This window comes from Brachionichthys hirsutus, chromosome 3, assembly GCF_040956055.1.
Source record: "Brachionichthys hirsutus isolate HB-005 chromosome 3, CSIRO-AGI_Bhir_v1, whole genome shotgun sequence".
Classification (NCBI taxonomy): Eukaryota; Metazoa; Chordata; class Actinopteri; order Lophiiformes; family Brachionichthyidae; genus Brachionichthys; species Brachionichthys hirsutus.
Window position 1 is genome coordinate 3,216,250 of NC_090899.1, and position 141,995 is coordinate 3,358,244.

General features: G+C 44.9%; 8 protein-coding genes across 9 annotated transcripts in view; 5 read left to right on the forward strand and 3 right to left on the reverse strand.

The window, feature by feature from the left end:
• The first annotated feature begins 34,190 nt into the window (after positions 1 to 34,190).
• On the forward strand, positions 34,191 to 35,324 carry pou3f1 (POU class 3 homeobox 1). The gene has a single exon (XM_068758883.1). It carries the CDS (start codon positions 34,191 to 34,193, stop codon positions 35,322 to 35,324), a length of 1,134 nt encoding a protein of 377 aa, XP_068614984.1.
• Positions 35,325 to 56,449: 21,125 nt separating this feature from the next.
• Positions 56,450 to 58,396, reverse strand: utp11 (UTP11 small subunit processome component). The gene is made up of 8 exons (XM_068760366.1): positions 58,253 to 58,396; positions 58,005 to 58,066; positions 57,813 to 57,915; positions 57,600 to 57,719; positions 57,310 to 57,403; positions 57,033 to 57,163; positions 56,715 to 56,825; positions 56,450 to 56,613 (listed from the first exon to the last, which is right to left on the reverse strand). Exons 1-8 carry the CDS (start codon positions 58,310 to 58,312, stop codon positions 56,530 to 56,532), a joined length of 765 nt encoding a protein of 254 aa, XP_068616467.1. The 5' UTR covers positions 58,313 to 58,396; the 3' UTR covers positions 56,450 to 56,529.
• Positions 58,397 to 63,559: 5,163 nt separating this feature from the next.
• fhl3a (four and a half LIM domains 3a) lies at positions 63,560 to 84,196 on the forward strand. 2 transcript variants are annotated; one of them, XM_068760586.1, is made up of 6 exons: positions 63,560 to 63,799; positions 80,049 to 80,213; positions 81,091 to 81,265; positions 82,268 to 82,437; positions 82,679 to 82,865; positions 82,963 to 84,196. In XM_068760586.1, the coding sequence occupies exons 2-6, from the start codon at positions 80,058 to 80,060 to the stop codon at positions 83,112 to 83,114; spliced, it is 840 nt and encodes a 279-aa protein (XP_068616687.1). In that variant the 5' UTR covers positions 63,560 to 63,799; positions 80,049 to 80,057; the 3' UTR covers positions 83,115 to 84,196. The 2 variants fall into 2 exon arrangements, with proteins under 2 accessions (XP_068616687.1, XP_068616688.1); XM_068760587.1 differs by lacking the exon at positions 63,560 to 63,799 and adding an exon at positions 79,787 to 79,919.
• Positions 84,197 to 90,580: 6,384 nt separating this feature from the next.
• Positions 90,581 to 98,335, reverse strand: rspo1 (R-spondin 1). Its single transcript, XM_068760338.1, has 5 exons — positions 98,239 to 98,335; positions 96,500 to 96,694; positions 93,988 to 94,131; positions 93,152 to 93,376; positions 90,581 to 90,750 (listed from the first exon to the last, which is right to left on the reverse strand). The coding sequence occupies exons 1-5, from the start codon at positions 98,333 to 98,335 to the stop codon at positions 90,581 to 90,583; spliced, it is 831 nt and encodes a 276-aa protein (XP_068616439.1).
• Positions 98,336 to 123,178: 24,843 nt separating this feature from the next.
• gnl2 (G protein nucleolar 2) lies at positions 123,179 to 128,261 on the forward strand. The gene is made up of 16 exons (XM_068755763.1): positions 123,179 to 123,356; positions 123,794 to 123,878; positions 123,980 to 124,074; positions 124,309 to 124,448; positions 124,530 to 124,714; positions 124,823 to 124,889; positions 124,974 to 125,132; positions 125,280 to 125,393; positions 125,620 to 125,748; positions 125,850 to 125,954; positions 126,034 to 126,192; positions 126,477 to 126,584; positions 126,695 to 127,161; positions 127,462 to 127,535; positions 127,742 to 127,821; positions 127,907 to 128,261. The coding sequence occupies exons 1-16, from the start codon at positions 123,293 to 123,295 to the stop codon at positions 128,042 to 128,044; spliced, it is 2,169 nt and encodes a 722-aa protein (XP_068611864.1). The 5' UTR covers positions 123,179 to 123,292; the 3' UTR covers positions 128,045 to 128,261.
• A 21-nt stretch (positions 128,262 to 128,282) lies between these two features.
• dnali1 (dynein, axonemal, light intermediate chain 1) lies at positions 128,283 to 130,158 on the reverse strand. The gene is made up of 5 exons (XM_068757667.1): positions 130,078 to 130,158; positions 129,305 to 129,372; positions 129,056 to 129,225; positions 128,700 to 128,878; positions 128,283 to 128,477 (listed from the first exon to the last, which is right to left on the reverse strand). Exons 1-5 carry the CDS (start codon positions 130,156 to 130,158, stop codon positions 128,283 to 128,285), a joined length of 693 nt encoding a protein of 230 aa, XP_068613768.1.
• Positions 130,159 to 130,773: 615 nt separating this feature from the next.
• On the forward strand, positions 130,774 to 133,031 carry snip1 (Smad nuclear interacting protein). The gene is made up of 4 exons (XM_068760387.1): positions 130,774 to 130,934; positions 131,164 to 131,287; positions 131,662 to 132,182; positions 132,301 to 133,031. Exons 1-4 carry the CDS (start codon positions 130,783 to 130,785, stop codon positions 132,557 to 132,559), a joined length of 1,056 nt encoding a protein of 351 aa, XP_068616488.1. The 5' UTR covers positions 130,774 to 130,782; the 3' UTR covers positions 132,560 to 133,031.
• A 334-nt stretch (positions 133,032 to 133,365) lies between these two features.
• The window catches only part of si:ch211-1i11.3 (mitogen-activated protein kinase kinase kinase 5), an 11,235-nt gene continuing 2,605 nt past the window's right edge, over positions 133,366 to 141,995 (forward strand). Inside the window, exons 1-23 of the mRNA XM_068755045.1 lie at positions 133,366 to 133,702; positions 133,817 to 133,956; positions 134,450 to 134,637; positions 134,739 to 134,907; positions 135,100 to 135,206; positions 135,391 to 135,561; positions 135,753 to 135,865; positions 135,987 to 136,146; positions 136,261 to 136,411; positions 136,503 to 136,607; positions 136,741 to 136,790; positions 137,504 to 137,599; positions 137,848 to 137,932; positions 138,242 to 138,375; positions 138,924 to 139,051; positions 139,582 to 139,718; positions 139,828 to 139,933; positions 140,055 to 140,212; positions 140,339 to 140,525; positions 140,662 to 140,827; positions 141,107 to 141,272; positions 141,631 to 141,816; positions 141,926 to 141,995. The exon at positions 141,926 to 141,995 is cut by the window's right edge and continues 36 nt beyond it. Coding sequence (XP_068611146.1) covers positions 133,366 to 133,702; positions 133,817 to 133,956; positions 134,450 to 134,637; positions 134,739 to 134,907; positions 135,100 to 135,206; positions 135,391 to 135,561; positions 135,753 to 135,865; positions 135,987 to 136,146; positions 136,261 to 136,411; positions 136,503 to 136,607; positions 136,741 to 136,790; positions 137,504 to 137,599; positions 137,848 to 137,932; positions 138,242 to 138,375; positions 138,924 to 139,051; positions 139,582 to 139,718; positions 139,828 to 139,933; positions 140,055 to 140,212; positions 140,339 to 140,525; positions 140,662 to 140,827; positions 141,107 to 141,272; positions 141,631 to 141,816; positions 141,926 to 141,995 — 3,310 coding nt within the window. The remainder of the gene's footprint in view (positions 133,703 to 133,816; positions 133,957 to 134,449; positions 134,638 to 134,738; positions 134,908 to 135,099; positions 135,207 to 135,390; positions 135,562 to 135,752; positions 135,866 to 135,986; positions 136,147 to 136,260; positions 136,412 to 136,502; positions 136,608 to 136,740; positions 136,791 to 137,503; positions 137,600 to 137,847; positions 137,933 to 138,241; positions 138,376 to 138,923; positions 139,052 to 139,581; positions 139,719 to 139,827; positions 139,934 to 140,054; positions 140,213 to 140,338; positions 140,526 to 140,661; positions 140,828 to 141,106; positions 141,273 to 141,630; positions 141,817 to 141,925) is intronic.

The window sequence follows — 141,995 nt, forward strand, 5'->3', positions numbered from 1 at the left end:
CAAAACACTCCACGTACACACACACACACACACACACACACACACACAGACACACACGTACCCAAATGTCAGGGGTGGCTAAGAGCCTGGGGTAAGGCACCTCATTTCAATATGGCCTCCTGCCGGGCACCCGTGATGCAGCGACCAGGAGACCCCCGCTCAGAGACTCACTGATCTGTGATAAAAGCTGCCCGTGCATCCTCATCATCCTCTTCCACTTCAAAAATCCAATTCCAACTCTTTCAAATTGCGTATTGGTCTTTTTTTTTTCTTTACCCCCCCCTTTTGCTACGCTGCACCTTCATGTGCAAGATCACATTTCTTTGCGGTCGTATTTTGCCTGATACTCTCTCCTCTGAATGTCTATAAAGGATCGGAACTTTCTTTTTGGATTATTTCGGTTTGGTTTGAAATGATAAATTGCATCCTGCAACTTCTTTTTGTCATTAAAGCATTAAGCAGAGAGCGAAGGCTGAAATGAAATACGCGAATAGGCACAAAGACAAAAGGTCGGAGAAGCAAGATGAGGCGGCGTACCGCTGTGCACCCATGCCATGTTGGTTTGGTGGAGCCGGTACAGGGGTCTCCAATAAGGCCCGCTGAAATATTAATCCTTTCCCCTCCTACAGCTGGAATGTGACACACACGCACACACACACACACACACACACTTGCATCAACACACACACAGTAGCTCCCACCGGCTCCTGCACCAAGTCTGCAGAGGGCCCTGAAATATTAATGCGCCAAGTAAATTAAAGCTGCAACAAAAAAGAGATAGGGGTTTCTCTGTCTCTTCCTGTATATCTGACTGTGTCTGCTTTATGACTGGGTGAGGGGGTGGCAGTTGGTGCGAGAGGATGAAGAAGATGGGGGGGGGGGGGGCATGGGCTGGTGAATAAAGCAGGGGAGGAGGTGAGGAAGGTGGGTTGCGGAGAAAGGGAGTGTGACACGGCTAATGAATTAGGGCACAGAGGGGTTCGGTGCTCTCGCTGCTTTGGACGACGGTGTCGAGCTGAGCGACTTCAGAACTCGCCGGGAAAATGAAAATTGATAAGACGCGTGGCAAAGAGGTTGAAGACATGAAACTAATGGCATGAAGTAAAGAAAGGCCTGACGGGAGAGGAAGAAGTCAATTTATCCACTCATTACATTTAGGGAAACTTTCTGAATTGTGTTGAAGTAATTCTGTGAGGCTGGCGCACTTCTTTGATGCAAGACACGGGGAGTGATATGATGTCACAACTTGGGATGATGCTGATGAGCTGGAGAACTTCTCAACTCGTAGCACTGCGTGGATGAGATCATGAAAATCGATGAGATGCATGCGACAGAGAGCCAACGCACGAAAATAGAGGCAATGGATAAAAAAAAAAAAGGGCGCAAGTTAGATGAGTATTTTCTGCTGTCCCTCCTGCAATCGAGCAGTGTGGAGAGACACGGCAAGCGGGAGGACGAATAACACACACCTGTATGCTTCCGTCCTTCAGTATCGGCCAATCAGATGTTTCTGTGTTCAAACATGCTCACACAGCGCACAAACTCCATCCTATAACACTTCTAATTGCCATCTGATCAAACTCATAAAGACACTGCTACGATCCATAAATCTTTCCCTGCCACATTCTAATCCACAAACGTGCACGCACGCACGCGCGCACACACACACACACACAGACGAAGACCATGCAGCACAGACTCCATCTCAACCATCAATTTCTCCTTTCTGCATATGGCTGGAGCTGCTTATGAATGTGCCACGAAGCTGTACTTTATCAAAGGGCCCGTCCTGGGCTTGGGGCCATGCATTATTTAACATGAGAACCCCCCCCCCCACACACACACACACACACACACACACACCATAGAATGTATTATTCTTGACTGGCATTATCATTGTACCTACACACATTACTGTATAATTAGAAAAATACCTACTAATATGTATATTATTCATCTTATACTCACCCGTTTAAAATATAATTGAATTCATCATCTGTTCATTCATTCGTTATTGAACATTTTCACTGAAACCAGCCACCGTCATGTTTTCCTGATACTCACCCCTCTTAATCCTTCAAGCATCGGCCGTTCATTACAGTTATTTCTCTGATGTAGCGAGATGTGAGCCTCTTTTACCTGAGAGTCGGCCAAGGTAAGCAGCTGCCAGGTCGCAAACTCTCTCTCACCTCGCTCACCCCGTCTGTCTGAAAGGAACTGGAACTCTTACAGCGTTAGTGGCAAGAATTCCCACAGATGTGTGTGGGGGTGTGTGTGTGTGTGTTTGTGATACCAAACCCAGCCTCACCCAACCGCTGACATGCCCAACAGGTGTGTGGGGAACTTCTTATTTTCTTTGAAATCCTTTCAAAGTTTGATAGATTGTGATTGAGACGGCTGGATTTTTTTTTTCTGCTGTGTGCAGGAGTTCTAATGACAGAAAATAAAAGTAACATTTTAAAACAAATCATAAAAGCAAAAAATAATAATAATCTCCTCGGTTATATTTTTGTTGTGTCAGCAGCGATGTTATTGGTTACTAAGGCATTTTATTCGTTTCATTGAGTTTGTTGGAATCTGGCTGGACGTGATGACTTTCTGTCCTTGTTTGAAAGACAAAGTGAAGGACAACTTTAAAACTTTAAACCTAGTTAGGATTCTGGTTTAGTTCTAAAACTACAGAGTGAGTTCAGGCAAAAAAAACAAAGTCACGTTGCTTATCAGCTGTTTCATTCATGTTTCCCCATCAGTGGCTTATCCTCCTGCTGCTCGGCTACTTGCTGGCTGCAACACACTTGTGTATCATTCTCATTAAATCCTCACACTTCTCATTTTGTGTGTTTGTCATATTTATGGTGTGTTCCTTTGGGTGTGATTATGAATTACTTTGCAAAGTCACATACATAAATGTTTTTTTAAAAAACTTTATTCACTTACACCTCCTGAAGTTCCGCCGGAGCTACGGATCTGGCATTACTACCATCTAAAGTTTTCTCTTTAGTACTCTAAGTACTTCTCAAAAATCCATCCAATTTCTTCAATGCATAACATACAAACTCCACACAGTTAGGATTCGAACCCAGTGCCTTCTTGCTGTAAAGAAAGTATTATATATATACTTATATATACAAGTTTGTATTTTCTATGCCATACTAAAATATATACACTTGTGTCACAGTGTGCTCTCTCTTTCCTGTTTATTAAAATAAAAGGCAAGGATTCCATGAATATTAAGGACATGTTTAGAACCACAACAGGAAGTGTTAGGTTTACCAATGAGCTCCTACTTTACACGTCCAACTCTGATCCTTGTATCGCAGACAACGGAGAAAGTAATGCAGCAGAGGAGTCGAGGGTGGAAGATGACTGCTGTCTCCACCTCCCTGTCTGTTTGCAACACCTCTGACCGCCATTGAGACCGAAGCGTTTGCTAATCAGGAGCGGGGGGCGTATCAAAATGCACGAGCCGCCATGAGGGCGTGAGAAGTAGAGCGATGGAGGAGGTGACAACAACCTCCGAACAGGTGATGCTTATTCAGGAAGCTGACTGACTTCAAGGCCTCCTAAAACCCTGCCGTGGTCCAGAATTAGCTATAAGCCTTTTGTTGCGTCCCACCACAACGGGAACATTTACAAGGATACAGCGGAGGTTAGGACCGGAGCAGAAACATGGAGGAGCTGATCGGAATCACTTGTTTTCTTCATCCTACCACGTCTTCCGTCTCCATTTGGACATGTAAATCCATTCATTGTTCGAAGCTGTTCGGTGACAGGCTTTGACTTCCGGACCGCTTCTATGACCTGTGATCATAATGTGTGTTTGACAAGGTGTGATGTGAACTCGGGCCAGCTCTGGCTCATCCCAAACCTGGGTGAGTTTTCTCCACCAGCTCTGCTTGCTTCAGATACTGTCATCTGATTGGCTATCACCATGGGCATTTTGCATTTGCCTTGGATGGATAAAAAGCTCACATCGATGGTGTTTCGTTTGTATTTCTGCGGCGATAATCGCTTTCAAGGTGGCTTTCGGCAGTCGCTGCTCAGGGGGCGACGAGCTGGAGGAGCAGTCTGGCACGTTCTGTCCGCTTCAATGCTCCCATACTCGGCCGCAACATGCTTGCTTACCCCAACAAAATGAAAAATCAATACATGTCTCTCATCTCCCCCCGTCTTTTGCAGGACAATTGACCCTGACACCATGATCTCTCAGTGTGAGTGATATTATTTCCACTACATTGGCCAGGAGGTAAGAGACACATTTTTCAACGGCAAAGCAGGACACCTCTGAAGGCACCTTCATGCCAATGGCCAATAAAGTCAAGTGCAGGCCATCAAAGACATAAATAGTCAGGATGGATTTAGGGTCATAAAAGTAATAAACATTTTTACAAAAATAAACATCTAGCTTTCAACTTTTTTCCTCTACTGCACATTCAAGATGGCTATTTTTGCAAATCAATATATTAATTAGGGATAACATCAACAATGTAGTGATGATTCTACTGATAGATAACGTGAGAGACTTGTCCTCCCGTGCAGATGGCCAGGCAGCTCATCAGAACATCAGCTGCAGGTTTCTTTCCAAAACGTCATAACGCCGACGTCCTACTTTGAGCTTTCTCAAACACGACCACGCTTTTAATGTATTCAAAGGCACTCTGTCAGCACATTTCTGAAATGATGGGCTGGATTAAACAGCAACTTTGACCCACCTGTCAGAAGATGCAAGCTTTTTCTGCTGAGAGAGATTAATGCTTTGCTCTAACATTTTCTCCTGAACCTCGGTGAATGCTAATCACAGCCTAAGAGCAGCGGTGAGGAGATTGGTCATTAGGTGAGGTGGGAAACATTGATTTCTAATTTTTGCATGCAAATTTGTTTGCCACACTTTTTGTACAGTAAGCTGATCTGCTCGATTTCTCCTCAGCACATCTCAGAATCACGGGGCGCCGAGTTTCAACGTGAGTGATTAGTTCACTTTCCTGGCAAGTCGCTGAAAGGTATGGTCGTAGCTGCAATGGTGAAGTAATGTGAGTGTGCACGTCCACGTGAGCAACAAAGGATGAAGATCGCAGCTCCCTAGTTCAACTCCTCTTCCTCATCCCCTGCCAAATTTCCATCAAATCAAATTTTATCTGTGCTACTGCTTTTGTTTTGTTTTTGTTTTTTTGCTTATTGATCTGTTACTTTATTGATGTCAGATAAAGCATGGACCCGAACATTTACAGTAAGTGCTTCAGAACTTGAAATGACAAACCTTTTGTAGTTTTTTGAGAGGAGTGGCTGACAGGCAGGAAAGACCATAGAAGAAGTCCTGAGGTCACGAGCCTAACCTTACACCCCAACAGGTCATTTCTCGCCTTCATGACTTCCAGAAACATGTGGACAGCGATCAATGCGAGCTGAGGAGGCGACCATGTTTCTGACCTCTAATCCCCACCTCCTTAACAGGACTGAAATATGGGCCTGCAGGCAAGCAGGGATCAGGCCCCTTAGGAGCGCTGTACCAGTGAGTGGAATAAACAAGGCAGCGGAGGAAAGGATGCGCTCTGCGCTAGCGCCGCGGAGGGCAGGGAAAGTATGGAAGAGAATGGGTTGTACCTGAGGCTCAGCTCCAATTGATCCGCTCACCTTCCCTCACACCGCTGGCATCACTCCTACTCTCTCTGCAAAACACCTGCGCTGTGCAAGTTGTGTCTTTCCTCCCCGCCGAGCTGCTCTCATGCATCCGTTTGAACGACCTGTGCCACTCCCACTGCTGCAGGATTACCTGAAAGGTTGCGAGGTCACTGGTTTGTATGGGATCCTCCTTTAGCTCATCCGAACATTTCTCGCTTCTTCCAGGCCTCCAGCGAGCTTCCGCTTGCTTCACCGCACCGCCGGACGAGTCGTGGCGGCTGAACGTCTCCGCCCCGCCGCTGTGATCGTTGCTTAGAAGCACGTTAGTCGTGTCAGGGGAGCGGAAATAGAAACCCGCAGTCTGTCAAAGCGCTTCGCAAATTTAGCTCAGAGCGCCCGTGGCACTGTCAGGCCGAATTAGAAAAAAATGAAGACATCCATCCTGCAGACATCCGGTAGAACAGATAGAAATGGAGACAGGCGCCAGTAGATTGACATATTTGCCGCGTGTTCATTTGAGGGTGTTCATGGGAGTGCAAGCGGTGTCAATGACAGCACTTTCTCACCTCAGTGACAGGGAAAAACCGCCGCTGTGATCCGTGCAGAGGAAGGCGCAGCGTCGCAGTTGGATTAGCTATGATGATACGATGACAGTAATTGAGTTTGTCATAATTGCTCAATCACTGCGCCTTTCCCTGGGGTCTGAGAGGCAACGGTTAGGGATGTAGGGGCCTTCATTACAGGGGTGTGATATCGGAGTAATTCATTTACAGTGGGACGGCAGACACCGGGATCTTTGTGTGTGCGCGTGTGCGCTCCCAGATTAAGACAGTGAGGAATTAGGGTGCGATAATTTCAACACTAGCATGTAAATGAACATTCAAATAAATGTGTGCACAACTGACCGGCCTAATGAACCATCTGGATTTTTCGCGTTTGTGTTTTTAGCGTATTTCAGATTTATTGATCGACGGGATTCTTGCCAAATGATCATCGCGTAATCCAATTTAGAAGTGGGGTGATTTTTTTTTTTTTGCGTCGATTGACTTTGATTGCAGCCGGATGATCATAAACAAGCATATCCCGGTGCCCCACCCACCTCTCGCCCCTCATTGTCCTTTATGGACAAAGACAGAGGAAGAGGGTGGAGTGCTGGGTGGGGGGGGGGGGGAGGGAGAGAAATATTGGGACAGCGAGGTGGCGGTGGCAACAGGACCACCCCATGGCGGAATTTACTGTCAGATTTTCTCCACAAGAATCTGGACCAAAAGCGCTTTGCTACAAACGAGAGGACAGAGAGGGGGGGGGGGGGGGAGGCGGGAAATTGGAAAAAACAGCTGAGGGTGTAAATAATTCATGCAGACAATATGACTTTTTTATGTAAATTTGGTGCATTAACCCTCTATTATAATGATGGACGACAGATACGGGTGATGTTTCCTTGGTAAGAGCTAATGGATGACCATCATAAATTCACTGCACATTTTATTGTGTTGCTGGGAAAATTGTGCCTGCAGGCAACGTTGTTTACTTTTATGTCAGGGAGGAGGAGAAAAAATCCTGCCGTCTTCAGAAGGAGAGCGGGGATAAGAGAATGGGGAGCAAAAATAATGGGGCCCACACAGAGAGCCTTGTTTCATACCTTCTGCCATGTGTGTTCTTCCTCCTGCTCATGCCTTTGCCGCTGCCTCTCCTCCTCTTCTTCCTCCCCCCTCCAGCGCTGTCTTCCTCAGAGAACAGCGGGGTCCAGTCGCATTAGCGGCGCTGCACTCCTCCACATCGCTCCGATTACAGATTACTCACTTTTGCGGCCGCTGTTCGACTAGAAATTTTTGGGAGGTAGAGCGACATCATTTGTCATCACTGTCGTCTGTTAGCAACGTGATACTTGCCAGTCGCGTGTGTGTGTGTGTGTGTGTGTTTTATAAGAACAGAATACTTTTTAAGTATTGATCCATGCGGTTTCAGCCATCAGTGGATCAAAAGGCATAGTGAATCAGCCTAAGAGTGACACGGAGTTAAACTCTGACTTTGGATAAATACATTTCAACAGCTAACAGACTTACTTTTGCCACTGCAGTCGTTCACTATTGATGAAAAGGCGAGCTGAGCAGACTTGATCAACGCCTGGTTACCCAGTCTATGATTCCCCTTTCTGCCTCGTAGGCTGCCCCCAGGCCCTGCTCAAATCAACACCCCGCCGTCTCTCTTTTGGTTTCTCACTCTCTCCTTTCCCCTCCTCCCCTCTCAATTCCCTCTCCTCCAAACCTTCCCTCCATCTCTGATTTATCTTGTAATATTGGCCTACCTAATTAACACTAGAACCATATGTCTCATGTGTCTTGTTTTGGGTGGATTTTAGCATACTAACCCCCCCCCCCCCCCTCCATTCCCATCCCTCCCAACCTTCTCAATCCCTCTCTTTTCTCCAAGATGGTTCAATAAGGTTGGAGCAAATGACGAACAACCAAAGGGAAACTTAACACACGCTAGATTCAAGGAACTGTACATGAGGTGGATTTCTTTCTTCTAAATCATTAATTAATGGTATATTTACTGCACAGTACAACCACTAAAATGAGCCGATGCTATACTTATGATGTATCTAATTGTGGATTATAATGCAACACATGGAAACACACACATACACACACACACACACACACAGACACATATTGTACAACATAACATTCCAGTGCTACTGAAGTAGAGAAGCAGCAGATGGTGGGAGCCAGCTGTTTTATACCAAGCTGGCAGTGGGCACACATGGAGAGACTAAAAGACTCACACTTACATCCACACACACACACACACACACACACACACCTCTGCAGACACACACAAACATCTGGGACTCCTGCTCGCTATGCTCCCAGCTGGATATTCATGGGGTCACTCACCTTCCCCAAGGACGTCAAACTACGTCGACGAGGCCACCTCAGCCGCACCTCGGTACGAGTTGCTCACCTGAATCCTAGTCCAAGGTGTGGACTGCGGCCGTCTTGCCAGCATCTGCAGCGGAGAAACGCCGCCTACTGTTAACAACAGTCATCCCACTCACACGCACACACACGGAGCTAAATGGGCCGGCTAAGCGGTTAAAGCACAAGGCGTATATGTTCTCGTGGATAAGGGTGCCTTGCTTAACACATGATGATAATTACCCACCCAGCTGCCTTGTGCCATGTGCCATAATAGGTCTCGCCTCAGTGCCGGGCCCTCCGAGACTTTCCCCGCCCGCACATTGCTAATTTCTCAATTTGTCCGCCACATTTCCTCCCTCATCTTACCATGCTTAACCTTTTCCATCGGCTAATGTACACCTTCCCGCAGCCTCTTTGTCAAATCTGGGGTAAAGTGATGTTTCCTAATGATTCACTTAGCAGCAAAGATGTCTCCAGATTCAAATGAACAAATAACAGCTCAAATCTCAAAGGGGAATTGGATTATTACCACGTATATAAGGAATTGACAAAAGCGAATGAATAATTGGCTTTATTCAAGCTTTGCTATAGGTGTTTAGTACATTTTGCATGTGCTTAGAAGTTCCACCCTGTGCCTGTGGCGATGCAGACACTTGGTACAGGGGCAGGACCTCCCTGCAGAGCCCAGCGAGTGTCTGGGGAGCCCGCCTCCATTGGAATTGCTTGAGGAAATCCAAATCTTGGCATCATTTCTTCCTCACTTTTTGCGGGCACTTAGAGGGTGTTTATCTAGAAAAGATAAACTTGTTTTATTCATGTTGGGGATAGCAGACACCATGCCCTCTTGAGAGAAGAGGCTGATTGGTATTAGCGGAAGGATGGTGTATTTTTATTGTATGTGTGTGTGTGCGCGTGCATGCAGGTGCCTCATACTGCTGATGGTACACATGAGCCCAGGGGTCTTGCATATTTACAACGCTCTTCTCTGTAACTGATTTAAAATTTAAAATTCTGACACATCAGTCATGTTTTTGCAAAAATGATCCATGTGACCTGACCTGAAATCCTCTCCTATTCATACCACTTTCATTCGGTCAAAGGCACGACGAGGGGGGGGGGGGCACCAGTTATGAAAGATGACACGTTCGACATTTTTAAGCAGAGAGCACATTGTGTCCATCTCAAGTCTTTTAAAGCTCTCCTCCGAATGGAAGTGGTATTTAATCTGCAGCAATTAAAACATTAAGCACCTCACAATTAATTAGGCTAGCTGGGTGCTAGTTGTGGTTTTATTATTGCTGCAATTCAGTGGTCGAAGTGACAACCCTATTGGGGCCACTCGGCGAGAAAGACAGTAATTGGGTTTGGCAATTCCATTTCGACGACCGGCCATCTTCTAACCCGCTGCCTCATCAATAATTTATCTAATTACTGATATTGTGGCATGAGTCACTCTCAATTTAGGAGACAAACATGATTATTTAATAATAATAATGCCTCCAAACATATGCAATGTCTCCCGGCCATGCCTTAGTTCACTCAATTTTTAATGACTTGTTAACACAATGGGCCAAAGAGACCTCAAACAGCACAACAAAAGAAGTCCATCAGTGACCTTCGCCGACTAAATAGCAAGAGGAGAATTACAATAACAGCAGCAGTAAAAGACGCAAACTGCCTCTGCGCGTGCGCATTTATGATTGAATATATGCTTTCTTTATTTAAACAGACGCTCGAACGGGAAAGCTTTGGTAACCTTTCACGAGAGGTTCAAAACCGCAACAAAAAGGGTGGCGTTGAAAAGGAAAAGGGGGGGGCGGGAGGGACATCTGAATACTATCCACATCCCATAATGATCTCAATAATAACCCTGACAACACTCATGAACATATAAATAGTGTGTGCCGCGGTGATATGAGCGTACGTGTGCGTGTGTGTGGGCTGGACTTGGATTATGAGGTGCAGTAAAACACAGAGAAACTCAGTGAATATGCTGGAGGTAAATGAAGTCCCAAGGGGGTAATATTCCCCTCGCCATAATAATTCTGCCACTGTCAAAAGCCAGCGAGCTTTGCTGTAAGTCTGTGTGTTTATGTGTGTGCAGGACATGTCTGCTGAATCTAGCACACAAGCCCCCCCCCCCACCCCCCACCCCCCTCGCTGCACCCCGACTCCTCTGCAAGACGAATCCAACCACCCTTGTTCTTTTTCTCTCTCAGTGGCAAGCTCGACAACTCAGAACTGCTCCTCAGTAGTCGGCAGAGGCGAGCAGGAGGAAGTAGTCATTCATCCAATGTGTGTCAACCACAAGTTGACGAGGAGGATGAGCAGGGAAGCAAGGCGATGTCTATTTCGGTCGCGGATGAGTGGAAATGGTCTGGGAGGAGGGCACAGGCTGCCCACTGAGGGAGACACTGGCTTCATTGTGAGCTCCGGGGCTGTAGAGATGCAGTGATCGGAAGGCTGGATCTGTGGAATACGTGTCTCTTTGTGTGTGTGTGTGTGTGCGCGTGCACAAGCGCAAGTGCTTGTATGTTCCTTCGCACCCAAACGCAATAAATGATACTCATTAGCCTCGTGTTAGCCTTGCTAGCTGCAGTGCCCCGCGGCAATGAGGTCACATCCAAGGTCACGACTTGATTACACGGTAATGCGCTGGCAGACGATGTGTAACCAACATCCGTACAATTTCAATGTCGATCTGGAATCTTTTCTCTGCATTCTGGGCTGAATGTTCCTGTCTTTTTCATTTAGTGACATGATGATGATGATGATGATGAATGCAGAACTTGAAAGAGAATGTTCGTCATCACTCAATCATGAATCAAGCATTCCAATTTTATTCAGTAATATATAATCGTATAGCTTTTCTTTCATCTGTTCTTCTGCAAATAGGTCAGCATTTGGTTTGTTATTATAGATTATTTCTATTTCTCGTATCTTCACACTAGTTTACATAAAATTTGCTATTGGTCTTAGTGGATGGTATCTTTTCTGGCGACCCCTGACCTTTCCAGCACAACCGTGAGGCCAGATTTAGTTGTGTATAATAAATGTTTACGATGTTGACTGTTGACTTTTTGCCAAGCCAGATGGCCCCTTCCCATTTTAAGCACTTCATGATCTTTCCTCCAGTTTCAAGCCAAATGAGCCGAGTCAATCATTGAATATCTGAGTGACTGCTGGTGTAAATGGACTGAGCTGGAATATTAGCTCGTAGTCATAGTTTTTCATGTTTATAATGCTAATAATCCATTATGTTCTTCTATTAAATAAAAGTGAATTTTAGAAATGCAAATTTTGAAACTTTAAAAGAGTGCGATGCAATATAAAAATAGTGATTACACACATGCATGTCAGTCCATTGTGTTCCCGCGTCAGAGTCAGTGCATGTGTCGTTAAAGATAGTCATATTTCTCTCATGTGTGCATTCATCTGTGCCTCTCTATTGTGTTCGGGCACAAAGCCCAACCCATGCAACTCTGTCATTAAAGTAGACGGGATCTCCACATGAAATTAGTCTCAGTGGGAAGACAAGAGGCATCGCTGGGGCCTTCTCTTCCAGCCGGATGGCCCGGCCCACAGCTGCCCAGCCACCGTCACACTGAGAAGCACATGTCATTGAAGGAAGACATTAATTGCCTTGGTGCTTTTTGGCAGGTCGCTCGCGAGCCGTGCTCAGGTGCACCTTTGCCGCTGGCGTGCAAATGAGATGCAGAGTGTTGGTTACAGTGCCTCCTTCCCGGGAATAATTGACCCTGGGGATCCGCCTTGCAGTCCACCCGCCGTCCTTCTTTCCTTGCTTATCTCTTCTTCTTCACCTCCTCCTCTGTTACCTCCAAGACAGCGCAGGACACACTCTGATTGGCTGGCAGTCAGCAGGATGGGGTTGGCCCTTTGACCCTGTAGCCTCCCTTCCCTTTTGCAGAGCCTCTCCCTTTCTCTTCCTGTCTCCCGTTGCTTCACAAGGGCATTCAAATGGTGATGCGGCCGGCGAGGATGAGAGGAGGGGAGGCTGCCTGACAGTGCTGCTGCCCAGACCATTACCACAACCTCTGTAGGAGGTGCACAAACCCCTCTCCTCTGCGCCTGTTTTCCAGAGTTCCCCACCCAACACACCCACTGCTTAGTCATGTTGTTTTTGTTGTCACCTCTCAAAGTTTTAATGAGGTGAGACTCCATGGATACCGCTCTGTTATCGGCCGGGCTTCGGCAGGAGGTGTTGTTTATTGAAATCCAAAGGTCTGCACATCTCCAGCTTAATCAACCCCATGCATCACTCAGTCACAGGCGAGTGTACAGAAAACAAAAACCGACCTGGACGCCCTTGTACTGCGCTGGATACCCCCCCCCCCTCCATCCTCACTTTCTTGGGTTTTATTTATGCTCCTCTTGCACTTTTCTTTCATAATTAAATTTCCCTTCTTTAACCCATCCCTTTTGATTGTCGGCTCCATCCTTTCAGTTTAGCGGCTTTCTCGCATGCGCTTTGCATTTTAGTGCACGCCAGAAAAGAACACCTACTATACAAGCGCGCACATGGCGAGCCATTTACGAGCAACCTGTGGATGAGACCGTAGCCCCCCCCCCGTAGCGTAATCTAAGGTGTGTCTGAGAATGACACTGGTAATCCTGAAGGATGACTTTCTCATGGCGTAATTTCTCTGCACTGTTTATGTATTCTTTGCATACCCCCCCCCCCCCCCCCCCCCCCGCGCCCTGTGTTTGCGTGCCTATGTATGGGTGTCACGATGCTGAATTACTGATCTAGTGTAATTGAAGAGTGGGCCATCTGCTTAGATGTTAATCTTCATTTCACGCTTGCACTGTACAGTTGCACGTCTGATTTGATCTTGAAATGCGCGTATGCGCGTGGCCGTGCGCTTCATCCCCAGCCTGCAACCGGCTAGAAGCCCCCTCTTTGGCGGGGAGGCCAGCCGTGGCAGAAGAAGGCTGCGCTTAGTGTGTTTCATGCTTAATTCTGTGTCAATTAGTTGACTGCTACCTTCCCTCCAGCAAAAGGGAGCAGGGAGCAACACAAGCCCACAGAAATCCTCTGGCTTTGACAGGCGCAGTGTTCAATCATTTATCCCAAGGCCCCCCGGCCACGGAGCACTGTCAACAAACATTCCATTGAAATCATATCAAGCCTCTTCTGTTCCCTCATTTTTTTTTTTACTCTCCCTACTCTGCTTCTCACTCTTTCCATTTCCCTCTGCCTCTTTATCTCGCTCGCTTTTTACCCTCCGCTTTCTCCCTCAATAAGTTTTTTTTTTTTAAACCCACCGTCTCTCTCCTTTTTCCTCTCCATCCTCGCCCCTCACCCTCAAGGGCTGAATCAGGGATTTTTAGTCCTTTCTTTAAGACGCTCCGTCTCTTCCTCTCATGCAGGACTTGGCAGAAAGAGGGATAATTTGTTAATCTGTTCCCGGTTTTGTGCCGGTCGCACCCTCAGCTTGGTCGAGTTATGAACTGATGATGAGATTGTGTCACATTATACATTTCAGGTGATACTCTATGTGTACATACAACACCTTTTCGTAAAGGTAAAACGTGTACTTTAAGACTTGCGTGTGTCTTAAAATGGTTTAAGGTTTTAATTTAGGTTGAAGTTGAAAGGAGTCTTTAATCACGCCGTGCGGTGGGATTACAGATCTAACAAATATTGAAACTGAGAGGCGCTATCATGCACTATAGGCCACCTTTCAGCATCGCTAACCGGCTTGACTTGCGTCTCACTCAGGAAGCTAATCATTTAAGACAACAACAACACCTTCAGTCCATTTAAAAGAAAATAGAAATTAGGCTATTCAGAAAGCAAAAACCAATTAACTTCACCCCTCCCCCTTCCATCCTTCTTACTTCCCACTGGAACTCTGTGAAACATGCTGATGTGGGATAGCATGCAGGTAAGGTGGACAGAGGCCAAATCTGTTTTTCCTTTCTCAGCTTCCTCTGCTCCTGGCTACAAACATTGATATGGGGGAGTCTCCTCCTCTGAGCATTCATCCCGAGAGAAACTCAACTCACCTGGGTATCTCAGTGGTGGAGAGTAATAAATAAATGCATTGGATTAATTATTAAAGACAGCCTAAACGAAGATAGATGCCATCCTCTGAAGGCTCTGTGGTTCTGTAAGCCTTTTCTTAACTGGGATGTTGTTGCGTTTCCTGTTTGTTTGCCTCACAGGTGGCCGGGAGACTCCATATCTCTATTTTATCACTTTAGATAAGTATAAGGTATTTGCCTTTTTTTATTATTATTATTATTTCCTCTATTTTATTGTGGTTTTTACAACCAGTGCAGAGATATTCACGTGTGAAACACACAGATAAAAAAAAAAAAAGTTCTTTCACTTGTTAATATGTTTCAAGCAAATATTCAAAATGAACTCTGAGTACATGACAGCGCTAATAAAACTGATCAAAGACCGCCTCTGAATTCATCTAGCTCACCTCAGGAAGGATTTCAAGTTGTTTGGCGGGCGCGCTTGTCTACCTGAGCGCAAACCATAAAACCGGTCTGCAACCGTCAGCACAAATCTAAACTTGTGTCATAAAAAATCAAATTAAAAAATCTGTCAAAATTAAAGATAGAATATTTATCCCGCTTTTTATCATCAATTAAAATATGTAGTGTCTCTCTGCACATAGCTCCAGCCCAAAAAGTCTCCGCTCTCCTCTGGCTATTCAGGTTTACCTTCCTCATCACACAGCCTCTTGTACGAGTCCCTGGACAAAGCCAAATTAATATTTAAAGATCATTACTGATGCCCCGAAGTGAAAAACAGACTAGGTAATTAATTGATTGAGCTGGGTGGTCCTCAGAGAGATTAGACCGGATCAGTGTTGTTTATCTGTGTTGTTATTGAAGTATGTTTGATTGCTTAGAGCAAATGATTTCCTATTGAATGCAAAGACGGGAGCCACGCGACGGTATATTTGACCTCTAAGGCATACCAAGCGAGTTCATGTACTTTGGGCGATGCAATCAGTGGGGGATTAATTGTCCCTCGTGTTTTCCTGCAAGTATGTATGTGGTGTAAATTTCCAATGCCTGTAATCTATTTTATGACACAGTTTATACTGGTGCTAAGTGGGATCTGTAGACTTGTTTTCACAAGCTCATATAACAAGTGGGATGCAGTTACACTGCCGATGATTAGCAGATGCACTTGGCAAGACGATGAGAAGGGTTCTGCATCGTTTGGCCCATTTCCTCTATCAGTTTGCTGTATGTGAAGAGAGTGTCAACAGAGAGCTAATTGTTATTCGTCACTTTCATTTATCACAAGCCAAGAGAGTCAGCCTAATCGACAGCTCACCTGTGAGAACGTTTGACTTCAAAAGCAATCAGATGTTCCCAAAATTCCATAAAGAAACAAAAAAAATCCCAAATTTAGAAAAGGATGAATTCAAACTGAAAGAGGCAAAATGTCAATAGCGTTTTTAGCAAGTGCTTCACTCACAAGACATGGAACTCAGATTTTGTTTTTTTTTGAAAAGCAACTGTTTTAACCACGAGACCATCAAGTCACTGATTAATGAACTAAAATAGGGCTTTTCCTTGTCAGGACAAGCTGAGCATCCATATATATATATATAGATCATAAGTATCTCATTCATTTCCACTTGAATTTTGAAATGCAAGAAATCAGGGGGCTTTACGGGCGTAATAATTAGCATGTATGTTGTCCCAGGCTGTCCCATTCCGTAGCATCACACCAATGGTTCTATTTACCATCGATTCAGCACCATGGACAGTGCTACATCATGTACTGCATCAAGCCATATACAAACACTATAATGGCTACGCTGTATTCTGTTCGCCCTTTTACCCTGACGGTATTGACCTCTCCCCACTTTTTTGTTAGCAAGACAGCTGTAGTCCCCTCATTGTCGCTGGTTGCTATAGCAATGTAGTCACTTTAAAGGAAAGGCGATATAGCGTTGGTGTGAAAGGGTCATATTTTCATCTGCACCTATGTAGACTTTATCCAAGTACTTGAATATTTCATTTGGAAGTTTTCCCACATTGTGTTAACAAGGCTAAACGTAGCCCGCACACACGCCATATGACAGGAGCCCGGGGTGTATGGCAAAGCTTGGCTGTCCTTTTTGACTTCCTGTTATGTTGGTGTAAAATACGAAAGGCATCACACACAACACACACACACACACATACATAATGTTTTGGGCAGCATACTGAATAAACATTTTGGAGTTTCCCCAAATGTCCTTGGTTTAAAACAGATGAAAAGCGGTTCTTCCTTTCTTTCTCGCTATGTTTTCACCTTTTGAAAATGTGCAGTGAAAGGAAGGAGCGTTCAATAACCTCAAGGTTTTTGTTTTTTTGCAAGTTTTTTTTGGAAATGCCCGTCATGAATGAACATGATAGTATGTTCCCATGCCAGCTGGCAGAGGAGGCCCAGCGCATCCCAGAGACAAACGGCGGGCCAGCTGGATGCCCGCCGAACTCCTCAACACGCTGCTCGCCGTCGCTGCAGACTCCATCAGCCCATCCCGTTAAATGACACAACACAACAGTAATTGTGCATTAATCAGTGGGTTTAGTTACCCAACCCCACGAGCCCGTGGTGCGGTTGTGAACGTCTGATACGTCTGTCCAATGGCTCCCGTGAGTCTTGGTTTTTGGCTCGGTGCCTGACATGTGGTGAGACAGTTTGAGTTTGAAACTTCTATTGGGATAAGAGTTAAAATAATGATTAAGGAGTGACGCGGTGGCATAGCGGTTAGCGCTGTCGCCTCACAGCAAGGAGGTACCGGGTTTGAATCCACATGACCCTTTGTTCAAATTAATCCGTGCCCAGTTTGTACGTTCTTCCTCCAAAAACATGCAATTTAGGTAAATTGATTACTCTAAATTGTCCTTTGTGCATTACTGTGTGCGTAAGTGGTTGTCTTTCCTCTGTGTGTCCCCACGATGCACTGTCCAACGTGTACCCCGCCTCTCACCCACAGCAAGCTGGGATAGGCTTCTGTGGAAAAGCGGCTGTGGAGGGATGTTCACCGCACGTTGTTGAGAAATTCGGTCGCATTTTGTCATTTATTCCATGAAATGAAGCGTCCGAGTGCTTATTGATTCAATCAGGTGGCAGCAGACAGGATCCACTTCCACTTTAACAAAAATAATTTACTAGAATAGAGAGGGCCTATGTGAAAGTAAGAAGACTTTTCATCTGCCTCACCTGAATACCAGGAGCAGCCCTACAGCCATCCGTCATTGCTGCGTTAAATAAAGAGGGCACTGTGAGAAAATGTGCATCGCACAAACGTCACTTAGCGGTTTTGTGTTTTGCTCATTTTTCTGCTTTAGGCAATAATCAGTCATCCAGTCATTTATCTCACGCTGGTGCAGGGCTCCTTTTATCAGCTGCCAGACCCGCTCAGCTGCACAGTCGAACTGACTGCAGGTTTATTTTGGCTCACTTTGCAGAATTTGCCACTGGGCTAAAAAGTCCGGTTCCCATGTATGTCTGCCGTGTGCTGTTATTGTAAAAAAAAAAAAAAAGATTATCCTACTGAAAGTGACATGTAGTAGTTGAAAGGTATTGTTGAGATTGTAATTTAAAACAGATGGAGTCCCACGACAGTAGACGAAGACACTGGTTTGTTTCAGCAGTGTCTTGAAGCTATGTGTGAGCTGTGGATGGGGGGGCAATGCCACATTTCTTATATCAGCATCTTCAAAAAATATTAGGAGAACTAAATATTAACAACTGGAAGCAAATTATGAATGTAAGCTCCGGTAAACTCTGCAGTTTTGATCATTTAGGGTGTCCTGATGTCTTTGCTGATTCTTCCGAGGGTCAAAACTAGCTACATATGAGGCAACAAGACGCTTAAGCGAACGTCTGTGTGTGTGGTTGTGTGGTTGTGTGTCCGCGGGGGGGTGCATGCAGACGGTTCACAAGCCAGCCTTTCAGTTAGGTCCTGAGTATAAATGTCCGAGGCCGATTGAAACGTGGAGGCGCAAAAGGCTCTGCTTGACGATCTCTCTCGAGCTGGAGGCCGCTCCAAGATCACTCCGTCAATGGATGCACTGATTTCCACCTCTATCTGCTGTGACCAACCTCACAGCTCCATCCCGGTTCTCATCCCCGCTGCTCCGCTTCCCCACCAACTCCACGGCTAACTTTACATTTGAAAGAGACCTCCGGCTGAACCCAGTCCTGGGTTTGATGTCCCTCCTTTCCGAAACTGGATTTCGACATCCTCGTCGGAGAAGGTCTCGACGGCATTTGCTGTTTAACAATTTCAAACAAATTTCCCGCTCTGAGATTTTTGTACACACACCTATCTATAGATGGGGGTTTTTTTTTTCTGCCCACAGCATGTGCGTTTGGGTTCCAGTCCAGGTCCTAATCTTATTTAGCTAATGCTGCAGGTGAACAGTCCCTGCATCCCGCCTGGGGAGACCCTGTATATCCTTCACAGATTATAGGGATGAGCTCCCAGACAATTTATCCCTCCGTCCAGAAAGCCTGTCACTGTAAGCTGTCTGAGAAATTATCCACACAGCCTGACATATGGCGGCGAGGGTATGAAATGACAAAGCAGAAATATTTGGAGAGAAGGATGGTGTCGTCAGTGTCCCAGAACAATTTTGGAGCGTTGTGTGTTCCACAGGCTACAAATAGGACTGGATTTATTGCGGATATCTATTTTCTCACTGTTGATTCGACTTTTGATATCTTGAGTTTTGTAACTTTTCATCCTGTTAGGATTTCGTGGTTCGGGGACTGAAAATGTCTTCCGTTGCAGAGGTTAAGGATTTCTCCTGCTGTCCTGTCAATCTGTTAAAACACACAATCTCATATCCGATGAGCCTTTGTTTAAAAAAACAACCTTGCTTTTATTTTACCCCCCCACCCCTCCGCCCCCACCCCGGCCCTCCCTCCTTTGTACCCCACCTACCCAAGCTGTGTCAGGGAAGCCCCTCAGCCTCTTATGCCTCCCTCTGGAATTAGGAGAGATTAAAAATTAGGGGATTAGGTTCCCCTCCTAACCCTGTAATCCAACAAAACAATGCTTTCTAACGAGGAGCGAGAGCTCCCGAGGCGTGGGTAAGTCCTCCATGTCGGTTACTCCTTATGGAAGGGTTCCCTCGGAAAAGACGCGCACTCGTGTTCTGTCTCCGACCACCTACTCCATGTCAACCGCCCCCTCTTTTTTCTTTATGAACCACGGCTGTAATGAGGCAACATGGGAGACGGGGTCTAATGTGTGCTAATAGGGTCAAGAGAATAAACTGTTTTACCAGAGCAGAAGGGCGACTAAACGCTCTTCTCTCCTGGTGCCGGTTGTAACTTCTATTTCGTTTTTTTTATCTTTACAACGACGGCACTGCGTCCGGCTGCAGCAGTGACTCCGATGACGCGGATTTAGGACTCGTGGGCCCCTGAATTAAAACTCGCTTTTAAATATGCCAGTGCCGGAGCTGGAGCTGGACCATGGGACGCACTCCTTTAATTTCATCGCTCCATCAGTTTTTATTAAAACTCATTTGTCACAAAGGGAGAGCAAAAAAACAGGAAGGAGAGAGAGAAATGTAGTGGCGGGGGGGGGGGATGCAAAGGGAGAAAGAGATGTGGAACAAAGACTGGCCACTCACTTGAGGTTCCAGACAACAGCAATTGTTGTTTTTGTTTTTGGGGGTGGGCAAGTGTTATGGGTGGTGTTGAAGGTGGAGGCGGGGGGGGCAGGAGCGATGGGCTGATGGCAGAAGGTCTTAAAGGTGGAAGAGAGGAGTGGTAAGGAGCAGTGGGAGAGTCTGTGGGGCTCAGCAGAAGTGATTAATGATGAATCTAGGGTATAGTGGGCCAGAGGGACCCCCTATTCCCGTCTGCATCCCTTCCCCCCCAACACACTCACACACGCCCAACCCTTACTCAATCCCCGACCCTCGCCACCCCGCCTTCATGCCCATTTGTAACTGTCTTGGGAGGGGCCCATCAAGGCCCTGCTGGTGCCCCCCCCCCCCCCCCCCCTCATTTATTTGGAGACACAAATGAAAAATGTGTCCAGAAATGTGTCATTTTCCAAATTGAGTTCTTCTGAGGTTTTCTTTTGGTTGGCTTCTTTTTTTTATTAATGTCATCGATTCAAAACAAATTATTATCTCGCACTTCTCACAAGAGGAATTACTTCAGAGCGCCACAATGCGTTCGCACACGCCGACACGGTGACTCACGTGAAATTAACATGTTTTGACGTTTTCCTTATTTGTCCTAACGAGATTACGTCCAGACTCTCTCAATATCGAAGGTTTAAGGAAGTCTTGGGCGGAGAAGCGCTGTGTGGGCATTTATCCTCCGCCAAGGAGCTTGTGTGTTTTTGTCGCCATTTGTTTGTCAGTCTGTCTGTTGGCAACATAACTCAAAAAGTTACAGGACGGGTCTTGATGACATTTTCAGAAAATGTTGGGAATGTTATTTTGGTGATGATCCAGAAGAGATCCTGGGTTCCGGATCACGTTAACATTGCAGTAAACGGAGCTTCAAAATTTGTTCCTCAATATCTCGGTTGATTATTGACTGATGTTTATGGAATTTGACACAGTCCTGTAGGACGGGGATCTCTATCTTACTACAGACTTTCATCTGGATTGGATCCGGATTGCAGATATTATTGAGATTTTTCCTACTGCCTACTGTGCAGAGATATAGATTTCTAACAAGTGTCGTCTTATAGCTGAGTCAGTGCCACATCGGAGCATTTTAACAGATTTGTTCTGTCTTTAATACCCGAAGAAACAGATCCAGTTGAAATCGGGGTACATTTTTACAACAAAATGATTTTGAAAGTGTGCTTTTTTTGACTAACTTTAAACTAATAATGATATCAAAGTGAATCCAGTTGCTAAAAGTTTGTTTTCATGGTTAAAAAAATCTAAAAAATATAGACTAAATTAATGTAGGACCGTTATCTTTGGTGTAAATCACAATATAGGAGAACTGAGTGTTCGGCGGAGGTCTGCGCTTTCCAAATGCTTTTCTAGTTTTTAATAGGATCCAGTGTGTGTGTAAGTGCGTGTGTGTGTGTTTGTGTGTGTGTGTGTGTGTGTGTGTGTCTTCTCATTCTGTCAGCTTTGACTTAGCGATGGATTATGAACTGGCATCAAAGTGGCCTGCTGCCACGTTTCCGCCCCGTCCTGCGGTCCCTCGTCTACCTCCAAGCCCACGCGCCCCAACTCCACCCAATCAAAAGAAAATGAAATGATTAATTCTGTCCTCCCGCCTCTTCATGAGGTAAAAACACAAAAAAAAAGACAAGAAAGGGCTTTCAGAGTCCCTGCTTCAACGCGTTTTACGTTCTTCTCCGTTTCCCTCGTTTCTAACTGAATAGTACATGATGGCACTTGATGGAGAAGAGGAGGAGGAGGATGAAGAAAAGGAGAAAGAAGAGCAGAAGGAGAAAGGGAGAGAGAAACGGGAGGGGATAAAATGAAGTGTGACAACATATGAATTTCAAATTTCCGAGCAGACATCAAAGTGTGCCATCCTGGGTGTCTCCTCGACAAGGACACTTTTTGATTTTTAATTCCGTCCCTGATTGTATCGCCGAGGCTCTAACGAAGAACGGAGTGAGTGGCATCAGGCCGCGGGAGATAGAGCGGGAGGGGAGGGCGAGGGGGGAGCAAACACAGGGAAGAGAGAGTAAGTGAGATCAGAGAGGGTTAGAAGGGATAGACAGAGGAGGAGGAAGGAGAGAAGAAAGGAGAGCCTCACCGGAACACGGGCGGTCGGGCCCTTTGTTGTCAAAGCGATCACAGCTCCTCTTTCATCAGACGGAGAATTGGAGAAGATGGAAAGGAAGGGAAACGGTGAGAGTGAGCACGCACCTCTCTCCGTTCGGGGTGACAGAGACGTCGAAAGAAGGAGGGCAGCCCTTCCCACCGTTTGCATATTCCAAACCGGCGCGCTTCTCCAAGCATTTATCACGTCGTGCACGCTTTGAGGCCCAAATGCTTGCAAGTATAGCTGGGGGTGCGTGTTGGCAACATGTTCACTTTAACCCACACGTCAAAACACAACACAACCTGCCATACATTGCTAATCGCCGGTCCTGTTTACTCTCCCTCAGCTCTGCAGTTCAGATGGCAGCTCACTGCCGCTGCCGTCTAATTGCCTCGCAGGTTCTCAGCAGGAGTGTGGCAGGCCTCTGGCATTCCCATTCCCGGCGCTGTCGCAGCGCCAGCACGCCCTGCCCTGCATCCACGCCAGGAGTCTTGCAGCCCACAGGGTCCCTCCCCCCCCCTACAACGATGGGCCCTCCCCGCGAGACCTCTTTGGAAATGGATTGGAAACTCCAGGGAAGGCGCGGTAAGATTGGAAAGGTCGTGTTCCTGGCATGCGTTCAAATAAAGTGAATTTCTTTCTTTCGCAAACAAACAAAATCATAAATCAAATAGTAATTCAAAAACAAAAATCAATGAATGGAATATTACGCATATTAAAAGTCCAATGGGAAGGAAAGGACGAGGAGCATCAGAGCGTTAATTCTTTATTCTTTATTTTTTAGAAGAAGCAAAAACCAGTTTAACTAAGAACCCTCGCAGCGATAATGAGCTCCAAGCGTTTCTTCTTAAGGATGTTGTACTTTTCAACTTCACGCCAAGGTTGATCTACTGCAGCACACCTGGGGGGGGATCATGTGAGTGTCACCTGTCCCAACATAATTGATGTCAGTGACTCATCGTACCAGTCCCTTCATTTTATTCCAACGTGAACGCCTTATAATAAAAATATTAACTCCACATTACTTATTTATTCACAGATTTTTTTATTCACCATCTGAAATTTCCTCTCTGATCTTTCAAAAATGTAGTCATGCAAGGACTTTTTTGTGGAAGTGTTCTGATTAAAATGAAAATCGTTGAGACATAACAAGACAAGACTTTTTGACTAAAAGGGTAACATCCAGCTATTTTCACCGTATTAGGACAGAAGGACAAGCGCGCCCATGCAATGCGCACCACATTATCCCCAACGCAGACACGCAGACACACTTGTGAAGCCCCCCCCCCCCCCTCCTCGGTGGTGGTGAGGGGGTGCATGGTGAAGCAGCTGGGAGACGTGGAGCCACAATGGCCCTTTAGGGCGAGACGGCCCTAATCCGTCCCCCGTCCGACTGCGCCAGTCAAAGGAGGCCTGTCAATCATCGCGTGGCACCCTCGGGTCTCTGAGATGGGCGTGCACAGATTTAGGATTTACTGTACCCCCGTCTTTTCTGCCTTATTAAAGCCTCTTTGTACACACACAGAAATTCATGTATGCACATGTGTCCATGCAGGCACACACCCACAAACACACACATGCATTTACAATCTGATGTTCCTTGTCTGTTACAGCTTTATGAGATACACATATATATATGTGTGTGTGTGTGTGTGTGTGTGTTAAGAGTCACACAAACTCACCCTCGTGTTTAAAGAAATGTGACATTTCAAACAAAAACTCCACATCAGGAAGAATTTCATTCACATTTTTTTATTTAGATTATTTCATTTAATCATGACACAGCAAATTTATACTTCACTTTCTCATACATGTGACGAGGACATTGTCAATTCAAATGAGCGGGTGTACTTCAAGGAATTACACGCTGCCTATGTTAATGATGGAAACACACACACTCACACACTCAAGTGTTTGTGGATGGATAAGCAACCAAGATGCAATGGCAAATACACATGCACAGATGCACACTGTAAAACACACTCACACACATGCACAGAGTAAACAGTTATTTAGAGGTGTCAGACACTGCATGTAATATCCTCTGGCACAATGGCTGTGTGGGCACGTGTGTGTGTGTGTGTGCGCGCGCGCACCTGAGTGTGCCAGTGAGTCTTCGTCTGAGCCGAGCTGTGCGCGCTGTCCGTTGCAGCTGGGTGATGGTGATCAAATCCAACAGACAGTGAGGACCGGAGCAAGCTTTCTGCCTCAGAGACACTGAAAGAGAGACAGAAGGGGAAAGGAGAGCGAGAGAGAGAGAGAGAGAGAGCACTAAGAGTGCCTCTGGCCACCATTATTTCTGCAGCGCGTGACTGTGTCCATGTGAGTGTGACAGTGTGAAAAATAGGTTGTTTGTTCATTTACTTACTGTGGGCATGTGTGCGCCAGTGTTTGCTCGCTCATATATATGTGTGTGTGTGTGTGTCTGTCTGATCCAAGCGAGCGTGTGTCCATATTTGCTGTTCAATATGCTGAAGCCCATAAAACTGACTGGGAGATAACTACTGAGCCAGATGACTTTGGGGGGGGGGCTAATTCAAGCCCTCCAGCCAGGGTTAAAGCCGCTCAAACCTTCCCCTGCTTCTCTCTTGGACGGCTGGTTCATTAATTCTAATTATGGAAGAGGACGAACTTCTCTTCTGCCGCACCCCTTCTCGTCTAAGTTCGGATTCGTCTGCTGCTGCTGTGAGAGGAAAGAAATGCCAAGTTGCTAAAACATCACGCTGCAGTCATAGCAAAAAAATCCATCCATGTGCAGTATACTAATAGTTATTAGCGTTTCTATCTTGGGGTTAAGATGGAAAAAAAGGAAAGAGTTTTGTGCGTTTCATGACATTAGCGTGAATATTTTTCTGCTACTACAGAGAGGTCAAAGGCACAGACGGCGTGAGGCTGACAGAACCGATCGGCCATCCTGGAGCTTATGTCAAGATTTCATCCAATATGGTTGAGTAAATAACAGAATATTTGCTATAAGTAGCCACTTTAGCTATGCTTCTGCTTCATAATATTTTTTTACAAACAAAAAGCACAAGTGTCATCATAAATTTTGGTGATTCTGAGTTGAGGATTTCTTGTTATGGAATCAAAATGAAATTCAGATAAGAGGCTATTTCTATGCCGCTGCCAGATTCATGAGGAAAACACAGCAAGGTTCCTTTTTTTATTTTATTTTTTGCCGTAAAACTTTCATGATAAAGTTTATTCATATTCCAAACATGTTTTTTTATACTTGCAAAGACGTCAAGATGTCATTTCAGTGCGTTTAAAAAAAATCTTCATCCCAAAAACTGAGATTCAAATCTAAATTTCCCCATTTGAACTTTCCCAATCAACTTGTCAAACAAGCACAGCATATATGAATTCAATCATTTGTGACGATCAATGAACGACTGCCTTAGCCGGTACAGTTTATTTCCTTGACTCTAGTCTATTATTTCATTGTCTTTTTATTTATGACCCTAACACTTACTATTACCCCCCCCCCCCACCCCCTACTACTGGGACAATAAACTTGCTCTGCTAAACTAATAAAGTCAAAGTAGTCTGCTCCGGGATGTTTTTGCTGGCCTGCAGATCTACATCATTTAACATAGTGCCAACACCGGCCCAGCTCTGCATCCTGAGCAGCCCACACACACTCCGTCCCACGCATCAGTCACCGCTTCCTCCCTGTGAGGGTGAGCGTGAGCGAGGAGGAGAAACGGGGAAGAATGACCGTCTAATCGCTCACACAATGCAGCTAAGCCTCGTAATGAAAACCGTCGATAAAGAAAAATTAACATAAAACCTAAGTGGTATAGAACAAGACGGTGGACATAAATGAAAGGGCTCCTGCGCCATGAATCTAAACCACAGACTCGAGATGTAAATGATTCAGATACATAACTCAGACACTTCCAGAGAAATGACCCCAAAGCGTGCGTACATCGTCTGCTGCATCCCTTAGTTTATTTTATTTTGCTTTTTTGTTGGCTCCCGCAGCGCCGGGCCCTTCACTCGTAGCGAGGTGCAGCAAGTTTTAATGGAAATCAACAAAGGGACGACATGAAAGAAAGGCTACAGCTTTCCAGTTTGCAGGGTGAAGAATTATTCATCAGCGCTGTAGTGTTGCACTGCAGGCAAAAATCCTGCAGCACTGCTCCATTTTAATTGCCAGAAAATGACTGTAAATGATACAGAGAGTGAGGGAGAAAGGGGGCAAAGAAAGGAGAGAGGGAGAGAGAGAAGGGGAAAAGAGAGTTGGAATTGAAGGTATAAAGGGACACCCCCACCGCCAACAGCTGCCCCCCCCCCCCCCCCCCCAAATTGAAGGCAATAGCGATAAAAAGCTATGTGGCAATCAGAGAAGTAGAGTGTTCCCGCCCTCCTGCTTCCACCCCCCCCCCCCCCCACACCCCAGCAGCCTAAAAGAGAGATAGTGAAGGGAGAAAAGAGGAGAGGAGGGCGAGGGGAGCGCCATCAAAAAAGAAGTGGTGGGATTAGGTCTGAGAGAGAGTTTACTACGCTCTTTTTGTGCGCCGAACCTGCAGGATTAGAGATAACAAATGTTAGCCGAGGACGGGCACCTGCTGTGAGCCGAGAGGAGGAGGAGGAGGAGGAGAGGTGGAGAAGAGGAGAGAAAAGCTAGCCTGTTAAGACAGCAGAATGTGCTTCTGTGCTTATATATATTAAAATAAGAGGGGAATGCAAGGGCAAAAAAAATGAATGTAATGGCTACAAAGTAAATTTGGAATTGTCAAACAGATGAAGGAGATGAGATTTGAAACATTGAACTTGCTAATATGCGGCCCTGCGGATTGTAATGCCGTCAGTGTGTGTTTCGCTCTTCGCACAGCAACACAAATCCCAAGGGGCGATGGTGGGGCAGGTGGTTGAGAGGGTCGTCCTATGATCGAGAGGTTGGCGGTTTGATTCCCGGCTCAGGCACGAGTGTACACTGTCGTTGTGTCCTTAGGCAAGACACTTCACCCGCATTGCCTGGGCGCCTGCACACGCGGTGACCGGCAGCAGACTGCAGTTGTAGAAAGTGTAACTGCTGTAAACCAAATTGCCCTCCGAAGGACAGATCAATAAAAAGTATTTAGATCAGATAAGGAGGAACAATTTTTCAAACTTTCCAAAGTATCTCAACTGTCCGTCATCCCTCTTCGCCGTGTCCCGAGTCCCTCTGCACCGTCCTCCTCTCCATCTCTTTCCGCCCCTCTGCAGCCGCTATAGGGTGTGTGTGGCTGAGATTGCCGCTGGGGCTTGGGGACCTCCCCGCCTGCTCTGAGCAATGACCCCGGCCCAGGAAGCTCTCAGACTGGTCAATCAACAATTAAAAGCCTGTCTGTAGCCACTAACTCAATTCAGCCACTCCGCTTAGTGCCCCGTTAGAGCCGAGGAACCCAGACAGAACTGAGCCAGACACAGCAGCTTTGACCCCACCGATCCTCCACACATACACACACAAACACAAACACACACTGCGGTCACTCCTGCAAAGCCTTACCTATGTTTGAACCTGAGGGCGGGGTTGTCTGGAAAACAATTCTCCCCCCGAGGTAAGCACAAGGCTAAGCTGGAACAAAAAAGGTCACGACCTCTCTCGAGCAAATGCCTCGGTACCTGCACTTCAACCTGAGGGTTAAACCCTCCTTAGCGTTCAGTATGTGTGGGTGTGTGTGTGTGTGTGTGTGCGTGCCATCGTAATGCAACGTTTCACATGCGCAGACACGCATTTATACAGTTGAAAAGGCCTTAAAATGAAAGTGAAATATGAATTTAAAGAACACAGACTCAAGCCTGTGTGCACGAGTGTTCACTCTCATTGATAGCAGACGCCCTTATTAAACCCACATTCACACGCTTTCAGTCAACACACATGTTTCCTGCTTCTCTATTTTATCATTCGTTCATTGCTAAAAATAAATAAATAAATAAAAACACTTTGGAAATGCAATATAAAAACAAAAGGCAGGGAATAACTGCAGGGGCTGGTAAACGAAGCGTAAAGACCCCAAGTGACCGAGGGGAATTATTTGGCTCCATTAAGCAGGCATTAACATGAATTACTATCTAATTAAAATTAAACAGCTCATTAATAACTTTGCAGGGGGGCCTGAATGTGGAAGTTCTCTGGAGTGTGTGTGTAAGAGAGAGAGAGAGAGAGAGAGAGAGAGAGAGATGTGTTGTGCCTAAGATAAGAATCACATGTGATAACCCCCCCCCCCCCCCCCCCCCCTCCCCATAGGAAAGCCAGGAATTGAGGAGTCTTACCTGAGGAACAAACCAACGACTCACAACGAGGATTCACTTCATCAAATGAAGTGAACTCACTTCGGCTTTTAATTCAGCAACTGATCGGCGCCTGTGTGGTTTCGAGGTGAAGGTGCCGAACGAGCCGCTATACTTCCTGAGTCGTCTGCAGATTTCTCTGTTTGTCAAGCCTTTAGCAAAGCCAAGGGTCATGTGATCATTCAGATCAACAACCAAAAACGGTGTTGCAATAGCAACAGCGTCGCCTCACAGCAAGAAGGCAAGAAGGCACCCGGTTTGAATCCTATTGTGCATCTTCTTCAACGCTTGCAGGCTATACTTGAATTGATGACTCCGTATAGTGTGTGAGTGTGTTTATGAATTGTTGTCTGACGCTGTGTGGCCGCCACACATCTGCCGGCGACTCATTCGGGGTGTACCCCGCCTCTCGCCTCATAGTAAGCTGGGATAGGCTCCGGCAACTCCTGTGACCCGCAAAGCGGAAGTAAATGGACTGATGGATGTTAACACTGTACTCTCTCTCTCTCACGCACACACACCTACACACACACATCTAAAGTTGTGGTGTTCATACTTACCTGTAAATAAAGGGGTAACGTCGACTCACTCCTGTCGTGTGCTGCTGGGTCACGGCCTCCGTGTCGGCAAGCAGGACAGCCTTGTGGGAAGATGGGATCAAATAAAGGAGGAGAGGAGAGGAGAGGAGAGGATTTGTAGACAAAATTTGCTGGAAAAACAAGTGATGCAGGACGAGGATGCTGACAGTAATATAATGACGAGTTGACTGGCAGTAATAACTTAAAGTCCATATGAAGAAAAAAAAAGAAAGAAAAGAAGGAGCCACCTCTAACCTGCCCTGATTTCACTGGAAAAAATGCAGCGTCGGCTCTGAGAAACTCAAACTTCAACCCTGAGATGGGGTTTGCACACAGCCTCACTCTCCCTGTATTGATGATGGAACCTCATTACCCAAATCCACCAGATTCTCGCAAAAGCAAAAAGCTCAACAATATACCAACAGAATGAGGTGCAGGAATAATGACGGATAGTCCTCAGAGATGGTGAGTGAATAACAGCGAGGAAGAGGGATATGGAGTTAGGCCTGAAATATATGCCAGTGCATGCACACCCCGCCTCGATCGCCTTCCTCCTCCTCCTGGCCAGGAGCTGTTTACCTCTCTATCAGCAGCGTTCTCTAAAGGCAGGGACCCCATCCATATTCACTGGCCTCACATTCCTCTGCTTATCTTCATCCCCCCCCCCCCCAACCCTTGAGAAACCTCCCCATGTTCCCCTCTACACATACATACATACATAAACACGTCTTTATGGAGGCAGGAGGCAAACGCGCAGGGGCAGGAGGGGGTCGGGGATAAGAATCACCTTGAATTCAAAGCAGAGGATTGTGGGTCCTCGGCGGGTGGGAGGACTGGCGACCCATCATGCGGGTTAAGAATAAATGTGAAACAGGGTGATAGTCCGTGTAGCCACAAGTTACACCGATGTTTAAATCGCATAGTCACATTTTAAAATTCAAACTTATTGATGTTTGATTTTTAACGAGTCAGTCCAATAAATATTTCTTTCAGGGTTTTTTTTTTTCCTGGGAAATTTGTTATTCCCAACATGGAGATTTCCAGTGGACAAATCACGGGAGGTGCATCTTTTGAAGGGAGCAGGAGAGCGGAGGAGAACCGAGCCTGGAAGTGAGGGGCTCAAAGCCCGAGAAGAAGCAGAGACGCACGGAGAACGGGTGGGCTGGGGGTGGGGGGACCGGTACCCCCCTTCCCCTGTTCCTCTGCGAGATGCGCTGTTTGGGGATTGAAGTTGGGAACTCTCTCCACTGCTAATTGCGCGCTGGTGCCTTTCATGAATATTCATTCTGGCGCGTTCAGACCCCGCCTAATTAGCCGGGAGATGGAGGAAGAAGCTCGCACCTTTTACCACAAGAGAAGCGTCGCGCTCTCATGGGGATACTGGCAGAATAGCCCAAGTTCATTAGCCAAAAAGAAAGGGAAAAAGTTACCTGAAAAAACACGGGACGATTTGGTCTTCTAAACGGATGGGCAAACAGGGTTCTTTCCATATTTAGCGCCTATTACGCATGTCTATCAAAAAAGAAGTAAAAAAAAAAGTTCGAAACAATTATCTGATTGAGTGCGGCGGTGGATATTATTCCACTCGGTGCGTCACATGAATTTTAAAATCTAAACACCCCAGCTCTCACCCCTACCGAAGTGAGGAAGAGCTATTTTTAACATCTATACAAGGCCGAGGCAGTTTTAATCGCTTCAGGTGATGCTGTGGAAATAAAAGCATGGTGAGCTGCTCAATTTAGGAATGAAATGTTTGCATATGATTATGACTAATATGAGATGGTCAAACATGTCAGGGTGGGGGGGGGGGGGGGGCATCAGCGTTTCATCATTTGAAATTGTTGTATGCGCAATAAAGCTATTTTATTTTATTTTATTTTCTGCGCCACTTTTAGTATCATATTTAAAAGTAGAGGAAATGCTACGACAACATTTCAAAATCTCTAAATATCGTGTATATTCTTTGCACTGTAGGACCACACAGAGAGAGGGAGAGAGAGAGAGAGAGAGAGAGAGAGAGAGAGAGAGAGAGAAAGAGAGAGAGGAACACTGGATATACCTCCAATAAGTAAACTCTTCAACTTCTTTTGCTCAAAGAAACTGCTGTTAAAACGTTTCCGATATATAAAATTCATTACATTTTCTTTAGTCAGATAAATCCGTAGTTTACTCCGTCCTGTCCGTGTCAAAAAATGTATTTTAACTGTTCAAGTTTTAATCTCCACAGTTAATCGGTGCTTGTTATATGACAGGAAAGAAACTCATGAGAACATGAATTGTATTTTCAGGGTGAGATGATACAAAGAAGACATTTGTGCGCTTATTTCTGGAAAAAAAAAAAAGAGAAAAGAAATAGCCCAACTTCCTCGCCACTCGTCTCTGCGGTTCATCTTCAGTTTGCCTCGCATGTTTCTTTCTTTCTTTCATTCATCCATGTTTTACATTCATCATATCGCGCTCATTTCCAGCCGCTTTTCCTGCACGGGCCTGCATGCCACGGAAGTTCTGTGTGATCCCTTTCATCGAGCGCACCATGGAAACCTTGCGCGCACTGGCAAAAATGCACCTCAACGCGCACAAGGCCATATTCTATACAAAAGGGCCAAAGCATCTGGAACTTTTTTTTTCTTTTTATCAAAAAGAAACTCGCTGGCACAAAAACGGGGCTGTGTGGCAGAAACGAATGCTTTTTATAGACTGGGAGACAAGAATGGCTGAATGGCTATAACGCATCTTCATTAACTGTGAGCCGCGCACGGAGCTCCGGTCTCTCGGAGCAGTGACACGCAGCCTCTTTAAGGCGCACAGAAGAGACACCGACACCGACTGGGACTTCCCGTTAACAAGAGGCAGCAGAGAGTCCATCATGGTCTGACTTATTATTGGGATTTATACGCAGTATATTTCATCAACAATTAACCGCACAAAATAAACAGTAGTTATTTAATCGCGATATATTATACTTTTTCCATAATAATAAGAAAAGCTAAAGCGTATCGATCATTAAAGATTGTTTCTTATAATAAAATACGTTTTACTGCGGTACAACGTGCGTGGCATTAAAAACATGAATCGTGAATCATCCTCTAAAATGACGCGGAGGAAAGTCGCGACTTGTCTTCCAGCCGCGTGTCTTAAGGATGGGTGGATAAAAACCACGCCTTTCAAGAGATGATGACGAGCACCTGTGACCCCGACAACATTTTCCACACACACACACACACACACACACACACACACACCCACACGCACCCACACGCGCACACACTAGTTTGTCAAAGCTGGAGACACAAGAGGTGCAGCAAGGACGCGCTCACAGCAGAAATGAGACAATTTTACCTTTTAGTCTTGTAGCTCCGGATTAAAATGAACGCGGAAGTTGAGTCGTCCTGTAAATAGAAAGAAAAGAGTCGCGGGGAGGGGGGGGGGGGGTGACAACAAGCGGCAGAGATAAAAAGGCAAAACATTGCTTTCAGGTAAATGATTAGAATAGGACTGCTGCGCCTGAGAAACCCTCCAGAAAGCTCCCGCTGCAGCGACTGGGACGTGCGTGCGCCTGATTGCAGAGTTTTGGGCGACTGGAACGGGAGAGATGTAAGATTTGTTTAAAGCCCCGCATTTCCATTTAAGAACGTGATTGTGTTTGCAAAGATCCCTTTCAATCTTCGCACCCCCCTCACCACCACCAGCCCCCCCCCCCCCTCCCCCCCACTCTACCTACCCCTCAGCGTCTCCGAGGCTGCTTTGCAATTCATAGAATTGGTAATTTGCTATTGGGACAAAACGTGAAGGGGAAAATAATCAGATCAACCGGGAGAGGGAGTGAGGAGGTGGGTGGGGTGGGGGGGTATCAAGGAGGAGGAACACACAAGCCTTCTTTCGAGCCAAGTTGCTGCTTTAAATCCTTCGAGAGGTAAATGATACAAGAATACAGCCAAGTGGATCTTCTCGAATAGAATAGATCTAATTTTGTTTTTGTTTTTTTTGGGGAGGGGGGGGGGCAGTGAGGGCGCAGCGACATATTAAATATTGTTTTATGATGGCCTAACCTAAATTATGAATGATTATTATTAGACCTGCCAAAGCCTGATAACGACTGTGTCATTGTGTTCGAGGCTTTAAAGGACGATACTGAACGCTGTGAATAAATTGTGCGTAATATCTGTCACCTGCACTTGAGCGTGTGTGTGCGTGTGTGTGCGTGTGTGTAGGAGAGCAAGAGAGAGAGAAAGCTTCGGCCTATCACACAGAACTCGGCGGTGATGATGAGATCACACAACACTGGAAATTACCGGCACAATACAGAACGACGCGGGCAGGGCTGAAGTCGAGCAAATACTTTGAAGTGCGTCATGATGAACACGTGACGTAGCCGTCATTTACACCCCAGCTCGTTGCGTGGGTGGCTGGAGAGCCCGAGAATCGCTTCTTATAATCTATGTAAAATAGGGGATGGGGCTATAATCATCAATGACCTATTATAAGAGGTGCACGGGCGTGGATTTGTAAGTGCGCGTGTTTCTGTTTGGGGGTGGGAGTATATATTGGGGGGGGGGGGGGGGGGGGGGGCTTCAAAAGAATCTCCGTACTCCCCCACGTGGTTAAACGGTGAAAGCTAATCAAACCCCGCTGCTGCAGCCCCCAGTTCGCCGTCCTCTGGGAGAACTGGAGAAATCTTTCCACGCAGACTGGGGGGGGGGGGTCATCTATCGGCAGGTATATGAAATGCTCTGCTTAAAACATCAATGAAGCTTTTAATAACCAAAGCATATGTTCTTTTGAATATACAGACAACGCAAGTCAGATCGGGGTTCTGTGCGAACATTGCGCGTCACCACGCGCTGAAAACCTTGCGCCTATTTGAGCGCCCCCCCCCCCCCCCCTAGCGGGCTTAGATGAGAGGAGCCAATACAAGCGGAAGGGAGGCGTGTCCTCGCTCTTCCCCGAGACCTCCCAGAGCAGGTTGATGCGTATTTTGGCTCTAAAGCCCGGAGACCTCCGAAGTGTTCGCCAGTTTTCGAAGTCGGAGCCATGGCGACAACTGCTCAGTACATCCCGAGGAATAACTCCTTGCCGTCCAACCCGCTCATGCATCCCGATTCGGACAGGATGCACCAGGGGACGACCTACAGGGAGGTGCAGAAAATGATGCACCACGAGTACTTGCAGGGGCTGGCGGCGACCAACACGGGACATCCGATGAGCCTGACGCACCACCAGTGGCTGCCCACGTCCAACAGCGACTGGTCCAGCGGCACCCACATCGGACAGCAGGAGCACAAAGCCAGCGCGCAGGCGAGCCGGGAGGACCTGAGCAGCGGCTTCCACCACAGAACGCACCTGGTGCACCAGCAGACGCAGAGCGCGCACCATGGATCGTGGGCGCCGGCTGCGAGCCATCACTTATCCCCGCTGTCCCCGGCGTCCAACGGCCACCAGTCCCTCGTCTACTCGCAGCCTGGATACACAAACCTCAACGCGATGCTGAGCCCCCAGCCGGGCGCCCCCCTGCACCACAACATGCGGGACCCGCTCCAAGACGAGTCGGGCAGCCTGCACGACAACCAGATGGAGTCGCCCCAGCAGGCGTTCGGCCACCACCAGGACCACTCGGACGAGGACGCGCCCAGCTCCGACGACCTGGAGCAGTTCGCCAAGCAGTTCAAGCAGCGGCGGATCAAACTGGGCTTTACGCAGGCGGACGTGGGCTTGGCCTTGGGCACCCTGTACGGAAACGTCTTTTCTCAAACCACGATCTGCAGGTTTGAGGCGCTGCAGCTCAGCTTCAAGAACATGTGCAAACTTAAGCCGCTGCTAAACAAGTGGCTGGAGGAGACAGACTCAAACACAGGCAGTCCCACCAATTTGGACAAGATCGCCGCGCAGGGCAGGAAACGAAAGAAGAGAACCTCCATCGAAGTTGGGGTGAAAGGAGCGCTGGAAAACCATTTCTTAAAATGCCCAAAGCCGTCCGCTCATGAAATCACCTCTTTAGCCGGCACCCTGCAGTTGGAAAAAGAGGTTGTGCGTGTTTGGTTTTGCAACAGAAGACAAAAAGAGAAAAGAATGACACCAGTGGGGGTCCCTCACCCGAATATGGAGGACGTATATTCCCAAGCAGAGACCCCTCCTCTACACCGCACGCTACAGAGTCCTGTGCAGTGACTGTTTTCATGAACAATCCCAGCATTTACGCATGGGGATAGAAAAGAGAGGAAAAAAAGGGGGGGGGGGGGTCTGTGGAGTTTACAGTATTTAAGTTTGGCTTTTGTTTTCCTGAGAGAAAAGAGACATGGAAAAGTTGAACAGATGAGTTTTACACTTAGTATTCGGAGATCAAGTCCAACAAATGGGTGACAAGAAGGAAAAACGTTAACAAAAAAAAAAAAAAAAAGCAAGAAAAAGAGAAGAAAAAAAAAATCGCTATTCCTGATTCCCGTGCGCATTTTGAGCGAAACAAAGATCTTTATTTACCAAAATTTCTATGGAAGAGACATACATATGAAGTAAAATTGAAATCCCATGGCTGTTTCTGATGGGGATGTTAAATGTGCATGGCAGCGGAGGCCATCTCCTCCTGGTGTATCCGTGAACTGCTGGCGCGCACCAGGGCGAGGTGGCTGCCTGAGAATGATCCACACTGGGCGGGGTAAATCGCTTACACTGAATGAACGCCTTGGTTCTTTTCTGTTTTTTTTTTTTTTTCCAGGCTTAAACTGATTAACCAGATTTCCGAATATTAGTGTGCGTTCTTTGTTATATTAAGTGTGATGTTTGTTTTTGGAAATACTTTGACTTAAGTGTGTCTCTCTTTCTGCAGACTGTCTATCATTTATTTTTATTTCTCATTAGGCTATTTGCTATAGGTACTGTAACTCATCAAAGAAGCCTCTATTTTGTTTGTTTGTTTGTTTGTTTGTTTACTCATGTTGGAGTTGGTGATGGAAATTATGGCACTGGAAAGCACTCACAATTAGGGTCAGACACAGGACGACTAAGTCCGGCTTACATGCCTTCAAAAAAAAAAAACATTTCAAGCTTTGCGAAATTCACGTTAAATGTGAAGGTAGCAAACAGACGCAGTTTTTGAAACGCGATTTTAACTTTTATTTTGGGGCATGGATGGGCGTTCGAGGCTCTTATTTTATTTGCATGTAGCACTTATTCTTTCTTTTTAAATGCATTTTTTTTTTTTATTGCAGTTTTATATTCGCCAATGAAATTGTGAGTGGAGTGAAACGCCATTCAATAAATCCCACGTTTACAGCTCACACTGCTCCCCCCCCCCGCCTGTTGTTGTCCTGTCGTATATTCCAAACATTTCAAGAGAGATTGGTCAAATCAAAAAAATGAAAGTCACGAGAACTCAGGTAACTTCAGTGCCCCACGTCGTCACGCCGCGCGTGTACTTGATTTTCATTTTCGTTCCTCTGTGTTTTTTTAGACGTTTCAAACCGCTTTCCTCTGCCCCCCCCCCCTTTACCCTCCCCATTGTATTATGTTAAAATGCTGAATTCGGAGGAAAATAAAATAATTCTGGAAGAGTAAACGATAGGGGGGGGGGGTTAACTTTTTTTTTTTATGACCTGAAAGGAAATCTGAGTGCATTGCGTGTCATTTCTCAGTGCTGGACCGGTCAAAAAAAAACAAAAACCTACAGCAGTGCTATTCAATACAGAAGAGGGATACTTCTTTAAAGAAATAATAATAATAGTCATATAATAATAATAATGATCATAAAGATTTTAGAGAAAATGTTGGCAGGATTATTTCCGATATGTAAATATGTCCAATATGTAAACTTGTATTTGTTCTGAGATATTGTTTTGTTTTTTGTTTCTTTCCGGGCAGTTTTGTACACTTACTAATTCCGAGAAGATATTTTAATATGATTTCATTTATGAATCCGACCATTTATATAAATATATATATATTTATTTCTTAAACGTGTTTGGAGCTTTTTCTTTGTTTAGCTCTGTTAATTGTTATACGTTGAAGTGAATTTCAATACGTTTTCCCCTTCTTTTGTTTTTGTTTGTTTGTTTACTACATTGGTTGTATGTTGATTGCTAAATGTAGACTGCCAAAGTCACATTTTTATTTATGTTATAGTAATATTTTATTACTTACATAAAACATATATACAAGAAATGGTCTTTTGTCGTTTTTTAAGGTCCAACCACGCGCGTCCTTTTGTTGATGAACAAAGACAAACATGGGGATGAAGTTCCAGGCCGTTCGGTGCGCGGAGAACCGGGACGCAGCCGGTTCACCGTGTGTGATTCGTTATGTAACAGGGAGTCGTTTCGATCAGAAGCTGTTCGGGAACAGACAGAAGTATTTGAACTCAGGCGTTCCCTGCTAAGTTCACACAGTCTCTGACGTTGTTCACATCTTTGTGTAATAATCGCAGTATTAAATTGTGCAATATTAACACGGGTTTATTGTCTTTTTTATTGAGTGGTGGTTGTTGACATTATTATTATTATTATTATTATTATTAATCATTATTAGCTGCACTATCCAAGTAACACGTTTACGCAGCCGACTAATAATAGGCCTTTCTTCAGTAATGTAGATTTTCTTTTAGCTGCTTTCCTGACATAAACCTTGGGGCCATCACTTGTCACGTTTTCAGCTTTTAAAAAGATGAATCGTGACAAATCTTTGATCTGAGACAGAAGAAGCCCGCGGGCACAAATCTGCCTCTTTTCCAAAGATAGAGGGATAAAGACACCCAGAAACTAAAAAGACAGGCCCTAAAGTGTAAGGCTTATACACAAGGCAGCTCAATTTGCTGTTATTTAGCATCTAGGGAAAGATTCAATGGATTTAAATCAGCACTATTTTAAATGCTGTATATAAAAGCAAAGGACACAGCGCGCAGTGCGCAATGTTTCCACAGGCCTGCGTGTCACAGGATGCGATTGGGGTTCAAGAGATTCAATGAAACGGTATAGAATTATCATTTTTTTAACTGTTCTCCACCGTATTCACCGTTTTAACGAGCAGATTTCAACGTGAAAAGTTAAAGGGCGGCCACATTCGACATCAACGCAAATTTCAAATCGAGATTTGCAGAAGATTAATCCAATAGATTACCGGAATTTGTATTAATAGGCAGACCGAGAAGTTATTGTAATTTGACCCACAGTTGCGCATTTCTATATTTTATATGGATGTTTTCATTGACAATGCACTCGCAAAAAAATAATAAAGTTTTGAAGAAGCGTTTTCCTACCAAAGCAAATTCAGCTCCGGTCTGAGACGGATATTTACGTTCATGTATGTTTGATTTTTATTCCCTTTACTCATCTCTGACAGCAAATATTTGTATTTCGCTTTGTGTAAGCGCCTTTTAAGATGAAATTTACTGCTGCATCAAACGGAATGCACCAGTGACGTGCTCTGTAATAATAATAATAATAATAATCCTGAAATCGGTGTTTTTTTGTGTAGCTTTGGCGCATGTGGAAAAGTGTCTTTGCACTGACCGAGGTGGTCAAAGTGGGAGAAAAGGCCAACATCTTCGTGTCAGCCAAATTCCACTGAACTGCGGGCCACAGGCGCCCCCTGCTGTATCTCTATTGGTACTGCAACACCAAACTCCACCTGAAAGTCTAATTGTGTATTTATTTGGGGGAATAAATTGATTGACTTGACCTTTTGTTTGCGTGGGCCTTTCCACAGATTGTTGCCAAAGAGACATCAGTTCCTGTTTAAAAGGATTGTATTTGATTTATCATCAAGCCTCCCAGTACAAGGAGAGCCATGGGGTTTTAAAATACCAGTAAGAATGGGCTGAATTACAATGTAAAGCACAGAGACCGATCCATTGGATAAAAAAAATCACCACGGTCCACTCGATCCTCCCATCCTCATCTCCTGCACTGAGCGGGCCCCTCGGCAGTGCACTCGTAAAAAGGAGCTCCAGCCTCAGCAGTGCCCGGGCACTCGTGAACAATGAAGCCTCCTTCATCAGGGAAGTATCGTCACACACAGGAGATGTGGATTAGTGATGATTAGCAGGGATTACGGCTGGTTAATGGTGGGAAAATACATTAGGAACCATCAGATCTGGGAGGGGAGGGGGGGGGGATTTCACTCATGCCAGCAGATTTGCATTGATCCACAGCAAATGAATGAGGATTAGCAGCAACAAGCTATCTGCCAACAGATAAATAACATTAAGCGTGTTATACGCCAACGCCTGTTATTAATGACATTACAAACACAACCACAATGCTGCCAATTATGGAAATAATGGCAGCAGATGAATAATTCACTTGGTTGGAATTCTTTGGATTCCAGATCATCCTCGTATGCAGAGAGGCGGCGTGAAGCCAGGCAAGCTCAGTCATCGCGAGGCAGGAAAGCCTTTAGATTCGGGATGTCACTTTCTAATGAGCGGTTTATATATTGTTAATGCCTTTACTAATGTTTGATAAATCATTCATGGCAGTTCACAGGCCCATAATAAGACATTTCAAGTGGTGTTTTTTGGGGCCTGCCAGGATTTAAAATGCCACTTTGGGTTTTTTTTCTTTTGGTTCTTCCTCCCTCTTCACCTGAATGGGTGGTGTGATATGATTCTTGATGATGAAAAGCACCAAACTCCAGATTTATTAGACTACATTAGTGAAAGGGATTTTAATCACTGTTTGACCCCCCCCTCCACAATAACCCAATAATTGTGCGTTTTCAAGTTTGTAAACCAGGCAATCCAACGACGGCACTTAATAATCACTCAGAGCCACCTGTCACAAAGATAGAGTAAAAGCGTGGCGTTTCATTTTACGCCGGGCGATGTCGGATCGGATCGGATCAGAAGTCAAATGAATCAGCATAGAGGGCAATTGTAAAACATAGCCTAGCCACATATTGAGGAGGGGGGGGGAACTCATTCCTCCACCTAACACATATTTTAACCTGACAGGTGAGAGAAAGCCTGTCTTACTCTCTATTACTATTTCTTCCACCAGCCGAGCGCTCCTCTCGCCTCCTTACCGTTTATGTAATAGATACTCCATTCCCACTGTGAGTGGCAGAGAAGGGGGGGGGATGGAAGCAAAGAACAGAATAATGCATTTTTTCATCAAAAATTCCTTCTCTTCCCTTACCTCAAGGTTTCCTCCTCTGAGTCACTTGAAAGATGGGCAACAATGTGGCCACACAGTGAACACCTAGTTACCATATGAAACGCTCCAGCAGTGAACTGGAGGAGTCAGAGGCAGGGAAGGAGAAGGCTTGTGTTATTTATGATACCGGGCCTTGTAGCTATATGGGTTCCCCCTTCATGTCTGCTCCAAGGTATGGCCCCCATATGCAAAGGGTTTCAAGTGCAGCTTCAGAAAGTTGCTCTCCCCCCCCTCCCTTCTGCTTCCCTTTGCTCTTCACTTGGAGGTTTTGAAGAAGAGAGGTAACCCCCTCTCCCTCTTTCATGGCTTTGAGGGACATTTTATATTGCCTCAGGTGTCTGTCAGTGTGACTAACAGTTTTGAGAGTGGAGAACTAATATCTCAGGAACTTGCCTCTAGGCAGCGGCACCTAGATGTTACTGTCGGTGGCATACAATGAGAATAAAGTCCTACTTTGGAGGCGTTCGGCGGCGGCAATTACTACTGATTCAGCAAGCTGGTTGGTATTAAACAATGGCTTTGACAGGTGATAAGAACACTGTGGGAACAGCGAGATAAATGCAACCATTTGTACTGCATAAGCTCCCTTCAGTTTGCAGGATATCGCACCAAAGTTTGCAGATTGCCCAAGGAATCATTTTAAGGCTAAAACACAAGGCAAAACAAAAAGCGTTTTTCTTATAAAAACTTGTGTTATTTGCCTTTTCAGGAGAAAGCAACAGAAATCGCACGACACAGCTGCCGAGGAGGCTTTTAAGCTACTGCGCAAGGTTGCAAAAGTTAATTGTGCCTAAAAGGATATGGCACGCCGATGTTAAAGGTTGTCCCTACGCTTTACCTTCAAGCCAGGCTTTTGTCGAGTGCATGGCATTGCAATTCTTCCCGTTGAATAACAAGGTTGGGCACAGAGATGAGGAAAAGAAAAGAAAAGAAAAGGCCTTGTGGTAGAGAGAGACACACCAATGAACAATAGGAAGGTCATCTTGCCCGAGAACACGCCCAAGATGTTCAGGGCCTTCCTCCATCAAGGATATATGAAAAGAAAAAGAAACGTGGCCTTTCAGAGTTTAAAAATCTATAGGCACGGCAGCTGAAAGACCATTTCTGCGCATATTGTTTCTTTACGAAGGCAGATGGACAATCTAGGAAAAAGCTAGCACGCGGAGATCTTGTCATCACAGAAGTGACTGAGGAAGTTCCAGCTCTGCTTTGCACTGTTTCCGTGCCAACCCCGTATAATCCAAACCCAAACCATATTCTTTGCTGGTGTCCTTTACCCGTGAACAAAATCCCATGTTATGCTTGGCGGAATTGAAATTATATCGTGAACCCCTGCAAATTGGAGTCGGACAATAAACAGATCATCAAAGATTATCCTGGTGGCCCCCCCGCCGCCGCCGCCAACAGACAGCTTTGCCCCGCGATTCAGTTCAAAGGACGAAGATCGGTGGGCAAATGAGTGCCGCCGCCGCTCGGCGCACAGTCGGCTGAGACAACAACAAAGATAAGGCTGATGGAAATAAATAAGGATGGAGGAGAGCACATAGGGAAGAAATAAGGAAGGGGGGAGGAAGGGGGGGGGGGAAGTGCAGGCAGAGATGAAATGGAGACCTGCCACTGTGCTCAAGGACACCGCGTGCCACTATGCAATTAGAAATGTACACAGATGATTTGGATGCAGCAATATGATTAGGCAAAGCAGTCCCCAGTCTTAGGCCTAATCAGCTCACTTCTGAGAGATACTCAAAGACTGCTGCTGCTGGTGTCTGTGTGTGTGTGTGTGTGGTAGAAGTTAGAGGGGGTGTAACACACTACAAGTCATCTCCCCACTCCAGAGAAACAGGCATACCAACACCAATGTACGTAAAAGTTAGACGTGAAGAGACGAGAGAGCACATCAGGGGTGTGTCGGAGCAGACGCTTCATTTGAACATGGATGCGGGATCTGTTTGTGGCAGGCGTTTGGGCGACCGTTGATAGAAGAGGGACTTCCAACAACTCCGTGTCCTCCATCGGCGCCGAGCCGGTCTGAAAGACAGGCCAGGATGAAAAGGTGAGAAACAGAGGCGATGGTATACACGGTCTAGGAAACAGACTCGCACGATGAAGGATGAGATCAAGGAGAAAATGATAAGAGAGTTAGCGGAAGAGGAGTTGGCAGGAGCCCTCGTCATGCATTTTGTACATAGTTAGCGAGGAGTAAGAGGAGGATTCAAGATGAGGAAGGAAGATGTTCTACTCCTCTGCTCTGCAGGTCGCTTACAGGGCAAACTTCAAACCGGGCTTTTGAGCTCACCGTATTTTTGAGGCCATCTTAAAAACAATAAGAGCTAAAACACCTAGAATCGTAAAACACTTGTGCCCCGGAGCGAGAGCCCGGGACAAACACAAAAGAGGCATCGGTCTCCAAAGATCCGCGTAATGAGCAGAGGCCAATTAAAAACAGCCTCTCCCTCCTCCTGCTCATCTGCCGCCTCCTTCTCTCCTCCGCGCGCTGTCCTTCTGCCTCTCCTCCTCCAGTGGCTTGTTATTGATCACCTTTAACCCCGTCTCGCAGCAGTGTCAAAACTACCATTTAGTATCATCCCCAGGGCTGAGCGTGTGTCGATCGCACCCTGCCCTATAAATCATTACTGGGAGGAGGGCTCGCCCAAAGCAGCAGAGGGGAGGCCCGACTTTCATATGTTTCAGAAGAACCAAGCCCCATGCCCCCTGGGGTCAAGGGTCATCGATGGTCCCATGGATTAGCACCCAGACAACCCCCGCTCTCACCCTGGTTACTCCAGCCCACCCACCTCTATCCCCCCATGAGCCAGAAGTGCCGCCCCTTTCAGTTTTAAATATGACAAAAGGCCAGTCTGAGTTCTGACCCATCTTGGCGGGGATCTCCCTCCCTGCCTGGGTGATGCTCTTCTTTATTCATCCCGGTTCTTCATTTTTGTCTTGTTGCTGCAAACCGAATGAAGGATGAGCAAAGTTCACAGTCATGTATCGTAAAGAGATTTTATGGAACAGCCCACATATCAGCCAGATGCTGCACCCAACCACAGCCCTCCTCCCGTTCTCTTCACCCTCCCTCCCTTATGCCTCGCTCCCTATGCAGAGAGGCAAATAAACCGTTTCCTCCAACCCAATTTCTGTCCACCTGCTGCCCTCCCTGCAATGGTCAAATTGCCCTCTTTTTCTGGGGATGAAGGGATGATGGGAGGAGGTGACATGCCCTTTGTTGGGGTAAAGACTGGGCAGGCAGGCAAAGGAAGGGGTAGGAGCATCGCTCTCCTCAAACCCAGGCCAACCGTGGCATTAAATATGTGTATTTAGAAATTATAATTCTGTTAATTAAGCCTCAGAGTGGCAAACACCTTTTTCTCCATATTGTTAGCAATGTCAATAAATGATTAAATATTTGTAAAGCTTCAATAGTCACTGTCGCTAAACCAGGATTAACTCACTGCTTAAACAACCAATCAGGAATCGGTCACATCAATGAGCTTCCATTCAATGCATCTACAGACGGAAGGTGATGCATTGATGCTGAAGGCAGGGGGGGTTGAAGTGGAGCAGAGGGTATGGATTTGGTACCCATTGTTGGCAGAGCATTCCCTATGTGCCCCCCCCCCCCCCCCCACCTCTCCCCTGGGGGACGTTTCTACCAGGGGGTGTAGGGATGGGATAGGACACCGTGCCATCGAAGGGATTAATTGGTGTGGCACCTCCTTGGTGCACATGGCCAAAGCAATTAAATGGTGGCCCTAGGCCTTCAGTTTTCCATTACTAAACCAGCGACAATGCAGCAAATTGGGCCTTTTTCTTCTTGTCTACATACGAGTGCATATGGCGGGGAGATTAAAGAACTGCCCAGCACGTCGGCAGGATTTCATTTATGAGGTGTGGATACTGCAGGAAAAAGACTCTACTGGCATGGAACACATAAGGAAGATGTGCTATGAAGATTTTAAACACACAGTCTTCTCCCATGTGCCCATATTTGTGTACATGTTTTCATGTTTTCCTGTCTGTCTATGTGAACTGGTGGCTATCTCATCTCTCCCACTGTCACCCACTCTCTGCTGCCGTCAAGTAGAAGCCATGGTGTACGAAGGCCTTGTGCTCTTTCACATGAGTCTTTGTTGCTTCTCTCTCTCTCTCTCTCTCTCTCTCTCTCTCTCTCTCGCTGTTCCTGGCTTCCCTTGCAGTTTGAAGATTGAGAAAAGACACAAGGAAGGTTACTGTAGTGCCTCTCTGGGGGGCGTTGGTTGTTGTTTGTCCCTTCAATAAGCCTGGGCCTGAAGCAGCAGACCACAGAGCCTTCAAACAAAAGCAAGGCCATGGAAAGCCAAAGCACGGCCGAGACGGACGCGCCGTGACCTCTACCAGTGCAGCAAGACAAATGACCCCCCGAGATAAGTGCGTACTGGATATTCTGGATGTGTTGTGATGTTTGTGGGAGGTGTATAGGTGGAGCAGAAGAAGGAAGAGGAAGGCCGGTGGACAGATGAGGACGGAGAGGAGGATAAGGAGGTGGGAAAGAAGGGAGATGCAAGAAGGGAGTGGGAATGTGGGGAAGGGGGGAAAAAGGCAACGGGAGAGGGCAGATGGAGGTAAGGGGGACCGAGAGAAAGGAAAATTAAGGAAAGACTAAATGAATGAGTAAATGGGAAAACATAAAGATAGGAAAGAAATGTAATGGACAAAAACTAATTTAGATGAAAAGTGCCACCATATTGTTATATAGGTGGTCCTCACTTAACAAAGTACTAAATTAGCAGCGCTGGCGACTCAGTGTCACGATTGGCTTTTGCAAATTTAAAAGTGCAGGTGTGTGTTTAGGCGACAAGGAATCGCTGTTACTACTGCTACTACTGTACCTTCGGCTTGTCCCGTGAGGGGTCGCCACAGCAAAACCACGTTCTCCACTTTATCCCATCCTTTGCATTAGGAAATCATGCATTAGAAAAAGATGAAAGGAGTCACTGTTACGACAGGTGGAATTCACTGGGAGCGGAGCTGTGACTGAGTACATACATATGAACAGTATAAATAACCTATGCTTTAGCAAATATTAAAAAAAATATGTATCCATGGATACAGACGCCAGACTGGAGAGAGGCGTGAAGAAGAGGGGCCAGACCGCTAACCATCCATCAAATCCATCTGACCCACCCAGTCCTGAAAAGACCATGGTCCATCACTCACCCCTGACACCGGCATCGACGTTTGCCCTTAGCCGTGCACACACACACAGACAAAAGCACACATACGTAGATGCTGAAGCACGTATGCAGACAATCCACCGGAGCTTTGCAAGTCACTCCAAAATGTCTTGTCACCTCTTGTCCTTCCTTTCATTGAACTCCCATCACCATCCATCACCCCCTCATCATTCACAAAAATGCCAACACGCTCAACAGATGGTGGCGAAACGGAAATCACGAGGGTCTCATGGCGTTCGCCCGCACCTTCAAATAGGAGCCAGTCATTGCCAGCCCTGGAAAACAGTCGTGCAAACATCGAGGCGGCGTCGACGGATGAATGGTGTGGGCCTTTGTGCTGATCCGAGTTTTGGAATCACAATCGCTGCTATTGTAGCGCTGCCTCTCCGCTTTATTACATACGCACGTGTTGATTGCTGCAAAACAACAATGCCGCGGCGTGGCATTTAGCAGCAACAATAACAGTGATGCTTGGCGCTCCTACTCAGCGTTGGAAGTTTATCCAACGAACCCCTGCGCTGACACCCTCGCACCAAGCGGTGTGAAAACCAGGAGAGGAGCCAGGTTGGGAATACATGAATGGGGACGGCTTTCTTATACCGATTTTACCTTTAAGCATGGAAATCAATCAAACGCAAGCGATTATTAGCCGTACTTATTACTGTACGTACATGGTAAATGTGGAAGTCGTGAGTTTTGGTTGCGCCCTCCTGTGTGTTGAGTGTGAACACAAGCTCTGTGTGTGGATCCATACTGCGGAGATGCGTGAAATTGATACAGAATCCGTGGCACAATGGACACATATAAGAGAGCTCCGTGGGATCAAAGGTCACCTGGCCCACCCACGTCACTGCGGTGCAACGAGCCACTGTGGAATGCCTCGGGGTCGTTCTGGTTGAAAACCTTGCATTGGTCACCGGCTCAACCCGCCGACCATCGTGACACACCCGAACGGGCTAAGCAATGCGCAGCCTTGCTATCGGAGACCGGCCCACCCTTGGATCCCATTCACACAAACCCACACATGAGCGTACGCACACAGAAGTCATCTCTGATGGCCTTATGATCCCCCCCCCCCCGTTGGCATTTAGCTGAAGACGTTCAGCGTCGATCCTTCTACGTGTGTCAGCGAATGTGTGTGCATTTGTGTCAGTGGGGAAGGGGGCGGAGGGGGGGTGCTGTGGACAGGAGTTGTGGTGTGGATGTCTTCAGAGCCAGTGGAGCCTCATCAATGGCGACTGTTGTGATGGTGACGGGGGGAAATGCGTCGGAGGCCTTTCCTACGCACTCCAGTCATCTGAATGGCTGGAATTCAAAATGGTCGAAAAGACATGCGGACTGGAAACAAAGCGCCCTCTTCATCACGTTTTCGCCGTCACTCTCACTCTTTCTTCGTCGGCTTTGAATCGTTCCGCCCCCCAAAAAATACAGCTGTAATCTTCGTTTCTTTAACGGTTTAACTGTGAGACGTCTTTTACAAGACTTTTAATAAATAAATAAATTGCTGTATATAAATAACCACAAACACGACCCAGCAGAGAAAGATGATTGATTTATGAACGATGCTCCAGATGAAGCGCATAATTCCAGGAAGATTAAGAACGATCCATTTGGAACAAAGGTGCTCGTCAGAGAAGACGTGAAAGGATAATGGATTTGAAGTGGAAATGTAATGATTGATCTATTGATTTGCTGTCTTGCGCCCCTGGCCTTTTTAACAGCAGACATCCAGCTTCACTCGGGGGGGGGGTGAAGCTCAGGCCTCAGAGGGACATTCAGGTCCATCCATTTGCCATGTGACCACCGTGTCTCAAGCAGAGACGAGATGCGGCTGCCATCTTCTAAGTTCTAGTAAACACATTTTGCGACTCAAAAGCCTAGTGAAGAAAAATTGTAAGCGATGATGAAACCGATGCTCCATCATTCCTTGTGATTCGGGCAGATGTTAAAAGACAAATGAAAAACCACTTTGCATCTAAACCTCCACTTGTGAAACACACAGCTATGATCTCCATACATCTTTGGCACGGACGTGGACTGCCGGACTACAGTGAAGCCCTTTATCCTGACCAACAAAGAGATAAATCACTCCGTTCTTGCCCACATGCTCACAAACATCCACAGAGGACCGGCAGACAGCAAAAGTCCAGCACGTACCAAAAAAAACCAAGAAAAGGATTCTTGTTCGAAGCAGGAAGGGGTTATTGTTCACGGGATGCCAACGCGTGGGCATCCAGGCACAGATTAGCTGCAGGGAAACATTATCGCTCTGGGCCAGTTGACAAGACCCGGTCTGGTCCGGCCAGGCGACATTTTGGTCATCTAGGTACGTTATGTTCTGGCTGGCTCTCGTCTCTCGCAAGAACAAAGTCAAGGCTTGTTGGAGAAACACAGAGGGGTGACTCCTTGCTCTCCGTCCCACCTCCTCCCCTCCCTTTTAGCCCCCCGGACCAACTGCGAGACCGCTGGAGTTCAAGCCTGGCCACGTGCTTCCCATTACACTCCCACAATGACCTTGTTGAGCTCAACATTTAGAGTCCCATAAAAACATTATTGTCCAACTCCTGGGATCATTTGTCCAATACCACAAAGGATCAGAGCGAACCAAAATGTTAACCCCAAGGGTTTTTGCGGAGGCACATTTTTCAGATTCTGCCCCTTCTCCGCCTTCTGCCCCCCCCCCCCCCCCCCCAGTACTACATTGTGCCCACACTGACGCACTTCTCAGTGGTGCCCCGCAGGGCACATCGACACCAGCACAATTTAGAGATGATAAAAGGCCACTTGGTCAAAATGCTGCCCATAAAATAGTCATTTTGTCTATTGTGCTCTTCTGCATAAATCACCATTTCATCCATTTCCCCTCCATTATGTGCTACTTTTCACAGAAATGTTCCTGTTTGTCATGTATGCATCCGTCCATCCGTCCGTCCTTCCATTTTCAAATGGATAACTGTGGAGCCATAACAGCTAAAAGTCCCTAATGTTCATTTAGCTTCTTAGCATGTCCATTTCACATCGGCCCGGGTGCGTCTGCTGTTTGAATGGACAAGGTCATGCCAGCCTATTAGCCATATTTAAAAAAAAACAGCCCACTTATGCTAATTACAAAGACCAAACGCATGTACAGGTTGCTTAGCGCCCGTGCACCGGGCCTGACAGATGACTCTGCGATTAGCATTGAAATGTACATAGTACCGCATGGCCGCTTGCTTCCCGTTCTCTGATCTGCGGACGCTGAGGTCGCTCATGCATTTCGCTGTGAACTAGAGGGACCGCTGCGGACAAGGACATTTGTAATTCACTATGACAATGATGAAGCAAATCTACCTCTTCCTTTCTGTGGGCTTAAAAAAATGTACTTAATGTGCATTTGGATGGAAGACATGATTCATAGCAGGAAATTAGGAGAAGGCCCCTAACCTTTTAGGAATGGACATAAGATCCATGTGTTAATTTAGAGAGGTGCATCCTGGCCTCTGATCAAGGACAACATCACTCACTCTGTCAAAGGTACAGAGCGCAACAACAATAATGACTTTTTTTTTTTTTATCACAAATCTCAGAAGCAACAGTAAATTTCTAGTCATTTTCATTTTGGGGGAAAATCTCAAGAATGCAAATAATTCAGATTTCAAAGTACAGCGGTCATCTTGAAGGGCGGGTACTGGAAGGAGGCAACAAGAACGGGTATTTAAGTTTTCATAAACTTTTTTTTTCTTTTTTCTTTTTACAAATTCTCGAGTATCGGCATCAAATTTGAGTACATTTAAACATCCTTAACGGGTACCCATCCCAATCCCTCTTTTACAGAGCTCCCATCCCGTCTGTACCAAGACTATAGGGCTCTCGGCGGGAGGAGTACATTCTCCTTTCATCCCCTGTTAGAGGACAAACACCATTCCAATCCATATTCATGAGTTGCTTATAAATATCTGATAGCAGCCGCGCTACGGCTGCTGAGCTGGGAGAGCAAACGTAAAGCGCCTTGCACATATACGTACACACAAACAAGCTGGTCGGGATGCTGATGCATGTGCATACACATACATGCTTGGACATGTACTGCATTGTCCTCTCTTCGCACACACACTGGTTGAAGACGAGCTATCGGGCCCGTATCTCCCTGCGGTTCTACCTGCCCGGCACCCTGATAGCATCGTCTCATTGCGGGGCTATCGCCCTCTCTCGTTCTCTCTCTCTCCAGCTTTAATTAAAGCATAAAGTGTGACTACGAAATGAGAGCGGAATCCTTAAGTGCTCTATTTACCGCCTCCCCTCTGACAGGGCTCATGCTTATCAGTGAGGTGAGAGCGGAGCAAAGTAAGAGGGACTTCTCAAAGGCCTTAGCAATCGCCGGGGCCTCAGTCATTCTCCATGCACGCACACACACACACACAAAAAAAAACACTTCCGCAACCTCAGCGTCACCCATCTTGAGACATTGCTCTCTCTCTGCTTAAATATAGAATGCAAATGCTTCATTCTCGTCATTCAAACTATTTAATGAAACATATGGTAAAGAGTTTAACTAAATAAACATTTGAAACACTTCATTAAGACAAAACGGAACAACAATGTCTAAAAGGGGAATTAATTTCAAAGCGTTTTAATTTCATTTTGGAATTTACCCCCAGTTGTTCAGCGCTATGAGCGTGACACCTAATAAATCTGGCATCTGGTGCATCTATGAATATATATGGGATAGCAAGAGGAAAGGCAATGGAAAACAATTCATGAACTTATTCACAAAATTAAATGGAAATTTTGTCAGATGTTTTGACCAATTCTTCACATTCCATAGAAGCATGATTTATGATTAGCCTTTGTTTTACATCAAGCCTCAAATATTAAAAGCGGCTAAAAGATTTCCAATTCCAAATCAGCCTTTTCAGCAGCTGAATTTCCCGCCTGCTAAATCCTAAGCTTACCTGCGGTTTGTGGCTGGACAGGTAAGCGCCAGTCTGAGCTCTTCTGCAGCTAAACGACTAAAACAACGAGCCAAAGGTTGCTCAAAGGCTCTGTTGGAAAAAAGAAAAGTTGAAAATGATCAGTTGCGTTGGCTTAAAGTATTTTAACCTTTATGCTCTAAAAGAAAACATCTCGCCTTTTCCCTTTCATGAAGCGGCGCCTTGCAGCCATTTGAGAACAGACGGGGCCTTTTTTTTTTTTTCCTCGGGGCTGCCGGTTAGAACGGTGATGTGAACACCGCCCCCGGGTAGCCGCTTCTGAATCACATCCCTGCAATTGATACCGATGAGGAAACAGAAGAAGAGCAAGAAGAAATAGACGCAGATAAAGGGGGCAATCTTGGAAATCAATTGCTGCGATCCACCGAACAGGTACAGCCATGACATTCAAAGGTGACATTGCAATCAGTGGACGATTCTGGCATGGACTCCTCCACTTTAAGGAAGGTAGCGGACCCGAAACGGCACTTCTGAAGAACTTCTGCTGGTGTGTCCCCCCTTTTTCTTTTGAATATTCTTTAATTTACTGATACATAACCGCTTCCCGTTGCTCGTCTTCCCCTCCGACTCATTAGAAACATTAGAATTGCTGATGCAGGCAGGAAAACACATTTTGCTTCGGTCTGAAGAATATCTTTGTTCTGTTTCCAATACAAATAGAAGGAGATTTAAATATTGCTCCTCTGGAGTGAGGCTGTGCCAAGGAGGGGAAATTTGAATTGTGCACTGTGTGCGTACGTGTGTTGTGTGGTTGTGCACACAAAAGGAGGGGGAATTGTGCAAGCTCGTATCTGCGTGTGCATGCATGCATGTGTGTGTGTGTGTGAGTTCCCCAAGGGGTATTTCTGTTCCTTGTATGAAGAACACTTAATGTGAACGATGGGTGGTGATTCGCCACGCCCTATGCGGTGGTGAAGAAGAAGGACTTTGTACAGGAATCTGGAACCTTGTTTGGATTCTGGATGTGGTCCCAACGCGAGTGGAAAACGTATTGATGAAGTTCCGGTAAGTTGGATCCATTTGTCCAAAGGCTTTCACTCTCAGCTTGGGAAAGAGAATTGTGTTTGACCGTAAACTGTGACAGGTGCGTTATTGCAGTACGCATAGCCAAAGCAGTCATCAGAAGGAAAGCCTGGGAACAAAGGAGTCAAATCATGTTTAAATATAGGATGGGGGGGCATTATGAGAGAATAAAGGAGGACGAGTGAAGCAGCACAGAAGTAAAATATGGAAAACACGGAGGGGGGGGCAAACTGGAAAGGTGAACGGGGAGGAGAGACTGGAGCTCGCTCGCTTTGCTCATTAGCCATGCAGAGCATCTTGGCTCCTCTCCCACACCTCCTGGATCACCATCGCCAGGGCCCCTCGCTGCCAGCGCCAACCCCCCCACCCCCACCCCACCTCCATGAGCCATCCCTCTCTGCCTCAGCCCTCCTTCCAGCCCCTATAATCACACCCGCAATCGTAGCCCCTAATTAGGTTAATTAATTTGTATCAGCCCTTGTAGGGACTTGGCTGATGAGGCAGCCATAATAGCATCAGCGATAGCTGCTGCCCCCCCCCCCCCCCCCCCTGCAAAAGAAAAGAAAAGTAGAAAAGATGTTAGACTATCTGTGAAACGAATCATCACATTTACCTCCCTCAACCCAAAGCTTTTTGTCAATCTCTAACACCAACACATCCCCTTCTCCTGTTATTAAATTGGGGGGGAGGGGGGGCAAGGATGGATGCCTAATCCACCCCTTCTTCATGTCCACTGAAATAAAAAGTAATTCCATTTGAGTCTCAGTAACTTCCCTCAGTGCGTAAAGAAGTGCGGCATTCTGCTTGTTTGTACACCGTCGTGGTCTTACAAAGTGTGTGCGTGCGTGCGTGCGTGCGTGTGGGAGGGGGGGGGGGGGGGCACAGCATGATAATGATTCTCTGTATTTGTCAGAGAGACCGATTGAAGCGTCGCATTACAATCAGTGGCCCTCATCGCCCCTCATCAGCCCACTGACGAACAAACTCTGATTAACAGCCCCATCTGATTACTGCAATCACCCAGGCTAACCGCGCACGCGCACGCGCACACCCGCGCGCAAAGAGCGAGCAGATCTGTAGCGCAAAAAAAGAAAGTACACAAGAAGTAGTTCTTATGATAAGCAGCACGGAAACACGCTCGAGAGACAAACAGTTTATTATAAGGAAGAGAAAAATGACGGAATCCGTCTCTACAAGAAAAAACAAGCCCAAGCAGAGTGTCCAGGAGCCAATCCCGTCCTCCCACCCGTGCGCGTGCCCTGCAAACACAAGCTCATTCAATTGTGATGAAAGCAGACACACGCATAAATAAACACGCACGCAATCTCAGGCAGACAATGACATGGGGAGGGGGGGGGGGGGGGACAAGGACAGATCCGGTAGTTAAAGCGTAATGAACACGTCCCCGAGGCACGCGACTGGCACGTCCCCCGTCCCCCCACCTGAATGATGGACTGACAGTCATACCGGGCCAGATGGGTGCCCTCCACGCACACACACACGCGCGCGCGCGCGCGCACCCCCTCTCTGCTGTATCCTGCCCCTCTTCCTTGAGGAGAGATACCCCCTGTGGAGGTAGGGTGGGGTGGGCCAGAGCAGCGTTGCTGTGTGTGTGTGTATGTGTGTTTGCGTGCACCTAAAGGTGGGGGGCACGTGTATGAGGCCCATGTCATGATTTAGGCGCCCATGCAAATTTAATCAATTCAAGTAGCTCTCACCAGCCAGGGCTCATTAGCAGCGATTTAAAAAGGAGGCTCTGTGATCCCCACGTCATTGCATTCAGCCTTGACACGCGCACACACCTACACACACACACACACACACACATTAATACACGCACACACCATCAGAGGCACTGTCGAAGCTGTAAAGATTTTCCTTCAGACGTCTTCCCCCTGGCATAGAGAGAGAGATACCCCCCCCCCTCTATCCTCCCTCTGTCCCTCCTCTCTATCCACTACTTCAAAAGCCCCATGACATCCAGCTTCAAGTCAAAGGAGAGAGGGATCCCAGATAAAGACCACCTCTGATCCCCCCCCCAACCCCTCACACTCAGACACCTTCTGAACAGTCAATCCCCAGGCAGCCTATCTCTTCTCCCCTCCTCTCAGTCTCCAGCTCTCCTCCGTAATTGGGGGGGGATCGATTAGTATTGTCCTTAACCATGCTTAACCTCAGCAGCAGGACAGTGAGGAACTCGGTTACAAATTCACCTAAAAGCAGGTTCCCCTTCTTATACCCCCCCCCCGGATAGTGCCACAGAAAATACTCAACCGTTTTCATGGGGATCTTTTATCTGTTGCATTTTTTCTAGCTGGTCGAACAAAGATTTGTAACCCCCCCCCACACACTTCTTAACCAGGCTACACTTTTACTCTGAAATGGTTCCTACACATTGGGGTCAATGTCACACATAGCACTCCACCTCTACCCCCCCCCCCCCACACACACACACACACACACATTCTAAAGAGACTAAACCTAAAGGGTCATTAACTTGAGATGACTTTGGGGGGGCAGGACGGCTTGTGTGACTCGTCAAATGAATTACGAGGCCTTTCACAATGCCTGTCTATATCTTTAAAATCAGAAGGTCGCCTTGTGCCCACCCCAGCGCCGCGCTGTAGCGACCGGGCGTAAGAGTCCGGTTGCCAGGAGGGGGGGGGGGGGGGGGGGGGGGGGGTGAGAGGAGAACTTGAGGAGAGACAGTGGTTTGTCTGTGCTTGAGCTGCAGAGTCAGATAGAGGTCCCGGAACTGCGTGCATACTGTTTTGACCCCTGGGTGCCGGGCCCGAGGGTCCCGATACATGCACGCCGCCTCGGAAGCATGACGCAGTAGCACCGGGGGGGGGGACACAAAACAATTGTGACATGAGTATTTCACGCTGAAATGCCTCTTCAGGACCGTCCTGGGTCTGGCGTGCCGCATCCGGTCTCAGCCGACACCCGCCATCGCTCTTGTCCCGTTTGGCTCAGGTCAGCAGTGTTTGGGCCAAGGCCTCCGGCCCCTCCTCTCCAGTCGCTCAGCCTCTCATTGCACTCGATGACATCCAACCCCCCCCCTCCCCTTCCAGTCACTCTCAAGAGAGCCTGATGGATGGTCCCTGTTTATGAAGCTGCTGGCACCACAGCGATCGATCAAGCCTGGGTCGCTGTGATCTGCTGCGTGGAACCTGATGCTCTGTCTGTTTCACACATGAAGGAACCGAACCACACATAGTTTGTTAATACTCACACAGCCACAAAAAGACGGGGAGGGGGGGGGGGGCAATGACGTATGATGCTTCAGTCATTTCTGAGAGCCTTGAAGTCAAAGTCCTGAAATCCAAAGCCATGACAGGGACTCTCCCGGTCTTCGGGACACTCGGATCAGAGAACTTACAATAAAAAATATTGAGTTAATTTGTGCTTCACCATGGCAACCAGAAAAACCAGTGACACAGATTTGAACGGGAAGCCTTTATAATACAGAAACAATAAAGCCGCGAGAGCCGTGGAGAGCCTGCGGAAACGGGAAGCCCACGTAGGTCGTTGTGTGGACGAGAGTTCGTCATAGAAGGGAAGGAAGGGCACAGGTTTTAGTGAACGAAGCAAATGAATTCCATTTGGCTCCGTCAGTGTCTGGGTTTCAGTATTTTGTGCGAGCGCAGACACCTGTATCTCTGTCATACTTCAAACAATTGCTTTTTTTTTTTTCTAAACCTGTTAAAGATTCAAAACTTCAGGGCTCGCTTTATCTCCACCTCCGCTGCTTTCATGCCAAAATAACATTTATTATGGCACTCTCCTTTTAGATGTTGTTTCAGGTTATTCATAAATGCTGCTGCTACAAATGTCTGTTTATTAGAAATGAGCTTTCTGTGTCTGGAGATATTGACATCTATGTCTTCTTAACAGAAATGCTTTTCAAAGCAAACGAGACGGGCATCGCTCGACCGTGAGGTGTGAGTTTGGGCCCCCCGAGTTGGATCTTAAGAACTGAGTGAGCAAAAAAATAATGACGCGGGTCCTGTAGCAGCAATAGATGCACCTCTGAGGAAGCCCTTTAGACAAATATGGCTAATTTAATTAGTAAAGGGTTGATTATGACAAAAGTGAGCTAATGAGATTATAGTAATCAATGACATGTAAAGGGTTTTATTAGTTGCAGACGGAGGTGTGGCCTTCACTATCAACACTATCCAGCCTCACAGGAATCCTTAAATGACCAACAAACATGCAACCCGTGTTGCATTCAGGTTCCAGGTATTTGAAGTTATTAAAAAATCACCCTGTGAGTAACGGCACCGCATGGCTGCTGACAGTTTATGCCTGGCTTCAATTATTTACATCTTCAGGTGTGAAATGATGAAAAGGCCGCTCTGTCTTTAAACCAGTGACTAAAGACCACGTGAATGCAAATGGCCGATTAATACCGGCACAGGAAAGGTGACATTTCCAGACTTTTTTGTTGTTGATGACGACAACCCGGACGCAAGTGACTCACTCACAATGAGCTGTGGGACAATGTGGGATGGCAAAATTGTGTCCTATAAATTCCGGTGGAAGTGGAATGTATTCCTTAACTGCTTTTTGGATTAGCCTTTGAAACGGAACTTGAGTCTATTATGTGGTGCAAAAATCGTTCGGCTAATTTGTCCACAACAAACTGGAGCGCAGGTTTTGACAGACAGATTCACACAAACGTCGTCCTCCGGGAAACATCACAACTACAATTAACCTAATATACCTTATACTTCCAGTTCAATGCAAGCCATGAATGTTCAAATGTCTTCAGCCAGAAGAACACCAACGCCACCTTGTGGTGCACAAAGAAAAAAAACTACTTGTCTCTGAAAACCAGAAAACACAGAATGTCCAGCCGAAGGGCTCTTTCTTCAGTGAAGCAAGTCAAGAAAACAGATATATGCATCCATTTTTCAAAATTTTATTAGAAAAATGTTAAATATGTACACAACAACATGGCTACAGGCGAGAAAATGCTCTTCCTGCGATGCAGGATGCCGTTACTTCAGGTAAAGTCGTCTCAACGTTTCCTCTTGGCAGTAAACTTGTAGATAGCGGCAGCGTTGGGCGTCTCCTTTTTAACCCTGACTTTCTTGTTCTTATCCTGGTGCACACCATAAAAAAAAAAAAAAAAAAAAAGACCTTAATGCTGATTTGCCTGTTCGTGCAGAATTCAACAGCAACCGAGACAGTCTTGTTTCTTACCTGCAGGTCCTTACGGGTCTGAATCTTCTGCGCGATTACATACAGTTTCTTTTCTCTGTCAATCCTCTGGGAAAGGAGCTTGTACTGGTTTTTCCTCTGCTTGGCCAACGCCTACAGATACAAGAAAAAAAAATATTCTATTGGATGGATGGATGGTGTACTTTACGCAGATTTTTATAAGTCAAGGAGCACATGATATTTTTGTTCCCATTCTTTATAGGAGCACCTGAAGGTGTTTCTCGGTCGTTTGTATGGATAATAGTCGTAAATATGATCTGGATGGTGCCGCAACAATAAGGCTAACGTAGAAACACACACATTTAAAGCGCGAGGGTTTGATGCTCCCTGTATGCTCTTCATCTCCAGAGTTTCCAGCGTTGGCCTGTTGTACACTCGGTTGACCAGCTCTGGTGCCGTGTTGAGGTGTCTTGCCAGGTCAAACAACTGCACTGAAGACACACGGTAAAAAAAAAAAAAAAAAAAAAAGAAAAAACACATTTTAAACATCAACCTTCTCACAAATATCGCCTCACAAATATTAAAGCCTGCAAAGCTGAGGACGTTTCGCAACGTGAATTAGCATAATTCTATTCACCTTCTTTCTTGGAATCTACAAAAAAACTGTGCTTGTTTTTTTGTTTGTCGTCTGCATCCAGGAGATGGAGCTGCCCTTTAAGCCTCTCAATTTTCTGTGAGCAGATAAACAGACAACAACAAGAAAAAGGTTTACAGCAGGCAACAAGAGACATTATTTAAAAAGATTTCATTTCACTGCAAGGTAATCAGATCAGTAGGAGTGACATTACTCAAATTTATTTTTGTTTTGTTGCATCAGGCAAAAGAGGTTTCCCCTTATGAGATCCATCACCTGAAAACTGAACGCACCTTAGCTTCTGCAACTCTTTTCATCTCCACATATTTGATATCCTGCGTCCTCATGACTTTATTCTGCTCTTCTGTCGTCTCCACATCTTCATCCTTTGCTTTCGCAATGTGAACTCCATCCTGTCCAATGAGCCACAAAGCAACTCACAACAGTTAAATTAATAAATAGCACCGAAATCACAGGTCAGGGTGTACAAATAGCAGTAATCCCACCTGTAGTTGAGAGTTGATCATTTTAAAGTAAAACTCATCCGGGTTCTTATCCAAAGCTTTCTTTCGCAGAGCAGAAAGAGTGTTCTGTTTCTTGTGGTAGTCACTAGAAAACAAGAACAAAAAGGACAAAATTCGTCAGTCTTATTCTGAAAACAGTTTTGATATTAGCGCAAAAACATGTCTTCAACTCACTCTGCACGGAGTTTGTAGTCTTTCTTCTTTTCCAGTAATCCAAAATGCTTCCTGAAAACAGGCTGTGAAAAACCAAATGGGGTTATTCTTTATGGTAAATTTAAAAATGCACCACATTGCTAAAATATTACTTTTTTTTAGGCATCAGCAATCACTGTCCATTAAACATAATATTAAATTTATTACGTTCCTGGTCATATGAAGACAGCAGGCTAGTAAGCTAACCGGATAGCTAGCGAAACGCTCACCTGGGATCTTTCATGGTGGTTTTTCTGACGGGATTTCAACGCTTTTCTGAACGAAGACATTCTAAAAGATGTCCTTGTCCGTGATAAATGAAAATAATTTAGTCAAAGCAGGCAGGTACAGGACCTTTTTAAGCGCCACATACAGAGAAACTCCTTTCCTGCTCGAGGTGGCTAAATTTACAATCCTACTACGGCGAACGCATGATTTTCCCTACTCTGCCGCTGATTGGCTGGAGGTCGCTACCTTGGTTGTTTGGATTGGTTAAATGTATTTGTGACGGGAGATGATTAGTCGACGTAACCCAATCAGAGGCAGAGAAAGGCGGGCCAAGGCCTCACCATAGTGTTGCATTAAATTTCTGTCGTCTGCTTCCTGGGTAGATGAAACACGTGGGTGCTGACGAGTTTTGCATTGTTGATCGCAGATTCGCAACAAAATCTGAATCTATCATACGATTTATAAATAGTGAGGGTGTCGAATAATTAATCACAATTAAAATATTATCAGATTCTTTTTTTAACTTGACAAGTACTGTTTTTTTAATTGATATAATAAACGTATTGGATTGGATTCTACTTGCTGTATGAGTTCAACAACCGTAGGTGGTGCTGCTGCATACATTTTAAAATGTGTCTCACTAAGTTTGTATTTCCCTGAGTTCGTAACTGAGTATATTTACTTGTCTTGAGTGTTTTCATGCAGCCTTATTTTATGGCATGAAGCACATGATATAGGTTTAAAGCTATAGCCTTTCCTTCACTACACTGACAGCTCACTTTATAGGTTAAAACTTTCCAAATGTCCTTTGTAAATCACATCCAGTTTTGAAAATAAATCTGTTATAGCTTTATCCACTTCAATGCAAAGACAGAAGTTAAAATTGTTTCATCTTCACCAGCTACAACAGCAAAATGAATAGCACATGTCTATTCCCCAGCAACCACATTTTTAGAACTATATTAAATTTACATGGGATATATTATCAATTTTGACTGTGATTTTTCTTCACCATTCAACAGAGGACAGTTTTTTTGTTGCATTATGCCCTCACTATAACATTAAAGTTTGTCCCACTGCTGGTATGATATCATTTCACCATAAAATATAATTTTATATTTCATTTGATTTGAATTGTAAGGATGAAGTAATTTGGTTTTTGGGTTTACTGGTAAAGGGAGACATGTTTAATTTTATTCACCCATTGGATCAATGCAATCAGTGCTCGCCATTTTTAAGTAGTCTAGAAGCCCGGCTTAGCAGAATGACTGCTTAAAGCAAGAGAGGGTTATTACAGTAATACATTTTGGCTTCACTGGACACACTGCAAACATTTTTGGTCATAATAATGAAGGCTTACATTTACCAGAGCATAGAGTTAACACTAATTGGTAATACGTTTTTGTTTTTCCAACATGGACACTTATTTCACGGTTTCCGTTGAGGTTGTAGAGCCCCGTCTTGGTTTCGGTCTAGACCAAACAGAAGTTTTCTAAAAAATACACCCAACTAGGAAATAAACGGAAACCCACTAATTTAAGCAAAAATATTGTTGTTTGCATTTTGCAAGTGGAGATTATGATTGGTGTGATAGGTTTTTTATTGACATGACAAAAGTCATAGTGTCAATAGGGGGGAATCACTAGGGTAGAGGGTAGGTAGGCAGAGCTGCCAAGGAATCAGTCCCTTCATATCATCCTGACCCCCCAACTCATTGTGATGTCAGAAGAGGTCAGTGCAACAGTGACTCCACAAAAAAAAAAAAAAAACACCCTGGAAACTTACTATTCCCTCCAACCGCAGGGAATTTGTTTTACATGTGTGAGATTTGCACAGCATGCAGAATGTTTTTGCGGACGCCCGAAAGACGTATGAGTGGAATCAGTGTTTCCACATTATGTCACAGGCTTGTTTATCGCGTACGGCTAGCGGCACCGATTCTTGTGACGGTTTCAGACCAAGGGCTGACTCAGGTATTCACCCACGTAGGAGGCGTCCAGCATTTAGAGGTCTGCATTATGACTTAGCAGGCCCCCTTTGCTATTGAATTCATGGCAGCATTTGTCATTAGCAGTGAAATGGCCTGCTGAGATATGGCAGGGGTAAATACTATTTTGGAAGTCAGGGGCTTCTAACAAGCTGACACAAGAGAAGGAGAACAAGAGGTTGTGGGGTTTACTGAGGGTCAGCAATGGAGGAATGCCCTTGTGTGGCAGATGTGGATCCATTTAGTTTCCCAATATGACCCTTTAAAAATAATACTGCTGACATAATGTAAGACCGCTACACTTGGGCTGAGATCAGGGTATGTGGTCGTCGCCCCCCCTGATCACAGTTGGTCCTCGTCTGCTGCGAGCCGCTAGGCTAGCCCGGTAGAAAAATGCATGACCAAAGTTTTCCTCCTTTATTATTGAGTGGCATCCCCTAAAAATGAGAAAAGCAACATTACACAAATAGTCAGCCATTAAAGAAAACTTTATTGGCAGTGGCGATTCTTCAGTGCAGTTAGGGTGCACTGGATTCCACTACATTTACTTGCTTACTACATTTCAGGTTGCAAATTTAAATTGTAAAATACCACACCGGAGTGTGTGTGTGTGTGTGTATGTGTTTAGATTATGGATTAAGTACGCAGGATTTATTGAGGCTCTAATGATGTAATATACAATAATGTTGTGGTGTTTCTACATCTTGTTAATTAACGGGTCCAAACACTCCTTTCATTCCCAGTTCCAGGTCCAAATACTCCACTCTACTTCCCAATGCCCCAGGCACACTGGAGGTCCATTCCTGGGTGGGATTCTCACTAGAGGCCTCTACCCACAAACCCTTGTAAAACAAAAATTATCAACAATTAAGTGGCAATACACAGTGTTCATTTTCCCTGGTTGAGTTTTGAAGTGTGTATTGTAGCATGGCCTGTGTTATACTTGAGACAATTATAGCCGTGAAGTGGCTAAAGACGGTAGCTTTCAGATGCAGTGAAGAATACTTCAAGTGCCGTGCGGGGGGGAAGAAAACGTTGTCACTTTTAAAGAGTTTGTAATATATTTTCACCTTTGACCATTTGGTTTTTTTTCAACAAGATTATGCAAAAACTAGTTGATGGATCGCCACAAAGATCAGTAGGGGAACGATCCAGCTGCAAGGAGGCCAAGAAAGAACCTGTTAAATTCTGACGTGGATCAGGCTTAAGGGATGGGTGCATCATTTTTTTTTCACTTCATTGAACATTTATTGAACATAAATACACCACAGAGTCAAAATCCAGGTTTGTTTGAGGAATGGTTTTGTGTAACGTTTTTTTTTTTAGCTCTAAAAGCCAGCGTCACATATTTAACATCTCCCTCTGTGTCATCCCCAAATTCCAGAGCTCACTAATACATTCCCCCCCTTCAGACTCCTCTGGATGGAGTGATGTCTTTTACCACACCCCTGTAGAAATGTACGTTTTGCTTAAACACCCTTTGTACTCGTCATAATGCTATTTTTAAGTCATACTTGAAGAATATATATATTTTTTAATCTATTTGCATTATCCTTTCATTTAGAATCTCCCTGCTTTAACCTGCTTATTCAGTTACCTCCTCTTTCAACTTGTTTTTCAAAGCTAAGACAGAGAAATCTTTGCTCAGTTCAGTGCCTGATATGATTAAAGAATCAGGGATTTTATCACCATAAAGAAGCGACAGGCTTTTATCCTCTAATTTGCTGCGTGTTGCCGGACAGGGCAACGCCTCAGTGTAAAATTAGAATTCATAATTAGGGGCTTGTGAGACATACAGGGGTCAGACCAGCACCTTTTCAGTCGTCACAGGACTGTGAAATATAGCCATCATGTGTTTTGAACATGTGAAAAAAGTCATTGTTTAATGACTTATTTCAAGTTTAAAGTTGTGCAGCTATACTTTAGCAGTTAGAGCAAAGGATGCACATGATGGTGTTTTGATGTTTTTAAGTTGTTAAAAGGGTTAAGAGATCTAACCTAATGTGGACTCCTTTAGGCAATCACATTAGTCTCAACGCACGGTGGCAAGTTATTCCTTCAGCGTGACAACAGTTTGTTGCCAGCCAGTTACGTCAGATAAGGCTGAAAAAAACAAACCAAACACAGAAAGTGTGTGACATCTAGAAAGCCGTAACTAGCGACTGAATCCTTAACATCAGGACTAGTGCAACAACTCAACAATGCTTACTAACATGCTTTGTGGCCCTTCTGCAAACAGTAGTGTGTTTTTACAGGGTGTGTGCACACACTGATTATCAGTTTTGACTCAAATGATGTGTAGGAATCCAACCATGTATGGTAAAATAGCATCCAGCAGCACACGCCACGCCCGCTTCTTGAGTCAAGGACAAAAATGTACCATCCGGATAAGAAAAAGGGGCAACACTGTGGAATATCTAGGGAGAGAGAAGTTTAACAACTGGGTTTCACTTCAGGTTCCTTCATAACACATGGAGAAATTAAAAAAAAATCGACATATAGTCCTATTAATACTGATCAGCATTTGAATTATGCAAGATTAGAACCCTGCCACAACTGTTATGGATAATTATTATAATATTGATTAATCTATAATCACGTTTTTTTTGCACACTCGCCCTCTCCTTCATAAAAAGTCTATCAAGCAGGTTGCGATTGGAAAAAGCCATGACACATCTCTTACAACACCTGGGTCATATTTCTGTACGTTCAGGTCATGCCACGCCCATCGGGCAGTGATGATCTCACCTGTCTTGTTGTCTCCTCCTATTTTAGGGGATATTTAAGCCGGCGCTTTGCGTTTTTCACTTTAACTCTCGGCTCCTGTTTTCTCTGATGGGACGTGTATTATCCTTGAGACACACATTTAATGTAATCCCTGTCACGCAACAAGTTTCATTAAAATAACGCCCGTAAATTCTGTGCAATCCTGTTAACAAACGAAGCTAATGGATGCGTAAAGTCCACCAAATGTCGGATGGAATGCTGAAAAATATAATAAAACACATTAAAATAATGCGTTAAAGTAAGCTTGGCACAAATGTGGTGTATATATCACAATATTTATTTATTTATTTTTTACAAATTGATCTTTTAATTGTCAATAATCACCAATCAAACATCAATCTGCACCGGGGCGCAGACAAAGCGCCCCATCACACTGCGTCATCCCTGGAAGGATCGTCTCCCTGCATGCGCTCTTTTGAAGTCTCGAAAGGGGGAGGGAGGAATATTTTCTCTTTTTTTTGGGGGGGGGGGGGGGGGGGGCGGGATTTTGTGACTCACGCTCCACTTCCTCAGTAGTAGGACAAATGTAGCCGGCGAGCTGAATCACTCTCCAGCACCGGAGTGACTTTGACTGCTGTCAGGAGAAACGCAAAAAAGCATTCCTGCTGGCGGCCGACGCTCCCGAAGCCGGCGGAGCTGCGACCTTCAAACTGATCCCAGACCTGATCTGAGTGAGGGTCTCCTGTAGGGAGGAAGAGGAGGAGGAGGAGGAAGAGGAAGAGGAAGAGGGGGAGGAGGAGGAGGAGGTGGAGGTTTGCAACTGTTGCTGCAGAAGGTACCTATAGACTTCAGTCCTCTCTCTCTCTCTCTCTCTCTTTTTTTTAATCATGCATATCTAAACTTAGCTGTCTCACTGTTAACCTACATTGAGTGAATGAATGACGTCACTTTGATTGATCAAAAGTGAATTTGGGCTTCAGTCAGTTAAATCGTTGTAATTACCAATGGTCACATGAGGATCTGTAATTTAATAGAAAGAGACATAGTTTTTAGGAGAATTGTGCAACTTCACCAGCTAATTATGTTCTGTAATTTATGTCGTCATTGCTTTGTGGGCTGTTTGGCCATAAATGTGCGTTTGTAGAGATTAAAAGTGAGCCTGGGCTTTGACGTCACACAAGATTTAATAATTCACACCTTAGTCAAACAAAGTCTGCAAAATAAAAGAAGACTCACTTCCTGCGATAAGTGAAGGCGCCTGGACATTTTCTGTCTGTTTTTTTTCCTCTTTTTCTCTTTGGTTGTGTCTATTTCTAATCTCAGTTTCACACCTGCCCAGATTTCCGATTAACTACACGCACACACACGCACAAAGCAATATGAAATAAACGGCATCTCCATTGAATGTGGGGGGGGGGGGACGACGATGACAGTGGACCATGTGACCCACTGAACCGAGCCCAAAGATTAAGGAACGACTGTTGTGTCACAGGAGATCCCAGCTGAGCGGTGTGCAAAGGCCTCAGAGGGCAAATTCCCTCAGGCTAAACTTGTCTTTTCTTCGGCAGCAGGAAGTGGGATATGGGGCAGTGTGTGTGTGTGGGAAGGGTGTGTCTGCGCTGCTGCCCCTTGGTATGCGTCGGGCATCCATCATCATCATCATCATCATCATCACAGCTCATAGCAGTAGTGTCAGCCTCGTTTTTCTTTTGCCCTGTTGCGTCATCTGGGGGCAGAGAGCAGTGCGGTGAAGAGAATTGTTGGAATTTGCCGAAAGGAAAATTGGATCGACATCTCAGATGGATCTTCGGTGAAAGAACAGAGATGAAAATCTTTGGCTGTCGCCGAGTGTGCAGGTTGTAAATGGGAGAACAAGAGAGAAGAGAAGAAGTGACCAAAAAAAAAAAAGAAATGAAAAAGCCCCCCAAGACGGGATAAAGGGAAAGACAAAGTTCTTCAAATGCAGCGGTAAAATAATTGAATCCTGGTTTAATTTAGATTGACCTATTCTGATAAAGAACCACAACGTCTATTAAACAGTGTCGTGGCCGCTACTAAAATGTAGCAGCGATGACGCATACAGCAGGATCTTGGTCTCATTCGCATCAGGCTGCGATCAAGCTTCCACTCCTGACAGGTTGTTTTTGCACAAACTGACACGAACAGAAATAAACCAGCCTGTAAGCCAGTCATTATGTCCTCTTCAGCATCTGCCTTGACAGAACCCCGTGGGCCGTTTCATGTGTTTTTGTTTGCTTTCCTTTTCGTTCCTCCTCCCTGTCTGTTTCATTGACCGTGGTCGCATTCTTTGGAGGTCTCAGTGCTTTCCAAAGGTTAGCCCCGCATGGCGGTTGGACCCCAGCCAGCTCTAACTGCACTGGGCCTGCAGCTAAATAACTCTGACTGCATGGTTGCGGCTGCTTTTATGGGTTGGCATTGTTTGAAACCCCGCCAGCGATAATGATGGAGATGGTGGTCAAGCGGTCGCAGGTGGTTAGGGAGCAGAATTTAGATTTGCGTCGAGGCAGTACTCCTTTGTGTTCCTGCAGCTTTTCAACCCTTCCGGTGTGTTTCAGAGGACGCTGGTCAGTTTGCATTGAGGCTCTCATCATGCAGAGTTCTGGTTAGATGTGGCCTCCTGGATCAGTTTGTCACACCCTAAAAGACATCGGAGGTGCTTCTCTAACTATTAACCGCTGAACATTCTTACCTTGTCTTCATGTCATTCTGTGTAGAATTAGAAGCAGCCCTGCTTTTCTTTTTTTTTTAGTGATGCGGCTGATTAAGAAAATGTCACATCTGGGTTACAAATGAGACCGAAAAAGGGAAATTGAAACTCTTCCTGCTGTGGTGTTAACACAATGTGTCTGGCACGCTTTCGTGCACCTCTGTGAGCCGTTTCATCGGGCCCACTGAGAATCGCGAGGCTTGGGTACAGCTTTTGCTTTGTTGTATGTGCGTCTCCTTGTCTTTCCTCTTAGCAGCCAGCCCCCCCCCCCCCCCCTCCACACACAGCTTCTTCAACAGACTGTGGGGGCACGTGGCTGGCAGCAGGAGCTTGTCTGGATTCCCAGAATGGGGGGGGGGTGACCTCAGGTTTCCTGTGTGGGGATGGCCAGGTGCTGTGGTGTTATTGTGAGGGGCGCAGGACTTCCAGCATGGATGCTTTGTTGGTAAACGTCTGAAACCTGATATTTTGAGCCCCCCCCCCCCCGCCCCCGAAGGCAATTTGCCCTCTCCCAGTCCGGCTGTCCCGCCTCACTCTCTGCAGGTCTCTTCTCTCTCACTCTTTTTGCACTTTCTGCCACGGTATCCGCTCCATGTGACGTTTTACCTAAAGAGAGCATAAACTTGATGCAGGCTGCTAAGAAGTGCAAAAGCTAACTGACTGTGCTAATGGGGTAATTACATCTTCAAGACATACAATTACAGGACTATGGCTACCACTTACATGCTCCTCTCAAAGGAAGTCCTGTTTTCAAAGGAAATACCAAGTTGTAAGCGTAGAACTGCAGATGGCCCCCAAACTGCACACGTATTAGTTATATTACGGTGGACAATGCTTCTCGCCCGAGTCGTCTTTTCCTTCTTTATCTATTACACATTGGATTAATAATACCCTCCTTTTACCTATTGGTGTTTCCTTTGCATATCTCACATGAAACAGATGTTGTTTGGGTGCAGGAAACCCATCGATTCACTGCAGCATCATCGCATCCTGTCATCGTCCCAGTGCCTGCTGTTAAAACGCGTGAGTCAGCCATGACTGAGTTCACCCTCATCTTGAGGTAGGAGGACGTATCGCAGATACAAATCTGTGGGAATTGAAATTGTGTGTTGCAAAGCTGGCAAAGATTACCGTCTCCACCACCGCCTCTGGTCTAACCTGCCTCGAAAACACAAACCCAGATGTAACTGTTGGTATTTCCTTTAAACTATCTCACGTATGAAAGTCTCTGCCAACACTTTGTCTGAAATTGCTGTTTGCCAAGTCAACTTTCTGTGTTCAAAAAGCTAAAACAGTACATTTCTGGAAGGAATAATTGTCACGAAGCAGACCATAAATAAGGTCTTAAATATTTTGTCAGCAAAGTGGCCTCTGAAAACCGACTAGGCAAGTCGCATCAAGCGGTGGAGAGAAGGGAGGGACACACCAATTTAAAGTCTGCAGACAAATTTAGTGGTTTTTAAACATCTGCTGAGGAAATATGCATTATCAACACTTATGACTAATGATTGTCTTGGGCTGCGGATAATGGCTTAATCATAAGATCTATATTTGACGGAGGAGTAGAATCTTGGGTGCAAAGAGTTTCTTCAGCTCATGGGAAATTACGTTCTCCGCTCAAAGAGCTGACAGTAAAGAGCCTCGGCTCACAAGCCAAGTCCTACTGCAAGACCGCGTCTTCATATCGATCATTTAGAGTGATCAATGCCTTGATAATGCAATGGCGATTGATCGCCGACTTTGTAGCTCACATGCCAAACCTCCCTATAGCACCTTGAGTTGGGACTTGTAATACGCAAGTAGCTGCTACATCATGAGCCTCTCTGCAACAACCGAACAGAAACCCGATCTGACGGGGCCTTTTAGGTCTATGGGGCTATCAGTGACGTCAGCTTCCCCACTGGTTGCTCTCTCACGCTGGCTTAATTGGGCAATTATTTGAGACCATGTGGCAAGCGGTCCTTAACGACACCGTGATATACAGCGGGCCTCAAACAAGGCAACGATGCCTCAGGCTCAAAATGTCACCTTTTTCAAAACACTGTAAACCCTGAGCGAGTGGGCCGTTAACAAACTATTTCTCCACAACAACACTTTCGCAGATCTCTCTTCTCACAGCAGTTACCCTGGAAAGGCAATTGGGTCTTGGCGCCGCGTATACGTGCGCTGTTTGTTCCGCCATGCCCACCCCTGCTGCTGCGGTAGTTTTGTGTCTTTATATGGCTAGTAACTGCAGTTTGCCACTGGATTAGCGTTGATTGCGTCCCGAACAATTCGTGGGTTTTTGGGCGCCCGCGTTTTGCAGACATATACGGAAACGCAATGTGAGGCGTCGTGGCTGAGAAAGCGCAATCGTGGGAGAGAATGTGGGGCGACGGCGCGGCTTGTGTGTTTGGTGTTTTAATTCAAATACGCTGATCTGCGTTGCACAACTGTCTCCCAGGGATGAATCAGAAGAGCGCCGGCGTGTTGGGACTGCGTGGAAGGCTGCTACTTGCTCAGATTCGATGTGTATTATCTTGTCACTGATAAACACAGGACTGTTTATTTGGTAGGCAGCTGTGAGCGAAGCGCATTCCCGGCGCTGAACATAAACACTATTGCCTGTTCGGCATGACGAACCCCAGCGAGCGATCAAGAATGTGACTCCTTACAGCGTACCTCGCACATCATTGCTCTCCATTTGACTTTTGCTCACTATTTTATGTCACATTTTTACACAGGCTTGCACTTTGTATCACCCTCGCACTTCCGTGTCCACGGCTTCGCCGGAGAAACTAAAGTGTCTACAGGCGTGAGTACAGGCTGAGACAAGCCAGGCTTGCTTCATACGCTGAGGTGTGGATTTATGTCAGTCACAGAGAAGAGTACACTTGGCACTGCTCGGGCACACACTTTGGCATGAATTTATAAGGCTGTGAAAGTTACACTGAGTAGGAGTAGGAAGTTTTTGCCCTCTTTTAATTCCCTGCGTTCTGTCACACCTTCATAGGGCACTTCGTGGCCTCTTTCAGGGCCGTGGAGGAGCCATAAATGGCAGAAAGTATCCTTCCTGTGGCTATAAAAGGCCGGCAGCTCCTCAACGAGAAAACGATGCCGATTTACGACGGCGATAAGCAAAGGAAAGCTAAGGAGGGATTTCTTGGCTTCGCCATTTGAAGTTGAGCAAGGGAATGAAAGGATGGAGGCGAGCGAGGAGGGGTCCAAATGCCGCCTGCGGGTGCATCAGTCAACGTGCTGCCACAGGAAAGCATAATGGAAGTCAAATGAAGTTGCTGCTGCATGTACGTAATCCTGCATGGACCACCACTCCACCACGGACAAGTTTGTTACTGCACAGAAAGTGTTTATCCTTATCACAGCAAATGGGCGAACATGTTGCGACTCCCCGCTCCCGAAGCACCCGGCATCGGCGCTCATTCACCTTTTGAAATTAAAATTCTTGAACAGCAGTACAATGAGATCTTTATCTTTAAAAAAAAAAGCATATTTCTCCATCTATAGAGAAGTCTTTCATCCTGACATCCAGAACCTTTTATCATCTGGGACGTCGCTAAAGAAACAGCAGACACTACTTAATGAAGTCGTCATTTCTCTTATCTGAGCATTAGGAGTTCTAGATCTCTGCAGTTATACCAAAGCCATTCCTGTGATGTCAGAGGAATTATGTGAAGGATATCCCCATTACGGCTGGCAGAATGATGCAGAGTATATAATTCAGGCATTGAGCCAAGCTACCTACAGAGATGCTGCCTGAATGTATGAATAGGGATTTAAAGTGCAAGCGCAAGACATAAAACTGCTTCATGTTGACCCAAAATAACAGACTGATGAATTTCCACTTATAAATATAATAAGAAAATGTGATTTTTTTTTTGTGTGTGTGTCATGCACAAAGCTTGTAATGCTAGTTGTAAATATGGTCACCTCACTAACTGCTGCAGAGAGCTGCACATTCTGTTTACTCCAATCCACTCAAAGGTCTGGCAAACACCAACCAACTCGTTTTCTACTTCGGTTTTCCGAAGGTGCTCCAAAGGTTTGCAATTCTGTCAGTGGTTTAATGGGCCTAAACATTCAGCTTCAAACACAATCAAATCAAATGCTGGCAGTGGAAATGAGATCAATGGGTAAAATAGGGGCCAGACGGTGAGCAAAGCACAAGCACAGGGCCAATGACAGAAGCACCATGACTTCACTGTGGAAGAATTCAACCCCCACCCCCCTTAGAAACTCTCATCCCATCACACACTTTCTCAGTGGTGAGTGGAAACTGTTCATGGTTTAATGATTGGTGAAGAAAAAAAATGGTTGTCCCACAGCATGAGGAGTCATGCCGGATAATAACGGTCATTGGTCACGCGTCACGCTTGCGGTGACCTGCCAGGGGAGTATTGCAGCGTCGTCCGCGAGTCGGTGCCACGTAGCCGTCAACATTCATCCATCAGCTGCTGGACTGAACTGGTGCAATAATGGAGGCAGAGCCGTACATCCTGCTAATTTACGCAGCGCGCGGCGCACATTTACACACTTGCCTGATCGATGAAAAGCCCGTGGAACCGCGACGGGAACCTTGTGCCTTCCACGCACGTCTCACTTTGTTTGTGTCTGTTTTGTGTTCTTGGAGCCGAGAGAAAAAGGGTTGCGCAGGAGTTGCGGTTAATAGATTGAAAGCGATAGACAAGGGCTGCTTGGGAAGCGACATAATTCAGCAGCGCTATCAGTGTTTACCAAAGCACCTGCTTTTCGGGTCGTCTCTCCGTTTGACTACAGAATGGACTTTGCATTTTGTCACTGATAATGAATTGGGTGGTGAAGATGAATGGTGTTTTGCATGGCTGCATGATAAAGAGATTCCAGTGTGCGTGACACCGGGAGATAAAGACTTTGACGGATCGCTGCTCTTTCCTGGCAAAGTCAACGAACTAGCTGCTACTACTAGGATTTCCAAACTTGCAGCTCTTCTTCTTGAACGACCCTTGAAAATAAATCCATCGACTATCTATTCTTTGATTCCAATGCTCATCAGGTTTTGCTGACTCGGCACTGGTCTCCCGTTCCGATTGATCCTGTCCTGATTGATTTCCACATGACCTGCATGCTGTCAGGTTGCCACGCAATCGCAGTCCCAGTCCTCCAAGCTGGGATCTGCAATGCACAAAAGCACAAAAGGTCTGAGCCGAGACTGAAAGATAGCAGAGAGAAGGAGAAAATGGTTGGTGGCTGAGTGACTGATGGAGATGGAGGGTGTAGCCAGTCTCTTATATGGTACTAGGATTTACAGACATCTTATGATATGAGCTCATTCCAGCCAAACGGCCTGCGTGCTGCGTTTCACCGCAGTGACATTCTGCCTGCGGTACTGGGAGGGGGGGGGGGGGGGGGGGGTAAGTGACCCTGGGGTCACTAACCGCTACTAGTTTACCACAAACATATGCATTTTCTGATTATGTTGCACTTCAGTGTGTTTGGTTTCCATCAAGCAAAAAGGAGCCGCTCGGATGTCCAACGGACGGATGCCTGACTCACACTTAGTAACCAATGGAGGTCAAAGCAAACAGTGAGCAGAGCACAGAGGAAAAGGAGGCGGGCCCTCCATTGGTTCCTAAATATTGGGTCAAGAGAGATGTATTCCTGCAGAGTCCTGACAGGTTTTTTTTCTTTTTATTTGCATTAGTGTGTAAGCAAATCTTCCATCTTCTGTTCTGGCGGTGAGGATTGCGAACTGGGCAGCGTTCGTCAACCATTCGCCTCAATCTGGTTTGAATTCACTGACTATTTAATGTTTCAGGAGTGTTATAACCAATATCGTCCCGCTTTGTTTGACACTCATTTTCCGAACGCATCCCATTGTTTGCTCTCATGGCCTTCATTTATGTTAGCAGGAACACTGGGGATTGTGAATGGCTGTAATTACGCTGGATGGGAAGTCCCCGAAAAAGAGACAAATTGCTCACTGTGATTGCACTTCCTGCACAAGTCGCCCAGTTTGGCTGCTGTGTATTCTTACTTTGTTTGATCCCTTTATTTAGGCTGGGCTTTGTGCATTTGCATGCAGTGCACTACTGTGGATGTGCGACTGCTGCACAGGTGTGTCAGCATCGCTGTGTATTTCAACAAAATACGCCTGTCTTTCATTGCGACTGTGTTTTTGGCGAATGTTTATGAAGGTCGCTCTGAGAAGTCCCAGAAAGGTCTCTGTTTTGGGAAACAGGAAGTAGTGCAGTACTCTATGTGTACATACTCCTCTTTGTTATCTACGCCTGGTGATGGGGGTTGTTGCCCCAGGAGGAAATGAACCCACGTTTGGTTCTCAAGGCACATGCAGATAGGAAAACAGTGCAAAAGGGCGGCTCAGAAGTCAACCTGCATCATTAGATGTAGTTTAGTGGTGTGTTTGTGTGGTGATTTAAAATACTCATAATAATAGTAATTGTGAGGTAGTTTCATATTTATTACATTCATGTAGTATCATTGCTTCCTGATGAGACACTGTTTACACGTTGCCAGGGAGATTTGCTAGAAAGGGGGGAGGGGGGGGGGGGGGCAAAAAGTGTCATTTTTACATTTGGCTGGCGCCCCGCACTTCTCTGAGCTAAGGTAATGCTTTTAATTTTTCATCCTTGCACGAGTCCAATTTCTTCAGGGTCACGGAGACAGTATTTTTGGTCTGCTGCGGTTGCTGCAGATCATTTGCGCAGCTGTTGTTGAGAATGTATAGTGTGTGTTTTTTTTTTTTTTACTGCTCACACACTACCAATGAAGGCACCCAGAGATTGGAAATATCCTAATGCTTGTACCAACATGCTGAATATTCATGTCTGGGGATTATGGGATGTGTGCTTGAAAATAAATATCCTTCTTGTCTGGGCATTAACCTCAAGGTCAGGTGTGATCACTGTAGCCACGAGCCACAAGTCTGAATGAGTTATAAATAATTACTAGCAGTTGTGGGTGTGTAATGCACAGTTGTGTTAGGCATGCCTATTTTGCTGAGCGTGCAGACCGTGAAACCTTAACCCGCCTCCTTGATGTCCGGGGATAGTCCTGTTGACTCAGCAACATTAGGAGACCACCTGGGAATAACCAGTCTGTGCCAGTAGCCAGACTGGTTGTGTCTTTTGGGTCACCGTTAGCCCTCGCGTCTAGTCCCTGTGGGCTACCGATAGCAATCAAGCAAGAGCATAATCAGCAAGGGCGGGGCATCTTTAAGTCAACACAGAGATGAGGTCATTATCCTCATTTTTATTAGGTTCAATCGTGCCATGGATCAGGGCTCGCCAATGCAAGTAATCCAAGTGTGCTTCGATTTTATGCGAACAGGAAAAATAATTAATGAGCGCCACTGATCGGTTTTCTTTATTCGCCACAGTCAGACGAGTGTTTTCTGTGATGACGAGCAACTCCGTAAATAAATGGCATTACCTGAGGATATAAGATTGTTAAGAGCAACGCAACGCTAGGTCTTGAACAGAGTTGAGTAATTTGTTTGTAATGAGTGAAGGAATAGTTTGCGTGTCTGCCTGTCTGTGTTTGATGAGCCCTCGATGACACATTATTAGATTGTTGCCTCGACGGCGTCTGACGGACAATTAACCATTTTCATTTTTTGCAAGAATAGACACACCTTTCCCGAGAGGAGAAAAGTGAGGTCATATTTTCTTTCTGTGGATTGACCTATATTATTAATTGTTTGCTGACTGAAGACGGATAAAGTTGAACATCTTGAATTGTTATTATACGACTTAGAATTAGTGTTTTATATAAACACGCACCGTGGAATTATGGGGGGGGAATTTCCCTCGGGTTTTTTTCATCGATGACTTGACTCTTTGTTGGAGTTATAATCGCTGAGAGACCGCAAAGCTTTTGCCTGCAGCACACATTTCCATCAAAGTTCGACAAAAAGACATTTAACCGTAACAGAAAAGAAACGTCAACAGCCGGTAAAAGCGTCGCAATATCCTCCACAAACAGATTTCTCGGTCGGACTCCGAAGCGACGGCTCCAAATGCACGTGCTTCAGATCCATATTAGGACCTGTGCATTTGAAAGAAGCCCAAATTGGGCCCATGTCTCTTGGCTGCAGCAGTTTGGGAAAGCTTGTTTTATTTATAGGAGCAGTGCAGAGGTAATTTTCCATTGTGGTGACATGCAAGACATTTGTCTTCTGACTGCCTGGTCTGCAGCAACAGGCTCAAAGACGCATGAAAAAAGTAGATATTTCTGTCAGAAGGTTTTGCACCAGAAGGCCTCTTTCGGTTCCCCTCTGGAGGCTGGACTTCTGATAACGGCATCCTCTCCAGGGGGTTGCAAACCAGCGACTGAATCACCCGGCATGCAAGTGAAAGCACGCTGACCTCACTGCGGATACTTCCCATTCACTTGGCTCTCATCACAGGGAGGATCTGAATTATCAGGACAATGAATAAGATAGCCATTTTTGGGCACAAATCAGCCTTGGGAAACTCTGGAGTAAATGGGTTTTGTGGGATTGATGATTGCGTTTGTTTAAAAGAGAAATAATGTGCTCTTCCGCTCATAATTCTACACAGAGGCCTTAGTAGAGGAACCCCGTTTGACTTATTTATTCTAAAGCAAGGGGCCACATCAAAAAGCAGTGAGATCAAAATGCTGCCCTCCTCCATTGTTAGTTTTCCTTGCATCTTCATCGGCTCCCAAACTCCATTCTCTGCGTTCCTCGCCTTTCCTCTCACCAAACCGTTCACCTCCTCCCCCCCGAAGACCAAACAGCAGGCCGTCAAGATCTTTTTTTTTTCTCTCTTACTTGCTTTCAAGGTTTGCTTTTCTCTTTTCTCACTCTCGCTCCAGTTATCCTTCTGCCATCTAAACATTTACCAGCAAAATGTCGGTAAAGAGAAAGCTAAGCGGGGGAGAAAAAAAAAGACGAACTCTCTCGCATTCTCCAGGCAGTGACTCTCCAAAAAACCCTCCGCTGGCACACAGGAGTTGACTGCATAGTTTCCCTCAATGCTAACCAGATGTGAAGCACTAACGTATGGCAGCACAAAGGAAGACAGATGTAGGCCAAAGATGCACATAGTCTTTGGGCCATCCATGCGCAGCGATTTAAAAATAAAATCATTCCCTCGTGGCGGTTGAGTCGGCCCAGCATTAAACAATTACAATGCTATTGTTTATCGATGGAGAGTACTAGGACATCGGGATCCAGATCGTCTCGTGGAAGTTGACCGATGAGATGTGGCAAGCGCATTTTGTCATCCTTACGAGCACGGCATCGTCCTTGCCAGCACATCCTCGAGGATGGGCGTGCCAAGTGGCTGTCAGATTACGACAAATTGACGTTTTAAGTATAACCAAACATACGTCAGTGCAGGGTTGTGCTGTGCTTTTGTTTATTGCTTGTACATATAAATCACTGCACAAAGCCCTCTGTAATCGTCGAGTCCAGAGGGCTCGGCGGCCCGTTCTTTCGGCCCATCTTCTATTCACTTGCAGCTTTCCTCTAATGCTGCAGCGAGGGTACCGAGGCTAATATTAAAAGGCATGGAGTCATAGCCTTACTCTTGCATGGCCATTCAAACTTGCCATGCAGGGACAAATTACAAAGGCCGTGGTGACATTTTCCACTGAAGGTAGTAATTCCCCCTCCCCCCTTTTACGTTTATGATGGCGGCTTTCATTCAAGCCCTCTGTCGCCTCCCACACCGCACCAGGCTGTGTTTAAACGCTCAGAGACAATAACAGGTTTGCGCTCCAGTGTCTGGTCCTGCTGCCTGTGCTCTCTCGTCAAGTTTGAACCCGGGATCCCCACGAGAGGGGGGGGTCGTTTCAGGTGGCCCCCGCCCCGCTGACCCAATCCCATTAACTTCAAAGGCCACTGATCGCTTTGTTTTAAGTGTCCCGATGATGATGATGGAAGTTTTTTCCTGGAGTCAGAATCTGCATCACAGCTACATTCAGGACAAAAAAAATGCCACTGTGGTAGAATTCAAATGATCGGCATGCATTGAATTCAAATGCTTGCTTGTAGTTGTCAGCGTGGTTAAAGTTGCACATCTGCGTATGAATGGCGCGCAGCATTCTCGCTCGTTCATGAGCAATTTCCTCCCCTTCCTGCGATAACATTCATTGCCTAAGTGTGTCATTTCTATTACTGGATTTCATTCATCTGACGCGCCAAAAGTCAGCGGGAGTTGCACACAAGTGTATTTAATTTTCCAGCTGTTGCATCGCGTGAACCGAACGGTTCTGGCCACTTTAGATGGACCGAAGAGAATCAATACACAGATCTGCAAGCGTCTCCCTCAAGCCTTGACTTGTGTTTTTACAACGTGGTATCTGATTGAGCGACACAATAAGTTAACACAATCCCTGAGCCGTGAAAAAGAAAAAGTCTTGTGCAATTCATGCTTTTGCCTTTTCGCATTAGTCACCAAATGGAAAGTCTTCATCATCATCATCATCATCATCGGTCATGAGGTGCTGGAATAAATAAGATCAGACTTCTCCATCGGGCGCATGCTTTATTTGTGATACGCTCAACCAAGCCTTCAGATGATATACCTAAGTGTCCAGTGCCCCCCCCCCCCCCCCCCCCATCTCAACGCCAGCCAAGAAGCTTTGCTGTGTTTGGACACTAGCCAGGCAATAGACAGAGGGAAATGTGACAGCGGCCGTTTCACTTTTACGCAACTTTGATCTAAGAACTCTCTTCGATTTAATCTCTCCCTCTCTAAACGTCACCTTCTTCAGTGTTTTCCTTATCTCTCTTTTTTTGTTTCCTGTCCTACTATTCCTTCATTGCGCTCTCCGGGGGCCTGCAGAAAAGGAAACAGATTCCGTGTGTGTGCTTTAAAAGGGAACTGCTCAACAACAACTTATTCTGGCATGGGAGTCTATCTTCTGCCAAACGTTCAAAAGGCTTAAATGTAGCTCCTTTTTTTTTGGTTTGGTAGTAAATCAAACCTTACCATACGCGGCATAAATTAACTCCATATTACTTGAAATATCTACTTGGATATAAAAACACAGCAGTCACGACAGGCGTGGATTGAATACTTTCTTGCCTGTAACAAAGCATAGCCGTGGACGAAAAATCCGCAAATACAAGAGTTTGATTTGAATTCACGGTGTTTGTATTCCCTCTCTGTCGGTCGGTGCGTCCCCGAATGCATCACAAATGTTGACACTCTTGATTTGTATTTGCTGCACATAATGTCCTGAACCGCCGCTGACTAATTTATATCATTGGTTTTGGTTTCATCTGAGCTAATCTCCCCTCCCGAGGACGTGTTTTCCTTTGTAAGCCACGCTGACTCAGTCAAACACGTTGATCCTCGAGGTGTCTTCACAGTTTGTACCCGGGTTTTTTTTTAGCGACTCCTGCAATGACGGATCCTGAACTGCATTTCACAATACGCTCGTTACACGAAACACCAGTAGTGAGGCAGGATTGAATGACGCAAATACATTAGAGAAGCGCACGTTGTTGTCATTTTTCTTGCATAGTAACCTCGGTCAAGATGATCTCCCTCCTCTGTTGGTGAGACGTGACGTCAGGTTCCACAAGCAGACTTGTAATGAGTGGCAAGGAGCGGGGCCGGAACCGGCGGCCCCGTTCCCAGCGGGCTGTGTGGATTGTTCATTCGGAATGAACCAGAGCGTGAGCAAAGTTTGGGCTGGGGATTAGCAGGCCTGCCGGTGGGACTGGACAGGGCGTCTGCTAGCCTTTCAGTAACCAACCATGACCGCGTTGCCTGGCAACAGCATGTAGTCTCCTTGACCCTGGACTTCACCCCCTTATTACAGCCGGGGAGGGTTGTGATGGCTAAAAGAACATAACCTTGACATTCCTTTGCCATCTTAATGCTGGTTGCAATAAAAACATATATTTTATAAGTTTAGACGCTTGTCAACATTCCCAGGAAAACTACAGTATTAATTTGAGAACAAAAATAATCCAGTTTAATGATTTTAAGAGATGATAAAGAAGGTTTCCTGAACCTCTACATTTCCGTCATTCCCATCGCTGTCCCGAAAGGGAGACTTTATTTTCTTTCTGGGTTGGGTTGTCTTTCCTCGCCGGTCCCTCCTCCAGGCCGTTATTTGAGAGGTTTTATCCTTTGATCATCCGTCGATTGGAAGTCCAGATCCACACAAATGTCACACACTAGTTTACTTGACACAGTTCTGGTATTTTGGAACGTTATTAACCCAGATTGGGGTTCTCAGTCACTGGATCCTGGTTATGCTGGGAAGTTACCATGCCGATTGGACAATATAAATCCCTGTGAGCTGGACTTCTTCGCTTCCCTCAGAAAGCTCAGCTTGGGGCCAACGATGTCTGCGTGCAGTCAAGTCGTCACGCTGACGTCATCCCACTCTCAGCGAGATCCCGTGCCATTTGGGAGTTCATTCCAGGTTGGCTACCGGACACTCACAAACTGATCTTGAGAGTGGATCGCTCTGAAAGGGAAACACTGCCTGACCTGGAGGTCAAAACAAGGCCGTAATCTGATTTCTGAAGTAATTCATATTTATGTATCAGGCTTTGGGATCTTTGAAACGGAGCGTAGCTTTCTTTCATCCTCGCCGAGTCAGCGAGTTCTCCTTTCTGGCAAACGACTTGCTCTGGCTCAGGAACTCATCTCTCTGGAGGCCCTCAAAAAAACACTTGTAGAGACCAAGACGTCAGACCAGAGAGGAAGTAGCGCAACCAGGAACGTTCTGATTGATCCATCCCAGATACAAGGACGTTGGCTTGTTAGAACTCTGTGTCAGGCCACTTGGCATCAATTTGTAGTTCTGCAAATCTGAAAAAAAGTTCCATGACCTCCTTTTTTCCATGGCTGTTTAGCAGTGGATGAAACATGAGTTCAGGGTTAGGCAGGCAGGCAGTCTGATTTTCTTTGGAGACGAAAGCTGACGTCAGACGTCATAGCTCCGTCCTCTCGGCTTTGTGAGTCATGCCTCGTCTCGTTCCCTTACCTGGAAAAGCAAACGGCGTGCATACCTGCGTGGCGCTGAAGATAACATTTAGGTCATGTGCTTCATTTTTAAGCGAGGGCTCGGCTGCTCCTTTAATGTGGGCTGACGACAGATGCTGTGTCAAATGTGCAGAAACGGAGACATTCTCTCGGCCCTTTTCCGTCCACACTCAGCTGTTTATTCTGACATTTTGCCACAACCTCCCAACGGCTGCTGTACTATCAACATGTAGAACACCATCGCCGCTGACACTGATGACGCATCTGCCATGTGTGGATGGTCGCTAAGTCCCGGTTGTCGGTACTTTATCTCTTGAGGTCGACAAAGGGGGCGGCGAGTGGGTTGCAATTTTCAGGAAGTGATGCTACGGTAACACAACCCCCCCCCCCCCCCCCTGGGTTAAATATGACGTCTGGAGGCAGGTGCTGTGTTTGGTCTCTTCTCACGCCGTCTCGTTGAAAGCATCGTGAAACATGAGCCTCTGACAAATGCTTTCTTTGATGATGGATTCTGCGTGATTTGGCTCTTTGTTCCTTTTCCTGTGTGTGTGTGCGTTTAAGACAGGCAGCACATGGCCAGTTTGGAGTTTGATGATTGTATCACGGGTGATTATTGTTACTGGTGGTGGGAATGAACATCCAGCGGCGCTCCGGCCATGCTGTGATGATTCGCCGCTCTGATATTGTCCTCATAACCATCTCTCAACATTGTTCCATCACGTTGAACATTGCGTGATCCACAGTCTGCTTCCTGTATACCGCTACCGTGTGTGGGACGCCGTCTATGGACTTGATAGCCGCCAGCCAGACAGTTCGCTTCAAGTGTCTCCACTTTCGTTGGTGGTCAAACACTCTCCTCACAAATATTTACAGGTGTGTGTGTGTGTGTGTGATGTGTGAGCCTCTCCAGCATCGTGCTGATGATTTCGTCATTAGGCTGCACATTTTGAACTGTTGACAGCAACAGTAAGGAGTTTGGTATTCGTGGGGAGGAAGCCCTGCGCCTGTTCCCACTTTAATCGCTCAGCAATAAAACTTAATGGGCATTTTGCACCGCCTCGCTTATCAGCCTCTCTCTCTCTCTCTCTCTCTCTTTCTCCCTCTTTCCCCCCTTGTCTGTCTCTCTCTCTTTCTTTCTTTTTCCACTTGTGTTGCACACTTTGTTCAAACTCACCATCATCACGAGCCAAAGCATTAACAGAGTAAATATTGGCAGCGGAAGCCTCAAGCGATGTTCGACGGCCGTGCCGAAAAAGGTGACAGAATCCGTCCTCAAGTTGTTCCCCTATCCGCTCTCATCAACATTTGCTTTTATTTAAACACCGCTGACCCGATCTCTCTCTCTCTTTCTCTCTCTCTTTGTCTGTGTGTCACTTTTCTTACAGAATATTACGATGGCTGACCGTTTCGACTGCGACAACTGCAAGGAATCCCTGTACGGCCGCAAGTACATCCAGTCAGACGCCAGTCCCTACTGCATCCCCTGTTATGACAGCCTGTTCTCCAACACGTGTGACGAATGCAAAGAGTTGATCGGCCACGACGCAAGGGTGAGGCGGCCATTTTTTGACATGATCGGACATGCATTAAAGAGTTTTTTGGGGGGGTGTTTTTGCAGAATCTACACTCTTATACAACATGTTTAGGCATTTCTGGTATAGCTTTTATTTTCTGGAGTAGACTAAACCGTGCCTCTTTCCAGACTGTGAGCCACAGATTGACAGTTTCAACAAAGATAAAGCACCTTAGAAATTTGCCCTAAGTGGCTTGAAATATTTTCTGCTTTGTTTTAATGTCGTCTTGGTGAGCTAAACCGGCACTTCTGTCACGCTAATGGTGCATAATGAATCATTCCAAACGAGGCCTGCGCTATAAGTTTTCTGTGGCGAGAAGGCTAATTCCTAAAAAATCCGCACACACACGCCAACATTGGTTCTAATGCCGTTGAAATGCATGAGGGAATGTCTTCCCCTTCTGCACAATTAAGTTTAAATTTCATCCTCCCTTAATGGAAAGCACGAACATGAAGTGGATCATTAAGGCCGACATATGCTATAGCCAAGTTTACAGAACAGGTCATGTTACGGCGCCTAGACGTTTGCTTAGCTGAGCAGGTCAATGAGTTATTAACACCTTTGTGGGTCGATAAATAAAGCCAACACTTTCTTGGCTTTCAATTCAATCTATGTGAGGCCTTTTTTTTTTTCCAGCGGGCGCATGCACACAGTCCATCCTACACACGGTGGTCGTGTCAGGCTGACCCAGACAAAGCCAGCTCCTTAGTTGTTGTGTAGTCATCCGGTCGGCTTATTCCTCCCCCCACACACACACACACATTGTTGTAATCCTTTACGGTAAAATGGATTTTTGTGTGGGACCCTTAATGATTTTTCAATTGCGTCATTCCTCCTCTCATTCTTCTGCCAGGAGCTCTTCTACGAGGACCGGCATTATCACGAACACTGCTTCCGCTGTTTCCGCTGCGATCGCTCGCTGGCGGACGAGCCTTTCACCAGCCAGGATGACGCGTTGCTCTGCAACGACTGTTACTGCAACGAGTTCTCCTCCAAGTGCGTGGCCTGCGACAAGATCGTCATGCCAGGTAAAGGGTGCACGTGCTGTGAATCTCAATCTATTTTTCCATCGCTCAGAAGTGAGAGAAGTTGGTTTCGCTTTTTTTTTTTTTTTTTAAATAATCCCTGGCTTGAAATCCAGGAGGAAAGAGTTGATTAAAATGAAATAAAAGAAGGAGTGACTTATGACATACTCTATCTTGCACTTTGATGCATTGAGCAGCCACACATATAGACTTTACTCATTGCCCCCACATTTTATTTTCCGTACAGTTCAAATTTCACGACAGCCAAGTGACTTTTAATATTACGGCATGGCAAACTCAAGGAGGCAGCGACAAATGAAAGGTATGAAATAAGCGATCGAGCTTATTCGGAGCGTAAAGAGGCTCTAGGAGGAAAAAGACAGATACGGCCAGGATCCGCAGGTTTTGCAGCGGTCAGATCTGAGTGTCACACGGTAGTTTCCAGTCGGCTTGACTTGTTGTGTATAAACCGGAGCTCCGAGGCCGACGGGAGCGATGATATGGAAGATACAGCATCAACAGACCGGCAGTCGCTGCACCCTGGTAGCAACTGGCTCAGCTCACAAAGCAGCGAGTGACCAAAGAGAAAGAAGATTGTTGCATCTTTTAAATACAGAGATTTCTATAGCATACATTCTGAATTAATGGAATGTTCACAGACCATAAACCATAAACCAGCCAGTGTGATTAAAATAAATATAAAAGGTTGATTGGCTGGGGACAAAGAGGGGAAAAGTATCCCTCTCTGCAAGGCCTGCTTCCGATTTTCAGCAGTAGGAAATAAGTGTGGTGTTTTTATTTGAAATAAAATAATCGTTAACAAAATATATTTATACGCCTCTGTAATTCAAGTGTATTATTTCACAGTTCCATAAAATTGCCACCAAAAAAAAAATGGCTGACAAGAAAGCCTCCCTCTGTTCCTTGCCGTCGTTTCCGAATCCTTTCCCTCTTTTGTCTGACGGGTTATCTGTCGTCCCTCATCTCCCCCCCCCGCCCCGTTAGGTACCAGGAAGCTGGAGTACGCCGGATCCACGTGGCACGAGGGCTGCTTCATCTGTCACAGCTGCGAACAACCCATCGGCTCCAAATCCTTCATCCCCGACAAAGATGAGCACTACTGCGTGTCCTGCTACGAGGACAAGTTCGCTCCGCGCTGCACTCGTTGTAAAAAGGTAACACGGCTGACCCCGCATGGGGGTCTGTCGATCATTTAGTTTGTTATGATGTGTGCCTTAAGCCGTGGGCCTTCTCACGATTTTATTATGCTCGCATAATGACAATAAAGTATCTTGAATCTTGAATCTTGAATGAATGAACCGTAAAGGCACCACCTAGCAACACGAAGAATCCTGTCTCTGCAAGCGTGCAATGGAATCCCACTCCGTATGACCTTTGACCCGCCTTTGTTTTTAGAGCCTGGCCAAAGGTGGCGTGACCTATCGGGATGAGCCGTGGCACAAGGAGTGTTTTGTGTGCACCAACTGTAAGACGCAGCTGGCGGGTCAACACTTCACCTCCAGAGACGAGAGCCCTTACTGCCTCAAGTGCTTCGGCAGCCTGTACGCCAAGAAGTGCGAAGCTTGCAGCAAACCAATCACAGGCAAGGTTACAGCCGCACCGGTTGGCGCCACGCCTGGTTTAAACACTGAGGTGACACACAGTTTCATTTCCGTTTCGTTGCGGTTCTTGTCCTGCAGGTTTCGGAGGAGGGAAGTACGTCTCCTTTGAGGATCGCCAGTGGCACCAGCCGTGCTTCACCTGCTCTCAGTGCTCCGTGTCACTGGTGGGCGCCGGCTTTTTCCCCGACGGTGACAGGATCTTGTGCCGCGAATGCAACACCAGCCTATAAAGCAGCCGTTCGCCTTATTCGCCCCTTCCCTCGACTAGATTCCGTCGTTCTTCACATGCATTTGAAGAATTCCAAGTCATAACCAAGGAAAGCAGAGCAGGCTAACAAGCGTATCCCTCAGGTTAGTTTTACTAGGTCAGATTTTCATCCAGGAGCTAGCCTGTACTTTTTTTTATTTTTATGCTGAATTGTTTGAATGAACAACCACGAAGTTTTAGCATTGAACCAAAAACGTTTTTGTAAACCAAAAGTTAATAGAGTGCCTTTAAAACAAAGTGATGTTGTTATTATTTGTAACATACACATTATGTACCATTGAATTAAAAGAATGCAAAATGCGAGTCAATTTGCAAAATATTCTTTCATATTTTACGACACAGAGCGCGGATACAGTATTGTGTGTGAGCTTTACAGTGTGTATTTGGTTGTGATGCGCCTACAGCCGCAGCCTTAAGAATTTTAATTACAGTATGTCAGAAAGTACGTGTAAAAATGAGGTAGTCAGTTAAAGATCAGTTAAGTCATTTGCACTTTGGATAAGATATTCGCTCGTTACGATGTTGTGTGCACATAATGACACAACTAAACAACATGATAATGACACAATTACACAACACGGCACACAGACCACTTTTTTTAGTCACTTATCTGCTTTTTTAAACTTTGCAATAATTTTACATACATTTTCTTTTTTCCTTTTCGCATCTCTTTATTGCAATGAATTTGTTTTTTCTTCTTCTCACCATTGCTCAAAGAGCCAGCATTTATTAGCCAAGAGAAGCTCAAATGAAATGTAAAATGTTGTGTGTGTGCGTGTGTGTGTGTGTGTCCGTGCATCGCAGGAGTATGCATGTCTACATCTGCAGCCGTTCGCCTCCATCGTTAATTCGTTGCCGTTAACACTGTAAGTGTTTTGTTTGCATTGTAACGTGTGTGAAAAAGTTAGTAAAAAAAACCCAACAACCTATATTTCACTATTGCAGCTTTGATGCTGGTGAGTCAGAGTTGGCAAATATTCATATGGCTGAATTCCACATGTTTAGTCTTACTTGTGAAAGCTTATTAAATAAATGTACACTGATTGAACTTTGCCTGGTACTTTCATATAGCTTGTGTGCATTTTGGGTTTGGTTATATCGAAATATTAATCAAGTATTTTTTGAAGTAGGCGCTTTCTCTTTGCTTGTGTTTATTGTCTCGGCCAGAGAAAACTCTTCTGGTGTGTTGAAGAATTTTGTGTGTGTGTGTGTGTGTGTGCGCGCGCGCGCGAGCAAAACATGCAGTCACCCTACATATGCATACTTATATGCAAATGTGTGCCTGTGCACGCGTGTGAACACACGGCATATGCACCGTTGCTTTTGCTGAATCGACCGTTTCATCGCCCTGATCGAGCACGGATACTCAGGCTGCCAAATACTCTCTCTCTCTTTCTCTCCCTAGCTCTCTCTCTCTCTGCGCTGGTGAAATGTCCTTCTCTCTGGCCCCGTTTGAGAGTTTTCACCAAAAAAGGAAATGCAAAACTCGTAGCTGCATGGAGGAGGGAAGGGGGGTGGGAGAGAAAAGAGTGTGGGAGGGAGAGAAAGAAAAAAAGAGACAGAGGATGTGCACATCTGGAGTTGCTCCAAGGTACTTTCACTGGGGGGTCAGCTCAGCGGACCGCTTTGGATTTATTGTGAGGAGGAGGCGGGCAGGGAGGTGACGGTTAGCAGGACGGGTCAGGGCGGGTTTAAGCTCTCTATGAAGAAGTCGCTGCTTCCAGTGGAACGATGCTTATGTCAGTTTGTTCCCTCCACATCTTTGTTGTCACAGTCGCCCTGTTCTGAAAAACAAAACTCCATCACGATTTTTCCTGCTCGGCCTTACAGCCCATTAAAACATCGACCCCATGATGCAAAAACAAAGGGGGGGGGGGGCAACTGGATGTAGCTCATGTGGGACAACTGGATGTAGCTCATGTGCTAATCACATCTTGTCTTAACCAAAGCTCCACACATTTACCGTTTACTTCCTGGTCAAGAATGTCAAATGTTTTCTTAGCTGAATACATTAAATACTTTTGCTAAATGCATATATTAAACCAGAAGAAGTGAACAAATGTATCACACAACACGAGATTATCTCAGTTTACATGTCTTAGTCAACGTCTCGACGAGGACAGTGTCGCATGAGTCAGTTGTAAAACGCTAACTGCTCACACACCTACTCGTGTTCATGCGCATGCATTGTTTGTTCACTTTAGAATCCTTGCTTTTAACCCCCGTCGACCCCCTGAAGGCTGAATCTGACACACCCAGCAGGAAATGGGTGAGAACGCCTCACCTGTTTGGTTACGAGTTGGGAAATACACAAGTATGAGTGATACGATGTCTACAGTGAGGCGTGTCTTTTATTCTTGTTGCTGCATGGAAGCATTCAGTGTAATAAAAGTGTGTGTGTGTGCTTCTGGCCTTTATTGCATTGACCATCAGTTCCTGTTAATGAATCAGAATCACATATTTAGCATTGGGTGCATGAAGACAGAGAGACCGGCAGCTTTGACTCCTACAGGAACGTCAGGATTAGACACCGGGTCACAGCACCCATTTTCATGTTTTCACTCTGCTCTCCTCTGGTTTGTGTCACCACTCGGTTTAGCATGAGGTGTCTGCTTGACAAAGTGCTTTGCTCCAGCACAGTCATGCCTGCAGCACGTAGCCTGAGCAGGCCAAGGCTAGCTTCAAATGTCAGTGAGACACGAGTGTCAGGACATTTCTACATCCGTATATCTCTGAAATTGTTGCAGAACCCACTGGATGGAAGCAGTTTTTTATAGCTTGTAGATACGAAAGGTTTTTTCATTATTTCAAATGGTCCCAATAAAGCCACGAAAGCTTCCTTTCTCAGTGACGAGTAGGAACATGCATCATTGCAAAGTATTTCAATTTCCTTGTGCTCCTCTGAGGAGTTCTACCACATCACGAAGGCAGACTTTTCACAGCAGAGCTGCTGTATCCGGCTCCTTGTGTGCTTAAAAGCCGATGCGTGCTGATGGAGATGGAAACAAACAACATGCATCTGTGCGCCATGCAGGCTGACGTCACGCACGGGGCTGGTGCTCCTTGGCGAGCTTTGGCGTCTGCCTCTGTGGCTTGGCCTGAGCTCTCATCCTCTCCATTCACTCCCATCTGAGGTCAAGGAGTTGTGCTTGCGTGTGGGAAGCTCTCATACTGTCCTGCAATGGAGCGCTCCTCAGCAGGAAAACAAGGCCTTGTTTTTCCACAGCTCAGGCTTGGATGCATCCGAACGGCTCCGAGCCAACCCCTGGCGGAAGCCTTCCGTCGCCGACAATATAGCTGCAGCTCCAGATGGCGTCCCAGCCTGAGTGGTGTTTCATATTCTTTTGAGGCATACCTGACCTCAGCTATATATAAAAAAAAATAAGTATGTGAGAAGGTTGGGGTCCAAACATCAGTGCGGTGAGTTTTCTGTGGTCAGTAAATGCATCGCAGCTTGGTCGCCCAAAGTGTTTCACACGTTCTGTGGTGCAAACGTTCTTTTACGCTGCAGCGTTTAATGTGGTTTAAGGGCTAAAACAGTTAATCAAAGTCACAGCTTAGGAATGCAGCGAGTATAAAGCTGCTCTGAGTTGGGCTTCTTTGGGACGCAAAAATTTCAGTCACATCTATTGTCTGACTGTGGTTTTGAGCTTTGTCCTTAATTGCTCTGGTGAAACCATAAAATATATGGCAGCGTGTGGTAAAAGCTTCCCTGTTCCTCGAAAAGGAAATGTCATTTGCGCCAGGAGATTATCTCAGTTTAGAGATTTCATCTTGTTTTCGACTGACTGAATTTCTTTTTATGTGTGAAATGTTGATTTTGAAGCAAAGAAAAGCTCAGAGCAAAAGAACATCACAGAGATTCGACTCAGATTCATTTTCCCCTTCAAGATGAATTTAAGATAGAGCCGCGCTTACATTTTTCGCCGGTTGAAAGAGGACAAGAAGATAATAGGAGGGGTTTAAAACTGTAAGAAGGATGCAAAGCATCCAAACGGGAGGCAAGTCACAGCGAAGCGTTCACAGTTCAGTGATTCTCTAGGAAAGAAAACAGCAGCCTGATGGGGAAACGAGAAGCGTCTTGATTAATCTTCTGCCCCAGTGGGATTTAAGATTATCATTGAACAGCCTGTCACAGACATGACAAAAAAAAAATCAAGTAGATACGCCGTGTAACGGAAACAAGAGGGATTTATTTAAATCAACATAACTTAAATAAAACAAAACGAGCGATCTATATACCATAAACGTTGTGATGAATAGATGAAGATGAGTCTGTCCAAGTATGACTTTTATAGCAAAGCAGGCATCATTTCAATTTAATAATACCGGTAGTTGCTGGTCCTTAATGTTGGTAAGTAATGACTCATTTGTCAATGAAAAGTGTGTTTGTGCATATCTGGCTCCCTCTTGTGGTCGTTCCTTGTCTTTGCATACAGAATGTGTAATAATAATTACTTTATTAACCAACAGCATGCAGGTTTGCATTTTTATAAAGAAAAAATAAATGAAAGGCTTGTAAACAAATAAAAGCTAATTTATTATTTTGTCCTGGTTCTTCTTGAGCTAGAGTTGCGTTAGAACTGCGGTCCCGATCCGGTACCGAGCGAACCAATAGTCCAGCAGATGCTGCTGTGACTCTATCCGCATCATGTAGAACCGATATTTCCTCCACTTGGCTGATGGCAGATCTACAGAAATGACGTCACTGACCCTGTCATTTATGTTTGTGGAGAATTTACCAAAGATTTGAACAAATTCAGTTGCGTAACACAACGCAGGTCAGCGGATGCAAATGTAGACAGTATTTATTCTAATCACAGCAGGATGTATTGGATCATTCTTATGCTTGCTATATTTACATGTTAAATGTTATATTTGAATCATCATAAATCACAATAGTTTTTCGGAGTCTTTAGGCGGCACGTCTCTTTTCTAAGCAGTAAATTCTCAGTTCTGTTGATCATCCTCCATTTAAAGATCCACTTAATATTCCCAAAGCTTTCCATTCAATACTTTTCCCATTATAACGCCAGAGGCAGTGTAAAAATTTTAAATATCAATTTATTTATTTTTTTAAATAACATTCGGATCAGGGATTCGCACTTGCTGTTCACTCCTGATGTGATGTCCAAACCGCAGTGACATAATCATTCATAGCCATGGAGGTTAGCAAATGCCGGTACACAGACATTAAATGCTTTCGAAAAACATGGGTGTCGAGAACAAGTGAGCGAAGAAGAGCGTGGGAGGTGAGCGAGAGATCTGCCCAATGGAGAGAAGGTAAGAATTTATGAGCAGGAAGAGCGATGAACGTGTGATTTACGGTGCATACTCTACCGTTCCCCCTGCCCTCCCTTTTGGTAATGGGAAACGGCTGTTTTGTTGTAAGGCCAAGGCATGGTATACGCCCTCCCTTCTGGCCATGACACACCATTAGCTTTTATTTCTGTCTCGACCCCTGCCCAGGCGCCGGCATTTCGCCGGCGATGATCGGGGCCATCGAACCACCTCAGCTCCTCCACCTCCCAGAATGGCCATTCCATAACTAATAAGGACTGGAGGTAGAGAGTATCGTATTCTCAACCCCCCCCCCCCCCCCCCCCCCTCCACCAGGGCCCCACAAAAACCAATGTTCCTGCCTCCATCCAGTGTGACTTCTACCTGCCGGTCTGACTTCGAGCAATCCATAACGGTGACATTCCAACCATTGTTTATTAGCAAGATAACTCAAAATGTTATGGAGGGATCTTGATAAAATTTTCAGGAAATGTTGGGAATCTTACCAGGAACAGTTAATTCGATTTTGTTTATGATCCAATAGAGATCTTGGATTCTGGATCACTTTGAGATTTTCAGTAACATTGCAGTCAACGTCACTTCAAAATTTGTTCCTCAGTATCCCGGTTGATTATTGACCAAATGTTTATGGAATTTGACACAGTCATGTAGGGTGAGGTCCTCTATCTCACCCCTGAATTTGATCCGGATCAAATCCAGAATGAGGTCAGGAAAAAATATTAAATGTCAATATCAAGAACCCCAGCAACTCCGATTCACTTTTACTTTTCATGGTTGGTGTATAAAGATACCATTAACAATTTAGATACTTTTAATGATGGTCCGGATCACCATGTGTGCAAATCCAAATAGGAGGGGAATGAGCTGCTCATTAAATGACGAAAATCACATTTCACCAGGAAAATACAGAAAATACCAAAAATGTTTCATCTAAACTTTATTGAGGCTTTCACAGAATAATCTTTACATGATGATGGTAATTCAACTTATGTTTGATGATAATCAGACAGTCACTACCACATGATATGAATATGGATAATGCAGTGCGGAACTTCTCCCGTGGAAAATGAACAGAAAACACTGAACTACAAACATGAAGCCAGCTTTTGGAGTATAAATGTGTAAAATGCTATGAACGTTCTGAGAAGCAGGACAATTACAACTGTGCAAAACCTTTAGACATTAGACAGGCACGATTAATGAGCAGCTCGGGATTCATGGCTTATATCATAATAGTAAGAAGTCGCTTGTAACAGTTGAGTTTTTGTGCAGAAATATATACAAAGTACGCAAACACCCAGACTTTAGGCGGTAAACATGCACACTTCATGCTTGCACACATGCCTGCAAATGTTTGTGTTTTTATTCCAAATATTCTGTGCAGAGTTACTTTCTGATGCAAAAGGCGAGTTAAATTGGAAACAAACAGCGAAGCTATCAAATGACAGAAGCTCACGTCAAGACAGCCGAAAGGATTTTGAACCGATCTCCGGGTGATCCTTCTCTTCATGCATCTCCCTTTGTCCTCAGCAACCAAAAATGATTTCCAGATCCTGTCTTTCTTATTTTTGTCTCGCAAGACATGAAGGCGCAAAGACTTAATGCCGCTCATCGCCTTTACATCACACACGGCGATGGCGGCGGTTGGGAAAATCCATCTGCTGCCTCTCACAGACGAAAAAAAACTGAAAGGACAGACTGTGATTAAAATCAGACCGGAACAAAATACGCTGTGGACCAGAGGAGAGCGAGGAGAAGGCCCATTGTCAGACTTGCAGCTCAAATCTGGTCTTAGTCAGAGACGTGACACCATGTCGGCGTCTTCGGCGTGACTTTTCAGTTCCACACTGACCCTTGCGGCACAATGAAAATCGGTCCTTCTAAGTATCGCTACGACACCAGTATCTTCCAGATATGTTCATCGCTCCCCCCCCCCCCAAAAAAAGAAGAAGCTCAGAGGAGCCTTTTGCGCCGTTGCAGCAATCCTCCAGTTCTCTTTGCATTTTCCACAATGCATAGCAGCGTCGATCCTTTCCTTCATCATCCTGACCTTTGCACTGTGGTTGGTGCTGCTGGGTGAGACGCTGTCTCTGTGTCCTCTCAGCCCCATCCAGCAGGCCCTACAGTTTAAGAACCAGAGCTGACTGTGATGCTGGGAACAGTGGTGGTCCTGCTGCGGCCTCTTCTTTTCTTCTCTTCTCCTCTGTCGCCATCTTTGCCCTGTCGTTCTCGTCCCCGTGCATTCTCCCGCCCTCTCCTGTTTTTACCGTCTTGTCGACCTCCTTTAGTCTTCCTTGCTGAAAAGAGAAGTCGTATTAAATAAGATGCACATTTCTATATCTATGTGTCTGTGTATAAAAACAATTTACAGTACAGTAATACCATGACATGAGTATAATTCGTTCCTGGACTGAGCTCGTAATTCAAATTACTCACATGTCAAATCAATGTTTCCGCATATAAAATATCTGAAAATAATTGAACCCATTCCGGCATCTAAAAATACTAAAATCAACGCTAATAACAGTGGATCCAAGGTGTGTTCAGCACATTATTATAGCAGCATGCTAACATTAGCATCACCTCCCTCTCTGTTGGTAATCCTTATGTCCTTATTGCTAGCATTGACAGGAGAGGAAAGAGCGCACAATTCACTTTCAAATCACTTTTGGCATAATGACTTAAATATACTGTCGATAATGGCCTGCAGGGGCATGAAGAGCTGTCGCTAAGTGGAAATGGATGTTGTTCCTCATGTCAGATAGCAGAACAAGTATTCGTTTTTGTATACACGAGGCAGTGGAGTTACGGTGGAGGATGTTTGTTATGAACTCGTGTTGAGTCTCCGCACATCCTGGAAATTTGAGTGAAACCATGCCAAGGGCTGGACAGTGTTCACTGCACAGTTGGCAAGAGCAGGGCTTACGGCGCCACCGTGTTTTTCTATTCCTATGGAATAATAACTTTCGGGGTCTGTGTTTATTTCACTACAAGCATTTGCCAACTTCCCCAACTGACAGTTATGAATCTTTGATTTAAAGGCAAAGATAAAGAAGTAAGTTGCAGTAGTTCTGAAATTTCACGAATAAAAATCATTATGTGAGCAAGGAAGTAGATTTAAATTAGCTTAACAATAAAAACATTTATTCGCCACAGAGAAAGAGCCACCGGTGCCGAATTCCTGAGAATAATATCGCTCACATTTGGCGAGTTGGCAAATAAAAGAAGATATTTTTTGTGTGTGTGTTTTGAATCAGTCAACATTTCTGAGCTTTTATGTTCACCATTCAAACATGAGCTCAATATTGAGTGGCGACGATTTCTGTTTATACGAGTGTCAATATGTTTGCTGTGGAAGGACTTAATTACTCTGACCAATCGATAATGGAGCCGAGAGAGAGGGGGACTAAATCAGTTTATGACAGTCTCGATTGTTCCTCATCTCGTTCCAAGCAAAACAAGTTTTGCCTGGCAAATAAAAAATAAAAAATCAGTTTTCACATTTGACCCTTTTATGGAGCTTCGGGAAAAAGGATGAAAATAAAAAAAGCGGGCAGAACAACACAAAGCCTGAGATGTGCGGACCGCAAAATCAAGGTGTTTTCTACGCAGCCAGCCTGCCGGCCAGCTCCCGCAGGCGAATTGACTGCTGCAGTTCTTTTTGCACAGTCAGTTTCTCCACATGAATCAGCACTCATGACGCCATTACCCCGGAATTACCTCGTGGAGGGAAATGTCCTCCTAAAACATGTGCACAGTATGCGTCTTTCTTTCATGCACAAGTACTGAACTAAAAATGCACTTAACATCGACAGTCAACCAATTTCACAATCCGCAAGGCTTCCATTACTCATCAGCTGATGCCTCGCATGTCATCCGTGGCCTTCGCATACATTTGGGAGTCTAGATGGCAGTTTTTGTGAGACAGTTTATAATATTTCACCTTTAATGACTCCTCAGAAATCCGAGGCTGGAAGCCCGCTCCTCGCTGAACAATTACAAGCTATGCCTTTCGTGCGGTTTAAAAATGTGCAGCCTTGGTTAAAAAAATGGCACCAACAACTAAAAATGCACTTCATATTGACATCTTGATTTGCAATGAGCATTTTAAGTTCACAAGAACAATTATAATTTGTTAGCATTAGCTCCAAATGGGCGCCAAAGAGCGAGCGATCGGCTGTTCAGAGAGCTGATGATGGCCGACGACCTTTTATTGACCTGATGGAGAGCGAGCTGCTGTGTGGACGGTAAAGAGGCCACGCAAACATGCCATGGAAGTGTAAACCCAATGCTTCAAATGTTGCTCGGAACAAATGCCTCCTTCTAACTCTGATCTGGGTCCAGCTTCGCTGTGCGTAAGGCCTGCCCTTCATCTGCTTGGCTCGGACATTGAGTGAATTGTTTATAAGCTGAAAAAAGCGGTTCTGTATCCTACCGTGAGCTCTGCCAACCCAAACCCAATCAAAATTCTCTGGGTCACAGATACACTGGCGGGAATACGAACCCTGGGATGAGTAATGCTCCGATCAGCCATCATATTAACTAGCATGAAGTACATAGACTTATTTTCGAAGGGGGTGGAGAGTATGTGTAAAGTGTGCACCATCTTCTGATCATCACTTTTATGAAATGTATGATTTAATTAGAAGAACCTAATAAGTGTCATTCGCTGTATGTGTGTTCGTTGTTGTTGTTTACCTCTCACGCAGGGCGTCTTTGTCACAATGCACTTCTTTTTCTCTGTCTGCGGACCACAGGTCTGTGAGGGTACGAAGGCCAAAGAGGCGTCCGGGCCGCGGGCCTGCAGAATCGGCACACGAACCCGAGACTGAGATCCTTTCTTAAATCCACATGTTTTGTTCTTCTTCATGCAGGAACTCCATTGGCTCCACTCCCCCAGTTCACATTCTGCAGGGCGCTGACCTGAGCAGAAAGAAATGTGATGAGGACTGAGGTAGGGAGCGAATGGTCAACAGCTCAAAACGTCTTCCATTTGTTTTGCAGCCCTCAAATCAGTTTTTTTTTTACTTCTTCGTATAGTTTTAGCTTCAAATAAAACCTTTGAGTGATTTTCCAATCTGGAAGCAATTTTGTCTTGTTTTTTCTATCTGAGAAGAGCATACGGAGAATGTTTCTGTGGATCTAAAAACGTAGCAAAGCTTGTGGCTTTTTACATTTTCAGATTCATGACACCGCCAGGTCTCTCGCCCCCCCCCCCCCATTGTAACAGCAGGGTCATCTTAAAACAAAAATCAGATAAATCTTTTGCTATGCTGAACCAAAACGCTTCACTGTGAATGTTGTCACGGGACAAAATGATTTTCAACAACAAAAGAAGATGGGAGCGTGAAGAACGAAAAGGTCAAACGAGTTTGCTCGCTGTTTTCCCTGCCAGAACATTTAACTTCCAGTCCCTGGCAACTCAAATCAAGTGATAAAACTTGAGCCGGCTCACACTAATATCACACAATAACGTTGAGTTCTAAGAGACACCATAACTAAAATGACACTTCCAAAGGATAAAGGTCGCTCACCGACACATTCCATTGTCTGGTTGGCAGTGCGCTGGTCTGGAGGGCAGCTGACGTAACATCGCCCACTGTGTGAATACAAGCCCTCCTTACATTTTGTGCAAAAATTGCGATTGAAACACGCTTCACAATTGTCTATTTTACATTCTGCAAGACACAGGGGAGACAAAAAGAGAAGATCAAATGAAAGGATCACATCAGAAACAATGAGTCTGTTAAATGTGACTGTTCTGTTTTTGTTGGCCGGGGTGGGGGCAGGGGGGGGGGGCTTTTTAAAAGCTTGTTGTACTTCTAGAACGTTTCCAGAAGAAACACAAACCTATATCCTTTGATGTATACTGTTCATGTTTGGCTGAACATAATCAGACAGCATGGGGCGTAATTACAGGAGTAACACTGATAAAAACGCTCGCAGGCCTGGTATTTGGGAACAAGACAGTGAATTTCTCGGTGGGTTTACTCCACCTTTTTAAGATGATTAAAAAAAAACTTAAGGATAAAAAATAAGGTCAACAAATTATTTAACGCTGAATCCACACTGTGATCTTAATGTTCTTGCCTGTGATTTAGGACAAACAAGCCAATCTGGGATGACATGCGCAAAACGACCCTCGCATGAAAACAAATGTCTTGGTATAGCCTATAATGTTTATCACAAATCTCCTAATCTCCCTCTCAGCTCTTTAAGAGCTGCTAAAGACAAGGATTAGACAAGCAGGTCCAGAAGCATTATTATAAAGTGACAGCTAGAGCAAACAATTATGGCTCCTGTTTTTTTTTTTACCGGAAGTCTGAAACATCAAATCTGAAATCAACGCAAACGGCGTCACCGTAGGTGGAATTTTTACAGGCTTTGGACTCCTGTAGATGCGATAGAAACTTGATGCAGCACCTGCGATGGATGTTCCAGCCCGATTCCAAAACGTGGGGAAAAAAAGACCACAATGCAATGATTTGCAAATGTTTTAACCCCTTAGTGCCGTTGCGTCTATGCCATTCTTCCTTGACTTAAAATCTTCAACATGGTCTCATCGACAATTTTGTTGCTTCGTCCTAATGCGCCACACATTTTCAGTGGGGGGGGGGGGGGCAGTCCAGTGATCAGATGAGTTCACTCATAATGTTTAAAGACAGCAGAATGTGGGTAAGCATTGTTAGCATTAGCATTGCTTTGAAGAAGTAAGAAGAAGCAGCAGATGTTATTCCTAACCTGCATGTATCGGATTACGTCACCGAACGCCACGGGAACTAAACTCCCTTTTATTCTCTACACGGAATATGGGTGCAGGTACGGATGGACCCTTCCGTGCATCTATCTGTTTTCAGTTCTGCATATATTTTTGGATGTTCAGACAAGGTGAAAAAAGCAGTGCTGTGAGAAGTGGTTGCAGGCAGCGTAGCCAGAATTCAAGCAAGGCACGGCCGACGTGTACAGAAACGATGATGACAAAGGCGGCGTTCATGGACAAAACTTCGATGGACGTACGTAGAGGGGTCGTTTTTGCACCAGCGCATCCCAGATGGGCTCTGGCTTAAAGATGTGGGGAGCATTTTGAGATGTTGGCGATACATACAGGATGTCCTGTGCTTCGCGCAGCATTTGTAGATGCAGCGGCATTCTGTGTTTAATGCGAACAGTTTTCCCAAGTATTTCAGAACACAAGTACTAATAGACAGTCACTGGTATTTCATGTACTTGTGAAATGGTCTAATAATACCTACCTTTTTATGACGCGTTGCTGGCACAAATTTAACACGCCATTTGTGCAAATAATTACCAGCCATTTAGATGGGAGTCACAAAGAAATGTATATTTTTGTTTAGTTACTTCAGAGACTACGACATGTATACAGGCCGTTAGCTAGGGTGTACTGGAATAGAAAATAGTTGTAAAAGCGCACGCTTGGATTGCGGCCCTGGCTTGGACATTGCAGATGAGGGCCAAATACAAAAACACAGACATTCTCTCACAGAAACAGGGAAACAACAACGCTTTAGTAATGTTTGTGTTGGGATTTTGCTGCAATCTTGTTTTGTGCCCACACGTAAGGAGAAACAGACGGCGGGCATACCACGGGTAAAAGCGAGGGACCGGCGGCCCCACGGCCGATCAAGTGAGTTCGGCAACCCTTTGAACCACCGGTGAAAAACTGGCCACCCTCCAAACTCGGGTGAGTTTCCTCCGGTTCAGCAAATACTTTGCCGGATTCAAGGGTCTTCTTTGACCCATTTTCCACCAACACAGTCTGGTATGGCGTTCGAGCTTCACATTTAACACCAGATTTTAACACCTTTTCTCATCTCATCTCTTGAGTTGAGGTCAGGGACTCGAGATTTCCCCTGGAGGACCACGTCCCGTTTATCCTTTTCATTTGTCAATCGTCAAGCTAAACAGATCGTTTACACTCCTGCAGGTCTGATTTGACAGCGAGTTTGCGCAAGCCTCCATGAATCCAGACGTGCATCTGCAAATACAGATTTGCCCACAACAGCAAGCAAAAAAAAAACAACTCACGGGTGCATCTGTTGTTGCCTTCCGGGTTCCTCATGCCAAAGTATCCCACAGGGCATGAGGCGAGGCACACGCCTATCTGACGGACGTCATTGCGCTCTAGGAAGATGAAAAGCTTCGGCTTACATTTAACGCAGCCATTATACTCAGAGCATCGGTCGCAGCCTTTGGGGCAAGATGACGGCCCCTCGGTGATAACTATGGAGACATGAACAGAGAGAAAGGACCAGTAAGGATGAGGTAGACGGCGGGTCGGCCCGATGGTAGCGGCACATAAAAAGATCAACTGCTTCCAATCAGATATCACGTTTCACGAGGACATTAAAGGTCGCTTATACCAGCTTAAGTGAAAATGCATGTTTTTCCAGATCCTCCGCAGGTTTAGTTATAAACCTACAAGCACTTTAACTCTCCAACAGTGAAGGGTTAATGCTGGCACTGTAATCTAACCGTGGGTAAGTCCAAGCATCTTGTTGGATGTTGGAACATTTGATCACTGTTTACTTCAAAGCGCGAGCTGGAGACTCTTGAAAGATTTCCATTTGGAAAAAGAAATGTAATAGGGGATTACAGCCAACCAGAGCCAGTCAAAATCAGTTGAGTGACATCACACAGGGGCTCCGCGCTGTGGTCAGGTCCGCTGACGGGCTGATGGACATGGCTGGGAATCAAACGCTGCTTGTGGTTTTAGATGGTGGCACCAAACAGAGTATTTTGTAAAAAAAATAAAAAATAATAATAAGTGCACTTCACTTCATTGCACTCCAAGACTTAGATGCTCATCCATCTTCCAAAGAGTAAAGACACATAACTGGGGGCAAATGTGTCAAACTGTACATCTGTTGTTTTTAGGAGCCATTTGAATACAAAGCCAGAGTCATCCCAGCAGATTGGCCTTCACTGCGCCCGCTCTAAATATACCTCCTCTCAGCACGGCGATCCGTTTACCGTGCCTGCCTCCAGGAGATAAGTTGGAATTGTAAAAAACATTAAAAGGGATCTCCCTTGAACTAACAGCTCAGTGTGAGTCACGGTAACCTTGAATACCAGGAATTGCAGCCAGGTGTTGGTTAGGTCATCGTACGTGAAAATGTGTGCGCACTGTAAAAAGATATTCCATTCTCATCACACAAACTGCAATTGCAAGCAGATCTTTCTTTGCAGTTTGTCTGATTTCAATAATACCACATCTGTTCCTGTGGCCACTTGTGGTATTGCTTATTCATAGAAGTTGAGATGAGTTGATATTAACGCCTCATGCGTGAAGAGATATTTAATCCAAAGCCATCAGTGACTGGCAATGTGACTCTGAGGCCTGAGACACATGGCTTGTCTTCAAGAACATTGTACATGCGGTTGTGTGAGGTCAGAGAAATGTGTGTTACAACACAAGAAGCACAGCCTGATTGAAAGATTAGGCCCGCCAGGTCCTCATTCCACAGTGTGCCCAGAGAGTCAGATGCAAAATGTGATGGGTTCAAGGGAGAAGCCTTCAAAATCCCTTCCATAAACAAACCCAATATCCAGAAAAGTAAAACTGAGAAACAAAGACTGGGAAGAAAGATGAGCCTGAGTTTAACCCGCCTTGAAGAACAACAAGAAACAAACAAGACGTTATCGTTTTTGCTTGCTAAGTGTTTATGACACATCCCCCAACTGTGACTCAGACCACAGAAATGTTCACCAGCAGCGCCGAAGAGGAATAAAGAGATTAAAAACAAGCTGGGAACGAGAGAACTCACCCCGTCTCTGCCTTCTTGCCCTGGAGAGCTTGACAGCATGACTGTGACCCACGGAGCTGAGGAAGAACATTGTCAGCACCACCAGTCCCAGCTGCATAGTCTCTGCTGCCTTCGTGGTCACGCAGGGTCCCCCCCTGCAACCAGATGGATCAAGTGGGGGGTGGGGGCTTTCTCTGTGGGACAGGTGGGAAGGATGATCCCTCCTCTTTCCTTTTGGCACTGCTCTCTTTCTCTGCCTGTGCCAGTCTTCTCCCTCTCGTCCGGCTCTTTCACTCTCGTGGCGGCTGCATCCGCGATTCCGTGTACCGGGAGGTGATGCTGCAGACGCAATGTCCAGACAAGCCCGAGGCAGAACGAGCCATCGCACTGTTGGTGGGTCTGGCAAAGGGTGCAGACTGAGCAGGGATGTGCAATGGATAAGGAGGGTGGAGGTGAGGGCTTCTGAGAAGGAGGAGAGATTGGACGGGGAGTTTGTAATTCTGGTGGTTCAACCCATGAAGCTCGGGACGGGCTGGCAGGGAAGCAGGGAATCCACTGCCTGAGGCGGGTTCGCAGTCAATGAGCGCCTGTGCTCAGAAGCGTGTCTTTTTTTTTTTAAAGATGTTCTAGACGAGGCACTAAATCAAGAGCAAAGGTCTGCAGATTGAAAAGAGATGGGTGCAGGTTCTTTACGTGTGACAACGCATCTACCTAGAAAAACAGGCAGAGGAAACAAGCAAATTGGAAACAGAACACACAGAGATGAACCATCACTAAAGAACATTTCAATTCTGTTTTCTTTCTTCTTTCGCCGCTCAAAGATAAGAGGGGCCTCTGTCGTACCCGATGCAGAACGCCATCGACAATATCGCATTAGATTGAATGGAAACAGATGGGAAAATGCTTTACCTGGTGTCACAAATGGCCTACGTGCACCTTTTAAGATGGCTAATGTGCAAATCTTTAATTGTAAACTCATAACAGAGGAACAAAAATAATGAGCAGCAGTTTCACAGGCAGTTGCACAAAGTTAGCTAACAGGCTGCTCAATCTTCTCGTGCAAGAAAGTAAATTGTGAATATAATATATATAAATATATATATATAATTGTTCTGTTAGCATAATTAGATATCAATCAAACAATAATGTTATTTGACTAACGGAGCTGCTGTAGAAAGGAGAAAGAAGAAACCACAGCTACTTTAAAGCATATCACGTTGCATTTACAGGAATGATGAACTGAGCAGGTTTATCCTTTGGACATGCAGTCTTTCGGGGAAATGCAATACACACACCGGGCCTTTGAAATATTCAGTGTAGAGATCTTTCTTAGATAGTGTCGAACGCTAGATGCCTTTATGGCCCTCGTGTAAGGAGGATGCATCAGAGGATGTTAGGACCCAAGCAACGGGAAGTCCTTCCTCACCGCTCAATGAAGAAAAATCGGACCATATTTGGCCGCTGAGCCGGTTATGGCTCTGAATCACTCTCAGGACAATGCCATTCGGTGCATCTAATCATTCCAGCAGGCAACGTCACACTGTTTGCCAAAGTATAAATCAAGACAGACGTTCAGATTTCACTATGTCCATTTAGCTGGACTGAACTCGAATATTCTCAGCCGCTGAAATAGGAGTTCTTCTTGATGCCAGAAATAACATCCAATTTTCAAAAATAATGAGAACCACATTTATCCTTTTCTCGAACTGGCATTGACGGGTTATGCCCAGATGTGAAACGTTGTCTTGTTAGAAGCTGTTCTCTATTTCAATGTTGAAATGGAGGAAAAAGAGGCTCCCTTGGTGCAAAATGGCTTATTGTGAAATATTATGATGAAACATTAATGTGACATCACTTACAGCTGATAAATGGGGCATAAATTAATGCCTGAATGAGTCAATCAAATAACAAAACGCATGCGTATAGGAACCGAGAATTTCCTCGGAGAATCTTCGAGTTGTTATTTCCAGAAAACGGTGTTTCTTTCTCACCGCTAAAATGAATGGCTCGCTTTAAACTCAACAGGAGTGCTTAAGCCCTCTCCTTAGATTTCAGGCTCTCTCTTGGTTTATTCTGCTCTTAACACCAAGAGACATTCGCTGTCGCTGTCACTGACACCTCTTCACTAAAGTCATATTTACAAGAAAGGGCCAAAAGCGATGCACAGCCACAGTCATCGGCACCACCTGTTGGTTCCTTGAGAGAGTGATGATTGGAGAATGGGACATGCTGAGTGTCTGGATCACTCTGAACGTAACCTTTCCAGCACTGAGTAACTCAAAATGTGTGCCAGAGACCATTTCATAACACAGCTTTCCCAGGACTCAGTGCAAACCTGCCAAAAGCTCACCTCAGCCCATCCATATCTGCCCACGCACGAGTGTGCAGATAAAAGACAGGATTTGGCTGAGAAAACCGATAGTTGCAGACTTCCCATCTGCACCACAGGCCACATCATTATCAAGCAACAGAGGTTCCACTGCGGCACCTGCATGTTTTGAAATCCTGTCTCTGCACACTCATCCATTTAAGAGGCTTCCCTCACTGTCAGCGACGTGAAAACTAAGCCCTGCTCATCACAAATAGTCAGGAGATTAAATGTCCTGCTTTTTAAAATCGTGTTTGATTTGTCAATTATTCAAATGATGAAAGGGAGCTCCCACAATTGGGAACACATTCATCTTGAGAAGGTGCCGCTTCTCTTGAGCTCATAGTTACAACTGCAACCTGTCCATGAACTTTGCATCTGCAACTGAACGCGCCTCGCTGACGCGTGTTTAAGAGCGTCATGCGTAATGCATGTCAAATTGAGTAAGCTCTTATGGACGGATGATAACAGTGGCATTTTTTTGTTAAGGACAGCCTTGAGATATTTCATCGTGAACAAGTCATAACGTCATTTTCCTCAGATGGGAATCGAAGTAGCGCCGCACTAAACTCAAAATCAAATAATTTTTCATTTGCATATCTGCGACATGGCCTCTAAAAGTAGAATTAGTGACAACGGAGCACGTTTTCTAATCCCCAGCCAGCGAGGAGGAAACAGAAATGCGTGGCTGATAGTACTCAGTTATGGTCCATCTTAACGTTCGATTTATTTTGACCACGATTTTCTGCAGCGATGTGCGTAAACCTAGAGCATGTCGCAAAATAAAAATAAAAAACCTGATGGAGATAAGGCGTGAATTAAAGAAAACAGTTTTATGTTACATCATTACATGTCCCCTGGTTTTAGTCTGCAGCATCGAGAGAAAGGTCAAATGTGTCCACGCATCCAGGGCCTCGTCCTTCGATCGCACCACCACCAGCCTGTTTATTGTTTATTTACATGTTTTAATGGATTTATTTGTATGACTACAGCCTGCAGCCTCCAGCACACGCAGACTCGATATTGTGCAGCTCGGCACTTTGTCTCAGGTTTGCGCACCATGCTGGATTCCAGCTGTTTGCGCTGCACGGCTCTTCAGGGAGAAGAAAAATCAGAGACAAGATTCCCACCTGTCCTCTGTGCAGCATCTCTGCTGTCACGTCACACCGTCCCGTTGTTTTTCTTAATCCCCCCCTGCCTGTCATTTTTGAAGTCTGCGTGCGCGTAAATTCAAGTAATCCTAATGCGCAAAAAGAAGCAGGATGCAAACTCTACCTCTCTGTAAAGTTCATTCTAGCGCCCACAAAGAAAATCTTGAATTTACACCAAATTCATTATTTCTCCGTGTTGGAGAAATGTTATTAAACATTTGTTTTGACGACAATGTGTCCGACGAAAAAGTTAGCACAAATAATGTCTGCAGAAGAGGCGCAGTCTCCATTCTAAATCTGGCACGCACACACACACACAAAACATTGTCCTCAATTCATTCCAAAATATGCATGACTTTAAAACAAGAAGCTTGTTTTTAAAAAGTCAAACCAATTAACCTGAATAATAAAATCCAAAGCAATCAACCCACCTGTTACATCCGAGTCCCCGAATTACGCTGGTCATTGAGCGGTCCGGACTCAATTTCCTTTTTTATAAGGCAAAATCCGTTCCTTGCCTGGCCACAAAGAACTCCTCCTCCAGGATATCTCCGTGTAATCTTTCTCTGTCATCACCTAGAAAAGTCTTTCACATTTGTCACATTTTCGAGACAAATTCTCCCATTAAGTGTGATTAAGTCCCACTAATAAAACTTTATCGGCAATAAAATTATATTCCGGTGCCTTCAGCCACAGATTTCGTTCTCTCTTTTCTTTTTTTTCTTTTTTTTTACCTCATCGCATCGGGATGCGTGTTTTGCAAAGAAGCTCTATTTCTGCGCTTTTTATTTCCAATTTGTAGCGTCGAACGTCACAAGTAGTTACAAAACCGTGATATTTGCATCTAAATCCCGATCTCTGCATTGCAGGCCCCGCCCCCTTGAAAGAAAGTTCAATGAGAGCAGGAAAACCCCACGGTGGGCTCCTATAGGTGCTTCCAACTAATGGAGTATGCAAATTCTCACGTGCCTCATTCGTCATTTTATTTTGTTTCAGGCCCCCAGTCTGCAGAGGAAACTCACATAAACGGAAGATAAAAGAGTATGAAAGCATTTCATTATCGTTCGTATTCCCTCCAGATGAGATGAGCAGCATCGGTGAGCGTTTCACAAACCTGCAGGTGAGATGTGAGAGATTCCTCACCCATGCATTATTTGTTATCTTTTTTTTTTTTTTTACACCTCCTTTACCAAAATATTTGAATGTAAATTGGCCTGAAAAATGGACTGGATGGGAAAGATGCAGCACAGACAGAACAAAAACAAATTGTCCATAGTTCATAAAATAGAACAAAGACAAATCATAGAGATTTGATTGATGTAAAAAATATTTTACTTGGCGGTCTCATATCAACTGAAATTTTGGAGCCTGCATGGAAATATGCATCTGCATAAAAAAAATACAAAAAACTCCCACATGTAAAGACCACATTGCTAATTCAACCCGTCTCATTGTGTAGCTACTATGCCATGACAATGAAGGCTTTCTATTCTATTCTATTCTCCAAAATACACACAGAAGGAAACAGGAATCAAGCATTCCATCAGGGCGTTCATCATCCATCAGTTGCAGTACAACCTGGACAGGTCACCGGGTTCTTCGGTGCATATAGGGAGACATATTTTAACACAAACGGACCGTTTAGGCTCACCAGCTTAGCTTTATTGCATGTTTTTGGAAACTGGAGCACCGAAGGGGACCAATAGACAAGAGAACACGCAAAATTCCCACAGAGGGGCTCCAGGATTCAAACCCAGAGCCCTGACTCTAGCTGTGATTCAATAGTGTTAACCCATGCACCATCAACCCATCCACCCGTCTTCATGTTGACATGTTTTTCCACTAAGAGTAACTGCATGCGATCAGAAAACCGCTCCAAGTGTCCAACAAGGGACCAGCCACTTCATTCAAGCCAGCACTAAGTTAAAAGAAACTGCTGTTTTGTTTTAAGGTCCGATCGCCAAGAAATAAACAGAGCCAGAACCCTTTAAGAATCTCTACTGATGCAGTGTGACATATCTTATCAAAATAAAAACCCAGAGATCTGTACACTGCAAGGATTTGATCTAAATTGAAAGTGAAATCTTAAGTTTTATTAATAAATATACGGCAGCCGTGTCATGCGGCTTCAGGGGAAGCAGTCTGGTAAGAATAGTTCACAAGCACAGCATTTAAAGAGAATGCCATTATTTACAGGAATGCGCAGTAAACACACACGTAAACAATGGAGCGTTATTTGGAAGGGGAAAGTAAAGTGTGGACAAACCACACACACACACACACCCTGCTCAGCATTTCGACACAGTTGTCTATAAATTCATCATTCATTCATTCATGTGATATACACTGTCATCTTTATTCTGTCCTACCAAAAGGCAGCGCATGTATTCACCCTTTTCCAAGGGGAACAGCCTCCTCAAGAAATGATGGACATAAATATTTGGGCCCTAACGGTGTCCATTCCATAATAGGTATCTTCATTTTATATTTCTAAACCTGTTTCACCTCTGGAATTTTTTTTGTTTTTTTTTCATCATCCTGTTATGATAATTAAAAGTGAAGTGAGTTCATGCGGCACGCAGGGAGTTTGAACTGGGTGCATGTTTTATGTGCTCATTATTCAGGTGCTATACATGGCTGCGTTACTCTACCCACTGATTATAACATTCTGACATTCATGAGCAGCTTTATACCCGACAGAGTCGCATGTTGAATTTAAAAGTGCTTGCAAAGGCGTATTTGAGCGACGGAAATAGTCTCACCAGTCATTTTTCCTACATTAAAAGGTTAGCGGCAGTTTAAAACAGGCCACTTGGATCTGATTCTTCAGTCAGTTGTGGGTCACTTTGACAGTCTGTCATGACGACATCTGCTGCCTGCCAACAGACGGCAGAGGGGAGCCATAAAGCAGAAAGCAAGACAGTCTTCTTGCATCAGCTGTAAGCTGCTTATACATGCAGGTATTCATTAAGTCAACTTTATGAAGGTCATAACTTCTGTCGTGGCATAAAAACCATAAACCAAAACCCCCCGAGGGGGGGGCGGACTTGCAGAGAAGTCAGGGTGAAACAGAGGCTGATGATGACTAATGACAGGTTTATGACTTCAGCATTTTGACTGTAAAGAAATGCTGGAAAAAGATTTACAGCTGCTCGACATATCCATCATCCAAAAAATGACTACGATACCGACAAATCTCAGGGAGATCATTTCAAAACCACATCGCAGGATGCATTCGTTCATTTAAACTATACATCATTCAGGGTTTAAAATAAATAAATAAATAAGGCATTGCTTCTGAAACACATCATGTTTCTCCGATGGACGATGGAATTTTGAGAGCTCAGTATTTGAAACCATGGAAATTATAACTGTGGGCACAACAATCCTACTGTGTGATAACTGTGCCATAATATCTATCTATCTAGGCTGCCTTTCGACACATTTCTATAGCCTGAAAAATTATTCCTTGGCAAATCTTTCACGATATGTCAGACGGCTCAGTTAAACAGGATTTTTACATATTTTGTGCGGGAGCCATTCTGTGCTGCAATGTCTCTCCTCGTCCAATGGCTCTTTACCACGTTCAGTTCCCTCATGCTGCCTGACAAAACCGCAGAGGCTGAGGCTGAGACTTGAGCCAAAGTCAATTATACCTGCAGTCATCTGTGCAGAAATCCTCGTGACCCCAGTCCAGAGTACACACAAAGTGTGGCTCTGTGTCAATGCACACGTTACACAGAGTTTAAATGGACTGTCGTCAGATGCTTTCAGACACAATACAAATGGACAATAAGAAATAAGTAATTCATGCATAAAGACGCACTTGTTGGATCAGAAAAACAAAGTCTAATATATATGGCGTACTGCATTATCAGACACAAGCAGGTCTGGGCGAAGCATCCATCATGCTGTGGTCCAGCATCTTGAACCTGATGCTGAACAGCATTCCAGCAGTGAATCTACTGTAACAAACCTTAGCTGTCTTTTCAAATGAGATATTGAGTTACTAAACCGATGTCTGTACAAATAAAGAGGTGTATTTTTTCATGATGTAACTGGAGACACATATACGGTGGTAAATTCAAGCGACATTTTGCATGTACGTAGAGACATGTGTCCAAGGTATGCACGCATTCCCTTGCGACGCAAGTTGTCATGACTTCGATATGCAGCATTGCGCAATGTTTTTGGCGCAGATTGGTATGTGCATTATTGCAATTTTTACTTGGACGTTTCGATTACACAAAATCTACAAGGCAGGTTTTTAGATGAAACTTGGTTGGTCTCGAGAATGGAAGAAGACGTTTCATTTTGGAACGGATCTGGCCAAAAGGGGCGGAGACAGGACTAGAAGGACCAACTCTTGAAAGAAATCCCTCGATTTTGCCGGTGGATCCCGAGGAGATCTGTCCGTTTGCACGACAGTAGAGGGAAAATCCCGAAACTGAGCTTTATTGTCAAAAACCGGGTAGTCAGTCCAAACCAGCAGACAAACCAGAAGAGCAGCAGGCCAGGGGAGCACCAGGTAAGGGTCAAAAACCAGGTAACCAAGACAGGCAGGGCAGGGCAGGTACACAGGAGTCAGGATCTGGATACAGTGCTGGAAATGACGGCGCGAATCACAACAATCTGGAAAGGGCGTGTTGTCTGAGCTGAGTATATGTAGTGTCCGGGCTGATGGCAGATTAGCTGCAGGTGAGCCGGGAGCACAGGTGACCGGAATGAGCTGATTGCAGGAGGAGGATCTGGAAGACAGGAGAAGTTAGTGTATGTAAACGCACAGGCGCAGAAACAAAACAACAATCAGAACTGGAGTGGCGGAGGTTTAACTGTTTAATTGCGATTGGCTCAATGGGATGAATGCATCATTTGATTGGAGACAATATGTTTACTTAGAGTGTCTTTAAACAGACGGCTGCTCTTGCCAAATGGTAAAAAAAATATTTAGATATCACATTTGCAACTGTAGCCGCTTTCAAACAGGCAGTGTGCAATGGCGCCGAAACAAATTCCATTCTCTGTGACCTCTTTGATTTGTTCGCACTGGATCGACCCAAGGCTTCACGATGCCACCTCGGTAGGGGTGAGTTCACATCGCACGGCAATGCTTTGGTGAGACTAAAAGCTGATCTATTTCATTAACTCCCCAGTACCAGACTGGGGAGTCAAACCGACACCCCATTAAGCATCAGGCAGACAGAAAGCTGGACCCACAACAAAAAACACTGCCTGAACGGGGCTTGTGACTGCAGTGTTTTGCTTGTGGTTAAGGCTTTGGTCTCAATATTCATTTTATCTCCACTACCCCACCAAAACAATGTTTATTAAAGAAGTGGATTCCTTCATGTTGGACTCGTACTACATTCACTGCCATCCAAATACTGATAAACATTGTTTGCACGGATCTATTCATCACACAAATCCACTCAACATCAACACCGTGATTTGCAGCTCTTAAATAAAAGCCATCCTGTCAAAGTGAACAGAAGATGTATGTGCAGCTCAAATGTTACTTTGATTCTCTTCCCATTACTTGGAAATAAAGATGGATCACATTTGAAACAATGGGCGGAGAGAACTGCTGCCGCCAACATGTGTTTGCCATATTGGTGCTGAATTGAACCAGATTATCACCTTGTTTTTTTTTTTTACACGCAAGGTATGGGGCCCTTTTAATTGGATGTTCAATGCCAATACTTGCCTTGTTTTATACAAGCCATCCTCTATGCTTTACATGCAGTACTTAAATCAAGCTTAAAGGGAGTGAACACTCCAAATTGCCTTTTTCTTTTTTACTGTTTACTGTCTCCGCCACACATACTTGTCTTTTTTTTATTTTTTTATTTTTTTTATTTTTATTTTTTTATTTTTTTTATTTTTCTCTATTTTTTTTTTACCTTGTCTGCATTCGTGCTCCACAGTGACGGACATAACGTCAGTCACTGCTGGAGTTCTATGCAATTTTTATTCTTATAGTGATTGTGACCGTCACCTGCCCTCTTGGCAGCCTAGCCTATTCCTATTTTATTGGTTTTATTACCTGCTTACCGCCGTAGAGGGCTGTGCACACCGCAGTGAACATACAACATGAACAAACAAAAAGTGACAAATACACAGTGTTCTGAGAAGAAAGTGCAATGGATTTATTTGTGCCCCTTAATTCTACCCCTTCCATCCAATCATCACCAAGAGTTGTCCCAATACACCAGGTTCACATTCGTCTCTAGAGGAAAGTATGGATCACCAAGTTCTCAGATCTGAAGAAAAAGAGAGAGAGCATAGTGAGAGCCACAAGCACTAACCCAGCAACCTCCACTAACTCAGAGATCTGTGTGCGGGGTTGACTCTCTAAACGAGTTTTAATAGGTGCTGGAGTGGTGGATCTGGCATGCGTGAAACCTCCACCTAAGAACGGGGCAGCCATCCCGGACCCAACAATGGCGACATAAGCCCCCAGATCACCCCAAGCAGCTACAGCAACCCAAGAACGACCACCATGGCCCCACCAGAGCCACACGCAGAAGAACCAGTCCAGGGCCCGGGGGCAACTTACACCAACACAGCCGACGAAACCTAGGCCAGCGCAGCGGCACGGGGCACAGCTGGCCGGCCTGGCGCCCCACCAGCACCCAACACCACGCCCCCCCCAACCACCCGCCCCCCTCCCAGCACCCTCCACCCATCCCACACACCCCCCACAGTCCCCCAGCCCCCCCCCACGGCCCAGCCCCCCCCCACCCCCCACCCCCCACCACCGCCCCCCACCCCCACCCCCCGCGCCCCCCCGCCCCCTCCCCCCCACCGCACCCCCCCCCCCCACCACCCAACCCACCGCCGAGCTCGGGCAACCCCCCAACCCAGCGAACCAGCGTCTGGGGAACGGGAGTAGACAGTGCAGGGGCTTCAGCTCTATCCGACCCTATACAGCCATTTGGGAGGAGAGTATTATTCCCTGGGATGGAGAGTAGGGAGCAGGAGGCCGGACCACCGTCCCACCCCAAGCCCAGCCCGCTAAGGCCCCACATGCCGCGCCAAGGCCAAAAATAAATAAATTGATTATGAACCCCCCCCCCATACCCTGTCTATATGGCTCCCCAGATCCCAGACTGGGGAACCCTCCCAACACCGTGAATGTGTGGACACCTTTTAAAACACCTTCAAGAGCCTTCCTTTCGACTCCCACATCTTCTCGGATCACTCAGACATTTGTGTAAAGGGTGAGCCAAGACTGGAACTGAGATAAACTCCTGTAGCGTCCTCGCTTGGAAAGACCTGCATCTTGAGTTTGGTCTGTGTGAGTTGAATTAAGGAAAAGATTAGTTTCTCCGGGTATTGTCCAATGTTTGCTCAGACCGAGTGGAAGTCTCATGTCATGAAGATGTGATGTAATGTCACGCACAACGTCTTTCAGCCAAGAAGTGAAAGAGGCCCGCAGCAGATGCTTGGAGCATCCTGATGGGAAACTTCAACAGTGTAAGTACAGTTTCATTAAACTGGGGTGTCCTTGTGTATTTGCTATAGTAATTTCAGCACTAGCCATACAATGTTCTTTTTTTTTTATGGCATTCTGTAATCGCCTCTCCATTGTTTGAGGTTGCTTCTTTTCTTGTCCTTTACCAATTCCCTAAATTTTCTCACAAAACAATCATTTTAATGAGAAACAGTCCTCAGCATGTGCCGTATGGGTGTGCTCTAAACTGAATGCAGTGGTTTCAGAGCAGTAAATCTATTTCACAGCAGCACGCCACTATTACACTCATGACTCGTGTCTCAATCCCTGTTTTTATAATCAGTCAATCAAAGGAGAAATTTACATTTCGGGTGTTTTTACAGTAAAATCCAGAAAGAATTACCATTTAACTGTGCAGAGCTCTGTTATATGTGGCCTCTGTGGGCATCTCTCTCCGCTGATGTTTAGAATTTACGAGCCTCAAGTTCTCATAAATCCACTGGCAGCTCACCAAACAGTAGGCAAACATTAGCGTCAATGTTGTGAGCATATCAAGCAACCGCTGCACGGAGGCACGGCTCCACACAGAACCCGACAGTCTACCGACATTGAAGGACAAAGGGCGCTCATTTGAAGACAACCATGTTCACATTTTGCACAAAGACGGGCGGTTTGAGAGGAAAGTGAAGTAAGCAATCTGTCAAATTGCAGCAAACATCTCCACAAAGAGATGGGTCACCGCCACCAACACTCGCCCGCATGCCGCCAGTCTCGGCATCTTTCCCCCCAGAGAGTTTGCCCAATTAGGCAAAGCAACCGCTTGTGTCTGCAACGACTGTAACAACCCATTGTGGTACTCTTGATTGAACTGTTAAGTTGTGATGTTAACGACGGTCATTTTGTGCACAGCTTTAGAAAGCACTTCAACATCTGTAGCCCACCGAGCATGCTGTCAGTTAGAACTGAAGAAGCTTCTCGGATGAAGCGTTTGCAAGCCCGAATCAGAAGTCCAGTTGCTTCAGATTCATCCTCCATTGGAAAAATGCAAAGCCCGACACCTTTATCCGTCAAAATCTTATATCGCTGCAGCAGTAGCCAAAAGGGAAGCAGCGCAATGTCTACTGCACAATTTGAAGCGTTTCAAGGTTGTGCTTTAGATGAGCAGATGTAAATGAACAAGTATTGAGGCTTTAGAGAAGGAACCCAACAGATTCTCACATAGTTCTGCCTTTTCGCACACCTTTCCTCAAAGCAATTAACCGGTCTTCTAGGATTTATTATTGAGTGCATGCAAACCAAGTGCAAACCAAGGGCAATTGAGGTCAATGTCGTAAAACCTGAAATTATGTCCTGGCAGGGGTGCAAGAAGATGATCTATAATAGCAAATGGGAAAATAAAACAATAGCTGTCGTCGACTCTTTTTGTGAAACTGTGGCTAGTCGTCTGTGAATATTTACTAGATGATGATAAAAAGAGACACAGGAGCCTCCAAGTTGGCGGCTGGCTGTTGCAGAGATTCCAGACAGTCTCATCTCACTAGTTTCTTTAAATGTGCATACCCTTCAGAAAAAATCTTAAGATGAGCCTCTGAGGCAGCGTTTTTGTTGATTTCATACTTTCCTGTTTCTCCGTTGACTGCACGGAGAAGCAAATGTATGATGAAGTTTACGTCCATCAGCTGAACCCAAGAAATCAAGGACGATTTCCTTGAACTGCTTGGGAGAGGAACACCAGCGATGGCCCACTTGGCCTGTCGTCGCCATGACATCATCAGGGATATGTTTGATGTAAAATGAAAAACAAAAATACATCCTTGATTCTAAGAAGTTGGTTTCGAGTTTCTTAATGTCCCACATTGGTTTGTCATGACAACAGTTTTTCCTTGGTTAGATATTCCCTTATTTCCTTCAGAATAAAACACACTATTTGAGGGATTGCATGCAGACATGGATAAAGTCTTTTCTGAGTCATGGCTCCGGTGAGTACGAGCCAAAAGCTGTAAAGGATTTGTCCTGATATATATATATATATAAGATCTCTTTGTTATACTTTGGTGTTAATACTGCATTAACTCTGGATTTATATGCTTCCTGGTCTCTTGAAATTGTTCGATGACGTCCCTTCTTTGCTTCCAAAAGCTACTGAAAGTGGATTCTGGATGTTAATAAATAACCAGGACTTTAAGGTGTGACAAAAACAGAAGGCTATTTTACTGTAAATCAAATATACATCAGCTCATTGTGGACTTGGCAGACATCCTGCCCTGATCCCCATCGACATTTGAGCGTAATAACAATGATACAGGTTAATTTGTTTCATTTAAATATCTTGTCCTTGTGCTTAAAGCAGAATTATCAGTGCTCTCTATTAAATTGTATCAGCCACCAATATATTCACAGCAGTTTACACAGATATTCTCACAGTTGACTCGCTTGGTATCCCTGGATATGACAGATTAATCCTTCAGAGAGACCTGGATATACATGTCAACAAAAAGAATGGCTCCAAAGCTACAGAGCTGATGAGTTCACTGGAAAACTTTGAACTTTCCCAAACGCAGATGAAACTCATCAACACGGTAACGGTCTAGACATGGTAATAACAACGGGGCTGAGCACTGACAATGTGTCCGTGTCGGATTGAGATATTCCTGACCATATAATGGAGAAACCCTAGGCTGCAGTCAATTGAGAAGAATTTAAAGCCAATATTGCTACCGATATAACCATAAAGATTGATAGCAAACCATCTGATCTTCAGTTTGATGCTCAAATACATGGATTCAATTGGGCTCAGGGAACACAGCACAGTAAACTGCTCTTACAATATAATCTCATGATCGCTTTTATTCTGAAAAAAAGTACAGCATTTGGTAAAACTGACAATTAAATCTTTATCAGTCATCATTAATTATTTCTGATTGTTTGCTTAAACAATAAAGGGGCAAGGATTATGTATGAACTAAGTAATGGTAGAGGAAAGGGATCGAGGCACTGCGCCGGCTGCATCTCTTACTTATGGAGTCCATAACACAACCCTGAGCTTTTACACATCGATATATTCCATTTCATGAAAAGCACGGACGGTTGATCTTGCAGCAGATCATTTAATTTCTTTGCATGCCGCATATCTGAGCCGGGCTGTTCACACCAGGATTCATGTCGTCCTAAAGAAAAAAAGAGAACAAATTCAATTTCAGCGGTTGGTTAAGCTCTTCAGTTCTACTGGAACTCTCCGTCATGCAGACAAGATGGGGTGAAACCACTTCAAATTGATTTCAAATTATACTCAATTTTCCCATGATTTTAAAAACTAGAAAATGTACTCCTCAATAACTTAGTAGAATTCTTCCGGAGAAGCAAATACATGCTTAATACGATTTGATCTAAAAAGCATGGAGTGACAAAACATTCTAAAGCTGATTTTCCGGACCTCGTATGCAGTGATCGATGATGACACAATGCTCATCGTGTCTTGATCAAGTTGTCCCGTAGGACCATTGAGTCACTTTTTAAAGAAGAAAACGCTCGGCCTGGAGCCCTGGCAATGTTTAGATCTCAATAGTCACCTTTATAGAGTTCACAACGCGACACGAGAAGATGCGAGACAAGCAACAGACGAGAAAGCAACGAAAGACTGGAGCAACGAGGTTTTAAAATCCCTCTTGGCATTTGATTGCCTTGCGTGACTTTACAAAATTATTGTCAGTTACGGGACCTCCGCCCTTGTGTTCACTTGAACGACAACCAGAAGCCACAGGTCTGATGCCAACCACAGGACGAGTGCTTTTAGTTTGTTCAACAAATAGTTTCAGATGACACACAAAAAAACAACAACATGTGATGCATGAGCTGCAGAAAAGAGCACAGGAGCATTAGTGCCTTTTTAAATGCAGTCTGGACTTGCTCAGGTTTTATGTGACAGTTTAATCGTTAGCCAAAATTAATTGTGCTATTTAACAGCTATTGCTGCAGTTTATTGCCCACATATTAAATCATGACAGCGTACTTCTGTTGGAAGCCGGCCGCACTACACGTCTTTGAAGCGTTCAGTCCATCATTCAGTTTATTAAAACGATCGATGACAAAAATCCTTTTAAAAATGAGCACCCAGCGAATATTGCGTCTGTAAGTCTCCAACTTGTCGCGCGTGTCAATATTTTTATCAAACAACTGCCTTTTATTTTATTTCCAGTGGTCCTGTTCATAACTGTAAAATATGACTTACAGAGATATCCATTGCATTTAATAAAACAAGTAATGTTTTCTTTGCTCACATTAAATAGCCGTTTGCCAGAACACAAAGAGTTTTTCTGCATTGAATCCTGGCAAATAAATACACCCCAGGAATACTCCTAAAGTGGACACAAAACTGCACATGTGTAATTTCTGTCCACACTGGGTCGATGCTTCCAGCAATGACAGACTCCATTGGATGTTTTTTTCTTTTTTATGGTTTTGTCATTGGTGAGCCCTAAACAATATCTCCTAATGATTTTGGTGATCGTTGACTTTCCACCACATGGACAAAGTTTGACTTCCAGTATAAACGTCAAGACAGATTGGTAGCGTGTTTTGTGCAAACATTAACATTTTCCAGCTGTGCCAGACCTTTGGATTGCATTCACATGATTGCTGGGATGTTCCGGTATTGAACTGATTGTGGCTTTTGAACAGGTCTGGGAGCACAATGCAATTAACCTGCCTGTTGAATATACTTGGAAAAAGACTTGTTAGGATTGGAAGGGTAATTGAAAGCAAACTCTGAAATAAATAGCGTTTTTGCGACTTTCTTTTCCTGGTTAAGCCTGAAACAGATGTCCAATCTGGCTGATGAATCGGAACCATCTGAAACAACCCTTTAAATCTTAGTTATTGAAACATACCTTTCAACACATTTACAGGAAAGCCTTGCCGAGTCATGACACAGGCTTTGTTCTTTGGCACTCGCGACCTGAGGAGTTTCTACGGAGAGTGTTGTTTGTGGTTGTTCCGTAGACATGGCTCGCGTCACTTTCACAATGGTGAGGGAGATTTTCTGAAGATCTCAGATGACACTAAAACAAAAAAACATGCTTGTAAAATGAGCCAGTTATTTTCAAGCCAGTGGTTGAAAAAAAAAAACTAGATTATACCATAAACCTTTGTTCTGTCGCAGATAACAAAATACAGGCATCATCTTTTTTTTTTGCGTATGTACACAGCAAGATGACATCCTACATGCATAGTTTGACACAAATGTTTGCGTTGAAGAATGTTTGGACATTTAAACTGTTGATATGGGTCCAGAACTCTTCCCTGGCCCAGGTTTGGACTGTATGTGAATAATCCCCAGAATACAGACAATGTACAGAATTATTTATGACACACCAGTCACCCTAAAGGTAGCCTATAAAGCACGTGTTTTCATAATTGGCTTTCTTCTGAACATCTGAATCTGTGTAACCTGAGGTTGAGAGAAAGTCCAGTCACTCAGAGAACAACAGTTACAACACTTTACACTTCTGGTGTGCTTGAAACACTCTTCAACCCAGATAATGAGCTGGACGATGCGTTGAAACATTAACTCCCCAGCATGTGGCAGCAGAATTAGTACTTTCTATGTTGTGTGTGGATGATGTAGATGATGTAGGTGATGTTCTGTTGGATTTTGCGTTCTCTATCTGTGCTTTAACAGTGGAGAGCTCAAAGTCACTGTCTTTATGGATACCTTATTTAGACTGACTTATTTTTCTTCTCCTCGGGCCAAAGTGAAAAGAGGTGTTTTGCCTGCGTTTTATTTGACACGGCTCGCCCTCTTCAGCGTTGTGAACTTTCCTCTGAACCGGCGTGTCAAACAGACATTTTTGTTCACTCTGTTTACGCTGGTATGATAGACATCATGGGCCGCGTCTTTGTACTGTCAGAGGAAATGTACTGCACACTTAAAGCTTGACTGTTGCCCCAGTGGACATTTTTATTCCCAGTATCTAAGACAGTCATAATAAGGCAAGTCAAGTACAGTGCAACAAGACTTGCTACACGTTAAGGGGAGTATGATATATTTTGAATAGCGAGCAACCCGTTACCAGATGTACATTTCAGAGTTTCAGCATGTACATGTGTCACTCTTTGAACATGCATGTGTCTTCCATTCAGAAGAGGTTTGGAAGCAGAAGTCATTAATGGAGCTCTGTGTTAGAAATCTTAATGTGGCAGTGATTCATTGTGTGCAGTAAACACAATGATTGAAAACCGTATGACCCCCCCCCCCCCCAAATGTGCATACATTATGCGCCACTAATGGCTCTTTAATAAATACTGCACATCTGTTTAACACAAAAATTGACATTCAAAGAAAGGCTTTGGTTAAATTTTACGAGTTTCTAAGTGTGGGGAAGATTAAGACAAGATCTCTAAAAAGATTTCTTATCCCTCAAATGTGAGTCAGAGTCGGTTGAATTGTGAAATTACTAAGAGCCCAATTTAAGTAAGAGCATGAAATTATTGGATCTTGAATCATTATAATGAGCTCTTATCACCTTATCACCAAAGGGAAAATACTTTTTCTCTTTTATTGATTTTTGTTTTTATTGATTTATTTCTGTTTGTCACCAGAATTATCCAAAAACTACCTTGCAGATTTCCATGGAACTTGACAGAAAGATGTTTCTTGGACTTGAATAGACTGCGTTAAATTTGGGTGAGGATCCAATTAAAGGAAATATTTTTAAATTGCTTTGGTTGGTAAGTTACTTGCAGCTAGCAGTAACTTACCACAACCACTACTGTTGGGATGGTACGTGGCTCAACTTGATCAGTCGCAGAAAAAAAGGTCCAGGCTTTGTTTGCTTTGTTCAAAAAACATCTTTGTTTCACTTCTGCTCCTGGAACAAACGATTGGTGCAATGATCACCCCCCCCCCCCCCCCCAAAAAAAACAAAATATGCATTTAGATGCTGTGTCATTTTCTAAACTGTCCTGTTTTGTGATTAGCAGTCACCTTTTGCTACTCGGGGAAAGTTTTCAAACTGATTTACAAACCAACCAAGAATATGAGATACATATGTGACAAGCAAGCATTTCAGCTTTATCCTCCCCACCCCCTGAAAATAGCATCATCTTTGTCCTTGTATTCCCCCAACATGCTGCAAATGCAACGGACGGACGGCTCTATCGACCAGATGCAGTCAATAAAAGTCTTTTTGCTGATCTTATGTTTGCCTGCTAAAACACTGTAAGACCACAAAGAAGAAACGCAGTCGCAAATGTGTCAAAAGCGCATCCAAGTCTGAGAAGCTGGAAAGAGTGATCTAAGGAATCTCACATCCATCTACGCCGACTTTAATGCCGCACAAATGATGGAATGTTTTTGAAAGCAGGTGAGGCATGAAAGAGCCCATAAATAGGCTACCAGGCTCAGGATTTGGGAGCAGTTCAATGCAACATTACCCCAGTGTAAAACAACACAGGAGCGAGCTGTGATGAGTCTTAATCCGTCCTCATCTTCCAGTCAGACAGACTGAAGGGAAAGCTTGACCTCAGTAACACGAAAATTTATGAGACCCTGCACCGCGAGAAAGTCAGGGTGATGCCAAATCGGCTGTTTTTGCCTGCCCAGTTAGAGACACACATTAGACAGCTTCAGTAAATTCATCAAAAAGCTGGGGATTTAGAGGGAACTTGTCTAATTTACAGGTCCTCAGGTCCGCCATGGGAAGAGCATTGCAGTTGTGTGAAGATGCCTCATCGGCAAAAGCTGCAGCCAGTGACGAGTTATTCCTTTCTCATGAGGTCAGGTCAAACTGACACCGTCAGAGAATAAGGATAAGCCAGGTAATCAGCAGCGGCCAGAAACCGCTTCTGTTTAAAATGCCACATGATACATCAAAACCACATTAATGCAGAGTCATGGATTTAGGTCGGTCTTTAGGAAGCGGAACTGAATTTTGTAGCTCAGTGGACCAATGGTGTCTGGTGAGAGGGGTTGGTTAAAGAACGTATCCCTCCACAGTAGTCTGCGCATGTGGGTTCTGACCTACACCACAGAAACGCTCTATAGTCTGGAACATTCCTTTAGTTCCTCCTGGAGACAAACGCAGGTTGGCTCTTTATCCCAACTCCCCTGTTGAAGCCATTATTTCAGACCTCATACAGGTCACAGCAGGGGACCAGTAGTCTAACTGCTAATCATTTCAAAACAGTCCAACACTCGATTATAAGAAGTTCAACACACCAAAGCAGGTCATTTAATTTCAAATGAAGTTTTCTCGCCATACGTAAGGCAATAATTAATCCTCCCCTCGGGGGGGCTTTGTTTAAAAGACTGCTTAGCTAATCTTGTCTGGGTGCGAAGACTTTCTTCCTGGCCTCGGGTACAGAGACCTTGGCGGTGGAAATCATTTCGCATATTTGCGGACAATAGTCTAAGCCTCTGCCAAGCATGTCAAGAATTAGTTATGTTTTAGATTGCATTTAATCCCTGACGTTTTCCGTGAAGAAAAGAGGAGCGTGGCCTCTGAAGACCGGGCCTAAAAAAAGAAAAACTGAAGCGAGACATGCAGCTCCAGTGCCACGCAGCACTCAAACAGAAATTCTACTGTAGAAAATTAATTTATAGCACTGTTTGATTTTATTTCTTTTTCTTCACTAAATCGATTTGCAGTAAACGTATTTAATGAGGAAAAAATATTCCCATAATTGCCTTGTGCTTTCTTTGTCTGACATAGCTATATAACTGATTATTGCATTTTCTTGACTATGTGTGAAATCCTTTTTTTTTTTTTTCAGCCTTCCATAAAGTTTTATTTGTAAATTCATGTGGCCAAACAGACCACAAGGAAGTCAAAGAGTACCAGGGACTTTTTGGGATCATGGGAAATGTATCCCTCTCCAATAAACGTGTTCGATCAACGACTGAAATGTTCACATCAGTGGAATCTGAGAAAAATGGAAGTGCTTTTGCACATCGTGGAGGTCGAGTGGATGTGGATGTTTTGTTTTATGATCACTTTTGAAGCAGGAACAACAGCATCATGGTTCGCAGGGCCATGACAGGCCTTTGGTAAACATGTCTCAGAGCTATGTAGAAAGGCGCCAATAAAACCTAGCTGCTTTTTCTTGTCCTGTCTTATTGGAAGCTGCTCGCTCCTTAAAAGGTAACATGTTTAGAACCATTGTGACACTGAATTGTTTGCCAAGGACACATGGTGGGAAAACAATTTCATCTAAAACAATGTGGGACACACATCATTAAAAACGAGCTGGTGGAAACAAACGTCCAATGTCTGTCTCCATCGGTAGCCCATGATGAGACAAAGCATTTACTATCTGCTGCAGCACCAAAAAAGCGGCCAGAAAAATGAATGAATGAATGAATGAATTAGGGGTGCATGATAAAAACTCATATACTGGCATATATCAATAAGACAAACAGTCTGGGACAGCCCTCCCCATTCAGGATAGGTGTACTCAGATTCCATAAGAGCAAGGATGCATCATATTTGAATGTGAAATGGAATGCTCAGAGAAATCGCATTGGAGGCCAAGGAGGCTCCTCACTCAATGAGTCTGTGTTCTCACGAAGATCAGGGAGGGAACAAGAGGCACAGTCCTTCTGCGCTTTTTCCCATAGCCTCTCATCCCTCTACAGGCCGAGTCTTCTGCCAAGAAAGGTTGCAGGTGGTCTCCAGGCAGCCTTTGATCCTCGCCAACCAGGGTTTCTTGGACAAATCAGCCAGTGTAATCACTTATGTTTTGGGGAAACAGAAGTGCTCCGTTTCCCTTTCATTGCATGACCTCAGCAGTAACAGCCATACCCTTGAGCTGACACAGACCTCTGTCCAACTAGGCTTCTCTGTTGTCCTTATCTAATTGAAAGGGCAGCAGATAAGACAAGCTTGATGAGGCAAAGAAAAACAAGCAGAGAGAGGAGACTGGGCTGTTGCTGCCCGCCTCCGGTGAACACTATTCCGAATCAAGAGGAGAGAATTGTTGGCAGGAAGCTCTATGGTACATAAAATGGAGAAACTGTTTCACCAAATTGCTTCTTGTAAAACTCCTTTCACCTGGAGGCCGAGCAGTTGGGTTACCAAAGCGAAGGCTCTTCAAGATTTAGACCAAATGACCAATGAAGTGATAAACAGGAATTTCCATGTTAAATGTTTATGTTAACAATTAAAAAAAATGTTTTTACATCTTTTTCTTTATGACATCAGAAATAGTAAATATATAGTGTTTGCTTCACAACTCAATCCATCTCCTGCTAATTATTCAAGTAAACGCCGACCCATGAGCCGAGTTCAGCGAGTGTAAAGCATAGCATGAATAATCTTAGAAATATAATTTCACCATATTGTTCCTTATCTCAACCACAACCTGTGGTTTACATGCCACAGATTAGCACTCATAAACACTATTAATTAGAGAACTCACAGAATGCCTACCGGAGGTCCGTGCCAATAGATTATACTATGATTTATGTGGTGTGAAACCTGTGGCCATGACAAGTCAGTGAAAGATTAAGGTTTGGTGAAAATAAACACAGACGATATTAGTGAATATATATTCCCCTTAAAAAACAGCATATTCCATCACTTCATCTCCAGCTGTGTTTTTCTATCACTGGCTTTTCATTTGTTTCCAGATTCATGCGTCTCACTTTTCATTATTCCCTCCTTTTTCCTCTACGTAATTTCAAATCTGCTTAAAATTCCCCCCTGTTGAAACTGGCAGTAGTATCTCAATTTACAAATGAGGTGTAGGTGTGATCTGGAGACATGCGCTCCCAGCCAGAGTGCGCTGCAGTTTTCAGTACTTTGAAAGAGTAGAAGATGGTGTCATGTACAAGTGAGTTGTAATCAGGAATTTATGATTTCCTAAAAACGTCAGAAAACAGCAATAAAACAACAAATTATTTAATGAAAAAAACAAAACAAAGTGTAAATAGATATACTTAATGAGGATGATTTGAACATTTATGGGTGGCACGGTGGCGTAGTGGTTAGTGCTGCTGCCTCACAGCAACATCGCTAATGATCCTATCCCTGTGGGTTTTCTCTGCTTTCCTCCCGCCTCCCAAAACATGAAATTTAGGTGAATTGGTTACTCCAAATTGTCCGTAGTGTGTGAGTGTGTGTGTGTGTGAATGATTGTCTGTCTATGTGTGGCCCCGCGATGCCCTGGCGACACATTCGGGGTGTACCCTGCCTCTCTTTCAATGGAAACAAGACTGCAAAGGCTTTTTTGAAATGCTCCTCTTAGACAGGATGTTTGACTGTACTTGTACTGTAATACATGCTACTGTTTGACTGTACTGTACTCTAACATTCTATCTAATAAATATATTCATCATCATCATCATCATCATCATCACCCCGCCTCTCACCCATAGCAAGCTGGGACAGGCCCCAGCAACTCCCGTGACCTGAAAAGAGGAAGAAAATGAATGAATGGATGGATTTGGATTTTTTTTTTTTTGTCATCAAATCAAAATCTGCGCTTGTTGGCATGTCAGCATTAGCGCGCCGTTTCCATAATTCCTTTGTGCTCAGCCTCACAAACTGCTAGCGTGCAGCTGAAAATTCTTACTTCCACCTAAAGTGGAATTTAAAGACGTTACGCTGCATTATCACACCCACTTGAGTGGGCGGCTCCTGTCTAAACACAGGAAAACCACGAGGATATGGTCAATGGCACAGCGGCGACCATTAGACTACAGCACATCAGTCGCCCTGCAGATAAGCCGCGAAGCACGCTCACCATAAATGTTGGGTTTCTATTGCAAACACTCAACAAGTCTATAAGGAGGAACAACCTTCAGACCGTCATCAATTTTTCTCCTTTTGTTTAGTCGGGCTGGCTGGAGGCTGTTCTCCATCACACAGCTGGTGTTCCAAATTTGACAGAGCAGAGACTCTGTGAGAGAGCCGGGATGAAATATTATCCACAAATCGACACATTCACATGAACAAGGGAGCGTCGATGTGCTGCCTCTGACATGTGAAAAAAGCATCCCATTAACCCCATTTTACTTTATTCTCTTCTCAGTTTGAATTTTAAATAAATAAAAAATATATATACTTTGAGTAATTTTTCCCTCTGAAATCCTCTCCATCTGGTACTTTTCATCAAATGAACAGCAGCAGAAGAAGAAAAACAAGCAACTGTTCCTAATTCCTGCTGCAGCCACTCTGAGCAGTATTGTGGAAGTAACTGTCGCAGTTTTTCACTGCTTTTCAGATGCTGCCATTTCACCAGGCGCGCTAAATGTGTTACTTTTATCGGCTTAGCATGGATTTTCTTTTCTTTTTTTTACCTGTCTTCTATTGTCACCATTATTTAAAACAATATTGTTTATTAAGCTTGCAATTGATCTAAAATGCCTTTTAAAATAACCTCTCTGAGCCTATTCTATTATGGTTTTGCTCCTTTTTCAAAATATCTCCTCTTCGTTTGATGATTTTTGTACCGTTTATAATTTTGGAGAGAATTTTTGTATATTGTCCAAGTTGGTTTTATATCTATCTTGATGTCTTATGACTCTATGACCCACGATGGATACACTTGCACATGTGCTACCAATCAAAAAACAGCTCAAACTGGATGGACATATTGCTTGAAATATTGCTTGAATTTAGATGCCAAAAAAGGAGGAATTTTTCTGATTTACCATTAATCAAAACAGGTTTTGTTTTCATCTTATATTATAGCTCAAAGAGAGAGAGAGAGAGAGAGAGAGAGAGAGAGAGAGAGAAAGAGAGAGAGGGAAAAATGTACTTTCTAATTGTAGTCAGTTATTATTTCATCTGTATGAAAATGAACAGAGGACATTCCTTGGTCTCCCTGCTGTATAAACTGAATACTGGATGGCGCCTCTCTAGACTGGAGAACGAATTTGCCTACCTTGGCACTTAGCCACTCTAGTGTAACATACCGTACACACTGTGAAGGCAGCATCATCACGATGAGACAAACTTGGCCAACCACACATCCTGGTCTCAAGTCGGTCTCTAAAGCCTTGCATAAATTAAACATTAATGTAAATCATACTCTCCTGGGACAATTTCACTTTTATCCATCTTGCTAATCCCCCATCAGCAATGAATGATTATATAATTAAAATAAAGCAACAGCATTAGTCTACAATTATTCCACCTGTTGTATTTGTACTTTGATTAAACAGATTATTTTTTTTCATTAATAAGAAGGGTTGTGGATATCGTTAAGCACACAGAGTTTATGTCTTTCTTTGGCACTTTTAGGACATCAAAAATCAAAAGCTTCAGCAACACTAGAATTTTATTCCTCAAAGTATGGTTCATCGGATTTGCATTTACACATTCAAATATTTTTCTTTTTGGGGGGGGTGGGGGGCACCTAATGTATCATTTTATTTAAAATATATTATTGATTAACTTGGCAAAATTAGACTCATGAAATCAGTATTTCTGATTGTTCTTATTTTGTACTTAACACAATTTACCCACCCAGTAAAAATGAATGCTTCTATTAAAGTGGCCCCAATACGTCTGATTATTCAACTCCAATTTGCACAGGAGCCTGTCAGGTAATCAACATAAACTACAGCTGCAGAACATGAACAGCATGGCGGCCTATGGGAATATCTTAATAGAGACTACGTTGAGGCCCTCTACTGGGATTAAAAGAGCATGGCAATTCAACATATTGAAACTTAATCGTCTTGGAGGGTTTTTTTTGTTTGTTTTTTAAGAATTATGCTTTTTCAACTTGTCTGGATGAGTTTTTACAACTATTTGTACCTGTAAAATGTATGTTGTTGTTGTTAAAAAAGATCCTAAAAGGTGTTAATATATTTTAATCGTTTTCAAACCTAATTGTTTTTCTACAGAGCCCATATCAGTGCCAAAAATGTCTGAAATACAGTTAGAATAGCGTCAACCTCCCTTACAGCGCACTCATAGCAGCTCGGTGATTGGTTCGTGCCATGGTCGCTCTTTTGATGACGTCTTTCCTGTCGTCCCGTAACACAACACGTGTGCTGTGTCGCCGACCGCTTGGAGAAATAGTGGAAAGCAGCTTTCAGACTCCTCCGTGTTGTCACCGTTCCTCTCAGAGTCAGACTTTAACAACGAAGCCGTCAGAATGGTGAAGCCGAAGTTCAAGGGGAAATGTTCCATTAACCCCTCGTCTTCCAGCAGCAACCCGGGTGAGCGGAACTCCATTAGCCACATCATTTGTTTACAGCTAATGCTAATTTGTGCTAGTCGAGTAAGCATTAAGCACTAGTGAGGTGTGGTTTGGGTGACTAAAGTGGACTTTATCCGACTCTACTATGTAAACACGCAGTACGTTACCAATAATGAGGTTTTAATGACTAAATATACCATTTGTCATCGCTTTTCTGTAAACCAAATCACACAGAAACTGTTCTCAAAGTCTCAACATTGGATTTATTTGTGTACCGGTAGTCTATTCTTGTCTAGTTTGGTTATTAGAAACAGCTGATAGTATTTTGCCAATAAACCGATTATAAAATGTGTTGTTTTTTTAATCTGTTGATGCTGCTATTAAGTTTTCATGAAGACAATATTGAAAAAGTAAATGGATTGTGCTGTTGGTTGATGAATAACTGTTGTTCCATAGATCGGGTGAAAGGTGCTGGCGGGAACAACATGAGGGACAGAGCCACCATAAAGCGTCTGAATATGTACAGACAGAAGGAGAGATGGTAAAGGGTCATTAGATTTGCATTGTTGTTGTGCGCTTGTGTTTCGCTTCGCGAAGCAGCGGCGGAAAATAACAGTACGTGCATCTGTTATCTATTCCCAGTAATAACCGTGGAAAAGTCATTAAACCTTTACAGTACCAATCCACAGTGGCTCCAGGAACTGTAGCCAGAGTTGAACCGAACATCAAATGGTTTGGTAAGTGTTTATTTTTTTGTTTTTATTATTTTATATCCGTTTAGATTATGGTCAAATTCAGTTGAATGCACAAGCCATTTATAACAGAATGATATGAAAAGAGGTTAGTCTAGTATGAATATGTTTCAATATCCCTCATAAGACTCAGCGAGAGTGATAGGAACCGAATGAAACATCAATTTATGAATGTGTTCAGTTCTGAGGCATCTAAACAAGCTATATTGTGCTTTTCAGCAAATACCCGCGTGATTAAGCAGTCGTCCCTCCAGAAGTTCCAAGAAGAAATGGGAGCAGTTCAAAAGGATCCGTATCGTGTGGTGATGAGACCAAGCAAACTTCCCATGTCCCTCTTGCATGACAGAGTCAAAGCCCACGTGAGTAGATTTTGGTGGTGGATTGTGATGTTTGTCAGTCGGGCTGTGAGTATAGTCTTCCTTGTCCTTCTACACCTCCAGAATTCAAAGGTGCACATTCTAGACACGGAGGGTTTTGAGACCACGTTTGGACCCAAGGCTCAGAGGAGGAGGCCCAGCCTCATAGTGGGTGATGTGAAAGACCTCATAGAACAGGCTGAGGCCTTGGCCCAGAGTTACGAGGAAGACAAGGACAAAGACCTGGTAACTGAGGACACGGGGGTCCGGTAAGACCTTTAGAAGAAGCTATTAGTAATCCATTCAGATGCACAGGCAGTTGCTAAATTTCCATATTTAAATGTGAAAATAAATTGTGTCATTGATTCTTTTTTCAGGGATGAAGCCCGTGAGGAAATTTTCAAAAAGGGTCAGTCCAAGAGGATCTGGGGAGAACTTTACAAGGTACACCGACGGTCATGCTAACGTTAGTTGGTACGCTGAATTGCTTGACGGTCGGTGTACATGCTTTTTTTTTTATCATCATAGGTGATTGACTCTTCTGATGTCGTCATCCAAGTGCTAGATGCCCGTGATCCCATGGGAACGCGCTCCAAGAGCATAGAGACGTATTTGAAGAAGGAGAAATCCTGGAAGCATCTGATCTTCGTTCTGAACAAGTGTGACCTCATCCCTACTTGGGTCACTGTAAGAAATCTATGAAATGTTCTTCTTTGGTTCCAGACGCACAGTAATACACATAGCGTATTACTGCGACTCATCGTGCTTGGCTTCTATCGGTAATAGTATTGATTTGTATGACTGACTTTTTATCTCCATGCCATTTTGAACCAGAAACAGTGGGTAGCTCTTTTGTCCCAAGAGTGCCCGACTCTGGCTTTCCATGCCAGCCTCACCAACTCGTTTGGGAAGGGCTCCCTCATCCAGCTGCTCAGGCAGTTCGGAAAGGTACGCCAAGGCCTCGCACAAAAACAACATGGCAATGAGAAGGGCAGCTAAGCTATACAATTCTATCCCAAATGAAATCCTGAATTACAAAAAACAATTTCTGGATCAAACGAATTCTGGGATTGTGCCATTTAAAGATTGCACACTCCCTGTAAACGTTTTCCTCTGTTGGACCGCATTTCATCTCAAAACGTTCTGACTTCAATTCTTACTGCATTGACTGCAGCTCCACACGGACAAGAAACAGATCAGTGTGGGTTTCATTGGTTATCCTAATGTGGGAAAGAGCTCGGTCATCAACACACTACGGTCTAAGAAGGTCTGCAACGTCGCGCCCATCGCCGGAGAAACAAAGGTAAGAGCTTCCTCATTCACATGTTTAAATTAAACCAATAGACCCCCCCCTCATGATTCATCATTTTGTCACACACAATATGAATCTTCCTTTTTTTTTAGGTGTGGCAGTACATCACTTTGATGAGGCGAATCTTCCTCATCGACTGTCCTGGCGTCGTTTACCCTTCAGAAGACAGCGAATCTGATATTGTCTTGAAAGGAGTGGTAAGTCTTTCTTTCCTCTCTCTTTTTTTTGTGCCAGGGTTTTGTGTTTTGACTCTTTCCCTTCCACTTTTTCATGAAGGTTCAAGTGGAGAAGATCAAGAACCCAGAAGATCACATCGCGGCTGTGCTGGAACGAGCCAAGCCGGAATACATTCAGAAGACCTACCGCATTCCCACGTGGGGTTCGGCCGAAGATTTCCTTGAGAAGCTGGCATTTCGCACTGGGAAGCTTCTGAAGGTTGAACAGGCTACACCTCGAAAGCTAGTTTGCCTCATGTCTCTGTCTGTTGTCTTGTTTCTTAAAAATCAGAGAACATAGTTGGCAAAGGAAATGTTCTTTACAGTATAAGTTGCTATTTCTGTCAGGTATTCAATCGGTGCTTAAAATCCGGAAACTAGTGTGTAAATTGTCTGTTACATCTTGTTACACAGGGTTTGTACAGCGCTCTTGAAGGTTTGCAGTAAATGTGAACTCTTATTTCTTAATATTAAGGTTGAGCATGTTATTTTATTGTTGCGCAGGGCGGTGAGCCAGATCTCCCCACAGTCTCAAAAATGGTATTAAATGACTGGCAGAGAGGACGGATCCCATTTTTCGTGAAGCCCCCTGGACCTGAGGGGAATCCTGAGGTAAGAGTTCACTGAAATTTCCACCAGTAAATTAATACATTTCAAAAAACATATATTTAAATGATGATTAAAAAATTGTTTGTTGTGTTTTGTGACTTTATCTTTTCCAGAGTAAGGCACCGTTGGCGGTTGAAGTGCCTTCAGGCGTCGTAGAGAATATGCAGGAGGAAAAGCAGGACGGTCCAAATGCTGCCACGGAAGATCACGAGGAACAGCGGCAGCAGGAGCAGAAAGAACAGGTCCAAAAGATTCTGGCTAACGTGCGACAGAACTTCGGCAAGATCTACGTGGCACCGGAGTTCAACGAGGAAGACTTGGTTCCTGTGGAGATGCCTGACCTGGATATGTCTGAGCTCTCTGGGTCTGATGATGAGGAAGAGGATGTCGGAGAGGAAGACCAGGCCGATGTCGGAGCAGCTGATGGAGAGACTGTTGAACCCGGGCCCATGACTTCTGAGACTTGCAAGGAAACCGGCAGCAAGGGTTCGCGCGAGGCGATCCGTGAGCTGGATGTGAAGATCTCCAAATACAGGCACTTCCTGGAGCGAGCAAAATCCAAACACTTCTCCGCAATCCGGTCAGTCTCCCGTCTACCAAATTTCCTTCATGAATTTTATTTTTTAAAGAATCAGTATTAACATTATTGCTTTAATCGGGGGAAGATGGCGTCAAGCACAAAGATGCAGTGCAATTTGGATGGTTTGTGCCGTGCAGCCTTTAAACCCAAGAGGACTAGCAGTTATCAGTTTGATCTGATCCGGGGTCTCTTTCCATTTCAGCCCATAGACCGAAGACCAAGTCAGCTGCTCTGAGTGTTATAGAATGACTGCTTGCATTGTTGTGTACTAATAACATCCTTTCATTCCTCTTTGGACAGGATACCCAAGGAACTCTCGGACAAAGTGTTCACAGACCTGAAGAATAAACAAGCTAAACAAGCACAGGTTAAAGGTAATCAATCATGTTTGTACAGCGTTCAATGATAATCACACAGTTCTTTCAAACAAACTAATAAAGAAAAACTGCACACACAGTACTGTCATGCCAGTAGATTAATATCTTAAAGTATTTATTTAGACATGCGAGTTAACTGAGTCAGACTGATATAGAGATACAGACAATGGCATCAAATTCATTAATGTGTTTGTAAAATTCAGCTGCAAACCAGATGAGGAAGAAGAGGAAAGCCGAAGAGGATGAGAAGTCCACACAGCCGTGCAGACTGACATCCAAACAGGTATGTAGCGTAGCGTCAAGCCGGAAAATACACAATTACAAATGCTGAATACCCCCACCCCCCTTCTATTTCTCCATCTCTACAGAGACGAGCAATGGACCGGGCACAGAAGGTGAAGAAATACGGTGTGCGCTATTATGAAACGCACAATGTGAAAAACAAGAACAGAAAAGCTCCGCCGTCGACGACGGAAGGCCGAAAGGCCAAGCGATCGAAAAACTAGACAGAAGTCACACAACACATATGCAAACAATCTATATCCAAACTTGTCTGAAGACGCCATTTTTATCGAACACATGGCGCTAATAAAAGGAAGAATGCTAAATAAATGGAAATTGCCTTTATCCGGCGGCCCGATCCTGTCTGAGTCTCGTTAATTTTGTTGTGCATGCATCTCGCCCAGTTGGTCCTTAAAAGACAAATATTAAAGCTTGGAGAGGGTCAACACAGCAAAACATGTTTTAACTGTGATGTGTAGTTAGAGACGTCACCTTGAGCTGCTGGTTGGCTTTCTCCATGAATTGAATCTCTCTGATGTGCTTCTTTTCTTCAATTTGGGCTTTTTCATTTTCTCTCTTCTCGATTGCGTCACATCTGGCTTTCTGCTCGTTTATTTCCGTTATCAGAACATTTCGCTCATTCTGCATTTTAGAAATCTGTTGAAATTAAAACGCAACTGCAAGTCTGTCCCAGATTCCACAGCAATTATGTCAAGAGTGCAACCGCTGTCCCTATTTTTCTAAGAACCTCTGAAGAGAAATGCTGCCCTCTGCTGGTTATCAAACGGAAGAACCGCGTAAACTTGAGATGAATGACAAAATAAATCTCTTTATGCTGAGTTTTTGGTTTCTCTTCCATGGGGTTGTATATGTCCTTACCCTTGCTTCCACGTCCTCTTTGCTCTGCAAGGCCCGCATTGATTTCCTTATGCCGAAAGCGAAGCTGCTATGAAGCACTGTCTCGTAGGTATCGATCGTCATTTGGATCTCGTTTCTGATCTCAACCAGCAGCAGACCCCTTTCAGCACAGTTCATGGCCACCTGCCGGATAAGCTCGTCTTAAAGAAACACAAATCGGGATGGTCAGACAATTGAATTTATGATTTGTTGAAATATGCCTCTTTCTTTTCATTTAGGAGAAAAACAATCATATAGGATTTTTTTTTTTTTAATCTAGGCATAGTAATTGCATTTATCGTATTCACAGAGGCCTCATTGGTCATTGCCCTCTTTACCGAAGCATTGGGAATAGAGCTCCCTGCGTATGGGGCAGACCCCTGTCTCTCTGGCGTCTCTTTTCTTCAGACTTGTGCGCAGCTCTTTTTCCAGGCTAATGACGTCGGATCTCGTAGAAGGTGTGCTGGACACATGTTGCTCCCACTGCAGATTTTCCTCTTCCCATTCCCTGCCGCAGCAGAAGCTCAGATGCCACAAAACATGGCTTTGGATTCTGAACAATACATTGCAGATGGGAATACTCATACCTGGGTGGTAGGATGGAGTCTAGGATCTCCAGACTACCGCTACTTTTCTTGTTCGACAGGCCAGAAGACTGTGATGATGATTATATTTAGAATGTTAGAGCAGTTCAAGTACAGTCAAACAATAGTTGTATTAGAGTACAAGTACAGTCAAACATCCTGTCTAAGAGGAGCATTAAAAAAAAAAAGCCCTTGCGGTCTTGTTTCCGTTGAAAGTCCTTAGTAAATAATTCGACATGCAACAATACCGATAAAAATTACTCCAAAATAACAATAAATTAAAAAGACACATAATATGTACAACGTAGGTGGACAAGAAGAGGGAGAATTGATCCGGAGAGAGTCGTGATGACTGTCTCTGTTTCTGCCCCCCTGAAAGGTGAATTTTCAGGGCTGTTTTGAAGGAGGCCAAAGAGGTGCATGTTTAGAGGGCGGGAGTCAGACAGTTCCACCCTTGGGGGGCAGCGTTGTAAAAGGAGCATTATTTACCCATGTTTGTTTTATAGGAGGGGGTAATCAGGTTGACGTTTGTACTCCCTCTAGTATTGTGGCTGTGGGTATCACTAAATATTTGAAGGCCACAAAAAAAATATTTTAATACCAAAATGTTAGTAAAGTGACATTTAATCATATTAAAGCCATCTCCCTATCATTTAATTAGGGGAGACAAAGCCATAGCCATACTTCCCTAAATTAAATGCTGTAGAAATAAATACATCCCCGATTGCGGCTACATATAATTGTTCCGTCTTGTTATTATACTTTGTTAGACTTACCCTGGTTGGTTTGCTGCCTGAGGTTTTGCTGATACGAATTGGACTCTTATATTTTAAGAGCGACTTACGAGGCGAACTCATAGTTCTTCACTTTCAATAACGAAGCTATGCAGGGAAATCGGCTTCAGTTCACCGACAGAAATGTTAATCGATGCCGGTAACGGACGTTTTGTTTCGCTTCCTCGCTCACTGTTTGCGTCGTTATGGCAGCAACGTCGGACGTTCCGTTTCATTTCGCTGTTCAAGTTTGAGTTCAACCAGGGCATGAAAATAACACAGTAATTAAGGGTTTTCAGCCGGTGCTGTTTTAATTTTGGTTTTCGACTTTTTCCCCTGTGTTTTTACTGAAATCGTGGATCTAAAAAGAGACATTTTTTATTAGTATTTTAAAGAAAACAGCTATTTAAACACATACGTTTTATTTATTTATTATAAAATACTATTAAAATGAAGCAAACAACATTAATAAAACAAAATCAAGCAAAAATAACACACAAAATATAATATATGGGGAGGAACAACCCGATGCAGTCTGCCGCCACACCGGCGTATATTCTCGGCGTACCACCGGAAACGGAAGTATGAAGTTTGTGGTCGCGACACTTTAGTTTTTTGCTTTTGTTTTTACGGGTAATTGCGGTGACGACGATGCGTTTTTAGTCCCTCAACCGTTTCAAAGCTTTCATTTCTTACAGATATTTTACAATGACCAAAGAAAAGCGACACAAGAGAAGGGAATCTCCGGAGCGGGACGTTAAGGTAAAACAGGAGCGACTGAGCCCCGTTAGGCCACAGACATCACGCCGCTCGAGGTCGAGATCCAACAGCAACCCCGGTCCGCAGAGAAAAACGAGCAGGTAAATCCACAAGTCGTTGGTCGTCTTATCTTTTAGCTTCTGCCACTTGTTTTTTTTTTTTTTTTACTTTTATTAGCTGTGTGTCGGTAATGATACATTGACGCTAGCTAACAATGCAGTTCAATAGTTTGTTATTAGCGCTTAACAAACAATCCCACTGCCATTATTAGAGTAAATTATTTTAAGTGTGAAATGTGAATTTGTTTTTGCTATTCGTGTCGCCTGCCAGGACGAGGGAGCGCTCACCAGGCAGAAGAGAAAAGTCTCCGGCCAGACGAGGCAGCAGATCGCCCAGGAACAGAAGAAGTCGTAGTCGCAGTCCCCATCGTGGTGCTGATGTCAAAGTAAAGAAGGTAATTAGGTTTTAAATTGTGGCTAAAATCAATAAAACTTTGTGAGAACAAAGAAGTGCTTCTCATGCGCCTACATGCATTTGCTGTTGGCTCTGAAAAGGATAAATCAAGGCCCAAGTTAAATTACCGTGAGTATATTATGCTGCGTCATGTTGTTGTAAATAAGTAAAAAAAAAAGACAATTTACTCTTGGTAAACATCGTAGGTGAGACATCAGAAACTGTCGTACACTCGATTCGCTCGCTCGTTTTCCGGTATGTTGTTAAAAACACCTCGTGTGAGGTATGTGATGGCAATGTGTGCATAAAATAAACAAGAATCTGTCCATAGCAAGTTATTTTTATTTACCTTTCATTCCACCAACTATCTCACAGGAGCGAGAGGCGCATCGAGCCGGCGGCGACGAGCGTCGGAGCGGAAACGGCCAGCCAGACGAGCGGCGGAGCCGCTGGGAATCGGACAGACCCGAGGAGAGGGACCACGGCAGAGACAGACACAGAGAGCGAGAGGCACTCGCGTCCCAAGAAGCGGGAAGACGGCAGCACAACGAGCGGCGCAGGGAAAACCGGCAGCAGCTCGAGCAAGGCCAGGAAGAAGAGTTCGGAGGCACAAATGACCCTCCTGCTGACAAAGAGCAGCCCAACTTCGAACTGTCGGGAGCGTTAACAGAAGATACGAATACATTCCGGGGAGTGGTGATAAAGTACAACGAGCCCCCCGAGGCTCGCATCCCCAAGCGTCGGTGGAGGCTTTATCCTTTTAAGGACGACGAGCCCCTTCCGGTCATGTATATTCACAGACAGAGTGCCTACTTGTTGGGGCGACAGAGAAGAATTGCCGACATCCCCATCGATCACCCGTCCTGCTCCAAGCAGCACGCGGTTTTCCAGTACAGGTAAAGATGATCTCCGATGCTTCTGGAAATCCAAGACGACAGTCCTTGTGCGTTGGAGAGAGCAGGCCCCCTGCTGCTTTACGCTTAATACGTGTCTACCTTTCTTTCATCTCCTCAGGCTGATGGAGTTCACGCGTTCAGACGGCACCCTCGGCCGCAGGGTAAGGCCTTACATCATCGACCTGGCTTCCGGCAACGGCACCTACCTGAACAACCAGCGCATAGAACCCCAGCGCTACTACGAGCTCAAAGAAAAGGACGTCATCAAGTTCGGCTTCAGCAGCCGCGAGTACGTGCTCCTCCACGAGTTCTCGGACACGACCGAGGTGGACGCCAAGAGGGAAGAGGAAGAAGACGACGAGGGCCTCGATGAGTGAATTGTTTCCATAAACTGTATTTCCCCAGATTCATTCAGGTTAGATGACATCATCGTCAATGTTTATTTACTCGATGCTTCTGCGGGGGGGTATGGAACAAATAATGTTTTGTATATTCTGTAATTTCAAAATGATTTGCTTAAACCTGCCACAAAACTGTCTCAAAGAAGATTTGCTATTCTCAGGTTGAGTGTTTTTATGTCTCGGTGATGCATGGCTGATCTCACAATAAAAAGAAAAGTGCTCGGTGCCAGATGAAAGCTCACCGAAGTACAGCAGTTCATTATAAAATATGTTCTGTGAATAAAGTCAGTGGGGAAAAAAATGTATTGTCTGGAGAGTTTCATGTAGATTCCTCACCTGTGCTGGGAATTCTATTTTGTACTAAAAAAACATTTTTTTTTAAATGAATGTTGTTATTCTGTATACTATTTTCATTGTAATTATATTATCCGAGAAGAAGTTAAGTAATTCGAATAAAGTGACTTTTAAAAAGGTGAAAAGGTGGGAAAAACTTAACCGTGTTTGATTTTCACCAGCATCCAGATCAGTTTTCTTTTCTTTTTTTAAAGTCTTATTTAGATGCGGTAAATGGTTTTCCACAGCAGAGGTCGTGCGAGGGTCTGGTCTGAGTGGGATCCAGTTTCATTCTCAGAGTGTGAACGGGCGGGGGAAGTGGAGTGACGAGTGTTTGGAGGTATGGAGAGCGATCCGAGGCGTTGACGCACCAGGGGGGGAACAACAGTACGTTTCCGTTTGTGATAAATGTCCCGCATTGAGTTACGGCTGCGGAACTCGGGCGGAGCATGTTCACGACGGAGCGCCGGCGAATGAGCCTGCACGAGCCGAGGCGGAAGGATCCGGTGCGGCTGCTGGCTGGAAGCTTCTGGCAGGAGCCTTCGGCGATCGAGCTGAGCTCCGGCGGGTCGGGCAGACAGATCGTGTCCCCGCGGAGCCGCACCAGAGCGGTGACCGCGGCGTACATCGTCAACGAGGACGCGTCGCTGCCGCAGACCGAGGAGAGCCTCTCTCTGAAATGTCTGAAGGAAGCGTGCTCGGACGCGCACGCGGTTTTCCAAACCATTCCGTTCGAGAGGATATCCTTGGGAACAACAGAAATCCTGGATAGTTTCTACAACGCAGGCAAGTGCAGACAGATCCGACTGTAGTAAAAAATATATATATATGCATATTTGGATGAAACGCGCGCACCGCGGCGCAAACTGCGCGCAAACTTACCCGGTTTCTTACCCCCAGACGTCGCAGTGGTCGAGATGAGCGACTCGTTCTGCCAGCCGTCTCTCTTCTATCACCTTGGAGTGAGAGAAAGTTTCAGCATGACGAACAACATCATCTTATACTGTTACAAGCAAGATGGTGACATACAAGCTGTAAAGGTAAACGGAACGCCAGGTGGGATATAAAAGAGAAAAAGAAATTCACTTTGTGTCCCTCAAATAAAGTGTGAGCGGATACACGCTACACAAGAAGAAAATAGTCTGTTGTTAACTTTATATTTATCTCAATTGAATCAGTACAAAAAAAAAAAAAAATTAATATAAAATTCTCAGATGGCGCAACTTAGATCCAATAAACGATGAGGTGTGCGCTCCCAGCATTGTTTACAGCAGTAGTCCTACTCCTCATGGACTTGCGTAATATCTGGATGACGTCATCACGTGGGAATGTCGGCCCCACTCCCCCTTCCTGAGGCTGAACTTAAAAACGACACTAATTCCTAAACAATGAGGAAAACACAAACAGAAAATGAGTTGCTTTTGTTCCGCCAAGAATTCATTCACCAGTAAATGAAAACGTGGCCCCCTCGCTGAGGTCCTGGGGGGGGGGGCTCACCTTGTGACTCTGCTCGTCTCGTCTTCCCCTTTCTAGGATCAGTGTGGCAGTTACACGTTCATCCCTTACGTGGTGTCGCCTCAGGGCAAAGTGTTTGCCTGTGATGCTACGATGATGACCGCGATCAAAGAACTGATGCAGCCCAGCTTCCAGCTGGAGCCCCTGCTGACCCCCCTGGTGGAGCGCCTGGTGCACCTGCTGAACAACGTCCACATCCAGTCCAGGTCAGGCTCTTTAGGCTGGGACGTCATCCTCTCTGTTTGCGTTGACTCCCACGTTGTCGTGACCCCCCCCCCTCCCCCCGCTCTGCTCTGTACGCCGACAGCGAGTACTTCCGGGAGTCGGTCAGGAATGACATTCGTCTGGCGCGGGAACGCTTCAGCGGCAACGACCTGAGCGCAGAGTTGAGCCGCATCCAGAAGCGCCTGGACAGCGTGGAGCTGCTGACCCCCGACATCGTCATGAACCTGCTGCTGACCTACAGGGACATTCAGGTGTGTGTGTGTGTTTCAACAACGTGCTGTTCGGCCCTAATTCATAATCAATTCAGTGATGATGATGCCTTTATTCATGGGAATGCAAGCGTTCTATGTATTTTATGATTGCTGAATAATCCGCTGTGTTTTTATGCTCTCAACTGGTTCTCATTTTATTTTTTTTAATGCCTTTTTGATCTCTTTTCTCAGGACTACGATTCCATCATCCAACTGGTGGAGACTCTGAACGACCTGCCCATGTGTTTGGTAGCAGGACATCAGAATATCAAGTTTCATCACATATTTGCTTTAAACAGGTACCTAATGGCGTTTTTAAAAACAATCTCAATCTTAATAGCTGCAATTTCCTCTCTTGTTTGCGCTCAGTCTTTTCAGCCCATCGCCTTTTATTTGCCTTGTTTTTTTTTCTGCATACAAAACACATAAAGAGCATTAATCATTGCTCTTCGCTGCTGACGTCATCAACTCTGCCCGTATCAGGAGAAATCTCCCCGGAGATCGTGCGAAGGCTTTGGACTTGATTCTTCCCATCGTGGAGTCGGGGGGCAAAGTGGCGTCGGACTTCTACTGCCTGTGTGGACGGATCTACAAAGACAAGTTCATGAGCTCTGAGTTCAGCGATCAGCGCAGCAGAGACCAGGCATGCTACTGGTACAACCGCTTTGTGTTGATGAGAAAGTTGGCATTTCACTGTTCTCTGCACTTTGAGCCACATTTTGCCATTTCCGTCTCAACTAACGGTCTTTATTTGATTAATGCTGCTTGTGCATGTTGTGGGTTTTGCCTTCGTCCCACCCGTCTGTTGTGTAATCGAATCAGCGGTCTCGTCTATTATTCCTCAGGTATGGAAAAGGTTTCGAGACGGAGCCGACGCTTCACTCGGCCATCAACAACGTGGTTCTCCTGATGGCGGCTGGCCATGAATTTGAAACGTCCATCGAACTGCGTAAAATCGGTGCTTAATGCCGTCGTACTTCCTCACACTCGGCGCCAAGCTGCTCCTTTCGCGTTGAGTTGCGCCGACTTTAACGCGGAAGCCCGCCGTTCTGTCTCTCTCTGTCGTGTCGGCGGTTCAGGTGTGACTCTGAGCACGCTGCTCGGAAGAAAGGGCAGTTTGGAGAAGATGGCGGCCTACTGGGATGTGGGCTTCTACCTCGGGGCAAACATCCTGGCGAACGAACACAGGAAAGTGATGGAGGCGTCTGAGAAACTCTACAGGCTCAAGACGCCCATCTGGTGAGCTTTCTGGGGCAGTTTAGTTGAATTTGTTTGCTTTTGATTTCAAGCTTTGATCAGAAATCATACAGAGAGCGATCCGAGTTCTAACGTTGACCAGTCTGTTCCTGTCAGGTACGTGGCGTCCATCATGGAGACGTTCATCCTCTATCGACAGTTTGCCAAGGAGCCCGAGGTGAAATCTCCCAAACAGGAGATCGTGGACTTCTGGATGGAGCTGCTTCTGCAGACCTGTAAACCCACAGTCTCCACAGATCGCTGCCCGGTAAGGCCTCACTCATAAACGCACACTGTTGAGTCTGTTGTTCATTTTTAATCTTAAAATCAACGCACACACTCTGAACTCTGCTTTCCAGGTGCTCATTATGGAGCCGAGCAAAGTCCTCCAACCAGCTGTTGTTTGCGTGAGCGAGGAGGATGAAAGTCGCACTGTTCAGCTGAAGCATGTCACAACCCTAAAGGTATGCACCCTCCCCATCAGTTCCAGTCGCCCAGCTGCCATTTTGCATGAATATTTAAGAGTGCCTGTCATATATGTGCAGTAAGTGTATCAGAACTGTCCTTATCCTTTGTTTTAATTCCTCCTTTCTGCAGAAAGGCTTACACCAGTGGACTTTCCCAGCCTGTGCAATCCGTGGAGTGAGGTAAAGTTAAGAAGAGCATGTGCTAACATCTCAAATATCTGCTTCCCAGTTCTGGGTGTGGTCGCGCCTGCAGGCAAAGCCAAAGGAGCCAAAACATACAGTTTGTCTGGCAAACCATGGCTGTTTGTCACATGTCAAGCGTTTTCTTTTCTTTTTTTTTGCTGATGTCTCTCCGGCGTCTCATCCATGTTGAGTTAGTCGGGTTTTTGTTTTTCCAGTCAGGCAATTTTAAAGATGATGAAACAATCGGCTTCTGGAACACTTAAAACTGACAATCAAAGTTCTCAGACGTGCTTTATGACACACGCTTTATTCACCGGTGCAGACGCTTACTCTTCATCTGCATTTGAATTTGAATTTAGTTTATTTGAAAGGGGAAAATGCAATTACATAAAACCCATGATTATACATGGTTAAAAAAAAGCCATAATTGGCCAGAAGGCTAGTTTTCATCTGTAGCCATGATATAAAAAAAAGCAAAACAAAATACATACAAGAGAAAAAACATGTTTAGACAGAGCAAGTCCATTTCCCCTTCTGCCCTATCAGTGTTGTGCAAACATTAACACAGCATCTGTGTAACAAACACAGGGGTAGACACATGCGTGTGTGCGTTAGCAGAAATCCTTTGGAAGGAACATTTGTGTCACTTCCACACGGTTTCCAAAGACGGAAAATCCTTATTTCCTGTTTTTGTTTTCTTTCCTCTTAAGCGTTTCAAAGATTGATGAGCGGAGCTGCTTCCTGTATGTCCACTACAACTCGGATGACTTCCAGCTCTGCTTCCCCTCTGAACTGCACTGTAAAGGGTGAGTGACTCTCATGTTAGCTTAGAGAGCCGTCACCGAAGGCCTGTGCAGCATCCTCTATAGGATGGATGGGAACTTTATTTATGGAGATCAAAACACTTAAAACTTGCTCTGTACTAATATGAGCAATATAAAAGAGAAGAATCTCATTTTTTTACATTTTATTCCCACTTCCTGCTTATTTTTGGAATGTCTTGCATATATTGCAAGATTCTAACAGTGAATTTGAATCTATGTTCTCTCACTAGTTTCTGCGAGCTGGTGAACTCGCTGCTTCAGCAGGCTAAAGACGCCGTTCTGGACCTGAACCATCTCACAGAGGGAATATTAGAGGTGAGCTACAGAATGACCTGAGATCGGTCGTACATGCCTCAACAAGTAGAAAACAAGACAGCATGCCTTTTGCATTCCACACATCTGTCTGTGTGTGTGTGTGTGTGTGTGATATCAGACTGTGTATCAGGCTGCAATTACTTCTCAATTGCAAATATATATATATATATGTAAATAGATGGAGTATTTTTGTCATCTGATCAAGCACCTGCATCTACTTCCGTTTGCTCGTGAAACTCCTCTGACGCTTCCACTTCCAGTCTTTGCAGTCACCACCCACACATTCTGTCCTTAATTTATTTTTTCCAGTACGTCTATGAGACGAACGAAAATGGCGACAAGGTTGTTTTGGGTAAAGGGACGTACGGCGTGGTGTATGCCGGAAGGGATCTGAGCAACCAAGTGCGCATTGCAATCAAGGAAATCCCCGAGAAGGACAGAACGTATGATAAAGCACCTCTCACGCACATTTTCCTCTCAGTTATTCCGGACTCGGAAACACAGAGCTGCCGAGTTTCTCACCAGAATGGACTTTTTTCCATGCTACCCTTAACGGGGAACAAATTTGGCAGCGAGGACGCTCCCTCTAGCGCTCATAGGAAACTTGAAGGAGATGAATGAGTGTTTATGCTGTCTGCCCTTATAATTACGTGCTTAGGCTAGCACTGCTGTGTTGTGGAAATAAAGGATGGCATCGAGAGAAATGTGATATTGAAATCACTCCTTACCCATTTGTCAAACCTGTCTTATTCAGACACGCACACTCAGCATATTTCTATCACACGCTGTAATTATTCTCAGGAGCAAGAAGTGGAAAATAACAAGGCAGATTAGTGGTTGAGGATGATCCTTATTTAAAGTGGCAGATCCAGGCACAAAAGCTGCTGTCAGGGTTTTTTTTTGTTTCCTTGAAATCGGAGTGAAACAATTAATCCCCTTGACCAGAAAGCAAACGTAATCCTCAAGACGTTTATTCCTCTGTCCCTCCCAGGTACTCCCAGCCGCTCCACGAGGAGATAGCGCTGCACAAGAGGCTAAAACATAGGAATATCGTCCAGTACCTGGGATCTGTCAGTCAGGACGGTTTCATCAAGATCTTCATGGAGGAAGTACCCGGAGGTAAAAAAAAAAAAAAAAGGTTTCAGAACTGAAGAACTTTAGTTGCAATGTTCCCCAACTTGTTCTTCTGCTTGATATTTTTGGCCATGATGCGTTTTCACTTTTTGCAGAGACCCACATGAATGCACGAGGGATACGCTCTGCTTTCATGTAATGTAGCAACATATTAACTTGACTCCAGAATAAACTTTTAATAGTATAAAATCCGGTTATTAAAATCTGCATTTGTTTCCTTGAAGAGTACATAAGAGCCCTGACTCATCTTTTATCAGTCCTTCTCTCTCTCTCTCTGTGTTAATCTGCGGTTTTTTGTGTTATATAATAATGCCTGGTTCTATTAAGCAATAAGGAAGTCGGCGGTTGTGTAATCGACTGCGCAAACGTCTGCCGGCAGCCAATATAATAAAGTGTCTATGAACGATGCTTTGTTCTCGTCTCTACCTGCACACGTCAGGGAAAAAAAATCTCACAGCAGGATTAGACAAATGAATTAGACGAGTCACTTTTTCTTTTACATTTCCTGCTCGTAGGAAGTTTATCCTCCCTCCTACGCTCCAAATGGGGTCCGTTGAAAGACAACGAAGCCACCATCATCTTCTACACAAAACAGGTCCTTGAGGGGCTCAAGTACCTTCATGACAACCAGATAGTCCACAGAGACATTAAGGTGAGCAGAAAAATGAGGTGCCAATCCATTTGATTTCCCTGTCCAGAATATTGTCATCCTAGCTTGGTGATGAAAGTCGGCTATCCTTAGTGTGTGACCTTTTGTGCAGGGTGAAAATGTACTGATCAACACCTACAGTGGAGTCTTGAAGATCTCTGACTTTGGAACCTCCAAACGATTAGCAGGGATCAACCCCTGCACCGAGACGTTTGCTGGTACCTTTATTAGATTTGTAGCTTTAAAGCATGTTCTGAGGATAAGATGTGTTTGATTTTATTTGTGAACCGACTCGGGTAAATGTAATTAAAAAAATTTATTGATGATTTTTCACAATAGGAACCCTCCAATACATGGCCCCAGAGATTATAGACCAGGGCCCCCGGGGTTATGGGAAGCCAGCGGACATCTGGTCTCTCGGGTGCACCATTATAGAAATGGCAACAGGGAAAACACCCTTCCATGAGCTGGGAAGCCCCCAGGCAGCCATGTACAAGGTGAATAGGAGAAAGCAGTGACTAGAGTGGATGTGTAGGACACACATGGGTGTGTAACTTTGGTAGTATTTACATACAATTTAGTTCTACATTTTGCAAATATTAATCTTCATTGTCATTTTCAAGGTGGGCATGTTCAAGATCCACCCTAAGGTTCCAGAGTGCATGTCGGACTCGGCAAAGGTCTTCATCATGAACTGCTTCACGCCAAACCCAGACGACCGAGCCACGGCCACGGAGCTGCTCGGGGACTCTTTCCTCAGGTCGTCCTCCAGGAAGAGGACCAAGTTTCTGCAGGAGCCAGAGCCTGCAGGCGAGTCACCTTTCCTTCTCTCAGTCCTCATCAGGATCATCCGAGTCTCTTCCTATTCCCATGATGTTGTTGCTGTGAACTCTACCTAATGTCAAAGCAACAACAGACCTAACCACAGCCCGTCTGGGGTTTACAGCTGATTATCAACGCAGCCTGTCCGTCCCTATCTCCATCCTCGTGGAGGACGCCGATTCGTACTCTGACTCAATCGACCTGTTTAGTTCCCTGGACCTCAGGAGGCACCAGTCCGCTCAGATGGCGGAGGAAATCTCAGAGAGCCCGCCAAGCACCAGCTTCCTGCCGTGAGTTTAAAGCGCCACACAACAGAACACGAAGGCCTTATGATCTATGCATTGGCCCGGATTCTAAAGGATCTTAGAATCCACACTGCGGCTTCGGTCAGGTCTGGTGTGGGCGCAGCCTGTGCAGGTATAATGGCACTGACTAAAGCTAACCATGTATCTAGAATACCTTCCGCATCACACATGAATTATCGATGATATCCATACGCCACTTGTAGTGCTTTAACATCCTCCGTTGAATGTGTGCGATTGATTTCTGCATTGCCCGCTGCCGTCCAGCATCCCGGAGGACTCTCCATCAGAAATGTGCAGTCCAGCCGCAACAGAAGAGAACATTGGCCTTTTCATGCTGAGGAAGGACAGTGAAAGGAGAGACACGTTGCACCGAGTCCTCACCGACTACATCGGCCTCGTTGTGCTAAACATACAAGAATCCGCTCCTCAGGTGGGTGAAGAAATGACATCACGCTACACCTGAAAGCACCGAATGTGTTGTGTGTGTTTATTAGTGCGGTTAAAAGCGGCATATGCATATGGAAATAGATATATCATCATGAAACGTCCTGATTAGTCCACATGCGCGAACTGTTTTGCACACTTACTGCTGTTTCATGCAATTGAAACTTAAGTGATTGGTAATTTGGCAATCATTTTATTAGTTTTACAGCTAAACATTATGAATTTGTCCCTTCTTAAACTGGAAAATGCATTGTCCTTCATTCCAAGCGAAGACGACATCGATATGTCTAAATCGGAGCGATGGAACCACTGTATCCTTTTATGTTTTTATGTTCTCTTAAAAGCCTGCTGAGGGTTCGCCACTGACCGCAGACCACATCACTGAGCTCATTAGCTGCTTGCGAGACAACATCCGGTCCCCAGACAGGAAGCAGCTGACCAATAGCCTGCTGGACCTTCGCGTTAAGCTGCTCTGTGCTTCAGTATCGCTCAACAGCCTGCAGGTGGTGCTGTTCAGCTTCCAAGATGCAGTGAGTATAACCTCGAGAGACCAAAGATGACACTGCTGCTTGTCAAGGTTTGCTGGGATTTTGTCCCCCCCCCCCCACCATCGTGCTAAGATGTCTTATCTTCATGTAGGTGAAGAAGGTTTTGAGGCAACAACAGGTGAAGCCTCACTGGATGTTTGCTCTGGACAATCTGCTGAGAC

Bases quoted from the DNA above. Each gene is read 5' to 3' on its own strand.
- pou3f1 (XM_068758883.1), top strand. From the start codon at position 34,191: ATGGCGACAACTGCTCAGTACATCCCGAGGAATAACTCCTTGCCGTCC.
- utp11 (XM_068760366.1), bottom strand. From the start codon at position 58,312: ATGTCTTCGTTCAGAAAAGCGTTGAAATCCCGTCAGAAAAACCACCAT. The intron at 57,164-57,309 runs GTGAATAGAATT...GTGTGTCTTCAG, and splicing joins TGTAGATTCCAAGAAAGAAG to TGCAGTTGTTTGACCTGGCA. The intron at 56,614-56,714 runs GTAAGAAACAAG...GGTGTGCACCAG, and splicing joins AGACCCGTAAGGACCTGCAG to GATAAGAACAAGAAAGTCAG.
- gnl2 (XM_068755763.1), top strand. From the start codon at position 123,293: ATGGTGAAGCCGAAGTTCAAGGGGAAATGTTCCATTAACCCCTCGTCT. The intron at 124,715-124,822 runs GTAAGACCTTTA...TTCTTTTTTCAG, and splicing joins ACTGAGGACACGGGGGTCCG to GGATGAAGCCCGTGAGGAAA. The intron at 125,394-125,619 runs GTACGCCAAGGC...CATTGACTGCAG, and splicing joins TGCTCAGGCAGTTCGGAAAG to CTCCACACGGACAAGAAACA.
- fhl3a (XM_068760586.1), top strand. From the start codon at position 80,058: ATGGCTGACCGTTTCGACTGCGACAACTGCAAGGAATCCCTGTACGGC. The intron at 80,214-81,090 runs GTGAGGCGGCCA...TTCTTCTGCCAG, and splicing joins TGATCGGCCACGACGCAAGG to GAGCTCTTCTACGAGGACCG. The intron at 81,266-82,267 runs GTAAAGGGTGCA...CCGCCCCGTTAG, and splicing joins CGACAAGATCGTCATGCCAG to GTACCAGGAAGCTGGAGTAC.
- snip1 (XM_068760387.1), top strand. From the start codon at position 130,783: ATGACCAAAGAAAAGCGACACAAGAGAAGGGAATCTCCGGAGCGGGAC. The intron at 130,935-131,163 runs GTAAATCCACAA...GTCGCCTGCCAG, and splicing joins CCGCAGAGAAAAACGAGCAG to GACGAGGGAGCGCTCACCAG. The intron at 131,288-131,661 runs GTAATTAGGTTT...ACTATCTCACAG, and splicing joins CTGATGTCAAAGTAAAGAAG to GAGCGAGAGGCGCATCGAGC.
- rspo1 (XM_068760338.1), bottom strand. From the start codon at position 98,335: ATGCAGCTGGGACTGGTGGTGCTGACAATGTTCTTCCTCAGCTCCGTG. The intron at 96,695-98,238 runs GTGAGTTCTCTC...ATGTCTCCATAG, and splicing joins GGCAAGAAGGCAGAGACGGG to TTATCACCGAGGGGCCGTCA. The intron at 94,132-96,499 runs GTGAGTTGTTTT...TGTGTCTTGCAG, and splicing joins AGGCAACAACAGATGCACCC to AATGTAAAATAGACAATTGT.
- dnali1 (XM_068757667.1), bottom strand. From the start codon at position 130,158: ATGAGTTCGCCTCGTAAGTCGCTCTTAAAATATAAGAGTCCAATTCGT. The intron at 129,373-130,077 runs GTAAGTCTAACA...TCATCATCACAG, and splicing joins CAGGCAGCAAACCAACCAGG to TCTTCTGGCCTGTCGAACAA. The intron at 128,478-128,699 runs GTAAGGACATAT...TAATTTCAACAG, and splicing joins AAGAGGACGTGGAAGCAAGG to ATTTCTAAAATGCAGAATGA.